Raw genomic sequence first — 144179 nt, forward strand, 5'->3', positions numbered from 1 at the left:
CCCTGTAGTTATATAACAATGTCACATGTTGGAGTCGTTAACATGAAAATTCACATGTGACTTGTGATTACAAACTTGTGATTACAAATTATTAGTTACATACTGGAACAAGAAAATGTGTACTAACATCAGTAATTGCACATGCGGAATAACCTTCAGCAAGTGGATGTGTAATTGTACATTCCTTTTTGCAATTATGTAATATCTGATAGCGCTAAACCCTATTTCCATGCAATTACATAGTAATACCTATGTAACTACTATGTTGTTACTACAGTTATTACTGTGTAGTTACATAGTAATAGAGGCAACTTAATGTAAAGCGTTAGCCTATTTCCTTTGGGACAGTGATGAGGACGGGTCTGGATTTGGTTTATAGCACACAGAAATCTCACCTATCCATTCATCTCAGATCAGATCTCACAAATTAAAAGAGAGACATGATAGGAGGTAGAGTAGGAACATAAAATGCAATGTGCCTGAGCCCATAGCAGCTCAATACCATACATTTCTAGCAACATCCACGTAAACATGTTTTCACATCATAAGGCAGGACGGGCAGACGGAGGACACTCTAAATTGGCCAACCACTGTCCTCTAGTGGTCAACATGAATTACTCAAATGTGGTTCCAAAATGTGATGACTGTAATTAATAATCTACTGTGATCTTAAAGTACATTTTCACAAATACAATTAACATGGATATATCAATACATGTCTAATTTATGCATAATAACAATCCTGACAAAGATTGAGTCTCACAAAAGTCAGTGAAAGGGGCCGTGAACACTGTAGCTGCAGAATGCATTTGTGGGGAAGTAATGAAAACAGACACATTTGATTGGTCTGTTGTTTCTCACTCCATGTTCTACTTCTCTATTTATTTGTGCATTGCACCTCATCACGTCATCACTATGTACATCCTGTGAGGGTAAACAGAACCCACAAAGAGAAACACAAGTTAACACTTTTAGTAGTAATGCTTTTACAGCAGACAAGCAAACACGTACAGTAGTTGTATCCAAATCGTATCACATCCTCATGTACGTGCAGCGGTTTCCACAACACACATCCACTATATAGAGAGGTTTAGCGTTTTAACATTGCCTTAAGATTGCAGGTAGACAGAGATTTCAATCAGCAAGGGAGCATATAGGGCTTATCTCACAAACACACACACAACCTCAGTGTACATACATACTGTACATACATACATACTACACAGTCACAACTCCTGCCATTGGTATAGTCACCAGAAAAAGCATCATAGCCTACAGCGGACAGACAGCCTCTTTAGTTCTGCACTGCTCAGTGGTCAGTCAGTGTACACGTTGTCCACAACCCAGGCGGTACCATTTCACAAAGGATGGAACCCAGGAAAGGTTTGACAGTGTCAGTATACAAGCAGAGAGAAAAAAAAACAAGTGAGTGGTTGTATCAGATGAAATAGATGTGCAGTGTCTCTCTTGTTCTCGTTTAGCGAAATGGTCCACACAGATAAGAGAGAACAAGCCTTGCTGAAACATTGATATGCAGCTTTCGGTATGTTAAGACATGGTTGTACATGTCAGGTATTGTATGTTCTCATGAAATCCTTTCAGAGTGCTGACACACAGATGAGGGAGAGATGGCTCCATGTTAGGGTCTGGATAGTAGTCAAACAAAACGCCAGTATCATGAGCATGTATTATGAAATGATGTGCCACCATATGCAGTAAAATAAAGTCCAAGTCTTCAATAAGTGGTCCCAGTCAGTGCATGCAGAAAATATATGCTTCAAACAAACGGGGGGGCTCTTACTGAAGCAGATGCACATAAACATAAAATTGCTTGATGGGTTATTTGTCCTACACCAGATACCATATTTTGAAACACCCATCTGCAAACGACATCAGTGACATGTGGCCTTGGATTAAAACGTCATTTCACTCGTGGGTCAATAGCAAAGGCTTCCGAGAGAGACATTAGAGGGACAGGAAAAAGACCCCCACTGTATTTCACTGAAACATTCTCCAAAATAAAACACCAGTTCTTCTTTGGGAGGGATCAACATAGACATAAGCATCACAGTATGACACAAACATCCGATAGTACAAGTGAATAAGTTAACATCATTGAAAGTAAATACACGACTAATGGCGTTGATGAGCCCGATGGAAACACTAGCAGCAGCAGTTTGGTTCTTAGATAAGTACAGTAGTGTGATATGGAATTATTCTATGATATATTTTACACCCTGGTTCCTATGAGACTGTAGACACCGGACAGTGACTGTAAAGACGCGAATGAGTACCTTTAGAGTGACTACAGGCTGCAAACGAGTCACCAGACTAACCTAATGACGTACTGCACCTTTCTAAACACTCGAACCAGCCAGTTGTGCTTTTTTGAAACACTGAGTCTCTTTTGTTGTTATTTGACAGTAAAACATTGATAAAACATCTTCCTTGGCGATTATAGTTCATACAGTCATATCCTGGCTGTTACACAGCACCTGTGACTAACCACACTGTGACCACAGGCGTGTCGTTATCACCTGTGACTAACCACACTGTGACTAGAGGTGTGTCATTATCACCTGTGACTAACCACACTGTGACTACAGGTGTGTCATTATCACCTGTGTCCAGTGCATTAGGTGGACAGTATCGCTATTTGGTGATGTGTCTCCATAGACTGCTGGATGACTCTGCGTTGCTTGGTTCAGGACTAGGACACGTAGGGACAGCATTGAACAGTTCTTGTTGGAGAGTGCTGCCACCAGATAGACATAAGATAGGTGGGTCGGCAGATCTTTTTCTGACACGGTTACACTGTTAGTCTGGCTATTGAGGTCTCTACGGAGTCCACGGGGCAGTAAAGAGAAGAGAAGGCGACGGGAGTCACAGATCTGGTGGGAGCTTGATTATTGTTCACGGAGGGGTCAGGGGTGGGTGGGCACGAAGCCTGTCTCGCGTTCTCTCTTTTTCTATCAGCTCAGTAGAGTGCTTTCTGTCCTTGGCTGTCAAATTCTGACCAGGCGTCATTCAGTTCCATAAATATCATCTTGGCATATTGTTCATAGGGCTGTCCCGTGGCCTGGGAGAGGGGAAGATGGGGAGAAAAAAAACATCAATCAGTAGGCAGGTTCCCATTGACCCAGGTTTATACGCCAAAAGCAATGTCACCAAAACATTTTTATTGCGATGTGTAATGGAAAACGGCAGCTATAGAAGAAATGTTCTAAAGATTGAAAAAAATGTGGATCCGTTCAACAGAGGTCGATTTCTTTTGTCAACCTTTCTTTGCTGCGACAAATGGTGATGGAAATGTTGACTGAATATGTTTCAAATAAATGATGGTTGCCGAACCACTTGGAAGGTACGTGACGTCATCACGTAACCATAGTATAAAGCTCCACTCCACATTTCATTTGAAATGCCTACTGCTTACCAAAGCAATAGATAGAATGCAATGAAGTATATTTTGGTGAGCATTTGACAACTGTGTTTTTCCACTAATTGCATTATGGAACGAACCTACTGTCTTGTGTGCATTGCTGAGCTTATAATGTGAAGAAATAATAAACTCAGCAAAATAAAGAAACGTCCCTTTTTCAGGACTCTGTCTTTCAAAGATAATTCGTAAATATCCAAATAACTTCACAGACCTTGTAAAGGGTTTAAATGTAAAAGGTTTAAAGGGTTTAAACACTTTCCCATGCTTGTTTAATGAACGGCAGGTAGTCTAGTGGCAGCAGATAGCCTAGTGGTTATAGCATTGGGCCAGTAACCAAAAATGTTGCTAGATCGAATCCCCGAGTTGACAAGGTAAAAATCTGTCGCTCTTAATTTGTTCTTAACTGACTTGCCTAGTTAAATAAAGGTTAAATGAATAAAATGAACCATAAACAATTAATGAACATGCACCTGTGCTTACAGATGTTAGACAATTAAGGTCACAATTATGAAAACTTCGGACACTGAAGAGGCCTTTCTACTGACTCTGAAAAACACCAAAAGAAAGATGCCCAAGGTCCCTGCTCAGCTGTATGAACGTGCTTAGGCACGCTGCAAGGAGGTATGAGGACTGCAGATGTGGCCAGGGCAATAAATTGCAATGTCTGTACTGTGAGATGCCTAAGACAGCACTACAGAGACAGTTGATCGTCCTCGCAGTGGCGGACCACGTGTAACAACACCTGTACAGGATCGGTACATCCGAACATCACACTTGTGGGACAGGTACAGGATGACAACAACTACCCGAGTTACACCAGGAACACACAATCCCTCCATCAGTGCTCAGACTGTCCGCAATAGGCTGAGAGAGGCTGGACTGAGGGCTTGAAGGCCTGTTGTAAAGGCAGGTCCTCACCAGACATCACCGGCAACAACGACGCCTATGGGCACAAACCCACTGTCGCTGGACCAGACAGGACAGGCAAAAAGTGCTCTTCACTGACGACTTGTGGTTTTGTCTCACCAGGGGTGATGGTCGGATTTGCGTTTATCGTCGAAGGAATGAGCGTTACACCGAGGCCTGTACTCTGGAGCGGGATTGAGGTGGAGGGTCCCTGTAACGCACAGCATGGTCTGGGGCGGTTTGTCACAGCATTCTCGGACAAGTGCTTGTTGTCATTGAAGTCAATCTCAACGCAGTGCGTTGCAGGGAAGACATCCTCCTCCCTCATGTGGTACCCTTCCTGCAGGCTCATCCTGACATGACTCTCCAGCATGACAATGCCACCAGCCATATTGCTCGTTCTGTGCGTGATTTCCTGCAAGACAGGAATGTCAGTGTTCTGCCATAGCCAGCGAAGAGCCTGGATCTCAATCCCATTGAGCACATCTGGGACCTGTTGGATCGGTGGGTGAGGGCTAGGGCCATTCCCCCCAGAAATGTCCGGGAACTTGCAGGTGTCTTGGTGGAAAAGTGGGGTAACATCTCACAGCAAGAACGGGCAAATCTGGTGCAGTCCATGAGGAGGAGATGCAGTGCAGTACTTAATGCAGCTGGTGGCCACACCAGATACTGACTGTTATTTTTGATTTTGACCCCTCCTTTGTTCAGGGACACATTATTCCATTTCTGTTAGTCACGTCTGTGGAACCTGTGCACTTTGTCTCAGTTGTTGAATCTTGTTATAATCATACAAATATTTACACATGTTAAGTTTGCTGAAAATAAACGCAGTTGACAGTGAGAAGACGTTTCTTTTTTTGCTGAGTTTAGTTTATCAACATTTTAAGCTAAAGGTTCAGATCTGTTGCATCAACCTCATAGCTTTAAACACAGAATAAGTCAACCTTTCTACTATGGGGAATAGTAGTTACTCGTCTTGTTGGCTGAGGAAAAGTAAATGTGGACAGTTATTTTAACATCTTCAATGTGCGTATCGGAATTCGGTAAGAAGGTCTCCCCAAGTTGCATGTTCTGTTAAGATGAATTAGCAACACCCAATGCATATGGGTCGGGTAAATTTCTCAAATGTCCAGTAAATTAAAATGCTGCCGATCAAATGTCCAGAGACACATTTTCCTAACGGAAAGCGTGGACACATGTGAATGTATGCGTGTGTGCTTGCTTGCGTACGTGTGCGTACGTGTGTGTTACAATGTAAACCTCTCCCTTCCATCTCACCTTGTCTGGATGGACCACCAGCACGGCTTTGCGGTAAACCTTCTTGACCTGCTCTGGGGTCACCAGGTCAGCCATGCCTACAGGCTTCCAGCGGGTCTCCCCCTCCCAGAGCACTGTGTGCATGGTGGACAGCAAGGCCCGGATGTTACGCTCCTTCCCCTCGATCCAATCCAGAATCTGGGGGTAGAGAGGGGAAAGCCAAGGTCAGATAAACAGGAGACTCACCGATACAACAAAGATCTCACAAGCCTTCTTCCAAATCTTCAGCTTATTTTTCTTCGGCTGTCTAAAGAGGCTCTAATAATATATTACATTTTTATGTAAATCAACTTACAGTGATGCATGCATACATTTTACATGTGGATGGTCCTGGGAATCGAACCCCCAATCCTGGCGTTGTAAGCGCCATGCTCTACCAACTAAGCTACAGAGGACCAACATTTGACTCCCTTTCCCCCCTGTAGTCCTACTGTATCTTCACGGAACTCTCCAACTCTTGGTCCAAGGCTAGTGATTGGCCACTGTAAGACTACCTTGAGTTTCTCGGGGTCCATCTCTTTAGCCATCTCCTCCTTCCTCATCTCTGCTATTGTCCTGGGACCTTCCTTCTTTTTGGCTCCAGCAAAGCCTTGGCCAGACAGCAGGTCATCGAAGTTAGCCGTTGCAACTTTGGGCTTGGTACCTGGAAGGGAGAATGTAAACATCTTCTCTCATCTCGCTTACAAAACAGTATATGTGCAGTCTTATGATGAATGACTACCAGCACAAATCACATGCATACAGGTCAGTTTCAGGTGGCACATTTGTCCATTAATCAAGAGCAACACAAGTTATTTTGGGGGAAAAACAACCCAACAGTCTATCCATCCCAGTATGATTACAACCAGCCTCCCAGTCTCCCATTGACTCACCCATGTTTGGCTGTGGTTTCCCGGCTGCATTGGGAGCAGCCCCTCCTCCCATGGCAGAGAAACTGATGTTGTAGTTGGGTCTGTTGGAGGGGGAGGTGTGCGGCATGGAGTGGCTGGGGCTGGGTTTGGGCTGGGAGGGTGGGCCACCCTGACCCTGGGGTTGGGGCTGCCACCCTGCCTGCCCTCCACCACCGCCACCACCGGGCTGCCACGAGGGGAAGCCTGTGTTAGCCTGCCAGCCCCCACCGTGCTGGGGCGAGGGAGGAGGCCGTGAAGGGGAGCCCATGGGTGGGAAGGCAGGGGTGGTGCCTGTAGGGGTGGTAGGCTTACTGGAGAAGCCAGAGCCTCCTATAGACCGATATATAAGGAGGAATGTTCACAGAAAGTTCAACAATGAGAATGAAGTTATCTATCTATAACATAACTGTCATAACACAACTAGCATAACATAACGTAACGTAACATGACATGACATATTTTATAGCATCTGTTAGTACAGTATTGGAAGCCTTCACTGACCTCCCAGACTGCCCCCCAGGTTTCCAATATCAGCGAATGGGTCCAGGGTCTTGGGTTTGACCTGGTGTGTGGGGGTGCTGTGGACTGATCCGGTAGGACTGGTGCTGGCTGACCTACTGCCCATACCAAAACCCCCTCCTAACACAGAATTCACAACAACACAGTTTAAATACTGTACAATACAGTGGGCACTGCCGTTCTATGAATGTGATTCTCATGAGCACCAGTAGAGGGCACTATTAAGTAGGGAGCCTTCTGACGTGAACACATGCTTGCTTGCTTATTTTGGCACAGTACGCTGGATGATCGATAGCATGCCATAGCTCTCTGTTGTTCGTGGCAGATGGTAGTTCCTATGTTCTCAGACCAGCGCCTCTGCAGATGTCGTCCGTAAATGTGGCACATCAGTAGAGCTTACCTGGAGCTGCAGACTTGTTCCAGTCCCATCCTCCCATGGCGTTGGGAGGCTGCTGAATGGTGACCACAGGGGTGGTGGGCGGGACTGGGGAGCTCCGTCCTATCAGAGCACAGAAACATCAGTGACAGACACGCCTAACAGACAATCGGAGGAAAGAGATGAGGTCATGCTACCGTCACAAACAGACATATAACCATACCACAAATCCTAACCACATTATTACCATTGCCGTTAGGCTACCCAACTAAGAGTGGAACCATACCAATACCAATAGCAATCACTGTAACCATACAATAGCCATTCCATTCAGATCTCCCTGAAAACCTGCAGCTTAAATTCCCATTGATCAACACACATTATGTGCATGCATATGCAGCAGTACATTACCCAACGCAAACGTTTGGCTAAAGCAACAGAGTACCCGTGTAAAGAAGTGAATAGTGGATAGTGAGAAATGTTAGTGGATAGATGGTGCCTCTACAGATGCAGTGTAGTCATGCCATCACCCTTGCCAGTGTTCTGCATAGTGGGGGACGGAGAGCGAGCTGCATGCAGGAGGGGGGCAGGCAGCCCCAGGTTACCAAGGTTACCTGCTGGACCCCGGAAGGAACCCATCAGCTCCTGGGGCTTGGGCATCGGACCCGCCCCAAATGGGTCGAATGCTGGGTGGGCAGAGAGAAAAGCATAAACCATACTTTACTATTCGATTCAATTCAATACATTTTATTTATCTTGGACTGGCATTTATTTCTGGATGGCATAGGAAACAGATAGTATGTTAATCTATGTACACATCTGTGAGAAAATAAACAAAACAGACGAATAAACTTGAATTCCCTGCGTGGTCACCCACGACTCCAACACCATTGTCATTAAGTTTGCCGATGGCACAGCGGTGGTAGGCCTGATCACTGACAACGATGAGACAGCCTATAGGGAGGAGGTCAGACAACAACCTCTCCCTCAATGTGAGTAAGACAAAAGAGCGTGGACCACAGGAAAAGGAGAGCCAAGCATACCCCCATTCACATTGACAGGGCTTTAGTGGAATGGGTCGAGAGCTTCAAGTTCCTTGGTGTCCACATCACCAACAAACTATTATGGTCCAAACACAACAAGACAGTCGTGAAGAGGGCACGACGACGCCTATTCCCCATCAGGACACTGAAAAGATTTGGCATGGGTCCTCAGATCCTCAAAAAGTTCTACAGCTGCAACACCACTTAGTATGACAACTGCTCAGCATCCGACCGTAAGGTGCTACAGAGGGTAGCGCTTACGGCCTAGTACATCACTGCGGCCAAGCTTTCTGCCATCCAGGACCTCTGTACCAGGCGGTGTCAAAAATTGTCAAAGACAATCGGCACCCTAATCATAGACTATCTCTGCTACCACACAGCAAGTGGTACCGGAGCACCAAGTCTAGGTCCAAAAGGCTCCTTAACAGCATCTACCCGTAAGCCATAAAACTGCTAAGCAGTTAATCAAATGGCTACACAGACTATTTGTATAAACCCCCTTTTTTTTGCACTGCTGCTACTTGTTATTTACCCCTACCTACAGTACATGTACACATTACCTCAACTAACCTGTACCGGTACCCCCTGTATACAGCCTCGTTATTATTATTTTGTTGTTACTTTTTTTCTTACTTTATATTAATTATTTTCTTATTACCTTTTTAAAAAATTCTGCATTGTTGGTTAAAGGCCTGTAAGTAAGGATTTCACGGTAAGGTCTACACCTGTTTTATTCAGCGCAGGTGAAAAATTCCCTGTCTTAGGTCAGTTAGGATCACCACTTTATTTTAATAATGTGAAATGTCAGAATAATAGTAGAGAGAATGATTTATTTCAGCTTTTATTTATTTCATCATATTCCCAGTGGGTCCGAAGTTTACATACACTCAATTAGTATTTGGTAGCATTGCCTTTAAATTGTTTATCTTGGGTCAAATGTTTCGGGTAGCCTTCCACAAGCTTCCCACAATAAGTTGGGTGAATTTTGGCCCATTCCTCCTGACAGAGCAGGTGTAACCGAGTCAGGTTTGTAGGCCTCATTCCTCCGGACAGAGCTGGTGTAACTGAGTCAGGTTTGTAGGCCTCTTTGCTAGCACATGCTTTTTCAGTTCTGTCCACACATTTTCTGTAGGATTGAGGTCAGGACTTTGTGATGGCCACTCCAATACCTTGACTTGTTGTCCTTAAGCCATTTTGCCACAACTTTGGAAGTATGCTTGGGGTCCTTGTCCATTTGGAAGACCCATTTGCGACCAAGCTTCAACTTCCTGACTGATGTCTTGAGATATATATCCACATAATTTTCTTTCCTCATGTTGCCATCTATTTTGTGAAGTGCACCACTCCCTCCTGCAGCAAAGCACCCCCACAACATGATGCTGTCACCCCCGTGCTACACGGTTGGGATGGTGTTCTTCGGCTTGCAAGCCTTCCCCTTTTTCTTCCAAACATAACGATGGTCATTATGGCCAAAAAGTAATATTTTTGTATCATCAAACTAGAGGACATTTCTCCAAAAAGTACAATCTTTGTCAAATGTGCAATTGCAAACCGTAGTATGGCTTTTCTTATAGCTGTTTTGGAGCAGTGGCTTCTTCCTTTCTGAGCGGCTTTTTAGATTATGTTGATATAGGACTCGTTTTACTGTGGATATAGATACCTTTGTACCTGTTTCCTCCAGCATCTTCGCAAGGTCCTTTGATGTTATTCTGGGATTGATTTGCACTTTTCGCACCAAAGTACGTTCATCTCTAGGAGACAGAACACGTCTCCTTCCTGAGCGGGATGATGGCTGCATGGTCCCATGGTGTTTATACTTGCGTACTATTGTTTGTACAGATGAACGTGGTACCTTCAGGCGTTTGGAAATGAACCAGACATGTGGAGGTCTACAGTTTTTTTTTCTGAGGTCTTGGCTGATTTCTTTTGATTTTCCCACAATGTCAAGCAAAGAGGCACTGAGTTTGAAGGTAGGCCTTGAAATACATCCACAGGTACACCTCCAATTGACTCTAATTATGTCAATTAGCCTATCAGAAGCTTCTAAAGCCATGACATCATTTTCTGGAATTATCCAAGAAAGGCACAGTCAACTTAGTGTATGTAAACTTCTGACCCACAGGAATTGTGATACAGTGAATTATAAGTGAAATAATCTGTCTGTAAACAATCATTGGAAAAATTACTTGTGTCATGCACAAAGTAGATGTCCTAACCGACTTGCCAAAACTATAGTTTGTTAACAAGAAAATTGTGGAGTGGTTGAAAAACAAGTTTTAATGACTCCAACCTAAGTGTATGCAAACTTCCAACTTCAACTGTATGTTATAATATCCATTGACTACGTACCTGGGGAGGGGCAAGGGGAGGTGGAGGGAGGGGCTATTTTCTGGGGGGTGGACTGGGCCGAGGCGGGCCCACTCCCAGGCGGGGGCTGTGGGGAGGCTCCAAACAGATCCCCCAGGAGGTCTGTGGTGGTGTTGGTGGTGGGGGGCTGGGGTTTGGGGCAGGGGCAGTTCACAGCAGCCCCATCCAGGCCCAGGAGGTCCATCTCTTCTGGGGGAGGAGGAGCAGTGGCGAGGGCCTGAGGCTGCTCTGGTCTCTTGGGGCCCCTGGGGCCAGCCTGAGCCCCTCCGTGTCGCTCTCCGCTAGCGTTGCTCTGCTGGCTGGACAGGGACAGCATCTCATCATCAGATGGCTCACTGTCCTCCCCGTGAGGGCGACTGTCTGAACCACTGTGGGACCGGCTTGGCTCTGCACAGGTCAGAGGGCGGAGAGAGGGGAGGGGGAGAGGAGAGAGAGAGATATAAGAGGTAGGTTACATCAGGAAAACGTGGTCTTCCTTTAATAACACATGGGTTTGCTTTCCACAAAGTATTCTACAGGAGAACAGGAAATATAACTTTGCTATAGGTATGCATATTGCTAGCCACCACAGCAGAGTGACAAAGCTTATCTAACTTCAACCAGGGGAGCTGATTTCCTATAACTACAATAGCTAGCATCTCTACAATAGTATCTCTTTCCCCTCTGGAAAGGGTTCTACATTGAACTCAAAAGGGTTCTACCTGGAACCAAAACGTTTTTTTTAAAGGGTTCTCCTATGGGGACAGCTGAAGAAGAACCCTTTTAGGTTCTAGATAACACCTTTTTTAATGAGAGTGTTTTGTGGTCTCCTCTACTCTAGACCTTACCCTCCAAGTCCAGTCCCTCCATCTCATCTTGGAAGGAGAGAATGAAACCAATGTTAGGTTGAGAAAGAACATCAACAGCAGCTCTCAGTTAGCGGTGGCTATATGAGTGTCTGCCTATGTTTAGCTATCTGTGTCAGCGTGCATAGTTTCCATTTGCATGTGTGTGTCTTGGAGCACACAGTATCTACAGGCCTCTGTGTGTACCTCTGTGTCAGCGCTTGTATCAATGCCGTGCTCGTCTGTGTCAGGTTGTATGTGTATGCTGTATGTTCGCATGCGTGTGTGTCAGGGTTTCCTTTAGACAACGTGATCGGGAAGATTCAAATTTACCGCCCATTTGAGAAAATTGCCGGATCCATATGCATTGGGTGTATAACCCATTAGTGTCCACCCACGGTGCTCAGAATGATAGAACAGTGCACCTGGGAAAACACCATTCTAAACAGTGCACCTGGGAAAACACCATTCTAAACAGTGCACCTGGGAAAACACCATTCTAAACAGTGCACCTGGGAAAACACCATTCTAAACAGTGCACCTGGGAAAACACCATTCTAAACAGTGCACATGGGAAAACACCATTCTAAACAGTGCACCTGGGAAAACACCATTCTATACTGTGCACCTGGGAAAACACCATTCTAAACAGTGCACCTGGGAAAACACCATTCTAAACAGTGCACCTGGGAAAACACCATTCTAAACAGTGCACCTGGGAAAACACCATTCTATACTGTGCACCTGGGAAAACACCATTCTATACTGTGCACCTGGGAAAACACCATTCTATACTGTGCACCTGGGAAAACACCATTCTAAACAGTGCACCTGGGAAAACACCATTCTAAACAGTGCACCTGGGAAAACACCATTCTAAACAGTGCACCTGGGAAAACACCATTCTATACTGTGCACCTGGGAAAACACCATTCTATACTGTGCACCTGGGAAAACACCATTCTAAACAGTGCACCTGGGAAAACACCATTCTAAACAGTGCACCTGGGAAAATACCATTCTAAACAGTGCACCTGGGAAAACACCATTCTAAACAGTGCACCTGGGAAAACACCATTCTAAACAGTGCACCTGGGAAAACACCATTCTAAACAATGCACCTGGGAAAACACCATTCTAAACAGTGCACCTGGGAAAACACCATTCTAAACAATGCACCTGGGAAAACACCATTCTAAACAGTGCACCTGGGAAAACACCATTCTATACTGTGCACCTGGGAAAACACCATTCTAAACAGTGCACCTGGGAAAACACCATTCTATACTGTGCACCTGGGAAAACACCATTCTATACTGTGCACCTGGGAAAACACCATTCTATACTGTGCACCTGGGAAAACACCATTCTATACTGTGCACCTGGGAAAACACCATTCTAAACAGTGCACCTGGGAAAACACCATTCTAAACAGTGCACCTGGGAAAACACCATTCTAAACAGTGCACCTGGGAAAACACCATTCTATACTGTGCACCTTATGGCGGTTCCACACTGTACGTGACAGAGATGAAAATCTCTGTTAGAAACTTGGAAAGAGGGGGAACCTAAAGATGCAACAACTAGGATGGGTTGCTAATATGACTAGGATTGTGCCTTTGGCTTCTGGACAACGGAAGAAAGTTGATTATGAAAATCAATACAACAGGAGAGAAATGGCACAGTGGTTCCAATACGGAAGTAAAGGGAAATACAAAAAAATCAAATACTTCAAAATACTTCACCAGAAAGCAGAGATTTAACCACAGAGGAATTGAGGATCATCAGCTTCTGATAAAAGAAAACTGCTGTGGATTGTTTCAGACCACAAGCTCATAGGCCTATGCCCGTTTGGGAAACCCGCAATTTGGGCAGCGTGCTTGGCAATATGCCTAGCTGATTATTGAGTTGCGGCTGTCAGCGGAAAGCATCTCAAATATGTGAAGTTAATGTGTCTTGAGTATAATTTCCAATGTTGAACAAGAAGGGGAGAGATGTGTGGCAAAGATACAGTGCATTTGGAAAGTATTCAGACCCCTTCACTTTTTCCACATTTTGCTACGTTACAGGCTCAATTCTAAAATGTATTAGAAAATAGTTTTTCCTCATCAATCTACACACAATACCCCATAATTACAATGCGAAAAAAGGTTTTTAGACAATTTTGCACATTTATAAAAAGGTAACATTAGAAATCCCTTATTTACCTAAGTTTTCAGACCCTTTGCTATGAGACTCGAAATTGAGCTTGATTGGACATGATTTGGAAAGGCACACACCTGTCTATATAAAGTCCCACAGTTGACAGTGCAAGTCAGAGCAAAAACCAAGCAATGAGGTTGAATGAATTGTGGGTAGATCTACGAGCAAGGATTGTGTCAATGCACAAATCTGGGGAACAGTACAAAAAAAAAAAGAACACAGTGGCATCCATCATTCTTAAATGGAAGTATGGAACCACCAAGACTGTTCCTAGAGCTGGACGCCCGCCCAAAATGAGCAATCAGGGGAGAAGGGCCTTGGTCAGGGAGGTGACCAAGAACCCGATGGTCACTCTGACAGAGTTCCAGAGTTCATCAGTGGAAATGGGAGAACCTTCCAGAAGGACAACCATCTCTGCAGCACTCCACCAATCAGGCCATTATAGTAAAGTGGCCAGACGGAAGACACTCCGCAGTAAAAGGCACATGATATCCCGCTTGGAGTTTGCCAAAAGGCACCAAAAGGACTCTCAGACCATGAGAAACAAGATTCTCTGGTCTGATGAAACCAAGATGAAAGTTTTTGGCCTGAATGCCAAGCGTCACGTCTGGAGGAAACCTGGTACCATCTCTACGGTAAAGCATGGTGGTGGCAGCATCATGCTGTGGGGATGTTTTTCAGTGGCAAGGACTGGGAGACTAGTCAGGATCGAGGGAAATATGAACGAAGCAAAGTACAGAAAGATCCTTGATGAAAACCTTCTCCAGAGCGCTCAGGACCTCAGACTGGGGCGAAGGTTCACCTTCCAACAGGACAACGACCCTAAGCACACAGCCAAGACAACGCAGGAGTCTCTGAATGTCCTCTGGCCCAGCCAGAGCCCGGACTTGAACCCGAACTAACATCTCTGGAGGATTGACATTTTTTGGATCGGCCAAAAGCCGGCAATTGCAGGCTAACGAAAACCCTGGTGTGTGTATCTGTGTGAACATCTTTGCCTGTGTGTGTGTGTGTATGTTTCCATCTGGACTCACACAGTGTATCTGTGACTGCCACTATATGTGTGCGTCCATCTGTCCTGTGCGCCTCTGCCTGTGTGTCTGTGTGTTGTCCACCCCTCTACCCTACCTGCGATGGCGAGGGCGTCCTGGTGCTCTTGGTGACATGAGAACAGTACGTTGGGGATCAGGTCTTTATTAGGGAACTGTTCCCAGGGAGGGGTCAGGTCCTTCTGCTTGTCTGTACCCTCCACCTCAATGTCCACCAACACATGGAACAGTTGTGGGTACTTCTCTGGAGAGTCACACGCATCCAGCTCCGGCCTAGACAGGTTGTGTGTGTGTGTGTGTGTGTGTGTGTGTGTGTGTGTGTGTGTGTGTGTGTGTGTGTGTGTGTGTGTGTGTGTGTGTGTGTGTGTGTGTGGTGTGTGTCAAGATAGAGAGTTAGTTAGTTCTTCGTTCACTGTTTCAAGCAAGAGCCATGTCCATATCATGACATATGCTGACATTTGAAACAATATCAAGTATTTCACATATTAATATTCACATGTACAGATGACAGCAGAGAGAGTCGCTCACTTTGTAAACTTTAACACGGTTGTCCCTGGAGCGATGAAGCCTGTGTGGAACTGGATCTGGAGTATCTGGGTGTTGGACACCTGCAAATACCAACCAGCAAATAACATAGTTAGATTTAGGAAGTGGAATTCTTCTCAAACAATGACACTGTGGAGACTTCTTAATTGAGTCTGAACGCATTAGTGCTTTGTTTATGTTCCTTCAGGGCACACAATCTGTCCGATTAGATGGTAATCCGTCCTTGTGTGTCAACGTGTCAGCGTGTGGCAGTATCTTCCGGAGCGTAATCTCGGTCTGTAAAGGCCAATGTATCAGGATATGATCTCATGAAATCAGAGCTCACAGAAACTCCCATAGTATAGCATATCATCATCTGTGAGTGTCAGTCTGTTCATATATATATATATATATATATATATATATATATATATAGTGCCTTCGGAAAGCATTCAAACCCCTGGACTTTTTCCAAATGTTGTTACGTTACAGCCTTATTCTGAAATTGAGTAAATTGTTCCCCCCTCCCCTTTAATCTATACACAATACCCCATAATGACAAAAACAGATTTTTAGAAATGTTTGCAAATGTATTATAAATAAAAACCTGAAATATCACATTTACATAAATATTCAGACCCTGTATTTTGTTTTAAGCCCCGTTGGCGGCGATTACAGCCTTGAGTCTTCTTAGGGATGACACTACAAGCTTGGCACACCTGTATTTGGGAAGTTTCTCCCATTCTGCTGTGCAGATCCTCTCAAGCTCCTTCAGGTTGGATGGGGAGCGTCGCTGCACAGCTATTTTTAGGTCTCTCCAGAGAGGTTCAAGTCCAGGCTCTGGCTGGACCACTCAAGGACATTCAGAGACTTGACCCGAAGCCACTCCTGCGTTGTCTTGGCCGTGTGCTTAGAAATGTTTTGTTACCCTTCCCCAGGTCTGTGCCTTGACACAGTCCTGTCTCAGAACTCTATGGACAATTCCTTCGACCTTATGGCTCTGACATGCACTGTCAACTGTGGGACCTTATATAGACAGGTGTGTGCCTTTTCAAATGATGTCCAATCAATTGAATTTACCACAGGTGGACTCCAATAAAGTTGTAGAAATATCTCAAGGATGATCAATGGAAAAAGGATGCATCTGAGCTCAATTTAGTCTCATAGCAAAGAGTCTGAATACTTATGTAAATTAGGTATTTATGTTTTACTTTTTTTAAAGTATATTTGTCATAATTTGCTATTGTGTGTAGAGAGGATTTGTATTTATTTCATCCATTTTAGATAAGGCTGTAACGTAACAAAATGTGGAGAGTCAAAGGGTCTGAATACTTTCCAAAGGCAGTGTATATGTATATACAGTTGAAATAGGAAGTTTACATACACTTAGGTTGGAGTCATTAAAACTTGTTTTTCAACCACTACACAAATTTCTTGTTAACAAACTATAGTTTTGGCAAGTCGGTTAGGACATCTACTTTGTGCATGACACAAGTAATTTTTCCAACAATTGTTTACAGACAAATTTACAGACAGACAAAAGCCTCCCTCTTTTTCCTCCAAACATAATGATGGTCGTTACGGCCAAACAGTTATATTTTTGTTTCATCAGCCAAGAGGAAATGTCTCCAAAAAGTACAATCTTTGTCCCCATGTGCAGTTGCAAACCGTAGTCTAGCTTTTTTATGGCGATTTTGGAGCAGTGGCTTCTTCCTTGCTGAGCGGCCTTTCAGGTTATGTAATCTGTTGTTGGAAAAATGACTTTTGTCATGCACAAAGTAGATGTCCTAACCGACTTGCCAAAACTATAGTTTGTTAACAAGAAATATGTGGATAGGTTGAAAAACGAATCTGAAAGACTCTAACCTAAGTGTTTGTAACTTCCGACTTCAACTGTATATATATTTAAAACATACAATCTACCTGCATTGAAGCCGCACAACATTACATTACATTCAATCATCCAGCAGACACTCCCATCCAGAGCGACCCACAGGAGCAACCAGAGTCAAGCACCCCGCCCAAGGGCACAAGGACAGATCCCCCCCCCACCAAGTCGAATTGGGGAACCGAACCAGTGACCTCTTGGCCACCAGCCCAAGCTCCCAACCGCCAGGCCACCAACCATCCAAGATCACCCCACAGTCCCCCCCGAAAAACCTCCCCTCCACTCCACTCCCCAACCCCCCCACCCTCCCCCCAAGTCACCATCCCCATTCAACCCAACCAAAACCACCACCCACCCAATGCGGGTAATAACCAACAAGAAAAGTGAGAAAAACGAAGGAAAACTATGCAAAAACAAAAGCCATCAAGGATAACAAAAATCGAAACAGTAAGGCCAACTGTATACATTTCTGTGTGTATGTGGCACTATTTACATGTGCGTATGTGTGTGTGTGTCCTTGTATGTGCACATCTGTGCGTTTGAATGCGAGTGCGTGTGTGTGTATGCAGGTGTACAAGCGCTTGTGTGGCATCAGCCTCAGGCAAACAGTGTGTCAGTGTTGTTAGCGTGCTAGGCCTTATACTGTACCTTGGCCTGCAGTCGTCCTCCTATGGTGTTTCTCATATGATAGACAGAGATGACCACATCACCCTGGACATTCACACCTAGAGGGAAGACCACCTTCCCATCCTGGACCCTGTGCTCTCTGAGAAAAAGGGGGGAGTGAGAGAGAGACAGAGAAAAAGAGAGAGGTAGTCAGAGATGGTGTGTGTGTGTGTGTGTGTGTGTGTGTGTCTCCGACTCAGTGCACTAGATAATCCAGTCATGAGGATCCGGGATTAACAAAAATCAGGTGACAACCCAGGTCTCTGTGTGTCCGTCTGTCTTTATCTGTGTCTGCATCTGTGCCTACCGCATCCTCTCATAGTCCTGTGCCGTAGAGAAGATCTTAGTCTCCCCTATGAGGACCTCACAGAAAGGTCTGCAGCCGATGCGTTGTTTGTTGAAGCAGGGTACTGGACTCATGGTGACCGCCTTGACCACCAGGGGCTTTGAGTGGGGCAGGGAGGGCTTCTCTGATACCATACTGCACACATAGCCTATGTACCTGGAGAAGTGCGAGAGAAAGAGTATGCAAGGTCACACACATGAACCTCCCCTAAGCACTGAGTACGGCCTATAAACAAACATTGTCTATGTACATTAATACAGATAAGATAATTTTTGTGCTTGAAAATCACAAAGCTATCCATCTTAAAGTTTAATACTTGAAATCGCTCCTATGTGCGGATGTTCTTGCATAAAAAGCATTCCCAGCGTCAAAACACAACGTCAAATCCCCAACAAAGATGATGTTTGGTTTCCGCTGTCCTTATACACCAGCCTCTCTCTTTTTGCACTGAAGGATGAAGGAGTCTTTGTTATTGAGAAGCAGCTGTGTGGTCAAGCGGCATGCTGTGTGGGTGTTAGGTCACCAAGGAGGGGTGTGTGTGTCGCGGCGACTCAGCCAATCGGAAAATAAATAGGCTCGTAAAGGATTTAGGAGAGCAATGGAGGGGGAAGAGGAAGGAGGTTTTTATGTTCATCCATCTAAACATGATCAAACTCAAGGTCGGGGAGGAGAAGACTGTTTACAGTGCCTCATTTTATTTTACTTCACACACATTGTGTGTTCACACACAGGCACACACACACACACACACACACACACACACACACACACACACACACACACACACCCTCTCTGTTGACCTACCTCCGGTGCGAGGGCCAGAGGCCTGAGCCGGGTCTCTTGGCGCTGAGTAGCTGCATGGCGGGCACTGGGTTGCTGAAGAGGTGGCAAAAGCAGAACATGGCACAGACCAGCACACCCGAGGGAGCACGCCCATCCTGAAGAGGGTGAGTGAGAGAGCAATAGATGAAAAGCTTACAGTGGATCACTTCACACAACCCAATGCATGATTCCTAGAAACTAGGAGGGCCGTTCCATGTTTCCTGTGCATGGCCGATATCTGTAGACTGGTCCCTGATCTGTTTTTGCTATCACTCTTGACAATGAGTGACAAGGAGTTGGGACGACGGTATCTGTGTTTTCAGCCCCACGTCTACTTATTCCTCCACTAGCACTAAACAGGGACTCCACACACAGAGTTGATCACGTATCTGCTGCCACTGTGAGTGTTAGTAAACAGACGGTATGTAAATATATTTCCTGTCTCTTTTTGTTTAATGAACATATCCAGAGTTATAAATACATCCAGCATTCTTGCTTCGACGCAACATTAGAGTTTTAGGAAGAGATTTTGAAGAACTCTCATAAAAACTCAGTGACTGCTCGACACCGATAAACTTGCCAAGCACAATAAAATCACATACAGCACGGTGGAAAGCATTCCATTCCAGAGTCATAGTGTACTGTAGTACTTAAGTCAAATATGTACAGCGCACCTCTAAATATGTATAATTTCTCGACCCATAATTATTTTGCTGCAGCAAACGGACAATCAGGTTGTTGTCATTGCATTCTGCTGCAGTCCACAATTGTTCTATTCTCTCTTGAATACAGAGCTCATCTGTCTTTGCTAAAGGTCTGCAGTGCCAGTGAAAGAGCTCAGTGGGAACTGAAGCTGAAACAGAAACAGCAGCCTGAGCACTCCAAGCTGTGTTTCCCTTGGACCTCAGGCAGTCCCGATAACCCAAAACAAACCCAGGACAAACCCAGGACAGGAGGGAGAGGAGGGAGGAAACAATAGAAGGAGGAGGATGAGGAGACGGAAGGAAGAGATGGGGAGAGAGAGAGAGGAATGGTGTGTAAACAAGAAAGAAGTGAGGACGGAGCGTGAATGAGATTCACTTTTGTATATTGTCTACTTCACTTGCTTTGGCAATGTTAACATATGTTTCCCGATGCCAATAAGGCGCCTTGAATTGTATTGAATTGAATGATGGTTCTCAGGACAGAGGCGACGAGAAGAAGGGAAGGAGGAGGGTGTAGGAGATGGAGGTAGGAAGGTGGAGAGAAAGGAATGGAGTTTAAGCAAGGGAAGAGGAACAGAGGAAAAAGGACCGAGTGAAGAAGATGAAAGTGAATCTGAATAACAACTCTGGGTCTGGTCTTACCGAGCAGGTGATGACACACACATTCTTGGGGTTCTGTTTGAGCCAGTTGTGCATGTTCTTACACACCGCAAACAGGTTGTGCAGGCTGGGAGCCTGGCGGGGCGGCCAGTTACACTCCGAGACCTGGAGGGAGGGAGGGGGGGGGGGCAGAGAGGGGGGGAGAGAAGGGGTTGTCGAGAAAGAGTGGGGAGAGAAGGGGGTGGAGAGAGAGCGAGAGAAAGAGAGAGAGAAATAGAGATGATCTGTGACATGAGTCATGTAATTACAATGACATTACCAGAGAGCGAGAAAGAGAGCCATTTTGAATTCACACTTTCCCCCAGTACACTAATATCTGCATGAGCAGAGGAAACTGCAGACTGCACAGCCATTTCAGCTGCATTGTACCAGTGAATGAGCAGAGTCTGAGCTCAGGAGGATAGTCGTGACTTTAGACTTGAAAGTTACAATCCTTCATTGAAACAACAAACGCTCCCCACCTCTGTTTTGGTAACAAACAAAAAAACTGAGGGATGGGTCTGGAGAAATGTAATCCCTCTTGAATTCATAGACCGAGGTATGAATGCAAGGACTAACCATCAATGACACAGTGTCAAAGATATAGAATTAAGATATAGAATTAATTAATTAATGTTTCCATTTACATGGTTCACAAACATTGGAGTCAAACAAGCTAATGCTATGGGTTCTGATGGCTACGACAATTGAACTAAGCCTATTAGGCATTTTATAAATTATACTCTTCAAGAATCAATGGGTATCTATCATTAATTTATGCAGCAGCCTATTTCAAGGATTTCACATGAGGTCTATTTCAATGATTTCACATGAGGCCTATTTCACAAGATTTCACATGAGGCCTATTTCACAGGAGGCCTATTTCACAAGATTTCACATGAGGCCTATTTCACAAGATTTCACAGGAGGCCTATTTCACAAGATTTCACAGGAGGCCTATTTCACAAGATTTCACATGAGGCCTATTTCAATGATTTCACATGAGGCCTATTTCACAAGATTTCACTGAATACCTATTTCAATGATTTCACATGAAGCCTATTTCAATGATTTCACATGAGGCCTATTTCAATGATTTCACATGATACTGTATGCCTAAATAATAACCACTACGCTAATAAATAAACAAGTTTTTCTTTTGATTATTTAATTACCTACAGCATGTTATTTCAAGTTATCCTTTTGGAGTGAAACATCACATTGTTAAAAAAGATTTGTTGGGCAACTGAAGGCATCTAGGGCTTACGTTAACTTTGATTGTGTTCGACGGAAATGATAGACCTTTCAAATGTTGTACACAATGTTGCATGCAACATTATCAGCAAGTGACTTGATGTACTGTGCCAAAGCAATTTAGAGTTGTCAAACAGGAGTGTCACAATAATGGTAATATTGTCAACAATTCCTTTTAACAACCACAAAACAACTGCATGCCAACATATTAGACAATAATTAGGAGTAGGCAAAGTGATGTACAGCCACATTCACCATGGTTGTCTGAAGCGTGCTATAGAGTTCACAGCTGGCGAGGCCTCATTGCGATTGGTTATTCCTTATCATTTGCAACAATGTCAATGAGTGTCATCACATTCTTTCCTTTGCAGTACCTCAAACTGTACTGCAGATTACCATCTTATGAAAACTCAGTTTGTCTGGGAAGTGTTTTAAAGGCCCCCTGATGTCAAAAACGTGATTATTCTATGTTTTATATATATTTCCACACTATGAGGTTAGAATAATACTGTGAAAATGCTGATAACTCCCTTTTAGTGTAAGAGTTGTTTGAAAAGACCACCTGAAATATCATCCTTTGTTGGGATGGAGTTTTGGCCTTCCATGGTGATATCGTGCGATAAAGTAGTTAATAGACCAATAAGAAAGAGAGTTCCAAACCTCTCTGCCAATAACAGCTAATGTTCAGTTTTACCCCTCCCCACTCAGACCACTCCCAGACAGTAAGAGCTAAATTATTGTTTTGAGAATTTGCCCTTTGCTAAGAAGCTATTTATGTTTCTTTTTTTAAACCATTTTAATTGAAAACAATCACAGTAAGGTACTGAATTGTTACCCAGAGATGATTTGATATTGAGATAAAAACAGCTGTGTTTGACCTTTAACATTATCTTAAAACCTACTTTGAGCTAGGGTTTTTTTTGTGTGTGTGTGTGAGTGCATGCATGCCTGCATAATGAGAGAGGGGTGATGATGGTTGAAGGCTGGTGCCTCGTTGACCCATAAGTGGATGGAGCGATCTAGCCAGATAGAATCCAAGCATAACATCTCCTCACTGAAAAGAAAAGAAGCTGAAGTGGGGACCAGGGCCCATATCCACAAAGCATCTCAGAAAAGGTGCTAGGAATCTAGACAAACTGAGCCAGAAGTAAAATCAACTCATAAAAGTTTATCTCAGCTGGAAATCACAACAGTTTGAGGCAACTCAAAGGAAAGATAGTAAAAAACGCTCTTTGACATTGTTGCAAATTATGGGGAATAACCAATCGCGATGACGCATCGCCAGACAACATAAACGGTTGTAATGAGAAAACGTTTGAAATCATTGAATTTTGATGATATTATTGTTATATCAACACACTCATCCCTACCCGTTCAACAACTAAATCGCTTTGGCGCAGTAGGCATGAAGTCGCTTGCCGATAAATGTTGCATATATTTTTTTTAAAGGTCTATCATTTTCACCGAACACAATCAAAGTTAACATATATTTTTAACAACGTGATATTGCGCTCCAAAGGAATAACTTGAAAGAATATGACAATGAAATAATCGAAAGAAAAATATGCGACTATTTGTTAGCGTAGTGGTTAGTATTTAGGCATGTAATGAAATTAGGCCTAGAGAAATCATTGTCAAAAGCGCAAGAGCTACTGTGGCATGTAGGTCGAGATTACTTACGGGTTGATTATATAGAAATATCAACAACAAAGCAATTGTTTGTCTATACTGCATGAATCACTGACCTGCTACCTTTTTCGATGATCAAGACATCTGCTGGTAACTCTTAACTAGTTAGGACAGCTCATGGAGTCTCCTAAATATATGTAGACTAGGTAGGACTCTTATGACTAAAGAGGCTTCATGCAGAGCTTTTATTTTGACCCATAAGAGTAGGCGTGAAATGTCTCTATTCTTTTTAAATGTAACTCTGCAATTCAGTTAAGAACACATTCTTATTTTCAATGACAGCCTAGGAACAGTGGGTTAACTGCCTTGTTCAGGGGCAGAACGACTGATTTGTCAGCTCAGGGAATTGATCTTCCAGCCTTTTGATTACTAGTTCAACGCTCTAACCACTAATTCTCAGCACTATTCCCGACTCCGAGACACTTTGTGGACAAGGCTCCTGATCTAGGAGTTATTGGAGTCCTATTTAGACGACTTAATTTCTGCCTCACTGTGAGACAAACTTTCCAAGTTCAGTCTTTCATCCTGATCTAGTTCTATGCATTGTCCTATCTCCTTTTACAGTTTCCAGTGAGTATTCTATGTCAATAATATTATGTAACATGTTTGACATGAAACAATGCTGAGTGCCTATGGGTAATGTAATATAAAACATTGCATACATGTTGGTATTGTGTGTTTTAGCATTACAGTGCACCAGATAGAAAACAAAAATGTATGTCTGAACTGAGGCAGTCTCCCATGTGTATCGCTGTGTGTTGATCTTGGTAGGCCTGGGTATACTTTTCTCTCTCTCTCTCTCAAACTTGTTACATAATATTATTGACATAGCATAGGAAACTGTGAAAGAGGATAGGACAATATATATATATATATATATACACATACAGTTGAAGTCGGAAGTTTACATACAGCTAAGCCAAACACATTTAAACTCCGTTTTTCACAATTCCTGACATTCAATCCTAGTAAAATGTCTTAGGTCAGTTAGGATCACCACTTTTTTTTAAGAATGTCAAATAATCAGAATAATAGTAGAGCGAACTGGAGTAGAGAGAACTGTTATAGTAGAGAGAACTAGTAGAGAGAACTATTTATTTCAGCTTTTATTTATTTCATCACATTCCCAGTGGGTCAGAAGCTTACATACACCCAATTAGTATATGGTATCATTCGGGTAGCGTTTCACAAGATTCCCACAATACTTTAGGTGAATTTTGGCCCATCCCTCCTGACAGAGCTGTTGTAACTGAGTCAGGTTTGTAGGCCTCCTTGCTCGCACACGCTTTCTCAGTTCTGCCCACAAATTGTCTATAGGATCTAGGTCAGGGCTTTGTGATGGCCACTCCAATACCTTGATTTGGTTGTCCATAAGCCATTTTGCCACAACTTTGGGAGAATGCTTGGGGTCACTGTTCATTTGGAAGACCCATTTTCTACCAAGCTTCAATTTCCTGACTGATGTCTTGAGATGTTGCTTCAATATATCCACATCATTTTCTTTCCTCATCATGCCATCTATTTTGTGCAGTGCACCAGACCCTCCTGCAGCAAAGCACCCCCACAACATGATGCTGCCACCCCCGTGCTTCAAGGTTGGGATGGTGTTCTTCGGCTTGCAAGTCTCCCCCTTTTCCTTCCCAACATAACGATGGTCATTATGGCCAAACAGTTATATTTTTGTTTCATCAGACCAGAGGACACCTCTCCAAAAGGTACGATCTGGCTTTTTTATGGCGGTTTTGGAGCAGTGGCTTCTTCCTTGCTGAGCAGCCCTTCAGGTTATGTCGATATAGGACTCGTTTTACTGTGGATATTGATACTTTTGTACCTGTTTCCTCCAGCATCTTCACAAGGTCCTTTGATGTTGTTCTTGGATTGATTTGCACTTTTCGCACCAAAGTACGTTCAGACAGAACGCGTCTCCATACTGAGTGGTATGACGGCTGCATGGTCCCATGGTGTTTATAATTGCGTATTATTGTTTATACAGATAAACATGGTACCTTCAGGCATTTGGAAATTGCTCCCAAGGATGAACCAGGCAAATTTTTTCTGAGTTCTTGGCTGTATTCTTTAGATTTTCCCATGATGTCAAGCAAAGAGGCACTGAGTTTGAAGGTAGGCCTTGAAATACATCCACAGGTACACCTCCAATTGACTCAATTAGCCTATCAGAAGCTTCTAAAGCCATGACATCATTTTCTGGAATTTTCCAAGCTGTTTAAAGGCACAGTCAACTTAGTGTATGTAAACTTCTGACCCACAGGAATTGTGATACAGTGAATTATAAGTGAAATAATCTGTCTGTAAACAATTGTTGGAAAAATTACTTGTGTCATGCACTAAGTAGATGCCCTAACCGACTTGCCAAAACTATAGTTTGTTAACAAGAAATTTGTGGAGTGGTTGAAAAACTAGTTTTAATGACTCTACCCTAAGTGTACGTAAACTTCCAACTTCAACTATATACTGTAAGTTGACCACCACAGGAAAGGAAGACCCAGAGTTACCTCTGCTGCAGAGGATAAGTTCATTAGAGTTACCAGCCTCAGAAATTGCAACCCAAATAAATGCTTCACAGAGTTCAAGTAACAGACATATCTCAACATCAACTACTCAGAGGAGTGCGTGAATCAGGCCTTCATGGTCAAATTGCTGCAAAGAACCCACTACTAAAGGATACCAATAAGAAGAAGAGACTTGCTTGAGCCAAGAAACACAAGCAATGGACATTAGACCGATGGAAATCTGTGCTTTGGTCTGATGAGTCCAAATTTGAGATTTTTGGTTCCAACCGCCGTAAATTTGTGAGACGCAGAGTAGGTGAACGGATGATCTCTGCATGTTTGTTATATATAAACTATAAAAAAACTAATGATAATAGATGGGTGAAATGCAGTTTAGGCCTAAATGTCCTTTAGAAACGGCACTAAAAACAATAAGTAGCATGGCCAAGAGTATAAAACAGCCCCATTTGAGTCAACAAATTCATGACCCTTTATGATAACACATTTTCAGCTGTAATATATATACAGTGCCTTGCGAAAGTATTCGGCCCCCTTGAACTTTGCGACCTTTTGCCACATTTCAGGCTTCAAACATAAAGATATAAAACTGTATTTTTTGTGAAGAATCAACAACAAGTGGGACACAATCATGAAGTGGAACGACATTTATTGGATATTTCAAACTTTTTTAACAAATCAAAAACTGAAAAATTGGGCGTGCAAAATTATTCAGCCCCTTTACTTTCAGTGCAGCAAACTCTCTCCAGAAGTTCAGTGAGGATCTCTGAATGATCCAATGTTGACCTAAATGACTAATGATGATAAATACAATCCACCTGTGTGTAATCAAATCTCCGTATAAATGCACCTGCACTGTGATAGTCTCAGAGGTCCGTTAAAAGCGCAGAGAGCATCATGAAGAACAAGGAACACACCAGGCAGGTCCGAGATACTGTTGTGAAGAACATCCCAAGGAGCACTGTGCAAGCGATAATATTGAAATGGAAGGAGTATCAGACCACTGCAAATCTACCAAGACCTGGCAGTCCCTCTAAACTTTCAGCTCATACAAGGAGAAGACTGATCAGAGATGCAGCCAAGAGGCCCATGATCACTCTGGATGAACTGCAGAGATCTACAGCTGAGGTGGGAGACTCTGTCCATAGGACAACAATCAGTCGTATATTGCACAAATCTGGCCTTTATGGAAGAGTGGCAAGAAGAAAGCCATTTCTTAAAGATATCCATAAAAAGTGTTGTTTAAAGTTTGCCACAAGCCACCTGGGAGACACACCAAACATATGGAAGAAGGTGCTCTGGTCAGATGAAACCAAAATTGAACTTTTTGGCAACAATGCAAAACGTTATGTTTGGCGTAAAAGCAACACAGCTGAACACACCATCCCCACTGTCAAACATGGTGGTGGCAGCATCATGGTTTGGGCCTGCTTTTCTTCAGCAGGGACAGGGAAGATGGTTGAAATTGATGGGAAGATGTATGGAGCCAAATACAGGACCATTCTGGAAGAAAACCTGATGGAGTCTGCAAAAGACCTGAGACTGGGACGGAGATTTGTCTTACAACAAGACAATGATCCAAAACATAAAGCAAAATCTACAATGGAATGGTTCAAAAATAAACATATCCAGGTGTTAGAATGGCCAAGTCAAAGTCCAGACCTGAATCCAATCGAGAATCTGTGGAAAGAATTGAAAACTGCTGTTCACAAATGCTCTCCATCCAACCTCACTGAGCTCGAGCTGTTTTGCAAGGAGGAATGGGAAAAAATGTCAGTCTCTCGATGTGCAAAACTGATAGAGACATACTCCAAGCGACTTACAGCCGTAATCGCAGCAAAAGGTGGCGCTACAAAGTATTAACTTAAGGGGGCTGAATAATTTTGCACGCCCAATTTTTAAGTTTTTGATTTGTTAATAAAAGTTTGAAATATCCAATAAATGTCGTTCCACTTCATGATTGTGTCCCACTTGTTGTTGATTCTTCACAAAAAAATACAGTTTTATATCTTTATGTTTGAAGACTGAAATGTGGCAAAAGGTCGCAAAGTTCAAGGGGGCCGAATACTTTCGCAAGGCACTGTATATATATATATATATATATATATATATATATATATATATGTGTATACTGAGTATAGAAAACATTAAGAACACCTGCTCTTTCTATGACATCGATCAACCAGGTGAATCCAGGTGAAAGCTATGATCCCTTATTGATGTCACTTGTTAAATCCACTTCAATCAGTGTAGATGAAGGGGAGGAGACAGGTTAAAGAAAGATTTCTAAGCCTTAAGACAATTGAGACATGGATTGTGTATGTGTGCCTTTCAGAGGATGAATGGGCAAGACAAAACATTGAAGTGCCTTTGAACGGGGTACAGGTGGCTGGGCGCAGCGGTTTGTGTCAAGAGCTGCAACACTGCTGGGTTTTTCCACGCTCAACAGTTTCCCATGTGTATCAAGAATGGTCCACCATCCAAAGGACATCCAGACAACTTGACACAACTGTGGGAAGCATTGGCGTCAACATGGGCCAGCATCCCTGTGGAACGCTTCGACACTGACAAATTGAGGCTGTTCTGAGGGCAAAAGGGGGGAGGTGTTAGGAAGGTATTAGGAAGGTGTTCTCATGTTTGGTAAACTCAGTGTATATCTGTCTCACCCGGTTGGAGAACTTGGCGCCACGATAGTTGCGCTGTGACAGGTTGAAGACGGTGTAGTGGTCAGCGTGCCGTGAGTCCAGGAAAGAGCGGATGTCCTCCACATGGTTCTGGTTGCCGATCTGCAACGCCTCCGCAGGATATGACATCACTGGCAGGGGACAGAGAGGGAGACATATGTTCAATCCCAATGACCATAGAGGTGATGATGAGGCATGCCAGGATATACAGTCCAGTACTATTATTACACACTGTCATGGGGTTCCACTTTCATTCCTTCTGCACTGTGCAGTATGGAAACGCCTTCAGGGTGATGGACCTGTGGCCACAGGGGTTTACCAACACAAACCAGGCAGGGAATCATTCTAATCATTTAAAAGATGAGAGTCTTGTACTGTATGTGGTTTATGTAGTTCAAGTTACATTCATCTGGTTAAAAGTGGGTTGAAAGTAATTTAACCACAGGCAGGGTGTGAATTACAGAGCAGCAATGGGGGGGGGGGGGGGTGAAATGTTAGTGAGTGAAATGTTAGCTCCCCTAAATGCAACAAAAGTCAAACTTGGGTAGGGTCTCTAAATAAGGCTAACTTAGCCATTTTCCTATTTGTTTAAAATGCTGTGGTAAATATGTTTTACAGTGGTAAATATGAAAATAAAAGCCTCCAAATGAAACGAACACCCCCACCTCTCTGTCATGGTTTAAACCATTTATTTCTAGTTGGCTGCATAAACCGTCTCCCTGTCTACGGCATGGTCCACTCAGTGAGTTTGGCCTCAGCTGAGCTCCTTTAAACGCATAGATTTCATTTTCGCCATTTTACCATATGTCCTTGATTTTTCAAAAAAAAGAGCCTTTCTTCCAATGCATTCGATTTGTCTGTTGATTTATCATTGTTTGCTTTTGTCCATCAGCTGTTTAGAGCGCTCATTGCTTTGTTTTCCATGTGCGTATTGGGGTATTGGTGTTCTCTGTGTCGTCCGTGGCCAGAAGTAGACCATTTATTTAGCTTCATTATTTTCTATCAATATTTGTTTTCTTTCCTGGATCAGAGGATGATGGTCGCCGATATCACTAGACACCAACGGAGCATCCAATACATCCAACATGAATGACAGTAGGCCTATAGTTGACTCTTTCAGTTAGAAGCAATCGATTTTGCAATGGCAGAGGCCTACATTATTTGAGATTTGTGTGCCTGTTTTCACGGTGAAACACAATGAAATGTTACAAAGGCATTGTTACACTTACAGTGCATATCCAGGATTTTTTTTTACAGGGTTTATGTTCTAATTCAATTGTTAAAAGCTTAATACTGACAAATAACACTGTCATAAATGTCATTCATGTAAAGGAAAGACAGGTAGTGTTTTAAGTCACGCCATGGACATCTCATGAACGAAAGTGTAAACATGTTTGGATTCAACTCATGTATTATATTGAATGTAGGCTGCCTGTTCTACGTGTGTTCATGTGTGTAAAATTGCCTCGGCTGAGAGGTTAGGCTGCCAGCAGTGGTGTAAGCCTAGCGGAGGGTGGGCGCAACTAAATGCAGTTTACCATCTTTTTTCAAAACATTTTACTTATCAGTGGTAACCCACCTTTCTTTTTTTTTACCACTACATCACTGGCTGCCGGTAGGCCAATTTGAAGTTCATGGTAATAGGCCTACACATTGTAGCCTGGACTAGTAAATTGACCGTGTGTGTTAGGGTGACCATCCTGTTTTACTCGGGACAGTTTCAGCCCCTTTTCAGGTGTCTCGACTTTTCAGGTTACAAAAAAGGGGTCCATTTGTCAGCAAGATGCATCAATTAATGTAGGCCTAATCAATGGCAATCGCCGAATGTCAATAGCCACACTTTTTGGTGTTTTGTAAATAGATGTGTCATTTGATGAATGGAAATAGACGCGTGTACATGCAGTTTGGATTATTTGGAGTGGACAAACGGGCACAGGTAGCCTACTTTTTTGAAGTGATTTGTTAGCCAATCAGATGAAAGCATCATGACTGTTCATGCCACATAAAATGGTAATTCATTTTTATCGGTAAATGACATCTTTATTATTAGGCCCATAAAAAAATAGAGCTCTGAATTCACGGGCCAGAGCGCATTCTGACACTCGAGTTGAATTTACGAACGCACCCATAAATGAGTGTTCAGTAAGAGGAGGGATCTAAGGTGGCACACTATGCATTATGAGATAGAGGCCCTCAGGTGTCAGAGGAAGGCCCTTCAAATTGTCAAAAGACTCCAGCCACCCAAGTCATAGACTGTTCTCTCTGCTACCGCACGGCAAGCGGTATCAATGCACCAAGTCTGGAACCAACAAGACCCTGAAAAGCTTCTACCCCCAAGTCATAAGACTGTTAAATAGTTAGTGAAATAGTTAACCAAATAGTTACCCGGACTATCTGCTTTGACCCTTTTTGCACTAACTCTTTTGACTCATCACATACGCAGCAACTACTGTTAATCATCTATCCTGTTGCCTTGTCACTTTATCCCTACTTACGCATATGTACATATCTACCTCAATTACTTCGTACCCCTGCACAAGGACTCGATACTGGTACCCCGTGTATATAGCCAAGCTATCCGTTATTTATTCATTGTGTTATTTTTCTATTATTTCTATTATTTTCCCTCTGCATTGTTGGGAAGGGTCCATAAGTAAGCATTTCACTGTTAGTCTACGCCTGTTGTTTACAAAGCAGGTGACGAATAACATTTGATTTCATTTCATTTGAGTGGCTGTGTCCTCATCATCTGGAGGACAGACTGCTGTTACATGCAGCGTTTGTATGGATGTGTGTGTGTTTGTGTGCGCTTGTATGTGTTAGCATATACACTACATGGACAAAAGTATGTGGACACACATTCAAATTAGTGGATTTGGCTATTTCAGCCATACCCTTTGCTGACGTGTATAAATTCGAGCACACAGCCAAGCAATCTACATAGACAAGCATTAGCAGTAAAATGGCCGGTACTGAAGAGCTCAGTCACTTTCAACGTGACACCGTCATAGGATGCCACCTTTCCAACAAGTCAGTTCGTAAAATTTCTGCCCTGCTAGAGCTGCCCCGGTCAACTGTAAGTGCTGTTATTGTGAAGTGGAAACATCGAAGAGCAACAACGGCTCAGCCGTGAAGTGGTAGGCCACACAAGCTCATAGAACAGGACCGCGAGTGCTGAAGTGCTAATCGTCTGTCCTTGATTGCAACACTCAATACCAAGTTCCAAACTGCCTATGGAAGCAACGTCAACACAAGATCTGTTTGTTGGGAGCTTCAGGAAATGGACTTCCATAGCCACACATAAACCTAAGATCACCATGCGCAATGCCAAGCGTCGGCTGGAGTGGTGTAAAGCTAGCCGCCATTGGACTCTGGAGCAGTGGAAATGCGTCCTCTAGAATGATGAATCACGCTTCACCATCTGGCAGTCCAATGGACGAATCTGGTTTTGGCGGATGCCAGGAGAACTCTACCTGCCCGAATGCATAGTGCCAACTGTAAAGTTTGGTGAAGGAGGAATAATGGTCTGGGGCTGTTGAAGGGAAATCTTAATGCTACAGCATGCAATGACATTCTAGACGATTGTGCGCTTCCAACTTTGAGGCAACAGTTTGAAGAAGGCCCGTTCCTGTTTCATCATGACAATGTCACCGTGCACACAGAGATATCCATACAAAAATGGTTTGTCGAGATCGGTGTGGAAGAACTTGACTGGCCTGCACAGAGCCCTGACCTCAACCCCATCGAACACCTTAGGGATAAATTGGAACGCTGACTGCGAGCCAGGTCTAATCGCCCAACGTCAATGCCCAACCTCACTAATACCCTTGTGGCTGAATAGATGCAAGTCCCCGCAGCAATGTTCCAACATCTAGTGGAAAGTCTTCCCAGAAGAGTGGAGGCTGGTATTGCAGCAAAGGAGGGACCAACTCCATATTCATGCCCATGGTTTTGGAATGAGATGTCCACATACTTTTGTGAATCATAATATCATCCTACCCTCATCCCAACCAACCCTAAAAGCTCTCCTAGGCCCGAAAAACCAAGAGCAAACCTTCTCTTGTTGAAATCCCACCCTCTGTCATCTATAGATTTACAGTAAATGTTGTGTAGGGAGGGAGTGAGGCAAAGTTTACAGGAGGCTAGAGATGGAGAGATCTAGAAGTCTAACAATTGGGTGGAGAAGAAACCTGTGAAGCCCAAATACAGGCTTTACTACCCTCCATAATGATGAAATAAAGCTACCGTTAGAGAACGATGGATGTCCTTTTAGCTAGAGAGAAAAGCCATTGCCAGTTAGAAGAAGACGAGAGTCTGGTACGCTTCATGAATGTAATGGTGCTAAAGCTAGAACAGCCCAACACCGCAGGCACCCATGCAGTAAATGAACACAGCTGACGGAATTCATACGCAGGCACACGCCCTGTCCTTTCATTCCATTTCATACAGTTGATCTAGAACTTACAGTATGATTTGACAATAATGTGTACTCACCTATGATTCGTGATGTGATGTAGGCAATGTCCAGCTCTCCTTTTGTGTACCTGCGACAGAAATAATATTTTCTCAATTCATAGAATATGAATCATTCAGATTCTTAAACGTATATGACGCTGCATTGTCTAGATCACTGAGATTTGTCTACAGTTTTTTTAAGACGTGATTGTTTTTGTCTAATTTGTATTTGAATGATCCAGACACATTGTAGCAAGCAGCTGAAGTGAACATACACAGACAGGGGTCCTTTGGGGGGGGTCCAGGGATCCTTTGGGCCTGTAGCCTAATCGTCTCGCTGGTATAAAGGATTTGGAGACAGGCGCAGGAATACACAATAGGGTTTTTTAATACACCCAAAACAAACACGTATACAAAAACACTGGGCTGTACCCAAACAAAAGAGCGAGGGTAAACCTGGTTGAACGACACGGGGCGATACCCGTAATACACAATATATAAAGCACGCAGCATAACAGCTGCACCAACGCATAGGTACTCACACGACCAACGGACATGGGAACAATAATCGACAGGACACTGGTAAACCAAGGCCAACTGTGTTATTTTGTTTGTTTTTTCGCATTGTTTGTAACTTATTTTGAACATAATGTTGCTGCAACTGTCTCTTATGACCGAAAAGAGATTCTGGACATCAGAACAGCGATTACCAACCTTGAATTGGACAAATCATTTTTCTTTAATGAGTTGGACAGGAAGGATATGCTCCAAACACCCAAACAGGCTCTCATTCCCGTCATTCGCTGGAGAAAGAAACAGAGATTTTGCGGAAAAAGATCGGGGTGCCTTGTGAGCATCAGGCGACGAGTGGCTAATCTGCCTTTGCCATCCATACTGCTAGCTAACGTTCAATCGCTGGAAAATAAATGGGACGAAGTGAAAGCTCGTATATCTTACCATCAGGACATTAAAAACTGTAATATCTTGTGTTTCACCGAGTCATGGCAGAACGACAACATTAATAACATGCAGCTGGTGGGTTATACACTGTATCGGCAGGATAGAACAACATCCTCTGGTAAGACACGAGGCGGGGGGCAATGCATATTTCTAAACAACAGTTGGTGCACAATTAGATATTGTGCACCAAAAATCTTTAGATTTTTCTCGCCTAAGGTAGAGTATCTCATGATAAGCTGTAGACCACACTATCTAACTAGAGTTTTCATCTGCATTTTACGTAGCTGTCTACATACCACCACAGACCGATGCTGGCACCACACTCACACCACACTCACACACTCAATGAGCTGTATACCGCCATGCATGTTAAATGTGAAACCAGAGGGGAAAAAAACTCTAGACCAACTTTACTTCACACACAGAGACGCGTACAAAGCTCTCCCTCGCCCTCCATTTGGCTAATCTGACCATAATTATATCCTCCTGATTCCTGCTTACAAGCAAAAATGTAAGCAGGAAGCAACAGTGGCTCGGTCTATAAAAAATTGATCAGATGAAGCAGATGCTAAACAACAGAACTGTTTTGTTAGCAGAGTCTGGAATATTTTCTGGGATTTTTCTGATAGCATTGAGGAGTACACCACATAAGTCACTGGCTTCATCAATAAGTGCATCGATGACGTCGTCCCCACAGTGAGTGTACGCACATACCCCAACCAGAAGCCATGGATTACAGGAAAAATTCACACTGAGCTAAAGGGTAGAGCTGTTGCTTTCAAGGAGCAGGACTCTAACCCGGAAACTTATAAGATTCCGCTATGCCCTCCGACGAACCATCAAACAGGCAAAGTGTCAATACAGGACTAAGATCGAATGGTACTACACCGACTCCAACGCTCGTCGGATGTGGCAAGGCTTTCAAACCATTACAGACTACAAAGGGAAGCACAGCCAAGAGCTGCCTAGTGACACGGGTCTACCAGACAAGCTGAATAACTTCTTTGCTCGCTTCAAGGCAAGTAACACTGAAACATGCATGAGAGCATCAGCTGTTCTGGATGACTGTGTGATCACGCTCTCCGCAGCCGATGTGAGTAAGACCTTTAGACAGGTCAACATTCACAAGGCCGCAGGGCCAGACGGATTACCAGGGTGTGTACTCTGAGCATGCGCTGACCAACTGGCAAGTGTCTTCACTGACATATTCAACCTCTTCCTGTCTGAGTCTGTAATACCAACATGTTTCAAGCAGACCACCATAATCCCTGTGCCCAAGAACACTAAGGTAACCTGCCTAAATGTCTACTGACCCAAAGCACTAATGTCTGTAGCCATGAAATGCTTTGAAAGGCTGGTCATGGCTCACATCAACACAATTATCCCAGAAACCCTAGACCCACTCCAATTTGCATACCGCCCCAACAGATCCACAGATGATACAATCTCTATATTGCCCTTTCCCACCTGGACAAAAGGAACACCTATGTGAGAATGCTATTCATTGACTACAGCTCAGAGTTCAGCACCATAGTGCCCTCAAAGCTCATCACTAAATTAAGGATCCTGGGACTAAACACCTCCCTCTGCAACTGGATCCTGGACATCTTGACGGGACACCCCCAGGTGGTAAGGGTAGGTAACAACACATCTGCCACACTGATCCTCAACACGGGGGCCCTCAGGGGTGCATGCTCAGTCCTCTCCTGTACTCCCTGTTCACTCATGACTGCATGGCCAGGCATGACTCCAACACCATTATTAAGTTCGCCGATGACACAAAAGTGATAGGCCTGATCACCGACAACGATGAGACAGCCTATAGGGAGGTCAGAGACCTGACCGTGTGGTGCAAGAACAGCAACCTTTCCCTCAATGTGATCAAGACAAAGGAGATGATTGTGGACTACAGGAAAAGGAGGACCGAGCACACCCCATTCTCATTGACCAGACCATAGTGGAGCAGGTTGAGAGCTTCAAGTTCCTTGGCGTCCACATCACCAACGAACTAACGGTCCAAGCACACCAAGACAGTCATGAAGAGGGCACGACAAAACCTATTCCCCCTCAGGAGACTGAAAAGATTTGGCATGGGCCTTCAGATCATCAGAAGGTTTTGCAGCTGCACCTTCGAGAGCATCCTGACAGGTTGCATCACTGCCTGGTATGGCAATAGCTCGGCCTCCGACTGCAAGGCACTACAGAGGGTAGTGCGTACGGGCCAGTACATCACTAGGGCCAAGCTTCCTACCATCCAGGACCTCTATACCAGGCGGTGTCAGAGGAAGGCCCTAAAAATTGTCAAAGACTCCAGCCACCCTAGTCATAGACTGTTCTCTCTGGTACCGCACGGCAAGCGGAACCGGAGCGCCAAGTCAAGGTCCAAGAGGCTTCTAAACAGCTTCTACCCCAAGCCCTAAGACTCCTGAACATCTAATCAAATGGCTACCCAGACTATTTGCATTGCCCTCCCCTCCCTCTTCTACACTGTTGCTACTCTCTGTTATTATCTATGCATAGTCACTATAATAACCTACATGTACATATTACCTCAATTACCTCGACACCAGTGCCCCTGCACATTGACTCTGTACCGGTACCCCCTGTATATAGCCCTGCTATTTTTATTTACTTCTGCTCTTTAGCTATTTGTTATTCTTATCTCTTACTTTTTTAACGTATTTTCTTAAAACTGCATTGTTGGTTAAGGGCTGTTGTATTCGGCGCATGTGACAAAAACAATTTCATTTGATTTGTAAACGTATATCCACAATTCTAGGCCAATGGTCTGTTTGTGAAGTACTGAGGTGGATGAGAGCCATATGGCCCTGAGGGCTTCCCATCCTGGCCCTGCATGGTTATACAACAGCCCAGCCACATGGGTAACCTGAGGGAGGGATGAGAGGAGGAGAGGGAAGAGGGGGAGAGAGGCTGGGAGGAAGGGAGGCGGGGACAGGAGGAAGCATCAAGTGGGAAATACTCATAATGAGGTAATTGGACCAGCAGCAGTGTTCTATTTTGATACAGTGTTGTGTTGTGCTCTCCTGCAGCATGAACAGTGTTAGACTATCTGGCTAGTGCTAGCTCTACTAACTGTGTCTGCAGGCCTTCAGAACTGGATTTGGCACTGTGGCTGCTACGTAGGCCTTTCTGGCTAGCGCTAGCTCTGCTAACTGTGGCTGCTGCATAGCCCTTCCTGGCTAGCGCAAGCTCTGCTAACTGAGGCTGCTGCATAGGCCTTTCTGGCTAGCGCTAGCTCTGCTAACTGTGGCTGCTACAAGTCTAGCTATAGTGCTGGCTCTGCTAACTGTGGCAGGTACAAGTCCAGTTATAGTGTTAGCTGTACTAAATGTGAACTGTGGCTGCTGCTGTCTGGTCATAGAGTTAGCTCTGCTAACTATGGCTGTAAGACTGCAGAGCCAGCCCGGGTTATTTTGAGCAGGATAAGCAGGTGTAATTTTGCATTGCGTGAGGCCAGCAGTGTTGTAGCATGCAGCTTAGAAGCCTCTGACCTATTCTGGCTACATGCTGGAGCGTGTACAGCTGGGCCCCCCCTTGAGATGTCGATAAGAATCGCTACAGTAGGCTTGCTAGTATCTTGTTGGTGGGGGGAGAGGTAGGCTAGGCAGATTTAAATGATGCAGCAAAACCAGATTAACAGCGTTGGCTTTTTAGCACCCTGCCCCAGTTCCTAGAGGGACAGCGGTGTGAGGGAATGCAGAGGCTCATTGGACCATTGTTGAGGTGTGGTGGTCTTACTGGGGCTTTTACAGTCGCTGAAGCAGCACCCAGGTGGGTACTACATTTCAGGACTGGACGATCCAGCCTACCTATGAAGGAGGAGCTGTGACTATCGAAGACGACAAGGTGCCCGTTGAGGAGCTCTGTGGCATGTCTGTCAGATGTCTCGAGCTCCCTGCCTGGCTGTACTACCTACTCTCCCTCTTCATGATACTACTTTACTGAACTGCTTATCATCATCTAACGATGTGGAAGACCAATATTGCCAGATCCCTATATTTGTTTTATAAAATTGTTTTTGGTTTATTTTGTTTTTAAAGCAACTTTGAGATTCTACTTGTAATGAAAAGCGCTATTTAAAATAAATATATTATTATTATTATTAGAGGGTAGGAGAGGGTGGTATACACACCCACACACACACACAAACAGGTGTATAGGCTACTGTAGGCATATATTCTATACCCTGCTATATATACACAAAAACACAAAACATTAATTAGGCCAGGCAAGCTACAGCTACCCTTGGCTGTATTACATTAGAGACATTGGAGCCATGCTCTAACAGTTAAAGCTCACACGCTCAGCAGTGTGGCGACAGCACAGCTGTGGCGTTTCCCACCATTTCCTGTGGTTACTGTGACACGTTGCAGTAACCACAGATAGGGTTTGTCTGTAAATAGAAGGTTCTGATAGAGAGGAATAGGTCATCATAACTTATGAGTCGTGTGTTTTTAGAGAGAGAGAGAAAATGGGAGAGAGAAGAGAGGGAGAATATAGAGGGGAGAAAGAGGGGGAGGAAATGAGAGAGAGCGAGAGAGAATGGGAGATAGAGAATATAGAGGGGAGGGAGAGAGGGGAGGGAATGAGAGAGAGAGCGATAGAGAGAACAAACACCATTATAAATACAACTAAATGTTTATTTTTCCTTTTGTACTTGAACTAATTGCACATCATTACAACACTGTATATAGACATATGACATTTGAAATGTCTTTATTCTTTTGGAAATTTTGTGAGTGTAATGTTTACTGTAAATTTTTTAGTGTTTATTTCACTTTAGTTTATTATCTATTTCACTTGATTTGGCAATGTAAACATATGTTTCCCATGCCAATAAAGCCTCTTAAATTGAAATTGAATTGAGAGAGAGAGAGAATATAGAGGGGAGAGAGGGGGGATGAGAGAGAGAGAGAATGGGAGTGGGCCAAGGACACACTGCCTTTCAGACCAATACAACACTCCAGAACAGAACACAGCACTGCAGAGTCTGTCTGTCACAACTGCATGTGTTCTAAGGAAGACAGCTTGCACACAGCTGATTGAATGGTATCTCATTTGACCATGAATCAAGTAACTGACTTTGTTTCAACAAATTCCACTGAATCTTGGATTATATCAGATGTACACATGTAGCCTCCATGGCTTTGAAATAGCTAGCTGTAGTGTAAGCTATAGATAGGGACTAACTATATCTGTAATACACAGTGGCCACGCCTGCTCTACTATACAAATGGCAGGTCAACAGTAACTAGCTGTAATACACAGTACCAAACTGACAGTGGTGTACACATGGCCTGTTTTTTTCTAGGTGAAATGAATCCCTGTGTATCAGCATTGCTCTAGGTACAATAAACCGCTATCAATTATTCACACAGGAGAGGAGAGAAAAGGAGGGGAGAGATGAACAGAAAATGGAGGAGAGGAGGAAAGGATAGAAAAGACAAATAGGAGAAAGAATAAACAAGCTGAGAGGAGTGAAGTTGAGATCATAGGAGAAGAGGGGAAATAACAGGAAGGGAAAGGAAAGGAGAAGGGAAGAGACGAGACTAGGCAAAAGATAACCGTATTAGCAGCAAATTGTGATCGACCCGCTGAATCAATATACCCCGGCTCTGCCCTGTCCCTGCTCCGTAACTGACACCGTTTCAATGTGGTCCAGAGAGATGGCAGAGGTTCTGTGCGTGTGCGTGTGTGGCAGGGTTAAAGGCAGAGTGTGTGGACAAGGAGGCATGAGTCTCGAGAGGCCTGCTCACTGTCCGACAGTACAGAGGCTCCTTTGTGTGGCCAGTGCAGACGCCTACGCAGAAAGAATGTCATCTCTCTCAGGACCCAGCGGTGCCAGACTCGGTAGCCCCCCCACAGACATTATCCGTCATCCCTCCACACCCTTCCCACTGTTCCTCCAGGCCTCTCCATCCATTCGTCTGCTTTCCTTCCCTCACATCCCCTTTAGGAAAAATCTATCCAGCCTTTTTTATTAGCTATCTATTTTACTCATATTTTATCTCCATATACAGGTACAATTCAAATAATAACTCTGTCTCTCACCAATAGTATTACGTGTTTTCCCATTGTGCTGTGGTGTACAGCCATAGAGATTTATCTAAGTGTCTAAAACAAAGCTCTCCAACCCTGTTCCTGGAGAGCTAGTGTCTTGTCGGTTTTCGCTCCTACCCTAATTTAGCCCACCTGATTCTAATAATTAGCTGATTGATAAACTGAATCAGGTTAGTTACAACTGGGGATGGAGCGAAAACCTACAGGTTAGCTCTCCAGGAACCGGGTGGGAGAGCCTTGGTCTGAAACCATGCGTAATCAGCCCAGTCATAACTACCCCATTCCATATTTCACAGGTCAGGAAACCACGGCAACCACAGAGGACAGGTAAACATCTCAACTGGATGACAACTGACGCTCCTCCCTTCACACTACCATGTTAGCTCCCAGCAGGCACGTAGAGGCCTTTTCTCAATTCGATTTGCTTAACTCCTGTGTCCTCTCTCACCTCCTTTTGAAAAAGGACAAAGGTAATCGAGGAGAGGCGGCGAGGTGAGGGAGCGTGGATGAAAATGAGCTTGTATGAAATTAGACTCTCCTTCTCCACTCACGCGTCATCAGGCAAATTCCACTTACAGTGGTGGATCGCAAAATAAATATGTAAAGTGTTAATTTGTTTTTAAGTTAGCTATGCTAGACATTTTATAGATAAAACGCTAAGTTTCATATTGTTTTTAAACGTGTGCATGCTTCTCTCCTCCGACAAAACAAAAGCCGACTCAAAGTGGATGTGGCAGATTTCAAAATGCTTCCGAGAAGGACTCAGATAGGATACACATGACTATCCTCGATGAAAGGTGGCTATCGAGGAGGGGAGGACACTCTTCCGTTCGTCCACTAATGAATTTACATCTCCTCGACCACTTGAGGAGAGAGCAAAGGCCTGAGATCTCTGCTAGGCCCAGCCTGAGCGCTCCTTATCGGGGAAGGCATAGAGTCGTTCACCTCTAGGCTAGCCTGGGAACCAGAACTGGGTCAGAGTTGGGTAGGAGGAAAAGCCTGTGAAATTTCTAGCCCAAAACAACTAGATATCATGGCATGGAGGCTAGCCACATGTCACCACACCCCAGCCAGGGAGCACAGACACATCATATCTCCCATGCCAGATCCACCCATAAGAAAAAAAAAGATTGCAGTATAACTGCAGTATGCTGCAAATACTGCGTTCACATTTTTTTTACTGCAGTAATTTGGCAGAGTAACTGCAGTTACAGTGCAGTATAACTGCAGTATACCGTAGTTATTCTGCAACTACTGCGTCCAAAATACTACAGTTGCTGCAATTTTTGTAAGGGCAGAGATGGGTGGTGTAACAGGTTAAGGAAGTTAGGGCTCAGGAAATTAAATCACAATTTATTTAAAGTGTATTTCACTAGGTCTCAACACACTTAACAGAAAAAGTTTGAATTAAAAGAGAATAAAAATTCAAATGAGTCAGGGGTAAAGGGATTGGGGGTGATTTTTGGGACTTACGTGGCCACCTGGTGCATGACTTTAGTGGAGGTGTCTTTGAGTGTGTCCTTCAGGTTATCCTTGAAGTTGCTGAAGAACTTGCCGGCTCCGCCTTTCACCATATCCAGCAGCCCTCCGCCATAGTTGGCATCCATATCTGGAGATGGAGGACCTTTACAATTAAGAATGACGAGAAACACACACTGAGGATGCAGACAAAGACAGACAGACATGTAAGACGCATGTAGAGACACAGTATATGGAGCACAGAACAGAGAAACAAATATACCTAACAACATGTGTGTCTTTCATCCCCAATGGCCCGACAAACAGAAACAACATCCAACATATAATATAGGGCTGTCCCCGACTAAAATAAATCTTGGTTGCCCAGTCTGTTCTTTCGACCAATCGATTGGTTGACATTTTAAAACGTGTATTTTTCCATATATATACACAAACACATCCTACTGTATTGTGTTAATCAAATCAACTAGATGCACTGCGCTTGTCTGATGCTTTAAGCACACTGTTTGATTAAATAACTAAGACACACAAATGACTAGAGGGAGTCCGACCGCAATGTATTTGGTTGTGCCAGGCCGGGCTCAGACTTGCTACGCTGTGACAGCGAGTGACTGAGTGACTAGCACCCGTTGTCTCTCTCTCCTCCCTGCTGCAGCGACCACCACAGAACTTCAACAGTGTGTATCGCGCTGTCCGTGTCGATGAAGCTGCAACATAATTACCTCGTATGTTTAAGAAAAATATTCCCTCTTCCCTTAACCCTTGCTCTCGTCACGTGACACATATATGCACCGCATGCACTTATTTTAGAATAAGGATAAAGAAGTTGACAAGATGGGGTCAGCCCTAATATAACAAGCACACTAATTGGACCGATAAACTGTTCGAAAGAGAGAAAGAGAGGGAGATGCAGTCAACTCTGGTACTGTGCTAGTTCAAGAGAAAGCCCTCCTCTTGGACTTTACCCAAGTCCTATATCTGATTCAGCAGCCTGGTCTAAACACACTCCTCCCTTCCCCACCCCATCCATCTGTACACAGCACATGGCACTGAGCTGACACTACCACTACCACTTTCACTTCCGCAACCACTACTCCTAAATGTGTTCTCTGAACATTCTTGTAACATCAAGAAAATGTTTCTTGCACAAGTGTATAGTTTTTGTGTTTTGGGAATGTCCCAACAATGTTCCCACCAGACTCTTCCCACAGCCTAATGGAACATTCTGGGAACCTTTAAAGAACAGACTAAATGTGTTCTAGGAACATTCTTGCAACATCAGGTGAATGTTTTACACAAACATTCTATAATCATCTGGACAGTTTTTGTGTTATGAGGATATTTGCAGCGCCCTAACGAATGTTCAGAAAACCTTCACAGAACCAATTTTGGTTTGCTGGGAGGTCTCCTGATCTCAACAAGATTTCTTGGATAAAGGAACGTTATTTTATAAAAAAAAATATATAAAAAAATACCACCACCACTAACACAAAACTCTGAATCACTCAGATCACACCAATAGGAGTTATTGGGGAGTAGTAGGTCTATTGCTCTTTACAGAGAAATCTACATCACTAAATATACGAGATTATCAATCAGGCAAAGTGGGCGATTAAGCTTCAAAAGCGGCTCCATTCTGGCATCTAGGAGGGACCTGTGTGTGCACTGACTGCATTCATTTGAATTGATTGCATCACATTTTATGGAGTCTCAGAAGACAGGAAATCCATCATGAAGGTAAAAATAACATTTTGTTAGAATTCCTACTGAAATGGAGGGTTGCCTTTATGTCCTGCTACTAGTGTGTGTGTATGTGTGTGTGTGTGTGTATTGGGGGAGGGGGAGCTCTGGTAGATTATGGAGGTCAAATCGAGCTATGTACGGCGGTTCCCGTGCGCCTGCTAAATGTTTTAACAATACAGAAAGCTCCACATAGCGCCGTATAGTGTCTTAGGTCTCTCTTGTCGTGATGTGTGTTTAGTCCTATCTTTTTATTTGATTTGTAATCCCCCGTTCCTGCAGGAGGCCTTTTGCCTTTTGGTAGGCCGTCATTGTGAATAACAAGTTGTTCTTCACTGACCTGCCTAGTTAAATAAAGGTAAAATTAAAAAAATAATACATGTAAATTACTCAGCATTGTCATGATTGGTTGTGGGGGTACATCCTGTATAAACAGAAACTCACTTCCTTGACAACTTTGACAAAAGGCTATCAGAACAAGTTCACAAATAAAATACATCTTTATGATACCTTGTGTATGGATTTCAAAGACACAAAAATGAGTTTGATCTCCTGGAAAAAGATCTGGGAGGTAATGGGGATAGATGCCAGTAAAGAGGTCAATGGAATGCAGACCGTGGGGGACAGCAGGGTGCTGAATTGGCGCACATTCAACAAATCTGATCAAACAAAGTGGATATTTGTCAAATCTGTTATGATTGATCTATTGTAACAGGCACACAATGTAGTTACTAAAATCCGATTTGGATATATTTGGCTGTTTTTGCTACATAACATTTAGAGGTTGTCCCTTTTAAGGTTTAGAAAAAGTGACTGCTAAATGCTAACTCCCATCCGTATACGCTGGTAGCATAGCTAGCATACAGAAATCGGTTGTGGTTGTCAAAGGCGTTTTAAACTGTATTGATTGATGACGATGACATGAAAATATATTGGGGTTGACATCCATACAAGCGTTATACTCCAATTTCTACCTCAATCTAGTGTGAAATACACATATAAACAATAGCCTAAATGTAGACTAATTTGCTGCTGGGGCAATGGGGAGATTTGGGATGGAGATGCAGATGGGAAAACGGTTCAGCCTTTTTATTTAGGGTCAAGGGTTAAAATTGATATCAGTGAAAAGTGTGATTTGTCAAATTGAAAATGTAACTATTAGTCATTGATTCTTTGAAAGTATTTGCACATAGATCTTTTGGATGGATCTAGAATCAAATCAAATAAATGAGCACCATGTGAAATTTATAGGAGCATGTCAAATTGAGTGTCAAAGGAAAGCTAAGAGTCTATATTTTGGAGAAATTAAGGCATACAGCACATTCGGGTATTCAGACCCCTTGATTTTTTCCACATTTTGTTACTTTACAGCCTTATTCTAAAATATATTACATTGTTTTCTCCCCCTCATCAATCTACACACAAATCCAAAACAGGTTTTTAGATACATACTTTTCCCCCCCGGAAATGTCACATTTACATAAGTATTCAGACCCTTTACTCAGTACTTTGTTGAAGCACCTTTGGTAGTGTTTACAGCCCCGAGTCTTCTTGGATATGACGCTACAAGCTTGGCATACCTGTATTTGGGGAGTTTCTCACATTCTTCTCTGCAGATCCTCTCAAGCTCTGTCAGGTTGGATGGGGAGCGTCGATGCACAGCTATTTTCAGGTCTCTCCAGAGATGTTTGATTGGGTTCAAGTCCAGGCTCTAGCTGGGCCACTCAAGGACATTCAGAGATTTGTCCCGAAGCCACTCCTGCATTGTCTTGGCTGTGTGCTTAGGGTCGTTCTCCTGTTGGAAGGTGAACCTCCGCCCCAGTCTGAGGTCCTGAGTGCTCTGGAACAGGTTTTCATCAAGGATCTCTCTGTACTTTGCTCCGTTCATCTTTCCCTCGATCCTGACTAGTCTCCAAGCCCCTGCAGCTGAACAATATCCCCCACAGCATGATTCTGCCACCACCATCATTCACCGTAAGGATAGTCGTCTTGATTACTTTCTTATGTCATTCTCTCATGCACCAAAAGTTTAAATAGTGTTGATAGGTGACAGAATGCGGTCGGACCCTCACATATTTGGCATATATATATTACTCTTGCAGAATTTCCATGTGGGTGAGGATATTGGAAATTGAATCAAAGCCTACATGATGATAACTTGTTTTTAACAAGGACAGAAGAATTCATAACTGACTTTTTTCGACATAACATAGGTACAGCAGATCCCCTTACTGTATGGGACACTTTTAAATATGCCTTTAGAGGCCATGTAATTCAGTACTCATCTACAAAACAAAAGCAATTTACAGTTGAAGTCGGAGGTTTACATACACCTTAGTCAAATACATTTAAACTCAGTTTTTCACAATTCCTGACATTTAATCCTTGTAAAACCTCCCTGTCTTAGGTCAGTTAGGATCACCACTTTATTTTAAGAATGTGACATGTCAGAATAATAGCAGAGAGAATTATTTATTTCAGCTTTTATTTCTTTCATCACATTCCCTGTGGGTCAAAAGTTTACATACACTCAATTAGTATTCGGTAGCATTGCCTTTAAATTGTTTAACTTGGGTCAAAGGTTTCGGGTAGACTTCCACAAGCTTCCCACAATAAGTTGGGTGAATTTAGGCCCATTCCTCATGACAGAGCTGGTGTAACTGAGTCAGGTTTGTAGGCCTCCTTGCTCGCACACGCTTTTTCAGTTCTGACCACACATTTTTATGGGATTGAGGTCAGGGCTTTGTGATGGCCACTCCAATACCTTGACTTTGTTGTCCTTAAGCCATTTTGCCACAACTTTGGAAGTATGCTTGGGGTCATTGTCCATTTGGAAGACTCATTTACGACCAAGCTTTAACTTCCTGACTGATGTCTTGAGATGTTGCTTCAATATATCCACATAATTTTCTTTCCTCATGAAGCCATCTATTTTGTGAAGTGCACCAGTCCCTCCTCCAGCAAAGCACCCCCACAACATGATGCTGCCACCACTATGCTTCACGGTTGGGATGGTGTTCCTCGGCTTGCAAGCCCAAAAAGTACAATATTTGTACCCATGTGCAGTTGCAAACCGTAGTCCGGCTTTTTCATGCGGTTTTGGAGCAGTGGCTTCTTCCTTGCTGAGCGGCCTTTCAGGTTATGTCAATACAGGACTCGTTTTACTGTGGATAGAGATACTTTTGTACCTGTTTCCTACAGCATCTTCACAAGGTCCTTTGCTGTTGTTCTGGGATTGATTTGCACTTTTCACACTAATGTACGTTCAACTCTAGGAGACAGAACGCGTCTTCTTCCTGAGCGGTATGACGGCTGCATGGTCCCATGGTGTTTATTGTTTGTACAGATGAACGTGATACCTTCAGGCGTTTGGAAATTACGACCAAGGATGAACCAGACTTGTGGAAGTCTACAATTTTTTTTCTGAGGTCTTGGCTGATTTCTTTTGATTTTCCCATGATGTCAAGCAAAGAGGCACTGAGTTTGAAGGTAGGCCTTGAAATACATCCTCAGGTACACCTCCAATTGACTCTAATTATGTCAATTAGCCTATCAGAAGCTTCTAAAGCCATGACATCATTTTCTGGAATTTTCCAAGCTGTTTTAAGGCACAGTCAACTTAGTGTATGTAAACTTCTGACCCACTGCAATTGTGATACAGTGAATTATAAGTGAAATAATCTGTCTGTAAACAATTCTTGGAAAAATGACTTGTGTCATGCACAAAGTAGATGTCCTAACCGACTTGCCAAAACTATAGTTTGTTAACAAGAAATTTGTGGAGTGGTTGAAAAACAAGTTTTAATGACTCCAACCTAAGTGTATGTAAACTTCCGACTTCAACTGTAGGTCAAAAGAGTCCATATTAACAAAGGAAATTGAAGGACTAACAGTACAGACAGCAATAAAAACTACAGCATAGAGGCTCAGAATAAGTTAGAGGAAAAAGAAATAGAGAAACTTATTTAAGAAAGATCCAGTGTAATATATTATACAAATAAAGTGAAAGTGAATGGAATATGGGGAAAGACGCAGCAAATCTTCAACATAGAAATGCTACCAGAAAGAATTTACTGAAACTTCTTACAAATTATGGAGTCACTCATGATTCACCAAATTATATTTTAAAAGAGGAAGTTAAGTACTTTAAGCATATGTCTCCTCCATCTCCACTAACCAAAGCTAATTGTATGGATTTTTTTCTTATTAACAATGTAAAATTAACATCTGTACAGAAAGACTCATGTGAAGGCCAAATTACAGAGGAACTTCTTGACGCAATTAAAGCCTTTAAGTCCGAGAAAATTCCAGGGCTGCATGGCAAACCAGTGGAAGTATGATATACTCAGAGAACCGTTATTAGCATGTTTTAACCACTTATGGTATATTATTGGAAACTCAAGAAGGTCTGATTTCATTATTACTGAAACAGGACCCAGGTGGTAAGTATAAAGATTCAGTCCATTAAAAAATTCAGTGGCCTCTTACACTTCATTGTTGTGATGCATAAAATCTAGCTAAATGCTTAGCGCATAGAATTAAAAAGGTTTTGTCAGATTTTATTCATCGTAATCAGACAGGTTTATTTTACAATGGAGATAACATAACACAAGCACTGGAAACAATAGAACACTATGAAATATCTGGGAAACCAGGCCTGGTATTCATAGCTGACTTTGAAAAGGCTTTGATAAAGTACAACTGGAGTTTATATATAAATGCCTGGAATATTTCAATGTTGGTGAATCTCTTATAAAATCGGTTAAAGTTATGTATAGTAGTCCTAGGTGTAAAATAGTAAATAATGACTACTTCTCAGTTTTAAACTGTCAAGATGAGTAAAACAAGGCTGTCCACTTTCGGCATATCTATTTATTATTGCCATCGAAATGTTAGCTGTTAAAATCAGATCCAACAATAATATTAAGGGATTAGAAATCCATGGCTTAAAAAGAAATGTGTCATTGTTCACTGATGATTCATGGTTTCTTTTAAATCCACAATTAGAATTCCTCCACAGCCTCATAGAGGATCTATATACTTTTTCTAACCTCTCTGGATTAAAACCAAAATATGATAAGTGTACTATATTACGAATACTTACAGTCGTGGCCAAAAGTTTTGAGAATAACACAATTATTAATTTCCACAAAGTCTGCTGCCTCAGTTTGTATGATGGCAATTTGCATATACTCCAGAATGTTATGAAGAGTGATTAGATGAAATGCAAATTAATTGCAAAGTCCCTCTTTGCCATGCAAATGAACTGAATCCCCAAAAAACATTTCCACTGCATTTCAGCCCTGCCACAAAAGGACGAGCTGACATCATGTCAGTGATTATCTCGTTAACACAGGTGTGAGTGTTGACGAGGACAAGGCTGGAGATCACTCTGTCATGCTGATTGAGTTCGAATAACAGACTGGATGCTTGAAAAAGAGGGTGGTGCTTGGAATCATTGTTCTTCCTCTGTCAACCATGGTTACCAGCAAGGACACACGTGCCGTCATCATTGCTTTGCACAAAAAGGGCTTCACAGGCAAGGATATTGCTGCCAGTAAGATTGCACCTAAATCAACCATTTATCGGATCATCAAGAACTTCAAAGAGAGCGGTTCAATTGTTGTGAAGAAGGCTTCAGGGAGCCCAAGAAAGTCCAGCAAGCGCCAGGACCATCTTCTGAAGTTAATTCAGCTGCGGGATCAGGGCACCACCAGTACAAAGCTTGCTCAGGAATGGCAGCAGGCAGGTGTGAGTGCATCTGCACGCACAGTGAGGCAAAGACTTTTGGAGGATGGCCTGATGTCAAGAAGGGCAGCAAAGAAGCCACTTCTCTCCAGGAAAAACATCAGAGACAGACTGATATTCTGCAAAAGTTACTGGGCTTGAACTGCTGAGGACTGGGGTAAAGTAATTTTCTCTGATGAATCCCCTTTCCGATTGTTTGGGGCATCCGGAAAAAGCTTGTCCGAAGAAGACAAGGTGAGCGCTACCATCAGTCCTGTGTCATGCCAACAGTAAAGCATCCTGAGACCATTCATGTGTGGGGTTGCTTCTCAGCTAAGGGAGTGGTTTCACTCATAATTTTGCCTAAGAACACAGCACGAATAAAGAATGGTACCAACACATCCTCCAAGAGCAACATCTACCATCCATCCAGGAACAGTTTGGTGACGAACAATGCCTTTTCCAGCATGATGGAGCACCTTGCCATAAGGCAAAAGTGATAACTAAGTGGCTCGGGGAACAAAACATCGATATTTTGGGTCCATGGCCAGAAAACTCCCCAGACCTTAATCCCATTGAGAACTTGTGGTCAATCCTCAAGAGGCGTGTGGACAAACAAAAACACACAAATTCTGACAATCTCCAAGCATTGGTTATGCAAGAATGGGCTGCCATCAGTCAGGATGTGTCCCAGAAGTTAATTGACAGCATGCCAGGGCAGATTGCAGAGGTCTTGAAAAAGAAGGCTCAACACTGCAAATATTGACTCTTTGCATCAACTTCATGTAATTGTCAATAAAAGCCTTTGACACTTATGAAATGCTTGTAATTATACTTCAGTATTCCATAGTAACATCTGACAAAACTATCTAAAGACACTGAGGCAGCAGACCTTGTGAAAATTAATATTTGTGTCATTCTCAAATCTTTTGGCCACGACTGTATACATTGCGTGTATTTTACCAATCAAATGGTCTGACCCCGGTGGACATACTCGGAATACACATCCTGAAAGACAGAAATGATCTCACTCCAAAAATAGATAACATCTTGCTCCAATGGAAAGAAAAATACCTGTCTATTTGTGGAAAAATCACTCTAATTAACTCTTTAGTCATATCACAATTGACCTATTTGCTTATGGTTTTGCCTACACCTAGCGACCTGTTTTTTAAATGATATGAGCAAAAAATATTCAATTTTATTTGGAATGGCAAGCCAGACAAAATTAAAAGGGCCTATTTATATAAAGAATGTGAATTTGGTTGGGCAGAAATGATTAAATATTAAAGCATTAGACCTCTCACTAAAGGCATCAGTCATACAAAAGTTATACTTAAATCCGAAATGGTTCTCTAGTAAATTAGTAAGAATGTCTCAACCCATGTTCAAGAATGGCCTTTTTCCCTTTATTCAGATTACAAATGTTCACTTTCGGTTAAGTGAAAACGAAATAATCTCCAAAATATCTGTCACGTATACTCCCTCTCCGGCCTCTAGGTCATCAGGCTGCTGATTATCCCGCACACCTGTCACCATCGTCAAGCACACCAGCGCCTCATGACACTCACCTGGACTCCATCACCTCCTTGATTATCTTCCCTATATCTGTCACTCCCCTTGGTTCCTTCCTCACATAAGGGAAGCGTCAGAGAGTGTTTTATTTGTGTCAGTGTAAATGACATCCGGTCCGGGAGCCGCTACAGGCTCTCATGCCTCAGCCAGATCACCAGGCCCCCCTGCCTCTGCCGGCTCGTCAGGCTCCCCTGCCTCAGCCGGCTTGTCGGGCTTTCATGCCTCCCCCGGATCGCCAGTCTCCCCTGCTTCTATCCAAAATTACAACAAACTAATTGCAGCATTACCGCAAAAATGAAAGAGGCAAGTGGAAGGGGGAAAAAGTAAGGAAATTGACTGTCGGACCTGCATTAAAGACCGAAATTGCTTTAAAAAAATTGTGATAAATAAAAATATATACCAGTTTCATTTAAGGACCAAACAATTGACAGCTGTGCCATATAAATTGCGAATAGTTGGGAAGAGACTTTCGATGTACCGATTCCATGGCATTTGGTTTATGAATTGACACACAAAACGACGCCAGATTAAAAACGTAGAATTTTTCAATTTAAATGATTATGCCAAAATTCTTGCAACCAATAGAATGTTATATATGTATATGGGGGATACAATTTTCCCAGCTCTGCTGATTTTGCTGCGAGGAGGCAGAGTCATTAGATCATTTATTTTGGTACTGTCCATATGTAGCTCGTTTTTGGTCACAGGTCAAGGAATGGCTGAAGAATTGCAACATTTACCTGGAGCTAAAATGCAGTTAGCAATACTGGGTGATTTGAAAAGTCATAGTCAATCGATCAATACTATTTTAGCAAAAATAAAAATCTATTTTTAAAAATAATCTGGGTTTGGCAGATGCCAGGAGAACGATACCTGCCCGAATGCATAGTGACAACGGTAAAGTTTGGTGGAGAAGGAATAATGGTCTGGGGCTGTTTTTCATGGTTCGGGCTAGGCCCCTTAGTTCCTGTGAAGGGAAATCTTAACGCTACAGTATACAATGACATTCTAGACGATTCTGTGCTTCTAACTTTGTGGCAACAGTTTGGGGAAGGCCCTTTCCTGTTTTAGCATGACAATTCCCCCGTGCACAAAGCGAGTTCCATACAGAAATGGTTTGTTAAGATTGGTGTGAAAGAACGTGACTGGCCTGCAACAGGGCCCTGACCTCAACCTCATCGAACACCTTTAGATGAATTGGAACGCAGACTGCGAGCCAGGTCTAATCGCATAAAATTAGTGCACTTCCTCACTAATGCTCTTGTGTCTGAATAGAAGCAAGTCCCTGCAGAAATATTCCAATATCTAGTGGAAAGCCTTCCCAGAAGAGTGGAGGCTGTTGTAGCAGAAAAGGGGGGACCCAAATCCATTTTAATGTCCATGATTTTGGAATGAGATGTTCAACGAGCAGATGTCCACATACTTTTGATTGTGTAGTGTATTTCCATGTTAAAATGTTATGCGAGGCATTTCCCCCATTGTTTTTGATGGTAGGCCACCCTATTGGGCCTACGTTATGATCAAATAGCCACAGTAACCTACTTGACCGCTGTCTGAAACTGTAACTTAAAGCGGGTACAGTCTCAGTGATCACAGTTATGCGCGCTAGAAGTTGCACAGAATTTTCACAAGATTCAAGTTTGCACTCAGCAGATCTGACATTTTCTCAGTTCCGAAAACATTTTGAGGGATCATTGGTGGTAAGTAAGTCCCAGTACATCACTGGGGCCTGAGTTCCCTGCCATCCAGGACCTCTATACCAGGCGGTGTAAGAGGAAGGCCCAAGAAATTGTCAAAGACTCCAGCCATTCAAGCCATAGACGGTTCTCACTTCTACTGCCTGGCAAGCGGTACCAGTGCACCAAGTCTGGAACCACCAGGACCTGAACAGCTTCTAACCCCAAGCCATAAGAATGCAAAAACAAAGCTGCTAAGTAGCTAATTAAATGGCTACCCAGATTACCAGCATTGGCCCTTTTTTGAACTAGGTCTCTTACACGGACTATATGCACACACACTGGACCCATACACTCACACATACTTACACTGACACCCCAACACACACATACACACAGACAATACATATTCCCACATACACATAAGATGTGCACACATGCATACTGAAGCCACACACACGTTCACCCGCATACACACACACACACACACACACACACACACACACACTTTCAAATTCACCACATACGCTGCTGCTACCGCTCAGTCTATAATCTATCCTGTTGCCTAGTCACTTTACCCCTACATATATGTACAGTACATAGGTACCTCAATTACCTCGCACCTCTGCACATCGACTCGGTACTGGTACTTCCTGTATATAGCCATGTTATGCCCTAAAGCAAATTGAAAAGTAAAGCCTGTGAAGCCTTTAATGTGTGAAACCCTGTGTATAAAGTTTGTCTGTGTTATTTAGCATACTGTTTTGTAAGATATGTTTGTATATTGTGTTATATTTGTTGTTAATAAGTTATAATTTTGGAATCCCAGTCTAGTTAGCTAGTTTTGTGTTTTAGTCTAGTGTGCAGCGGCTGCAGCCAGCAGGTGTTATCGATGAGGATTTTTCAAATGATCATCATCTGGTGAGTGGAATGGGTGTTTTTTTTTTTTTTATTGCAGCTCGCTTGCTGTTGTTATCACTTTGAAAATAACTTGTGTGTAAAACATTGTTCCATTGAAACTTTAGATCACCGGTTACTTTGTGTGCTGAACGTGACAAATGCACTGGGAAGTAACAGTTGTACATTTCTATGGGCAAATGGTTGAGTTTTTGTATTCTTATGATTGGGACTTACTGACTTATTATGTCCAGGTGAACAGGCTGCTTATCTTTTAACATCATGCTGTGTGCGACTGCTGTCTTTCTATCGGTCCTATGTATTTTACAGAAAGTGCACTCCTACGTGGAGTGTGCTGGTATCACATTCGCTGTACTTTCAACATCACGAGCCTATCACACTCACATCCTTTGATATGTCACTGTTGTCGCGTTTGGTGATAGTGTGATAGTGATGGCGTTAGGCTACCATGGGTTGTGTAAGCAGTATGGTTGATGTTTCTGGTAGCATTAGTTTTGCAGGTGCTGTTTATGTGTGAGTGGCAGCCCGAAGCCTGGCTCAGCCCGAGGAGCGCATTAAGTGATGCTATGTTTCTGTTATTTTTTGCGATTTCTGAATTTGGTACAAAGGCCTAGGCTCAATAGCCACGGTTCGCCACTGACACAAACACATAGCATCAGAACCTCCTCCTCCACAGCTGTATGTAGACAACAACACAGAGAGTCTGCAGACATCTTGACTAATACACGAGTGGAAATTTACAGATCTTATTCGGTTAAAACAAGAATTTCTGAAACTATATCTAAAGAGTCATTGTGTAACTCAGACATTATTTACCACCCTCCTTCAGACTATGTGACAAGTCATTGTGTCCCTCTTTTAAAGTAATGGAGCCTCCTCCACAGCAGTCCCTTAGTTAGCTACTGCTCTCTGAACTCTGACCAAAACGCCCCCTCTCAACCACCTCCTCTGCTCCCTTCCATCCCTCCATCCACCCTGCTCCAGTCAGACACCTCTGATGTGTGAGAGAGAGACCCAGTCACAGAGGCGCTGGAACAGATAGAGACTTGGCCCGGTCGGTCAGAGAGATCAATACAGACAGTCTCCATGTGCCTCTCTCCTTCAATAGACCTAACCTTTCTCACTTATACCCTCCATCTGGTGCAGGGTGAAAGAAAGAAAGAAAGAAAGAAAGAAAGAAAGAAAGAAAGAAAGAAAGAAAGAAAGACAGACAGACAGACAGACAGACAGACAGACAGACAGACAGACAGACAGACAGACAGACAGACAGACAGACAGACAGACAGACAGACAGACAGACAGACAGACAGACAGACAGACAGACAGACAGACAGTGGGTGAGTGAGTGAGTGAGTGAGTGAGTGAGTGAGTGAGTGAGTGTACTGCAGTAGTGACATGTGTGCCTCTATTGTGTGCCAAACAGGAACTGTCCCAACAAACAGGCCCTAAGCTTTTCAATTATAGATGCTACTGATAAGACAAAGAGTGTATGATTCATCTGTCTGGAAGGGACATGCAGCTTGGCCTATATACTGACCTATGTGGGAGATACACACCCACAAAGCATGATTGATACAGCAGATATGCACCATACCATTATGCATTTCTTCCTCTAGAAAGGATCCTAAGTGTTCCGTCAGTAGAAAGAGTGAAAGCTATCATATCACACCCACATTTCACAATGTTCCCCTTCATTTAAGAATTGAATATTCACAGCAGACTGCAGTGACGCCATCCAGCCATCTATTATTCACTTAATGTCAATAAAACAGATCTACTGTAAGAGAGCTGCCCTGGATTTGGGGAGATGGGGAAGTTTGCATTTCTGATATGAAATTTATCACATAATAGGCACTTTCGGATATCGAACGGATGGTGCCCGGTGGTCTTGTCATTCCCTATCAAACACATTGGTGATTTATATAAACCTTTTCTACATGGGAAGACCTCCAATGCAGTCTCAGAACCTAACTACTAACCAGACACCTCCTGTCTAGCTGCAACTTGTCTCTGGGTCTGTCTCTGTGTCTGTCATTGTGTCTGCCTCCGTGTCTGTTGGTCAGTCAGTCATTCAGTATGCCTGTGTGGCTGGCTTGCCTGCCAATGTAACAAGGCTGGCCAGATGGACGTGGGAGTCTGCAGAGCTCTGATGTTTACTGAGCTACACATGGAAGCAGAGAAAGCTGGAGATACAGACTCAGCCACCCCATACAGCAGAAGCAGCACCAGCCATACTGCAGAGGCCAGCCAGCCAGCTAGCTGTCTAGCCCGGACAGACTCACCTGACACTCAGCTCAGATAGACCCAGTCCTTAAGGTTAGGTTTTTTCATTGCACTGCAGTGCTGTGAGCTGTGGGGATAGCCCTGTTCACAACCTTACCACTTGTATGTGTCGAACTGCTTTGCTTTATCTTGGCCAGGTCGCAATTGTAAATGAGAACTTGTTCTCAACTTGCCTACCTGGTTAAATAAAGGTGAAATAAATAAATAAAAAAATAAAAAACGGTGGCTATTTAACTCTCCACATGATATAGGCCAGGGATTTTCAAACTGGGGTCCACGGCCCGACGTACTGCAGGGGGTCCACAATAATATTTTTTGGTGTGAAAATGTATTATTTGATGAATATCGCTAGCTGCAACAGAATACCATTATGGATACCATTTGTATGTCTCTGTGTCCAGTATGAAGGAATTTAGAGTTAGTTTCCCGAGCCAATGCTAACTAGCGTTAGCGCAATGACTGGATGTCTAGAGTAGCAGTTAGCATGCTAGCTGTTCTTGTTCATCTGACTCTGGGGAAGTAGGTAAATGGCTTCTTTGTCAAAATCTACAACTATCATTTTAATCTGGAGGAAATTACAGTCACTGGAGCTAATTACAGTGTTTTTTCTGTATAGAAAATACTTAGGCAGGCCGTCTAAGCGATAATGTGCGGGATGGAAAAACAGTTTCACTGTCAACTTAAATGACCAAAACAAGATATTTTTGGATAGAAAAACTGTTTCAGTGTCCACTTAAACAACCAAAACCAGATAGAAAGCATGCAGAAAAGATATTGAACTATATATATATTTTTTAATACCATCTTTGAAAAACTAACAATCAAATAAAAGCTAGACAGTCAGGGAGAATCGAAAATTCCAAAAACTGGGCATTCAGGGCATTGATTTTGTTTGAGGAGAGGAACACAGCATTAGCATTCAAACTTTAACATTTCCTCTCAGCTCATGACAAACGGTTTAACATTGCTGGAAATTAGCTTCTAAACTGCAACATTTTCTCTCAACTCAATGGAAAAATGTGTAGAATTGCAGGAAACTAGCTTTACAATAGTGAAATGTTCTCTTCGCTGCCAAGATACCTTTACAGCTAATAGACTATGTTAGTTCACACTTCCAATGAACTGTGGGGAGGTCAAAATAATGACACTGTCTACCAAATCTATTAATTTTAAAATGTTGATTACTTCTACTTGCCATTATCATTCACATTCACCTATCATGATAAGACAATACTTTTTTGTTAACATCTGATGGGGGTCCGGTCTGGGTAGCCGGTTTGCCTGGGCAGGGGTCCCTGGGCAAGAAAAGTTTGAAAATCCCTGACCATAGGCAATTGTATATGCAGGAAATTCACAACATGAAATTATTAAAAAGGAACAAGGACAATTAGATTATATTATTGGGTTAGTAGGGGGTTTCCTGCCATGTAAACTATTGTCAATCTGTCTATTACTATCACTGGTAATCACTTAGGACTACACCTTAGCAGGGTGATTGATAGGGGCTATGTTTATGGTCTAATGCGTGCATGTTGAATTACAATAGTTGCAGTTTTATTACAATATATGTAGCCTAATAAAAGACTGCAACATTAGGCATTTTTTGTTAGAATAGTAGTGGACGCTAAAACAGACATACATATGTTGTTTCAACCCGAAGTATACTATGACGAGATCAGCTCGACTCACACAAAATGAAAGCAGAACGATGTAGTCCTACATAATGAGACAACCACGATTACATGATGTAATGCACGGAAGCAACAAGACATACAAATATCAGACAACATGGGCTAGATGGATAACCTATTTGGACCTGTTCACACTCATCTTATTCAATTAAATATATTTCATGGAGTATCACACGGCGATAGGCGTGCTCTGCCTCGCATGCAACAGAGCAGCGTTATCCGCATCTTGTTCTTGCTTGCTGCGCGTGTGCCACACCGCCTCCCATGGCGAGAGAGCTGCTTACCTGAGCTGTCCATGGTGCTGCAGTCGTCCTCGCGCAGTGGGCCTGCCTTCGGTCCTCCTAGGGTTGCTGCTACCGAGCCGCCGCCGATTCCGCTGCCTCTCCCTCCACCGTTATTGAAGTTACCGCTGCTATCGACCAACTGTAAAGATTCATAGCCATCGTAACTGCAGGTCTTTTTCTTATAGCCACCCAGTAGGCTCATCTCATTCAACTCTGCGCCGTGGATTTGAGAATTACATATAAATACTACAAAAAAAGCTACTGCATGCACATATCCCCGACGACAAAAATCTCAGATATCTGTTTATAAATAATCCACCAGATATGCGCTAGCAGTTCCAGCACCGCGTCTCCCTGTTTTCTTTTCTCCGCGATATCATAAGCAGAACGTTGTCATCAGGATCGCATTTACTACGCCGCACATCCACCGCTATGCCTGCCAGTCCCCGTTGAGTTAATGGGTCCTTTCAGGCTTTCTGCTCCAGGCCAATCCTGACAACACCATGTCGGCAGTAGGTGACTAAACGATCGCCTGTTTCATTGTTATTTCTTTACAAAGCAGTAGGCTAATATTTGTCAGAAAATATAAATGTTGGATAGGTTGTATATGTGATTTAACCTACAGGATAGCCTACATAGGATTGATTCTATTCTACACGAAAATATTCCCAAATCGATTTATAATAACATATTTTAACAGCCTATAGTTAACACAATATCCTCATATGCTCATAATAATAATTAAGGCTTAAATTAACAATATTATTACAGAACACTTTTCAGGCTCTTATAAGCTATGTAGGCAATAGTCTCCATTGCTAAGGGCTATAGTTTAAGCTGGTTATGGGCCAGTTGTAGGCTATACAGTATCGCTCCACAGACATAGTATAAAGGAATTAAAGTGCTGAAGTCTATTAGTCCGCACTGTAGGACAGCATTGTGCTTTAAAGATCTCGACACCCTATTCCCTATATAGTGCACTGCTTTAGACAAGGGCCACGGGCCTCTGGTCAAAATGGGCAGTGGTCAAAAGTAGTGCACTATATAGGGAATAGGGTGCCATTTGGGACGCAATACCAAGTCAACTACTTGGAGTTCTGGAACATGCTTCCTTCCTTGGCCCAGTCCCCTGGCAACTGAGGGGCTGCATGGTTGCTCAAAGCAGGACTCGGGCCTGGGAAACCCTTTATACCAGGAGCCCTGGATTGAAAGCGCAGCAGGGAAGGGAATTTCCAAAAAAAGATAAATGATTCCCCACGTAACCGGACACAAAGTGCCACTCCATTGAAGGATGTAGTTTCCTCTGAAAGCCAGCCTCCCAACATCAGACATTTCCCCCTGATGCATTGCTTCAGGATGTCAACTCCTGCTTTCAGTCTCCAATACAAATGGTTACAACCTTCACTTAGAAAACTGGACCAGGACATCAAAAAAGCAATGTAATGTCCTGACATTGCAGCTGGGTTTTTTTTATACCAGTGGTGACATGGTATTTTATGGTTATGGTCACACAACTGTGTAATACAAGAAGCGATCACTTTGATAATGACAGTGCCCACTGTACTCATAACTAACTAACCCGTTTTGAATTTGGGATCCAGTTTTAAAAGCAGATCACACTGTACTGACAACTACACTTCCAAATAATTCATCATAATGGACAGATAAGTGAATATGAACAGCAAACAGGGAGAGACAATCATAAACCTGCTAAAAACAATGACAGCAATTTCTTGTTAAATAAATAACTACATAACCCAGCCTACTACTGCCTTTATTAACTTCCTAAAGCTTTAAATTCCACATTGAACTCATTCATACTTTTATAGGAGGGGTTTAACCACTTGGTTATGTCTTGGATGTTAATAAGACACTGTGGGTTAAAGAGAAGATCAAGTTTAACAAAGACCTTGGGATATTTTACAAGACCTTTGCCTCATAAACTGATGTTCATTTCAGCTCTTCAGCTGTACACCCCCTCAAACATTGCGCTGTGGCATCCATGTTGGGTGCCTTTACTATATGATTTTTAAGGCATGTCCATATAATTTTGAAGACAACAATAGTATGGAAGTCCGGCCAACTGTCCAACCATACAATCGTTCTCTTCAATAGGCCTATACTGACCAAAAATAAGCTATTCTACTAGATTAATTGGATTTGCCATCATCTTTAAGGGTGGATAGTGGATTAATGATTATCCCTATACTGTTTAAAATGGAATGACCACTGGAATCTGCTGGGTAGGGTTAGGGTCCACTGGCAGACATAGGGAGATTTTCAACTGCATACTCCGAGTCCTCTCATCGCTTCCTTCTCAAAACCCATTTCATGAGGAAGCCAGAGGGCCAGACCCTCTGACCTTCTCCACCAATGGGTTTTCAGGAGTATGCAATTGAGATTCTCCCATAGTATCGCATAGTATTTCTATATAGGCCTATGCTATATCTCATTATTCAATCTATGAAGAATTTTGTATATTCATGCATAAGAGAAATATGCCATATAGCTAAATCAAGTTTAGACTTCATCTGGTCAGTTGCTCATAATTAAGGCTACTAATGTCTATAACTCATATTAATAAGCTACACCTACACTGAAAAATCTAGTCCTGAATTTATCTATCTTCGATAATATAATGTAATCATCAGTGCGTTCAAGACAAGGGGGAATTCGGAAAAAAACGAAGCCCGAATGAGAAAAATAGTTTTAAACGGTTATCCAACTCGGAATTCCAAGTTAGAAACTCGGACATCTTTCTAGAGCTGCGACTTTCCCACCTGAAAATCACTGACGTCATTATTTGACCTCGTTTGTCCAGTTGTCTTGAAAGCACCAAATGCCGTCGTGGTAAAAACCAGAACTGGCAATCGCATAAGCGACTGGATCATCCAAGGGATTTCCTTAATATTCTTCCTCAGCAAAACCCATTTCACTTTAAAACTGAGCTTAATAATTCATTTGATAATGATAGCAAATAGGCTCATTAGTAGAATATTTTGATGTTTTTTCAAGGATTGTCGTCTTGTTCAACCTGCCCCTCCAATGCAATGTGTCCGCCTCCAATAAACGCGCATTCAGCAACATGAATCATCCCCGTCATAGCCAGCTTTTTTTTGTTGCTTTTTTTAACTAAACATGTAATTTTCCATTTTGATGTCTCACAGAATAGAAACTTTGAGAATTATGTTCGAGAGTTTTCCCAAATAGTTCAATTATGAATAATCTCAGATCATGTCTAAAAATCCCCTTGGTCATATTTGTCATTCAGTGTACTTGGAACGTTTGTAACCGTTAGGCTACGGCGGATTCATTACTCATATCAGTGCACGTTTTTTGTTTCATAATAATTAACAAATGCATAGAAAGGTTTAAAGCTTCAACAGTAGCCTACGGGTTATAATCAACGTCATATAGGGCTTGAGCGCAGAGGGCCTTTTTCCCGTCGTTATGCATTTCCTCGCCTAAAGAGGAAACACCTGCACTGAAAATAAAGCCAAACATCAACGATGCTATGGGATATTCATATTCCAATATTCTGGTAAAAACGCAGATTGATTTCTACTGTTGGCCAAACCACGATATTCAGAAAATCTTTCTGCAGAAGAGAATCATTCTTTAATATTAACATCTCATCAGGAAGTAACACATGAAGACGATGCTTCTCCAGAGGAAGCATTTCAGTGGCATTTGATATAAAACGTATATGGTTTCAAACGAATGATGTAAAAAAACAGCCCTTTTTGTCATAGGCCTCCCTACCTTCCAGAGCGCTCGCTGTCATTATCTCAGGAACCCCGACGTCCTCAGCTCTGGAGATGCGCGCGGAAACCCCAGCTGTGGTCTGAGAAATGCCGACTTTCGATTTGTCATTCGCTGCCTGTCAAAGGTCAAACGTCCTTCTGTACCTCGACCTGTAAGTGGTGTTCGGGTACAATGTAAACTCCTGGGGTTGGCTAACATTAGAATTACAAGGACTACGACATCATCATATCATCATCACCTTATATATTGCATGTGAGCTTCAGTGAAACGAATGCTGCGACCGCCATTTGCTGATCTCACACTAATATGGAGTAGCCTATCTATGTGCGTTCAAGTGTTCCGGATGTCATATAGATCAATACATTGTAAACTGCATAGTTGTGTGCTTGTGAATGATACCTACATAGTGGATCACGACTTGTTTATGAAAGCAAAACCTGGGAAGGATTTCTGGACTGGATAGATTAATAAATTAAATTCCTCACTCACATGTGTGAATTATGTAATAACCCAGTATCCAGCAAATATACATGGGTTTTTATCATTGCCTATATTAGATTTTACCAGACATATATCCACCTCCATACAACAGGAAATGACAAACCTCTGATGGTTGAGTCTGATATGTAAACATAGCAGAGGTCATCAGGCTCCAAATTCAGTATTAATCCCTGGTTTAAATCCACTCCATGTGTTCCACCCCAGTTCAATGCACATTGGATTAATGCTGCATTCATAACCAAGTGGGAATTTGGAATTTATCCTTATGCCTGGGATAAACCACTTGAACACCCCTCCAACTGGTAATTACTTGTCTGAAATTATCATCCCTGAGCTCCGAAGTCTCACACAATCTGACCTCTGATGTCACTTACTAAGGAAATTACCTCGATAACAGCATTTTCGGCTTTAAATGCAACAACAAAACATTATTTATAATAAGCAATCTATTAATATGGTTTTTGAACACTATAATTAGTTTACAAGCTGTACTTTTAGTTTATGGTTGATGCAGCTTGTTGGCCAATCAGCATTTCTCAACGAGTTCAAAGCATGTGAATGCATCCAAATGGTATTTAAGATTTCTTATTTTTTCTTTTAAAAAAATGTAACAATTATTTTCTCCCCAATTTCATGGTATCCAATTGGTAGTTACAGTCTTGTGTCATCGCTGAAACTCCCATACGGAGAGGCAAAGGTCAAGAGCATCCCCCTGAAACACAACCCCTGAAACACAACCCAATCAACACCCAATCAACACACTGCTCCTTGACACAATGCTCACTTAACTCAGAGGAAACACCGTACACCTGGCGACCGTGTCAGCGTGCACTGCACCCGGCCCACCACAGGAGTTGCTAGTGCGCGATGGGGACAAGGACTTCCCTGCCGGCCAAACCCTCTCCTAACCAGGACGACACTGGGCCAATTGTGCGCTGCTCCACGGTTCTCCCGGTCGCGGCCAGCTGCAACAGACTCTGGACTCGAACCCAGAATCTCTAGTGGCACAGCTAGCACTGCAATGCAGTGCCTTAGACCACTGCGCCACTCGGGAGGCTGTATTTACGATTTCACAACCAGGGAAGCAGGTAGCCTAGCAGTTAAGAGCGCTGGGCCAGTAACCAACCCTAATTGGTCCTTTAAGTTGCACTGGATAAGAGTGTCTGCGAAATGACTAAAATGTAAAAAATGTATGGTGATTACCACCTTCCCACTTGGTTATGAATTCAGCATTACAGAGCCAACTCTGGTGAGGGACAGAAAAAGAGAGTCGTCAGAAATATCTCCCTTAGTTCTTCTCAGGTTTCATTACAGTAACACACACACACACACACACACACACACACATGTGCAGGCATACATAAAAACATGTGCATGTGTACACACAAACACGTTTACAAATGCAGACACAAGCACTTCTTTCTCCCTGCTGCCTTCTCTGATGTCAGATCAAAGGCTGTATTGAACAGAGGGGGAGAGAGGGTGCTATAAATGTTATGAGTTCTGTCACAATATACTGCATTGCCATGCATGGTGGACAACAGTGCATTCAGAAAGTATTCAGACCCCTTGACTTTTTCCAAATGTTGTTACAATACAGCCTTATTCTAAAATGTTTTCATCATCAATCTACACACAATACCCCATAATGACAAATCGAAAACAGGTTTTTAGAAATTTCTGCAAATTTCCCACAGCTGACAGTGCGTGTCAGAGCAAAAACTAAGCCATGGGGTCGAGGGAATTGTCCGTAAAGTTCTGAGACAGGATTATGTAGTGGCACAGATCTTGGGAAGGGTACCAAAAACATTCTGCAGCATTGTCCCCAAGAACACAGTGGCCTCCATCATTCTTAAATGAAAGAAGTTTGGATCCACCAAGACTCTTCCTAGAGCTGAGCAACTGGGGAGAAGGGCCTTGGTCAGGCAGGTGACAAAGATCCCGATGGTCACTCTGACAGAGGTCCAGAGTTCCTCTGTGGAGATGGGAGAACTTTCTCCACAGAAGGACAACCATCTCTGCAGCACTCCAACAATCCGACCTTTATGGTGGAGTGGCCAGACAGATGCCACTCCTCAGTAAAAGGCACATGACAGTCCGCTTGGGGTTTGCCAAGGCACCTAACGACTCCCAGACCATGAGAAACAAAATTCTCTGATCTGATGAAAGCAAGTTTGAACTTTTTAGCCTAATGCCAAGCATCACGTCTGGAGGAAACCTGGCACCATCACTACGGTGAAGCATGGTGGTGGCAGCATCATGCTGTGGAGATGTTTTTCAGTGGCAGGGACTGAGAGACTAGTCAGGATCGATGGAAAGATAAACGGAGCAGAGAGATCCTTGATGAAAATCTGCTCCAGAGCGCTCAGGACCTCAGACTGGGCGAAGGTTCACCTTCCAACAGCACAACAACCCTAAGCACACAGCCAAGACAACGCAGGAGTGGATTCGGGACAAGTCTCCGAATGTCATTGAGTGGCCCAGCAAGAGCCCGGACTTGAAACCGACCGAAAATCTCTGGAGAGACCTGAAAATAGCTGTGCAGCGACACTCCCCATCCAACCTGACAGAGTTTGAGAGGATCTGCAGAGAAGAATGTGATAAACTCCCCAAATACAGGTGTGCCAAGCTTGTAGCGTCATACCCAAGAAGACTCTAGGCTGTAATCACTGCTAAAGATGCTTCAAAAAAGTACTGAGTAAAGGGTCTGAATATTTACGTAAATATGATATTTCAGTTGTTTAATAATAAATACATTTGCAAACATTTCTAAAAACCTGTTTTTGCTATGTCATTATGGGGTATTGTGTGTAGATTGATGAGGGGGGAGGGGGCAATTTAATACATACAAAAAAAAGGGCTGTAACTTAACAAAATGTGTAAAAAGTTAAGGGGTCAGTATACTTTCTGAATGCACTGTAGATGCTGCATCACTGCAGTGTGCCTATAGATTTCTATGATAGCCTATCGAATATGCCTGCAGTGTCATTCCCACACAATACTCATAGTAGAAACCTATCAGTCTCCTATAAAAGGACACACAATAATGTTATGAACAAAACTATTATTCAGGGACTGCAGCTGAAACTTACAGTACTTTTGCTTTGAAGGGTAGACATGTAGTTTATATTCATAGTAGGCATGTTGGCTGGAACTACTGTTTGACCTCGAGAGTGAAACAACTGAAAGGAAATTCTGAGAAAGTAATTGTATTTTTCTTGGAATATGCCAGATTTTGGACAGCCAGATGATTTATGGACAGAAAACATTCAGTGTTGCACAACAGAGCGTATGAAAAGCTTTCCTAACCACTCGTTCACCACAATGGGCTTGCCATATATATTCTGGGCCAATTACAGTTTACAGCAGTGACTATTTGCATATTGTGTTATTGAAATCTAAAAGGGAGACAGACACAAGACACATCCTCCCACAAACACTGTCCAACCACTAACCACACCCATCCCTTTTCTTATACAGCAATTCAGATGCATTACACTTTCGACTGGTTAAAACACTCACAAACTTTTCAACAAGTCATTAGAAATATTAAGGCCTCTGGCTCTTTGAATATAATTCTACCATTTATCTTTGGCCACATTCAAATCTTTGGTCCTTTTTAACACAATTATAGACCCATTCATTATCATCGTTTTTTTATTTGGTCTAGTCTTGCGGACTAAACTTCAATAGACTAGGGAGAAGGTTCAATTTGGTCTAACTAAAGTCAACAAAAACGGTTTCAAATTAAACAAAAGAAAAACACATTTATGTAATCCAAAATCTTTTGATAAAGATGAAACTCTTCATCTGATGGAACTTAAAATTAAGCCAAATTATAGAGTGTGCTGTTTATAAGAAAATGTCCACAATAGTCATTTCAGTCGAAATGAAAGATGCATCAGATATACAGAAACCAACAGTTCTGTACACATTGGGTGCTATAGAAGAATCAAGCTCGTTTTACAGTCTTTGGAAGGCATATTTAGAGTTGCACAACTCAGGCCCTCATGTTCTGCAGTCCTGCTGATTTCCGTTTCTCCCTGGGACTTTAAACTTACGATCTGGGAAATGGAAATCAGTCTCAGGGTTAAAAGGTAAGGAAGAAAACCTTCATACACTGCAACCCTTGAGGACCGAAGCTATGCACCACTGATGTATGTAGTGCATAAGACTGTATTTTCAAACATGTTTTGAGACTGAGATAACTGCCAAGCTAATGGCTCCTAACATCTAGCGGTAGTCTTGTCTTGCAGCCATGTACTCAACCAATGTCTTCACTAACTAACATTAGTATCCCCTGGTGCAAGGCCTTTCCATCTGATGCGTCACCTCGGGCTCTCCTCAGGGCATTGGGATGCGTTGTGTGTCCGTCTGTGATGTGCTGGGGATCTTGGTGCTGAGGAGAGAGTTGATGTAAGGCCAGATCCTGTCTGTCTCTGTGCCTGAGAAAGTGTGCAGGATGCCCTTTGACCTGGGGAGGACACACTTTACATGTAAAGTTGCATAAATACCATGTAGCATAATTACATTATATTGTAAGAACATTATAATTATATTGTAACTACATTGTCACTCAGTACTTCTGAGTACTGTATACAGGATAGTCAGGGCAAGCAATTTACACAATGCTTTTAAAAATGTGTCAGTGAAGTGGAGGGTGGACGTACTTATACAGGTCTATGATGGGCTTGGCCACGTCCTTGTAGTGCCTCAGTCTGGCCACTAGAGCCTCTGGTTTGTCATCATCATGCTGGATCAAAGGCTCCCCGCTGATGTCATCCCTGCCCTGGGGGGGGGGGGGGGACAACAGAACCATGACAACTGAATTATTATTATATCAATGACATAACCCCATGTAAAACGGTACACAGCTCACAGAGAGTTGTCTTGAACCCCACGCATTCAATACACTATTCCAAGGTATTACTGATCATTCACAAATACACGAGTTAGGAATATAATTATCTGGCATCGTATTTTCACAGCCTCCTGTAGCAACCATAGAAACCATTGCTTAGTGCAGGCTTTCCCAAACTCAGTCCTAAGTTTCTGATTTTAATCAGCTGCGTAGTGCAACCAGGGGGGCCCGCCCAACCAGGGAGGCCCGCCCAACCAGGGGGGGGGGGGGGGGGGCCGCCCAAGGACCGAGTTTGGGAAACCCTGGCTTAATGTTGGTTCTGTGGGAACAGACAGACTAGCCGGAAGACTAAACATGTGTAATGGCGATAATAATGGTGACAAAATAGGGAGGAAAAACAATGTTTTCTGACTTGTACGTGTGGAGGGTTGAAGCCCATGTTGTAGACCCTGCCGCTGGCTGGGTGGATCCAGCGGTCACTCAGCCTCTCCTTCAGGGTCTCATAGGGAATGTTGAGGCTGATGACCAGGTCCAGGTCACAGGTACTGTTCAGAGCCTTGGCCTGGGCCAGGGTACGGGGAAACCCTGGGGAGAGTTGGGAGATGAAGTACGGAGACTGAGGGGAGTGTGTGTGTGTGTGTGTGTGTGTGCGTGCATCTCACATTGATCCTGCACAACAACTTTATGGAAAATATTTATGTACAGTATTTTGTGTGACATCATAAAGGTCATATCGTTATGTAAACAATCCAAAGACCACATCCGTATCTGTTTCCCTTTAACCTACACTGATATGGACTGGTAGACATACTGCAAATACAGTATTTACTGTTGGTTCTTCTGGCCTGGCTGTGAGACTAGTTAATAGCTGCTTTCAGAGGGTGTAAACCTGCACTACTGTTTACAAACCTTGGACTGCTGCCTGACTGGCCTGTTTCAGCTTGTTTCTGGGTCAGACACAAACCTGTAAAGTCAATGTTTCATGATACCTTACTGTGCTCATGTGTTTTTGGTTGTTTGACAATTTATTAGCCCTCTAAATATTCTTGCTTTCACTACGCAGCTGCAAAAAGATCTTTGGAAGTGCATGTGCATTTCAAGGTGTGTGTATATGTGTGTGTGCGTGTGTGTGTGTGTGTGGTCTTACCATCCATCAGCCAGCTGTGGCGGGTCATCTCCTCCAGCCTGGGAAGTAGGAGCCGGGTCATCACATGGTCCGGCACTAGCAGACCCCTCTCTATGTAGGTCTTAGCCAGAACACCAGCGTCTGTGGAGGGAGGGAAATAATGAGGAGCAGGAGGAGGAAGAGGAGAAGGAGTCATCATCAATTCCCGATAAGTATAAAGTATTAAGACGTTTTCAGAAAGATTTCTAGTAAAAGAGGTGGACTTTTGGCTAGAGGTAGGGGGGCAGAGCAAACCCAGACAGGAATGCCCTCTGTAGCTTTAACACCTAAACGATTACCCATTCGCCCTGTTTTCTTCCCACCTCCATTTGTATTGCTTTCTTTACAGCAGTGAGTCACATAGCACATCTCATAAAGAGCTCCAGACCCCTCTAAACTCAAATCAGCAATAAATGATTCATGTCATTGAATGATCTACTGACCAAACTGGATCATGACAAATGTCGTTACAGGGGCTCGAATAAAAATGCATAGAGCCATAGCATAAGATTAATTGTGTCCATTCAGATTTTCCTAAGGTAGTCTCTCGGGTTTACAAAGTTTGAATGTAAGAGAATGTCTTCATTAATGTAAATAACTCCAGTATAGTAATTCTGGAAAACTGGGTTTAGTAAGGCATGGCCTTGACACGGCACTGTGACTGTAATTACAACCCCACACATGTTTTCACTGCCCTCCCTGCAACACATTTCATTTGTGGGCTAAAAAGATTGGCACAAGTTCGGATTAAAAATAGGCTCCAGAAGTAGTCAACTCAGAGAAATTCCAAACATACGTTTGCTATAGACTGTGAAGTTTCAGAGACTACTAACAAAGAACGTTTCATAACTTGGGATTCCTTTTTGATATGGATAGTGGATCATTTTAGTTTCTTATCAGATAGTAGATTTGCCATAGCCTCTAAATTCAACTAATGTTTTTGTCTCTTGGATGATAGGAGAGAAATGTGCCACTGTCCAGCCCAGTGCCAACTTGCAAGAGACTCTCTTCACCTCACCTCAACTTAGGCCTCTGCTGGTGTTACAATATTGTTGCAATTTATGGCTTAGGCTACTGGAGGCGAATGCTAGTTAGGCTACTATAGGCTAACATGAACAAATATGTAAGCTAGGTTGAAATAATACTACAAATAATAATAATAATAATACATATTTTAAGATAGGACACTGTATCCCTGAAAATCTGACCGTTTCTACAACCCCGCTGAGGATGACACATATGTGGCAAAAAACAATAAGCAAAAAAAAATAAAAATAAATATGCAATCAAAAAAACAGATAAATAAATGGTAAACAATAAATAGATGCATGTCTAATTATTTATCAAGAATAGGCCTACCTGTATTCGCAGCTATATTCTCCCGAACAAAGTCGCCACTGGACAGACGTGCCAGGCCAAATCTTTGAGCAATTCTCTCGGATATGGTCCCCTTTCCCGAGCCTGGTGGACCCATGATCACCGCTCGGAACAGTTTGGCCATCCTCCACTATAGCCTGCAACACCACGGACTGTATCTGTGTCTGGAGGAGACAAAATAAATAAGTCCAGGGTTGCTATAGCCTATACCTGCTGCCTTCAATGAAACATTGATAGGCCTAAGCATCTTTCAATGTTGCCCATGGTGTGCACTGTGCACCTTATTATCAAAGTCCGTGAACAGATACTTTCTGCTCGTTTTGAGTTAACAGGGACACTATATCAACAGTTTATTACACTGAATCTAACTTAATTGCCAATTTTCCCGAATTGGTTACGACTTAAAACGGCTACAGAAAAACGGAATTGTTAAAGAGCCCCATTCATCCAATCAGCTTGAGAAATCGAACTTTCCAGATTCCTGATTGTACAGATGGAGGATTTAAACTATGGCGGAAAAAAAACCACAACGGGGCAACAGTCAAGCGATGTAGGCCTACCTCACCGATGCCCACAATCCCTCCTCACCTTCGATTTATGCCTGTGTGTCCTGCAAAACGTATGCGTAATATAGCACGTAGTTCACTCAGACCAAGTCAGAAAATGTTTATTTTTCTGTTCCCAAGGGACATTAGCTTGTCTGCGTCTTTAAGAAAGGTTTTTTTCTCTGCGAATGAATGGAGGAGCTGCCTCAACGCCCTATTTCTCAGCACCTCCCAGACACACCAAGAAGAAAAAATGCGGATGACTTGTGCGCAGGAACTTGGTACAACTTGGGAATCTGGTACATGTAGTTTTCTATTGTGAGTAAGACGAATAATTTCGAATTGCAACCATATCATATGTAAGTGGCTGAAACATGAAAGGTAAAGGAGATACGCAGTCAGTTGCGTAACTGAATGCATTCAACCGAAATGTGTCTTCCACATTTTACCCAACCTCTCTGAAGGCTATAATATACTTATTTTAGAATATAATATAACCTGGGTCGATTAGAATGGAAGATCATCAACCATGCATAGTTTGTGTGACCCACCTCTACACTATTCCATACTATTAGGCTAGTAACTCACTTCACAGTATGAAAGTTCTCATCTTCATTTTCTATCCTCAATCTGCAACTTCCTGCATTGATTGAGGTTGTATTACTATGCAATTAAAGCTATTCAGATCTATTTTGGGGTTATATTTATTGGCAGTGGTGTAAAAAGTACCCAATTGTCATACTTGAGTAAAAGTAAAGATACCTTAATAGAAAATTACTCAAGTAGAGGTGAAAGTCACCCAGTAAAATACTGAGTACAAGTCTAAATGTACTTGGTTTTAAATATACTTAAGTATCAAAAGTAAATGTAATTGCTAAAATATTCTTAAGTATCAAAAGTAAAAGTAAAAATTCCTTATATTAAGCAAACCAGATGGCACAATTTGCATGTTTTTTTTATTTATTTAAGGATAGCCAGAGGCACACTCCAACACTCAGATATAATTGACAAAGAAAGCATTTGTGTTTAGTGAGTCTGCCAGAAAATAGGAAGTAGGGATGACCAGGGATGTTCTCTTGATAAGTGTGTGAATTGGCCAATTTTCCTGTCCTGCTAAGTATTCAAAATGTAAGTACTTTTGGGTGTCAGGGAAAATGTATGGAGTAAAAAGTACATTATTTTCTTTAGGAATGTAGTTAAGTAAAAGTTGTCAAAAATATAAATAGCAAAGTAAAGTACAAATACCGTCAAAACTAACTTAAAATACGTTAAAGTATTTTTACTTAAGTACTTTACACCACTGTTGATTGCCACGTTTCCAGATGGGGTAGGAAGTTGATAATGACGTAATGAATGGTAATAGGATAAATCCGAATTCATGAGTAAGAGACCTATTGACAAAACACTGCAAACTACAAAATAAACGCACTTGTTGACAGCAGCAGTCAATGCAGAGTGTAAACGGTAATTCCGGGTTGTCGGGGTTCCCTCTGAAACATTGGCCATCATCCATCATCATCATTACGCACTGAGACAGTGCCATTCCGCAACATTTGCGGACCAAGGCATCAAGGAATGTACTTGTTGCGAACCATACCGCGGCGTCAGTGTCCAAAAGCAGTCAAATGCTGCGCATGCACAACCTATTGGTGTCTTCAGTCAATGGAACCTGCCTAACCCATCACACGAAAAAAACTAGATTGGAAGATTATCAATTTACTCAGTTAGTTGTGCGGCGAGTCCCGGAAACATTGTTTTATTATTTTGTCACATGGCTGAGAGATTTCAATAACAACAAAAAATGGCGACAATCACGTTGTTCGATGTGGGTCTTGCTGCGTCATTAAAACTATTCACGTAAACACGGGAATGAAACGCGCAAAATGCAAGTAAGTAAGACTAATATCCGTCAGATATTGAACTACAAGTAAATATGAATAAGAATTGTTCATGTTAATTTCGATGCTTGGACTACATAGTATTTGTTTTTACCTAGAGAGGGGTGTGTGCAGGCTGGGCGTTAGCGTTTGTCAGCACAATAGTAAAACTCAATCAACACCAATAGCGTTGCTCTTTTACATGGTCTTGTTATTGAATATCAGAGTTATTATGGCAATGTATATATGTTTAAACATTTAAAATGATAAGACGGGCTATTTACAAAGTTTTTTTTTAAATAGCCTTACTCTTGTTGTATTTATAGAAAACAGCAACAAGCTTTCCCGACAACGTGGAGTTGAATATCTGGAACCATTGAAATGTGATGATTGCTTTCAATATTTTTCTTTCGCGTTTTAAACGTGTATTTAATGTATAGGATACCTGGTCTGCGCTTTGCGATTATTGAAGGGTCCGAGATACGCTATTATGATAATATACTAAGTACAGTCTATTGGGAGTTGTATATGCTATTTGCATTTTTACAGTTACGCAACTAATGTTATGTTTTGCTCGATTGAACTGTTGTTTCAACCTTGCGCAGCAGGTTATTTTTCAAGTAAGTGTTGGCAAGTGCTCCTGCAATTCTGTGATACCAAAACAGAACCAGCAAATCGAGTTGTTTACATGAAGCGGAGGGAGAAGGAGATAGGGAGGAGCCTCCTCCGGCGGGCTACGCGACTGGACTGCTGGAGAGCCTTCGCGCACTGAGGGCGGAACCCCAAGAACCATAACAAGTCCGACGTCAGCAATGTGGTGTCCATAAATTATGCAGTTCAAACACTACCGAGTAAACAGTGGTGACTTCGACCAATTAACAAGGTTTTATTCCTTTAGGCTACATGTATCTGTTGTATAGGAAATTATATTTCAAAGGGGTTTATGAAAAAGCTGATATGCTACAGTAGTTACACATGTATTGGTAGGTATTACAGTCATGTGAGGTGAGAAAGAAACATCTTACTAATGGTAGTAAAATACCTTTCTAGAATTCTATAATGCCTGTGTGGAATTCATAGCACATACACAATTCACAATTATATCCTGTGAAAATTTACAAAGTTTTGCAGATTTTGGTAACCTATTAGAGAAACCTCTTTACATTACTTCTGCATGCAATTGTGTTCTCGTTCTTGTAATGTGATACCATGAAATACATAAATACAGACATGATATTTGGATTTTACGTATTGTCAAACATCATAGTCATTTTGTTACTCCGATGACCTGGGCATGAAGTAAATGCACTTTCTGCAATGTCCAAAGGCACCCCCACCTGCCTGACCCTATACAGTGTCATGTCATTCTAAGTCCCTCTTTTGGCACGATTCCATCTGCAAAAGAATAGTGTGACTGACAAGATATTATTGTTGCTCTGGGCTCCAAGTCGTGTGTGTGTGTGTGTGTGTGCGCGTGTCATCATGTGTGAGCCTGGCATCATGAAGACGGATGGCATCTGACCCCTTGGATCACCATGGCTGATGTTGTACTGTGCTGGAACTCAGACCGATGGGGCTGCTGTCTCTTGGCTTCCTAACATGACATCCAGGCTGCCCTGGTTCAGTTATCACTGTGCTGATGCTGTCCATCTTAAAGGTACAGTACTGTGATAACTGAAGGATGGCTGCCACCTTGACACACCTGACCCACTTTGTGATGATGGATGGAGATGGTACTGCTGTATCGAAGGTGAAGTTTTTCATTGATATCACTGGTGCTCCCAACTTTAAAAAGTTAGGAGAACAACATAAAATGTAGGAGCACCAGAAAATACGATTTTTCAACTTGATTGAGATATAGCCTATATTGGGCCTACATGAATTCTAGCTCCCGAAGCACATGCTGTGCTCTATAAACTAATATGTAACCCTGGAAAGACAGTTGTTTATTGTAAAAAGCTGTACATGGTTATACAAGTACCTGTTATTGAAGTTACAAAGTTATTTGTAGAATAATAGGTTTCTACATTGTGTAAAAACACTATTTTCAAACCAGCATACTGCTGTACAATATCACACACACCCCTGCCAATAAAGACTATGGTGAGTCAATTTGTTTGGTCAATTCTTAAATTTAAATAAAAAAATAAAGTTGGTTCTGGGAGTATTCTAAGGGTGATTATTAGGATGCATAAACATGATTAGTGCTTCCCCCCCACAATTCTGGCCTTCAAATCGGCATAAATACTACCTTTAATAGAAACGGCTCTTCTCTAATTCTCTAGACTACTAGGTATTTAAGGTTCATAATACAAAACGTTCTCCATTTGAATTTTTTAAAATGACTATATCATTCTTATTCGTACTTATATTTGAATGTACTATTTTATTTGTTCCAAGTTAGCTCACAGATTTGAGGGTTTGTTAAGATGAGAGAGGAGATATTGTGCGTATCTCCGTTCTCCCGACTACAAGCCTTGCTCAACTTGTTTTACCGTCACAAACCACCGCCTCTAAAGACCGGGCTAAACCAAAAGAGTTTTTGGCCGCGGGGGTGTTCCAATCATAACATGCGGATGCTTGACCCACCTGTCCCCCGGGAAAGTTACGTGCTTGACCATGACGCTACCGAATCTAAGCTCGTCTTTTTCTCTGGTGCACTTGGAAACAGCATTACAGCGAAGGATAATTATAACAACAATTATTATCTGGGTGATTTTTTACAAGGCAACATTTTTTTTAAATCAAGGTTGCACAGCAAAATATTTACGATCATATGCAACCAAAATGGTCTCACATTATAATGTTGTGTCTTGATTTTCAATTGTAATACTTTATAAAGATTCACAAAGCCCAATGAGTGTAGCCTATGCTTTTCAAAATTGATTTGAATAGAATTGTTATTTTATGTAGAAAGAATGATGTATTACGTAATAAGTTGAAAGGGGGCAAATGTATGTTTTTGTAGCATTTGAATCATTCTTGTTTTTAAGAAAATGCAAATGAATTGGAAAGAAACTGATATGTATACATGTTGTTTCTAATAGTCATGATGTGTGGCCACGCACCTCTGATTAGATTTCTATCTATGGTGGAAAAGTATCAAATTGTCAAACTTGACTAAAAGTAAAGATACATTAATAGAAAAGGACTTAAGTTAAACTGAAAGTTACCCAGTAACATACAACTTGACTAAAAGTCTAAAAGTATTTGGTTTTAAATATACTTAAGTATCAAAAGTAAAAGTTTAAATCATTTCAAATTACTTAAGCAAACAAGACAGCACAATTTGTTTAACTGATAGCCAGGGGCACACTCCAGCACTCAGACATAATTAACAAACAAACCATTTGTGTGTAGTGAGTCCGTCAGATCAGAGGCAGTAGGGATGTTTTCTTGAGAAGTGTCTGAATTGGAACGTATTCCTATCCTGCTAAGCACTCAACATGTAAGGTGCTTTGGGTGTCAGGGAAAATAAATGGAGTAAAAAGTACATTATTTTCTTTAGGAATGTAGTAGATTAAAAGTAAAATTAGTCAAAAATATAAATAGTCAAGTATAGATATAGTACACAGAAATACTGCTTATGTAGTACTTTAAAGTTTATTTTGTTAATTACTTTACACCACTACATAATAGATACAAACATAGTTGTAAAAGTTATTAATACATTTTTAGTATGATTGAAGAATATAAATAACCTAAGAGTAGAGGTATTAACATAAGACTCCGGTTTGACACGTCTTTAGAATGTTAGACATACAGGAAGTCAATGCGGAAATCCCCCCCCAGACAGATAACCAAAAGATCACGCCACATCTTTTTCTCTCCCCCTCTCTCTGCCCCCACATTCCCCTTCTCTCATTCTCCCCTCTCTATACCCCCCCCCCCTCCCCCCCTTTTCAATGTCTCTGTCCCCTCCCTCACGGTTTGGTTTAACTGGACTGATCAAAGTTGTAAATGGTTTTGAGGGTGGGAAAGGTTTTTGAACCCTAATCGCCCAATTTGACTGTGGAGGATATGTCAATCAGTGGAACATCAATTTGGGTAATTAATAAAAACGCTGACAGATAAATGTAAACAAATAACTGTAAATAAAAGTCAACTTCTTATACCTGCTATTGAATTCTGTTTCACATCCCTATTTTTAAACTAAATATCAGCTTTCTCTTCTCGTATTAAATATCAGCTTTCTCTTCTCTTATAGCCGAGAAAGTAGTGGTTAGTTGATGGTGACCTATGGTTTTTGCTTTTCATTTACTACACTGTAAGGACATTCCATTCCCTTCCCTTGCCTTTCTTTCAGTTTACTGGAGACACTAAGGATATCTGTGAGTCTGGATGTTCCAGATGAAAGCTATAAAATCATTGTTATTCAACACCACAAAGTCTCATAATGAGTAGCCTTCTTAATAAGCACTTAAGTGATAGACACTTTCGTAACTATGTTTGATATGAATTGTACTATCAATCATACTGTATATGTTGTCAAAATCATCTAAATAGATGCTCACATTTTCACATACCCAGTGGCCTACATACCAGCATACAGTATTTTAAAAGTCAGGTTTTAACTAGTAAGCTTGTAATACATATAGGCCGATTACAGATAGATAGATGTGGCACTTTTTATTGTGTCAGTGACTACAACATTCTTGGGAAATATCTGCCTATGATTTCCGGAAAACGAACTCAGTTTCAACACATCAGATATGGGAGACGGGAAGTACCTCCACTACTGGCAAACGGAACCTCCCGTCCCTGTCCCATCGTAAAGGACCTGGCTCTCTATTTCCTCCCACCTCACTAGGAGGATGGTCAGTTTCCATTTGACTGTAGCCTCCTTTTTGGACTACAAGACGATACTGTAAATAAGAAATGTTGTTGATCATATGTGGTAATATTGACAATCAAAAAGATGATCAGATGGGAAAGAGATGGAGGTGCAGAATTACCATTTACATTTGACATTTTCAACAGAAAAAGCCTTTTCTCATCTTTTGAACAGATAAAGCTATGGGTCATGAATTAAATATGTAGGTTATTGAATAACATGGTCAGATACAAACAGGATTGTGACTGTGTTTTACTTACCAAGGACAATCAATGTTTCATGTAACACACAACTGGATGGAATTTTGACGATATTACCGTAACAGTCAGGAATTGATTTTGTTAAACATTCCATGTGTTGTAAATTCAATATGGAATTGCTTTTAGAGTCAGAGTGTGTTTGCATTGAGGCACCGAGTGCCTGGTAAAGAGGCAAGATACACTATATATACAAAGTATATGGATATCACTTCAAATTCATTTGCTTATTTCAGTCACACCCGTTGCTGACAGGTGTATAAAATCGAGCACACCACCATGCAATCTCCATAGCCAAACATTGGCAGTAGAATAGCCATCCTGAAGAGCTCAGAGACTTTCAATGTGGCACCATCATAGGATGCCACCTTTCCAACAAGGCAGTTTGTCAACTTTATGTCCCGCTAGATGTGCCCCGGTCAACTGTAAGTGCTGTTATTGTGAAGTGGAAACCACTAGGTACAACAATGGTTCAGCTGCGAAGTGGCACACAAGCTTACAGAATGGGACCGCCGAGTGCTGAAGCGTCTGTCCTCGGTTGCATCACTCACTACTACTGAGTTCCAAACTGCCTCTGGAAGCAACGTCAGCACAATCATTTTTCGTTGGGAGCTTCATGAAATTGGTTTCCATGGCAGAGCAGCCTCACACAAGGCTAAGATCACCATGTGCAATGCCAAGTGTCAGCTGGAGTGGTGTAAAGCTCGTCGCCATTGGACTCTGGAGCAGTGGAAACGCATTTTCTGGAGTGATGAATCACGCTTCACCATCTGGCTGTCCGATGGATGAATCTGGGTTTGGCGGATGCCAGGAGAACTCTACCTGCCTGAATGCATTTTGTGTAGTCTTTTATGACATTTATAATTATTTTCTCAAACCCCTTTGTGTTTATTGTAGCCCTTTCATGCAGTCAAATCACGAGTGGCCTCATGGGTGAAACGTTATGAATGTTTTCAATAATTTCCTAATTACCTTCCATAAAATATAAGGAATGGTTCCATCCCCAATGGCAATACTCTTACGCACGCACGCCCGCACGCACGCACGCACGCACGCCCGCACGCACGCACACACGCACACACACACACACACACACACTTGTTATTCTGTCCTCATGGGGACCTGAAATGTATTTACATTCAAAATCCTATTTTCCCTAAAACCTAAACTTTACCTTAACCCCTAACCCTAATTCTAACCCTAAAAAGTCAGTATATAAGTAGCCTTGGTTTGTGCGAGCCGGAACAGCTCATAGGGCAGCGGACTATCTCCTGTTTCTGTAGTGTGAGGCAGCTTGATGTACAAGTACACCCACTGGACATGGCGCTAGGCTATCGCAGGGCCTTACCCCAATCTATCTCCTAAATGCTGAGTGCCAAGCAGAGATGCATCAGGTCCCATTTTTTAAGTTTTTTGTATGATTTGGACAGGGATCAAACTCACCACCTTCCAATCTCAGGGCGGACACGCTAACCAGAAAGCCCTAATCCAACCCCTAAATGTAAAATAACCTTTTTCCTCGTGGGGACGTGGGAAATGTCCCCACTAGGGACAGTTTTCCTTGTTTTATTATCCTTGTGGGGATTTTGAGGGATTTCCAGTCCCCACGAGGATAGAATAACAAGACCACACACACACACACACACACACACACACACACACACACACACACACACACACACACACACAGCTGCTGCTACATTACAATGGATGTGATGCCATTCAGTTAACTGTAATGCTGATCCATTCTAGGGTTAACAACATAAAATAGTGTCAGTAGGCTACACAGTATCACTTGACTGAAGGAGCAGTGCACCAATCAGAATGCGTGAAGCTGAGCTTGCAGTTGCATTATTTTCGGGAAGAGGGACGTTACTTGACAGGAAGGGTTAGAAAGATTATGAATTTGCTCTCGACCAGAAGGGAAAGAAACTCGTCGGACAAAACATTTTTCGTTTGGAATATTCCCATACCTACGGATTTTGTCAAGATTAAGTTAGTCTTTATAGTTTCACAACGGATAATTATATTCTGGATCTATGAACAAAACGATAGGGAAGTAACGTTAGACTTGGATAGCTCGCTAGGTGAGTAACGTTAACATATCAAATATGTGATTATTGATATTGAGTAAAATGCCACATATCCAGGCTAGTTATCCAATATCCTATTAACTTTAGCTTGAATCATTATTATTCCTGGGCCTTAGCGGAAAAAAAACGTTACGAAGCAGATACAAGCATCAAATTTGGTACAAACAAGGTGATGTGAAAACATCCTAGAAGGGGTGCCTGAAATCATCCTAGAAGGGGTGCCCATGTCAAATTTAACCAGGAAGCGAGTTATCGCGATAATCCAAAATGGCTGCCATAACAGCTGGTATTTGAAAATAAAATTTGTTATGCAGCAGATAAAGGCATGACATTTTGTACAAACATCCCTCAGAAGATATGCTCATTTCAAAATTAGCCAGAAAGCAGAATTCAAAATGGCTGCCAATGGTAACGACAATGGTAACGACATTTCAGCTTATAAACATTTCAATAACAATAACTTTTTAGTTGACCTGACCAAATTCACATATACATGTTACTTATAGATCTTTATAGATCTTTCATTATTTTTGAAAGCAAATCTAAGAAGCAGTAGATCTGTTCTTTGTGTGCTATTTCTATGCTTTCGGTTTTGTACACCAGCTGAAAATACAATATTGTGGTTATAGAAAATACATTTCACAGGGGTTTAGATGGTACAATGATTGTTTACACCAGCGTTTCTCAAACTCAGTCCTCGGGACCCCAAGCGGTGCACATTTCGTTTTTTTGCCCTAACACTACACAGCGGATTCAAATGATCAAAGGTTGATGATTAGTTGATTATTTGAATCAGCTGTGTAGTGCTAGGGTAAAAACATGCACCCAGCGGGGTACCAAGTATAGAGTTTTGGAAACCCTGATCTAAACTTTCTTGTTTTGTCAAAAACTGAAATTAGGCGAACTATTTAAAAAAAATAGCAATTTCTGCATAGTGAACCTTTTTAAATTCTGATTAGTGAAGAAAATAAAAGACTTAGGGCTAGGGGTGTTAACCGTTAGTCGGTTAGCCACCGGAAAAATAATAATTTGACCGGTCATGCTTATCAGTTTGTAGGTTAATTTGCATACATTTGTGGAATTAATTTGGTGTCCGAATTTGACAAATCTCGTCAGTCATAAAACAGGAACAGTGTCTTGGTCGACCGGAATTATTATTTTATAGAAAATAGTCATGTAAAGTGAGTTTATGGAGGTAGTTGAGTTAAGAAAGCTACTTTCTAATGGCTGTCTCTAGTCAGAGTGAGCCTCGAGCAAGCCAGAGCGGAGACTCGTTGCTATGCAACTCACAGACACAGTCTGTGTGGAGCAGTGGGAAAGAGAAGAGCAGTACAAATCAGCTAACAACAACAGCTAAGCTAGTAACCAAAAAGGTTTCACAGCATTTCTCTCCTGTTCTACTGGTTTTCATATCAACTTTCTTTCGTTGCCCAGAAGCCAAAGGCACAATCCTAGTCATATTAACAACCATCCTAGTTGTTGCATATCTACGTTTTCCCTCTTTCTAAATTTCTAATTGAGATGTTAATCTGTCATATGAAACGGCTCGCATCAGGTGTGTCTTTTAGAACAGGGTTGTCCCACAAATTGCAATTTAGCAAATGTAAAATTAGGAAACTCTCTTTTTGAAGTTTTTAAATACATTTGAAGCTACTTTTTAAGTAAATACCTGCAGTCAACTTGTGTAATATGTTAGGAGATAAAGAAGATCACATTCTTGATTTCACCTGTCACATATTTTTTCATTATTAAGCTTACCGGTAGTACCCAGTCACATGGTGTTTGTTTACAAGCACACAACGATGAGAGACCAGAGCCTTTTGAGAACGGACAAGTTGTGCATTTGGTTTGTTAATTTCGTAGTTAGTTAGCTATGTAGCTGTGATTAGCTTCTTCCAAAATCAAGCATTCGCTTGGTAACAGCAGAGTTCCCTCCTGGATCAAGAGCCTAGTTGGCTAATATTTGTTTTGGGTATGCAGCAAACTGTGAGTAGTATTTTTGAGTTACTTATTTACTTGTATAGTTTAGGTCAGACACTATAGAATTAGCTTGTTAGAATTTAGTTAGCATTCTCTAAGAGATTTTACATGTACTTGTTAGCATTGCTAACCTCCAGATTACATAGTATCAGTGAGGTTTGAAAACAGTGCCCCTGGTGTTCAGTGCAGGTATTACAGAATATCTGGGTATGGCACAAGGTCATTATGACAATCTGGATACTTCCCAAGCCTGAGGAGTACCGCTGTCTAAATCAAATCAAATTGTATTTGTCACAGGCGCCGAATACAACAGTGAGATGCTTACTTACAAGCCCTTAATCAACAATGCAGTTTTAAGAAAAAATACCTTAAAAAAATAAGAAATAAAAGTAACAAATAATTAAAGAGCAGCAGTAAAATAACAATAACAGCAGTAAAAACAGGGGGTACCGGTACAGAGTCAATGTGTGGGGGTACCGGTTAGTTGAGGTAATATGTATATGTAGGTAGTTATTAAATTTACATTTTTCATTTTAAAAGGCTAATTGATCATTAGAAAAACCTTCTGCAATAATGTAAGCACAGCTGAAAACTGTTGTCCTGATTAAAGAAGCAATAAAACTGTCCTTCTTTAGACTAGTTGAGTATCTGGAGCATTAGTATTTGTGGGTTCGATTACAGGCTCAAAATGGCCAGAAACAAAGGACTTTCTTCTGAAACTCATCAGCCTATTCCTGTTTTGAGAAATGAAGGCTATTACATGCGAGAAATTGCCAAGAAACTGAAGATCTCTTACAACGCTGTGTACTACTGTACACCTTCACAGAAATGCACAAATTGTCTCTAACCAGAATAGAAGGGGTGGGAGGCCCCGGTGCCCAACTGAGCAAGAGGACAAGTACATGGGGATTTTCTCCCATTCTTCCTTCCAGATTTTCTCATGCTCTGTTAAGTTAGTTGGGGAGCGGCGGTGACCAGCAATCTTCAAGTCTTTCCATAGATTTTCAATGGGATTCAAGTGTGGGTCACTCAAGGACTTTCACATTCTTGTTCTGAATAATACCAGCGTTGGTTTGGCTGTATGCTTGGGGTCAATGTCCTGTTGGAACGTAAATCTTTGCCCCCAGTCTTAAGTCATTTGCACTCTGAAGCAGGTTCTCATCAAGGATTTGCCTGTATTTGCCTCCATTCATTGGTCCCTGCTGCTGAAAAGCATCCCCACAGCATGATGCTGCTACCACTATGCTTCACGGTAGGGATGGTGTTAGACAGGTCATGACGTGTCTTTCTACAGACATAACACTTTGCATTCAGGCCGAAGTTAAATGTATGTGTCATCAGACCACAATCTTTTGCCTTCTTTTGCCTTTCACATGCCTTTTTTGCAAACTCCAGGCGTGCTGCCATGTGCTTTTTTGTCAGGAGTGGCTTCCGTTTGGTCACTCTCCCATAAAGCCCAGATTGGTGAAGTGCTGTAGAGACTGCTGTCCTTCTGGTAGGTTCTCCCATTTCAGCCAATAAACTCTATAGTTCTGTCAGAGTGGTCATTGGGAAAGGGAGATTCAAATGAAATGTGTCTTTCGCATTTACCCCAACCCCTCTGAATCAGAGAGGTGCGAGGGGCTGCCTTAATCGAACATCCACGATCCAGCAACCTTTCAGTTACTGGCCCAACGCTCTAATCACTTGGCTACTAGCCGCCCATTGAGTTCTTGGTCACCTCTCGGACCAAGGTCCTTCTTGTCCGGTTGCTCAATTTGGTCGGACTGCCAGCTCTAAGCTCTTGGAAACTTTCAACACTCTAGAAATAGTTGTATACCCTTCGCCAGATACAGTATATGCCTCATCACAATTCTATCTTGGAGATCTTTGGATAGTTCCTTGGACTTCATGGTATTGTTTCTGCTCTGAAATGCACTGTCAACTGTGGGACCTTATATACACAGATTCTTTCTAAATCATGTCCAAATAATTGAATTAGCCACAGGTGGACTCCAATCAAGGATGATCAAAGAAAATTGGATGCACCTGAGCTCCATTTGGAGTGTCATAACAATGGGGTTTGAAAACTTATGTAAATGAGATAGTTCTGTATTTTACTTGCAATAAATTTGCAGACATTTCTAAGAACATGTTTTCACTTTGTCATTACGGGGTATTGTGTGTAGATGGGGTCGAATTTTTTTTCAGTCTGTAACACAGCAAATTGTGGGATACGTTGAGGGGTATGAATACTTTATGAAGACACTGTACGTACTGTCACTGTGGGGATGACGTCGTACTTGCGCTTGACCTTTTCCACATTTTGTTGTGTTGTAGCCTGAGATTTTGTCACTAGCCAACACACAATACCCGATATTGTCAAAGTGGAATTGTGTTTTTAGAAATGTTTACAAATTAATTCAACATTAAAAGCTGAAATGTCTTGAGTCAAAATGTATTCAACCCCTTTGTTATGGCAAGCCTAAATAAGTTCAAGAGTAAAACTCGGCTTAACAAGTCACATAATACATTGCATGGACTCGCTCTGTGTACAATAAGTGTTTAACATGATTTTTAATTGACTATGTCATCTTTGTACCCTACACATACAATTATCTGTAATGTCCCTCAGTCGAGCAGTGAATTTCAAACACAAATTCAACCACAACTATCAGGGAGGTTTTTCAATGCTTTGCAAAGAAGGACACCTGGCCTCCCGAATGGCTCAGCGGTCTAAGGCACTGCATCGCAGTGCTAGAGGCGTCACTACAGATCCGGGTTAGCTGCTGGGCTGTGTCGCAGCCGGCCACAACCAGGAGACACATGAGGCGGCGCACAATTAGTCCGGATTAGGGGAGGGTTTGGCCGGCTGGGATATCCTTGTCCCATCGCGTTCTAGCGACTCCTTGTGGCGGCAAGGCGCATGCACGCTGACTTCGGTCGCCAAATCTACGATGTTTCCTCCGACACATTGGTGTGGCTGGCTTCAGGGTTAAGCGGGCAGTGTGCCAAGAAGCAGTACAGCTTGGCAGGGTTGTGTTTTGGAGGACGCATAGCTCACGACTTTCGCCTCACCCGAGTCCGAGTTGCAGCGATGGGACAAGACTGTAACTACCAATTGGATATCAGGAAGTTGGGGAGAAAAAGGGGTAAAAAATGTTTTTCAAATAAAGAGGGACACCTCATAAGTAAGCATTTCACAGTAAAGTCTACACCTGTTGTATTCAGCACATAACATGTATTTTTATTTGATGTGGTAAACTCCTCAATGTTATCGGGTGAATCCGAGAACATATTCCAGTCTGTGCTAGCGAAGCACCCGCTTCGTTTGTCCACTTCCGTCAAAGATTTTTTATAACTAAACCAAGAAAGACCACAGCCTGTCGTTTCCAATGTGAACAAATTAGTTATAGTGGGCAGAACAAGCAAGGAGGAGGGAAGAGACCAGCACGAGCTAGCGAGATCCTATTTGCCCGTTCCAGCCTGCATTTGCATATGTCCGTTAGGGAACACCTACTCTGTGAAATGCGAGTGTGTAATAGCTAAATTTGCCTTTGCACTCCTTAACAACGCAATTTAAAAAAAACAATGGCAAAGGGTAAAGTCCACACAACTTAATACACTCTGTTCGATTCTTGTTTGGGGAACCAAAATATTGTATTGAGATCAAATGTTTCATTGATGAGAAAATGTGCAGTTTCGGACAAAATCCATCCATTTACGGCCACTGAGCTTCCTCTCACTACCATATTGGGTAGTGAGTGGCATGCGCTTGGCGTTTCTTCACATTTATACATATGAAATATCAGTCTCAATGTTCTATCTGTGCTTTCGTATTGAGCATGTCACTGGTACATCCTGTTTTTGAGTTTTTGCTTGTAAGCAGAAATCAGGAGGATAGAGTTATGGCCAGATTTGCCAAATGGAGTGTGAGGGAGAGCCTTGTATGTGTGGAGTAAAGTGATCTAGAATTTTGTTGCCTCGAGTTACACAGATGAAATGCTTGTAAAAATGAGGTAAAACGGATTTCACTTTCCCTGCATTGAAATCACCGGCCATGAAAAACCGTCCACTCCAGACTGATCCCCGTGAAGAGCAAATTCAGCAACTCTTGGAGGGCAGTGGAAGTTGATCAAATGCTTCTTTATTGATGCCCTCCCAAGAGTTTCTGAATTTCCTCTTCACTTCAGTTTGCTCCTCCCTTCATGCACCTTGGTTGGAGAGTGAGGTAGCAGGCCTGGGATCTGCCAGGGAACTCACCATACCATATTATCACGATACTTAGGTACCAATGCGATACGTATTGCAATTTTTCTCAATTCTATATGTATTGCGATTCGATATTTGATCTTTCAAACATATCGCTTACTATGTCTGCTGCAGAGAGACGAGGAACAAAAAGTGCTGAAAACAACATGTTGGCTCACTATTGATTGTGTTACAATGTTTGAGTCACTCAGATAGCATAAGAACACAACATAAGCCATGGCAAATCTTCTCTAAGCCTCATGGCACTTTGTGTAGAATTGCAGGAAAGCAGCTTTAAAACTGCAAACTGTTGCCTCGGTGGCCAAAGAGGAGGGCCTCTAAAACCTTTGGCGCCGTTGGCCACGCCGGCTGACTTTGCTACCGCTGCTGAAAAAAATCCTAGGGAAAACACAGTCATCTGACTCATCCAAACTTTCATCATGTGTTGAAGGATAGTACAGTAATAGAATGTAGCCTAGCCTACCTCTGAGGTGTCTTTTTTTTGTTGCCAGTGTAACGTACAGTAGTTCAGTTGTGGCTGATGCAGAATGTCGTCCCTTGGTCTACATTGTTTGGATGTGAAGGATGACCCCATGACAAGCGTTTGAAGGCCACGTGCCTTTAAAATACAGTACAGAATGTGGATTATAAAATACAGAATGTGTATTGTCTAACGTAGCCTTTGGCGTTAGCACTTTGCCCAGCAACTATTGTGCCGTCTTCAGCCATCCTTGATGAACTGCAGGTATCGGTTGCAGATGAACTGCAGGTATTTTTTTCCGCTGTTGCTGCACTGTTAACCGTTTCTCAGCACTGTAGACTAATGAATACACCGTGTGTGTGGAGCGGGGTTCTCACAGGCTGATAAGACTTCAGCAGGACCTGAGGACACTTTGGCCCTGACAGTGTGCGTGTGTGATTCATGTAGGCCTACGTGTGTGTGATCCTGCTGATCCCAGCAGCAATCAGTAGATCAGAGCTCTGTCGCCATTGGCGATAGGCTGATTAGGGGTGTTATGAAACAAACTGTCCTAGCCACTAGGGATGCCACCTGTGCCGCTGTAGAGGAAGGGGAAACGCTGCTGGGAGAACTAATGGGATGATCTGCACGCAGAGGGAGAACTACCTCACCTCCCTCCAGAGGAGGTTTGTGTTTGCTTTGGTGAGATCATCTCACACACAGTGTGTCGTGAATTACATTGCCTGAGTAGGTGTGTGTTGTGGGTAGCCAACGTGAGTCATCAGGGTATGCTGGACTCCGTACCACTGCTACAGTGAGCTCACCTCTGGATCAATACGTTACCCACCCCCGACACACATACACACTCCCGCTGTTTTGCCTTTGATGTATTGACATCTCCATCCCTCTGCCTCTACCTTCAGAGTCTGGATGCCAAGTCCGGGGGTAATGGAGCTGGGTAGGCAACTGTGTGGGAAGATGAGGAGGTCGAGGAGAGCCGAGGGCCCCGTCACTGTGCCCATGAGGGGTCTGGAGATCCATTTTTACCTGCCAGATATGCCGCAGCTGGGATTCCTCAAAGACAGCTTCACCGCTGAGGAACTGTGTGTTGAGGCCGCCACAATATGCTGTAAGTAATGTCTCACCTCCCGCCCAGAGCGTGTGTGTGTGTGTGTGTATTGTATGGCATGACTGCAAGTGTGTGTTGCACGCCTAACTGCGTCCATCCCTGTATGTGTTCGTGGGTGTGCCTGTAGGCACCCGTGTGTGGGTGGGTGTGCCTGTAGGCACCTGTGTGTGGGTGGGTGTGCCTGTAGGCACCCGTGTGTGAGTGTCTGCATGCCAGGGCATGAAACAGGGTCTATTTGTACGATTGGATTTGCGGGAAGTTTTCAGGAAGATTCAGAAGTTATATATCTTAAATATGGTCATTTACAACTAATTGGGGATAAATGTGGTGAACCATCCTGATGGAGCCTGTCCGCCAACAGAGAGGTCCACTGTTGCCACTGTGAATAGGCCGTCACATGAGTTTACTCTTAGCTAGGAGACCAGAAGGAGAAATGGTAAGTAACTAAGGAAGAAATGGCTTTGTAATAGATGTTTCATTTCATTGTGTGTGCTGCTCATTTACATCATACAGTAGGCTTGGCCTATACAACATGGCATTGGAAATTTTTACAAAGATGTATGTATTACTTGTGAAGCTTTGTTTTATTGCCTACGTGTGTTTTGTCAGTGGATGATCTTTATCTCAATGCTCAACATGTACTGTGTGTATATATGGCGCAGCGGTCTAAGGCAGTGTATCTCAGCGCAAGAGGCATCACTGCAGTTCCTGGTTCGAATCCAGGCTGCATTACATCTGGCTGTGATTGGGAGTCATTGTAAAAAATAATTTGTTCTTAACTGACTTGCCTAGTTTAATAAATAAGATAAACTCTAAATCCTAAAATGAGGAACCTTGTCATTTCACTAAGCCGTGACACTCACCATCTCAGATGTTTCAGAAATTGTTTCTGTAGTTAGAAACAGATAAGATTAATGCAAGTGACTTCAATGGCTAATTTCTATGAACAGAGGAACAAAATAATCACAAAATTCACAGGAAATATACATTACATAGGATGACAATTTAGATTTTATTGGATTCCTCATGTCTTACTCATTTAGAATTACGGTCTAGGGGGCCTCCCGGGTGGTGGTTAAGGGCGCTGTACTGCAGCGCCAGCTGTGCCATCAGAGTCCCTGGGTTCGCGCCCAGGCTCTGTCGTAACCGGCCGCGACCGGGAGGTCCGTGGGGCGCCGCACAATTGGCCTAGCGTCGCCCGGGTTAGGGAGGGCTTGGTCGGTAGGGGTGTCCTTGTCTCATCGCGCACCAGCGAATCCTGTGGCGGGCTGGGCGCAGTGTGCGCTAGCCAAGGTGGCCAGGTGCACGGTGTTTCCTCCGGCGCATTGGTGCGGCTGGCTTCCGGGTTGGATGCGTGCTGTGTTGGGTTGTGTATCGGAGGACGCATGACTTGCAACCTTCGTCTCTCCCGAGCCCGTACGGGAGTTGTAGCGATGAGACAAGATAGTAGCTACTACAACAATTGGATACCACGAAATTGGGGAGGTACTATATATATATTTAAAAAAACAAATTTTACCCCTTTTTCTCCCCAATTTCGTGGTATCCAATTGTTGTCAAACATTGTCCTAAAAAATTGTGATATAGGATGCTATCACCCCCATTGGCCACTCCGCCAAAATATATATATATATTTTTTACTCTGCAAAAAAAACTGCAGTTTGGCCATAGCGCAAAATCTAATTTAACTGGACAAATCATGACAAAGACTCGATTGTTGAAGGCCTGGGTAGAAGCTAAGTGCAGCTTTCATAGTCTATCGAATGGAGAAAGAAAGGAATATAGGCTGCGTTATTTAAAAAAAAAACGCTAAATACAAAATAGTTACTGCTTGGTGGAATTCTCCGCTCTCTGGCCTAGATTCCTCTCTTGTTTTATGTAGGCTATATAACATGTTTATTGAAATAGGCTATAGCAAATAGGACTAGGCTATTACTCGGAATGCCACTTGTGTGTCACCCTGCTGCTGCCCTGCTTGTTTACAGCGTGGCGCATCTGTCACATCACGATGTCGTCACCATCAACGATGGCTGTCCATCATCGTCGACAGACGATGCTATCGCAATATCGGCCACCCTAGTACTATATTTATTGACAATTAGGCTATATGAATCCTATAAATGAAAATGACCAATTTGGGTGCAATCAATTAGCTTAAATGATCAGAGATCAAATTATATTTAAACAAAATAATGTTTCAGAAATGCTAATTTTATTTGTTTGTGATTACAGAAATGATTTCATGATTTTGTGTGGTAATCCTCTTGTTTTGGGGTGGGTGGAACGACCCTCTTACTGATGCCAAATGGCTTTGTTTTAACTATATTAGCAGGCTGTTACAGTAGCTGAATTTATGCTTCTCTGCTGACTTCCACATATACTCTACCTGATTTGATGACAAAACATGACATAATACTTACAGTAAATACTGTATACTCCTCCCTTGCCAGATAGCAGGCACACAATACAGACAAAGCCAATGTAGCCTAGCTACTAGGCTATCCCGCATGAGAAAAGATACTAACACCCACCCAGCACCTGTTTTCCTACAGCTCTAAAGATGCTGGTTTGGTAGTCTCCATCTTTGACAAACAAATTCTAGGCCTGTATTTATACCTTTGTTCTGATACTGGCTGAAATACTCCACAACATCTGTCAGCGTGATCGGTGCTAGAAAGGGAGAGGAGAAGAGAGGGTAAGAGAAGTGTGGTTTCATCCATCCGGCTGTTCCTTTCAGCCACATACTGACTCCAATACAAGATGGTGGCTGGTTAGGGTTGGTTCAGGGCGGGACGTGTTCTGGAATTTCGTCCTTGTGTGAAGCCAACACTTTTCTTCCCAGTACTGCAGAGCGAGCAGAGAAAGGAAGCCTACAGACAACATACAGACAACAACAAGACTCTGGAGGAGTTCAACTCCACAGCTACCATATGCAAATACTCACCAGTTATAGGCTAAACAAACAAAGCAGCTGCCAACACAAATGTATGATCTGTTTATAGTCCAATCCAAAGTATTCTGTGTCTGTGCAGGACCTTTCTGTCTTGTGTGGTCAGTGGTAGGTAGTTTAATGCACATTATGTCCCTCACATCAAAACAAAAGAGCCCAGAAAAGAGGAAGTGTCATGGCCCTATACTTTTCCCGTGTCATATTATGTTCCATTTATAGTTCAAAACAAACATAAAGGCTCATCTGTGGGTGGGTCTAATCCTGAATGCTGATTGGTTAAAACCGCAGTTACCACTGGCTAATTCTGTGATGTTAAAATGCCTATTTACTCTGTTCCATCGGACTGTGCAATCCACTGTCTCATCAGCCCAGCAATTTATAAACTTGATCTCCACTATAAAAAGCATCTAGACATTCTCACATTTCTTTTAGACTAACATTTCGTTTTCAACAGCAGAGATTTAGCCTCTGTGATATGCAACTTTTCAGGGAAGTTAGGAACAAATATACACAGGCAGTTAGGAAAGCAAAGGCTAGCTTTTTCAAACAGAAATTTGCATCCTGTAGTACTAACTCCAAAAAGTTCTGGGACACTGTAAAGTCCATGGAGAATAAGAGCACCTCCTCCCAGCTGCCCACTGCTCTGAGGCTAGGAAACACTGTTACCACCGATAAATCCACGATAATTGAGAATTTCAATAAGTATTTCTCTACGGCTGGCCATGCTTTCCACCCCTACCCCGGTCAACTGCCCAGCACCCTCTACGGCAAACTGCCAAAGCCCCAACCATTTCTCCTTTACCCAAATCCAGATAGCTGATGTCCTGAAAGAGCTGCAAAATCTGGACCCCTACAAATCAGCCAGGCTAGACAATCGGGACCCTCTCGTTCTAAAATTATCTGCAAAAATTGTTGCAACCCCTATTACTAGCCTGTTCAACCTCTCTTTCGTATCGTCTGAGAATCCCAAAGATTGGAAAGCTGCCGCGGTCATCCCCCTCTTCAAAGGGGGTGACACTCTAGACCCAAACTGCTACAGACCTATATCTATCCTACCCTGTCTTTCAAAGGTCTTCGAAAGCCAAGTTAACAAACAGATTACTGTCAATTTCGAATCCAACCGTACCTTCTCTGCTATGCAATCTGGTTTCAGAGCTGGCCATGGGTGCACCTCAGCCACGCTCAAGGTCCTAAACGACATCATAACCGCCATCGATAAGAAACATTACTGTGCAGCCGTATTCATCGACCTGGCCAAGGCTTTCGACTCTGTCAATCACCACATTCTTATTGGCAGACTCGACAGCCTTGGTTTCTCAAATGATTGCTTCGCCTGGTTTACCAACTACTTCTCTGATAGAATTCGGTGTGTCAAATCATAGGACCTGTTGTCCGGACTGGCAGTCTCTATGGGGGTGCCACAGGGTTCAATCCTTGTGGCGACTCTCTTCTCTGTATACATCAATGATGTTGCTCTTGCTGCTCTCTGATACACCTCTACGCAGACGACACCATTCTGTATACTTCTGGCCCCTTTTTGGACACTGTGTTATTAACTAACGTCCAGACGAGCTTCAATGCCATACAACTCTCCTTCCGTGGGCTCCAACTGCTCTTAAACGTAAAACTAAATGCATGCTATTCAACCGATCACTGCCCGCACCTGCTCGCCCGTCCAGCATCACTACTCTGGATGGCTCTGACTTAGAATACGTGGACAATTACAAATACCTAGGTGTCTGGTTAGACTGTAAACTCTCCTTCCAGACTCACATTAAGCATCTCCAATCAAAAATTAAATCTAGAATTGGCTTCCTATATTGCAACAAAGCATCCTTCACTCATGCTGCCAAACATACTCTCGTAAAACTGACCATCCTACCGATCCTCGACTTCGGTGATGTCATCAATAAAATAGCCTCCAACACTCTACTCAACAAACTGGATGCAGTCTATCACAGTGCCATCCGTTTTGTCACCAAAGCCCCATACTCTACCCACCATTGCAACCTGTACGCTCTCGTTGGTTGGCCCTTGCTTCATACTCGCCGCCAAACCCACTGGCTACAGGTTATCTACAAGTCTCTGCTAGGTAAAGCCCTGCCTTATCTTAGCTCACTGGTCACCATAGCAGCACCCACTCGTAGCACGCGCTCCAGCAGGTATATCTCACTAGTCACCCCCAAAGCCAATTCCTCCTTTGGTCATCTTTCCTTCCAGTTCTCTGCTGCCAATGACTGGAAAGAACTGCAAAAATCTCTGAAACTGGAGACTCATATCTCCCTCACTAGCTTTAATCACCAGCTGTCAGAGCGGCTCACAGATCACTGCACCTGTACATAGCCCATCTGTAAACAGCCCATCTATCTACCTACCTCATCCCCATACTGTATTTATTTATTTATCTTGCTCCTTTGCACCCCGGTATCTCTACTTGCACATTCATCTTCTGTACATCTACCATTCCAGTGTTTAATTGCTATATTGTAATTACTTTGCCACCATGGCCTATTTATTGCCTTAAATCCCTTATCTTACCTCATTTGCACTCACTGTATATAGACTTTTTTTATTTATTTTGTTCTACTGTATTATTGACTGTTTTGTTTATTCCATATGTAACTCTGTGTTGTTGTATGTGTCAAATTGCTATGCTTTATCTTGGCCAGGTTGCAGTTGCAAATGAGAACTTGTTCTCAACTAGCCTACCTTGTTAAATAAAGGTGAAATAAAAATAACAAAAAAATCTGTATAAACCTTGCTGTCTGTTTCTCCAACATTTACCACAATGTTTCAATATTGAAATTCGATCTTCAGTTGTCCCATAGTATTGAACGTGTCGGGACAAGACAGACAGGCAGGCAGCGTTTCTCAGCCAGTTGAAATCGTGAATTAAATGGCATAACTTTTATGTATATACAGTGCCTTGCGAAAGTATTCGGCCCCCTTGAACTTTGCGACCTTTTGCCACATTTCAGGCTTCAAACAGAAAGATATAAAACTGTATTTTTTTGTGAAGAATCAACAACAAGTGGGACACAATCATGAAGTGGAACGACATTTATTGGATATTTCAAACTTTTTTAACAAATCAAAAACTGAAAAATTGGGCGTGCAAAATTATTCAGCCCCCTTAAGTTAATACTTTGTAGCGCCACCTTTTGCTGCGATTACAGCTGTAAGTCGCTTGGGGTATGTCTCTATCAGTTTTGCACATCGAGAGACTGAAATTTTTTCACATTCCTCCTTGCAAAACAGCTCGAGCTCAGTGAGGTTGGATGGAGAGCATTTGAACAGCAGTTTTCAGTTCTTTCCACAGATTCTCGGTTGGATTCAGGTCTGGACTTTGACTTGGCCATTCTAACACCTGGATATGTTTATTTTTGAACCATTCCATTGTAGATTTTGCTTTATGTTTTGGATCATTGTCTTGTTGGAAGACAAATCTCTGTCCCAGTCTCAGGTCTTTTGCCGACTCCATCAGGTTTTCTTCCAGAATGGTCCTGTATTTGGCTCCATCCATCTTCCCATCAATTTTAACTATCTTCCCTGTTCCTGCTGAAGAAAAGCAGGCCCAAACCATGATGCTGCCACCACCATGTTTGACAGTGGGGATGGTGTGTTCAGGGTGATTAGCTGTGTTGCTTTTACGCCAAACATAACGTTTTGCATTGTTGCCAAAAAGTTCAATTTTGGTTTCATCTGACCAGAGCACCTTCTTCCACATGTTTAGTGTGTCTCCCAGGTGGCTTGTGGCAAACTTTAAACAACACTTTTTATGGATATCTTTAAGAAATGGCTTTCTTCTTGCCACTCTTCCATAAAGGCCAGATTTGTGCAATATACGACTGATTGTTGTCCTATGGACAGAGTCTCCCACCTCAGCTGTAGATCTTTGCAGTTCATCCAGAGTGATCATGGGCCTCTTGGCTGCATCTCTGATCAGTCTTCTCCTTGTATGAGCTGAAAGTTTAGAGGGACGGCCAGGTCTTGGTAGATTTGCAGTGGTCTGATACTCCTTCCATTTCAATATTATCGCTTGCACAGTGCTCCTTGGGATGTTTAAAGCTTGGGAAATCTTTTTGTACCCAAATCCGGCTTTAAACTTCTTCACAACAGTATCTCGGACCTGCCTGGTGTGTTCCTTGTTCTTCATGATGCTCTCTGCGCTTTTAACGGACCTCTGAGACTATCACAGTGCAGGTGCATTTATACGGAGACTTGATTACACACAGGTGGATTGTATTTATCATCATTAGTCATTTAGGTCAACATTGGATCATTCAGAGATCCTCACTGAACTTCTAGAGAGAGTTTGCTGCACTGAAAGTAAAGGTGCTGAATAATTTTGCACGCCCAATTTTTCAGTTTTTGATTTGTTAAAAAAGTTTGAAATATCCAATAAATGTCGTTCCACTTCATGATTGTGTCCCACTTGTTGTTGATTCTTCACAAAAAAATACAGTTTTATATCTTTATGTTTGAATTCTGAAATGTGGCAAAAGGTCGCAAAGTTCAAGGGGGCCGAATACTTTCGCAAGGCACTGTATACAGTTGAAGTCGGAAGTTTACATACAGTGGGGCAAAAAAGTATTTAGTCAGCCACCAATTGTGCAAGTTCTCCCACTTAAAAAGATGAGAGGCCTGTAATTTTCATCATAGGTACACTTCAACTATGACAGACAAAATGAGAAAAAAAATCCAGAAAATCACATTGTAGGATTTTTAATGAATTTATTTGCAAATTATGGTGGAAAATAAGTATTTGGTCAATAACAAAAGTTTATCTCAATACTTTGTTATATACCCTTTGTTGGCAATGACAGAGGTCAAACGTTTTCTGTAAGTCTTCACAAGTTTTTCACACACTGTTGCTGGTATTTTGGCCCATTCCTCCATGCAGATCTCCTCTAGAGCAGTGATGTTTTGGGGCTGTTGCTGGGCAACACAGACTTTAAACTCCCTCCAAAGATTTTCTATGGGGTTGAGATCTGGAGACTGGCTAGGCCACTCCAGGACCTTGAAATGCTTCTTACAAAGCCACTCCTTCGTTGCCCGGGCGGTGTGTTTGGGATCATTGTCATGCAGAAAGACCCAGCCACGTTTCTTCTTCAATGCCCTTGCTGATGGAAGGAGGTTTTCACTCAAAATCTCACGATACATGGCCCCATTCATTCTTTCCTTTACACGGATCAGTCGTCCTGGTCCCTTTGCAGAAAAACAGCCCCAAAGCATGATGTTTCCACCCCCATGCTTCACAGTAGGTATGGTGTTCTTTGGATACAACTCAGCATTCTTTGTCCTCCAAACACGACGAGTTGAGTTTTTAATCAAAAAGTTATATTTTGGTTTCATCTGACCATATGACATTCTCCCAATCTTCTTCTGGATCATCCAAATGCTCTCTAGCAAACTTCAGACGGGCCTGTACATGTACTGGCTTAAGCAGGGGGACACGTCTGGCACTGCAGGATTTGAGTCCCTGGCGGCGTAGTGTGTTACTGATGGTAGGCTTTGTTACTTTGGTCCCAGCTCTCTGCAGGTCATTCACTAGGTCCCCCCGTGTGGTTCTGAGATTTTTGCTCACCGTTCTTGTGATCATTTTGACCCCACGGGGTGAGATCTTGCGTGGGGCCCCAGATCGAGGGAGATTATCAATGGACTTGTATGTCTTCCATTTCCTAATAATTGCTCCCACAGTTGATTTCTTCAAACCAAGCTGCTTACCTATTGCAGATTCAGTCTTCCCATCCTGGTGCAGGTCTACAATTTTGTTTCTGGTGTCCTTTGACAGCTCTTTGGTCTTGGCCATAGTGGAGTTTGGAGTGTGACTGTTTGAGGTTTTGGCCAGGTGTCTTTTATACTGATAACAAGTTCAAACAGGTGCCATTAATACAGGTAACAAGTGGAGGACAGAGGAGCCTCTTAAAGAAGAAGTTACAGGTCTGTGAGAGACAGAAATCTTGCTTGTTTGTAAGTGACCAAAAGTTAGCCGTAGTTGGCTAGCTAGCAAGCAAGGGATAAGAATGTTGCTAGCCATTATGGCAATGGAACATTTAGAACAAACAAAAACAAACATTTAGATACGGAACAACCGAACCGATAGAACGAACGACCAGCCGGCTTGGGTAGCAACCCTAGATTTGTGTCGGGACTACTATGAAATAGTATGAATAAATTCATCAAAATAACCTTTTTTAATGAAAATATCATTATTTGAATATGTTGGTAACCCGTTGTATAAAAGTGATAATGCCTTGAAAGCCGGCGTTGAGGATATATGGGCTCTGTTTGCCAGCCCTCAACTTTGTCTCGGGCCTAACAACTTAATTATGCGTGGGAAAACATTGGAACAGATTTCCCTAATTAAAATCCCTTGGAGCTGATTTGCTGGTGTTTTTAACTGTCTTTTGTGACCAACAATTAGTAAAAAATGTGGGCCACAGGCCGCCAGTTGGGGACACCCTGCTGTAGGTTGTACATTAGTTCCTTCTGTATTGTTATAGGCATATTACTACTGTCACTTTATTACATAGCCTAGTTTACACTTGCCATTTAATGACAGTCTATAGAGTAGTGGTTCCCAACCGGTGTGCCTTGAGGAACTCTCAGGTGTGCTGTGAAACTTGTACACTCACTTAGAAGCGTGACATGTGGAATACACACATGGAATTTGGACTTGGAAGCACTAGTGCCGGTCAGATGATACATTAAATTGCACATGGCTACATCTGTATCGTTGTTTCAAGTCCAGTGAGCTAAGGCTGTTGTTATATTTTTATAATTTGAGGGGCACACATCACGAGCAAAGTCATTTCTATCATTTGATTTTGTCTGTGAAAACCATTAGCACATGCAAATATGATTAGGCTTAGCCAGAGTTATTTATTTCTTAATATATGGCTCTGGGCTAAGCTATAGCACAGCTTCTGCCATATAAACAAATGGAGAATGGCTTTGTGTCTGTGGTTGCACCTTTACAATGCAGAAAACCAGTTGTCTGTAAACAAAACCTTTAAAAACTAAAGACCTATTTTACCGGAGATGCATTTTCTTCTTTCTGGCACAGATTCGCCGGACGCTCTTAAAGGGGTACACACAAATTAACCATTGTGAGTAAAGAACTATCAACACTATGAAAATATTTCAAATAAACCCTTTTAAATCTATACAAAAACTTTGTCACAAAAAAATGTATGGTTTGTAAATGAAATCAATACATTTTAGGTGTGTCACAGAATTTTAATCCCATCAAGGTGTGACAGGGTTCAAAAAAGATTTGGAACCAATAGTCTAGAGACTCCACAGTAGACTATTGACAATCGTGCTTAGTGCAATATTTAATCTTAATCACCATCCACATCTACATCGTCGGGGCAACAGTGGAGAGGGTTGAGCGCTTCCTCTGTGTCCACATCATTGAGGACTTAACATGGTCCTCTCACACCAGCACAGTCGTGAAGAAGGCATGGCAGTGCCTCTTCTTCCTCGGGAAGCCGAAACGATTTGGTATGGCCCCTCAGATCCTCAGGAACTTTTACAGATGCTCCATCGAGAGCATCCTGATTGGTTTATTCACTGTCTGATATGGCAGCTGCACCGCCCTCGACCGGATGGCCCCACAGAGGGTGGTGCGGACTACCCAGAGCATCACTGGGTGTCGAGATCCCAGCCATCCAGGACGTACATGCCAGACCTGAAAAATTACTAAAGACTCCAGCCACCCAAGACATGGACTATTCTCCATGCTCCAGGCAGTAACGGTGCATCAAGGCTCAGACCAACAAATCCTTAAACAGCTTCTATTCCCTGGCCATAAAGACTGTTAAATGGCTAACAACTAACATTACTGTTCTCCCTCTCTCACATACTATCCACACGGACTCTATGCCCATCCACAGGTCTCTATCCACTCTGACACACACACCTTCACTGCCGCTCTTACTCACGCACACACACATAATACACACACTCACAAACACCCTCACTCACATCACTATTACTGCTGTTTATATGTATATATTACCATTTAGTATATTACCATGAGTATTTATATATTCCTGCTATCAGTCACTTTTCGGCCCTGTTTACATGTGCAGTGCCTTCAGAAAGTATTCATACCCCTTGACTTATTCCACATTTTATGTTACAGCCTGAATACACACAATACCCCATAATGACAGTAAAAAAAAGTTTGGAAATGTATTGGAAATGAAATACACTAATATCTAATTTCCATAAGTATTCTCACCTCTTTTCTATGACACTCCAAATTGAGCTCAGGTACTACCAATTTCCTTCGATCATCCTGGAAATGTCACTACATCTTGATTGGAGTCCACCTGTGACTAATTCAATTGTTTGGACATGATTTACAAAAACATACCTGTCTATATACAGTGCCTTCGGAAAGTATTCATACCACATGACTTTCCCCACATTTTGCTACTTTACAGCCTTATTTTTAAATGGATTAAATTAATAAAAATCCTTAGCAATTTACACACAATACCCCATAATGACGATGTGAAAACAGGTTTTTAGAAATTTTTGCAAATATATTAAACAGAAAAAAACATACAATTTTTACCTAAGTATTCAGACCTTTTGCTATAAGACTTGAAAATGAGCTCAGGTGCATCCTGTTTCTATTGATCATCCTTGAGATGTTTCTACAACTTTATTGAAGTCCACCTGTGGTAAAATAATTGACTGGACATGATTTGGAAAGGCACACACCTGTCTATATAAGGTCCCACAGTTGACAGTGCATTTCAGAGCAAAAACCAAGCCATGAGGTCGAAGGTATTGTCTGAATAGCTCCGAGAAAGGTTTGTGTCAAGCCACAGATCTGGGGAAAGCTAATAAACATTTTCTGCAGCATTGAAGGTCCTCAAGAACACAGTGGCCTTCATCATTCTTAAATGGAAGAAGTTTGGATCCAGCAAGACTCTTCCTAGAGCTGGCCACCCGGCCAAACTGAGCAATCGGGGGAGAAGGGCCTTGGTCAGGGAGGTGACCAAGAACCCAATGGTCACTCTGACCGAGCTCGAGAGTTGCTCTGTGGAGATGGGAGAACCTTCCAGAAGGACAACCATCTCTGCAGCACTCCACCAATCAGGCCTTTATGGTAGAGTGGACAGACAGAAGCAACTCATTAAAAGGCACATGACAGCCCACTTGGAGTTTTTCAGAAGGCACCTAAAGACTCTCAGACCATGAGAAACCTTGCACCAACTCTACAGTGAAGCATGGTGGTGGCAGCATCATGCTGTGAGAATGTTTTTCAGAGGCAGAGACTGGAAGACTAGTCAGGATCAAAGGAAAGATGAACGGAGCAAAGTACAGAGAGATCCTTGATGAAAACCTGCTCCAGAGCACTCAGGACCTCAGACTGGGGCGAAGGTTCACTTTCCAACAGGACAGCGACCCTAAGCACACAGCAAAGTCAACGCAGGAGTGGCTTCGGGAAAAGTCTCTGAATGTCCTTGAGTGGCCAGAGCCAGAGCCCGGACTTGAACCCAATCAAACATCTCTGGAGAGACCTGAAAATAGCTGTACAGCAACGCTCCCAATCCAACCTGACAGAACTTGAGAGGATCTGCAGAGAAGAATGTGAGAAACTCCCCAAATACAGGTGTGCCAAGTTTCGAGCATCATACCCAAGAAGACTCAATGCTGTAATCACTGTTAAAGGTGCTTCAACAAAGTACTGAGTAAAAGGTCTGAATACTTATGTAAATGTGATATTTCTGTTCTGTTTTTCAATAAATTGGCAAAAATGTCTAAACCTGTTATTTCCTTGTCATTATGGAGTTGTGTTTGTAGATTGAGGAGGGGGGAAAAAAACAATTTAATCATTTTTAGAATAAGGCTGTAACGTAACAAAATGTGAAAGTCAAGGGGTCTGAATACATTCTGAAAGCACTTTTAGGTCCCAGAGTTGACAGTCTGTCAGAGCAGAAACTATACCAGGAAGTCCAACGAACTGTCCGAGGTATACATCTGGGGGAGGCTATAAAACCATTTCTAGAGTGTTGAAAGTTTCCAAGAGAACATGTGGTCTCCATCATTAGGAAATGGAAAAAATGTGGAACTCCCCAGACTCTGCTTAGAGCTGGCCACCCGACCAAACTGAGCAAGAAGGAACTTGGTCAATGACCACTCGGACAGAACTACAGAGTTCCTTGGCTGAGATGGGGGGGGGAAACCCACCAGATGTGCTACAGTCTCTATAGCACTTCACCAATCTGGGCTTTATTAGGAGAGTGGCCAGACGGAAGCCACTCCTGACAAAACGGCACATGACAGCACGCCTGGAGAATGCAAAAAGGCACGTGTAAGCATAAAACAAAGGATTCTGTGGTAAATGCAAAGCACAGTGTCTTAGAGGTTAATTAACAAACCTTGATGAAAATCTGCAAGGAAGAATGGGAGAAAATCCACAAATCCAGATGTGCAGAGCTGATATAGATACAGACATACCCAAGATGAGTCAAAGCTGTAATCAACCCCAAAAGGTGCTCTTCCAAAGTATTGACTCAAGGGCTGTGAATACTTATGTAAATGAGATATTTCTGTATTTAGTCATCAATGTATGTCATCGATATATGTCCTATCAGTCACTTTTGATGTATAAACCTACCTCAACCACTCCAGAACCCCTGCACATTGAATAACCTGTATATACTCGCATTCTCATGTTTCTTCAACCCCGTACCATACTTTTTGTGAGTGTTTATTATGATTCGATGTTCTATTATTACTACTGTCACTGCATTGTTGGGAAAGAGCTCTCAGTGTAAAAATGTCACAGTACTGTTTTACACCTGCTGCATCCTGTGCACATGGCAAATTAACCGTGAAACGTGCACTCTGTACTTTGGTATACACTGACACGTGTGAACTCTGTGCAACTGATCATTCAGTGGCGGTTCTTTCCTAGCCTGATTGTTCAAACTTTGACCTACGTGGAAGCTGCTCTCCGGGTAAGAGCACCGACAAAATGAATTCATGGATAAAAAAGGTTGTAATGTAATGTGTCCCCCCCTTTTCCCTTTCTCCCTCTTCCTTCCTTCCTCTCTCTCCCAGATATCTCCCCCCTGTGCCATAATCTGTTTGGTCTGTATGATGAGAGCAGGACTCTGTGGTACGCTCCCAACCACCTCTTCAAGATCACGGACGAGACCTGCATCAAGCTGCACTACCGCATGAGGTACTTAGACGGGCCTACTGCAGTGTGTGGGTTCGCGTGCGTTTTGAGTGTGTGTGCGTTTGCTTGCTTCCGTGTGTGTGTGTGTGTGTGTGGGTGTCATCACATTATCATAGTCATTGTGATGAATTATGAATATCTCACTGATGTCATTCATCAGACGATCAATACACCCCCCGTTGTGTGCGAGTTACTCATTTACTCATCCGCCACTCTGTTACCAACAACACCTGCTGTTGTTGCCACTCTGCACTCTCGATATCGCCTGTGACGGCAGTGTAAACTAGTCAACGTGACTGTTATTCAACCGTCATTCACTGACGGTGATTAAGTGTAACAAGAAAGTTGTCATGCAGGTTGGTTGTATGGCACATTGAAACCATGCTGCGCAGAGTAGAACGGCAATTTCTGAGCTGGTAAAGTAGTCCACATCAGATAAGATTAGAGTAGTATGTGATTAAGTAGGATTTCCTTGTGAACTTCTTTTACAATTCACGTGAAACATTCATACAAGGCAGGACAAAATCCAATTACTTAAAGTATCAAGTAAGTGTGTTTGTTTTCTGCACTTGAGGATAATGTGATAGGAGATATTCAGTTGTCATGGCAGTTCAGTTGGATATGATCCAAGATAAACGTTTAACTCCGAGAGGAAGGAGAGTAAATGTGGTGTCACGCACACTTCCTATTTCTGCTCTCTTACACTAGACAACACATTTTGCACCGGGAGCCGCATTCGGTCTTCACCGAGGTCTGGAGAGCCACTCTGAACACTGGTTATATTTCCTTGCTATCACAATTTGCTAAAAGTAGTGCTCCATCCATCGTTTTTGAAATGTTCGCTGCACCCTGACTGTCTAGTGATTATTAGCGAGCAGCCGGGCAGTCAACACCCCCAGGGTGTAAGTTTGACACCCCTGCAATAGAGGGCGAGGAGGAGGGTGAATGTGGTGAGAGCCTAATAAAGTTGACCCAGTGCTGAGTTGAATTTGCATCATACAGCCAGGGTACACTTACTCAACAAACAGGTTATGGCCAACAGGGAAAGAAGGCAAACCCAAACGCGCTTCAGCCCATCTTAAATGGAACAAGGGAGAATCAGATGCTCGACTGAGGGACCGGAAAATAGCCAAAACATTCCTTATCCTAGGATACTTCAACTGGTGACTATCCGGGAGAATGAAGAAAAAGGAGCACTCCATTTCTGCGTAAATCGGATAGATTTATTGTCGGGACAAACAAACAACAGTCTTCCGTTTCGGCACAAATCTCCTTCATCAGAGCCTTGAGTAGGAGAAATGTGTGAGGCACCATATACACTCGCAGGGGAGTGTCCCGCTCAAATAATGTTCCTCAAACGTGTCGATAATGTCAGTAGTAATAGCAACTAGACCGGTTATTCAAACAGTGTGATCATCATTCAAGTTTCCTACACATACATTCCACTTGAATAACAAAAGACAGAGAAATAAAGTAAGAAAAACATATTTTCCAAAAAGATGCGAACGAGGGCTGTTCATTCCAGACCCTTTTGGCTCGACGCAAAGTGCCTCACTGTAACAATTTCCTCGTAATTTTGCCCCCTCTGGAGGAAAGAGAAACGTTCTCAATTCCCCAGAATGCCAAGGTTGAGGCTGAGCCATGATTGGCCTTCAGGTAGTGCCGCACGATTGCATATTCAATATTTTTTGGTGAGGATAGCCGTTTTGTGTTCAGCTATTATTAATTTGAGCGCCTGTTTCGTCTGACCGACGTAAACAAGCCCACATGTGGGCATTTGAGCATTAAACAACATTTGCTGTACTAAACTCAGCAAAAAAAGAAACGTCCCTTTTTCAGGACCCTGTCTTTCAAAGATAATTCGTAAAAATCCAAATAACTTCACAGATCTTCATTTTAAACACTGTTTTCTATGCTTGTTCAATGAACCATAAACAATTAATGAACATGCATTTGTGGAACGGTCATTAAACACTAACAGCTTACAGACGGTAGGCAATTAAGGTCACAGTTATGAAAACATAGGACACTAAAGAGGCCTTTCTACTGACTCTGAAATCCTTAGGCACGCTGCAAGGAGGCATGAGGACTGCAGATGTGGCCAGGGCAATAAATTGCAATGTCCGTACTGTGAGACGCCTAAGACAGCGCTACAGGGAGACAGGGTGGACAGCTGATCGTCCTCGCAGTGGCAGACCACGTGTAACAACACCTGCACAGGACTGAGGGCTTGTAGGCCTATTGTAAGGCAGGTCCTCTCCATACATCACTGGCAACAACGTTGCCTATGGGCACAAACCCACTGTCGCTGGACCAGACAGGACTGGCAAAAAGTGCTCTTCACTGACGAGACATGGTTTTGTCTCACCAGAGGTGATGGTCGGATTCTCATTTATCGTCGAAGGAATGAGCGAGGCCTGTACTCTGGAGCGGGATCGATTTGGAGGTGGAGGGTCCGTCATGGTCTGGGGTGGTGTGTCACAGCATCATCGGACTGAGCTTGTTGTCATTGCAGGTAATCTCAACACTGTGCGTTACAGGGAAGACATCCTCCTCCCTCATGTGGCACCCTGCCTGCAGGCTCATCCTGACATGACCCTCCAACATGACAATGCCACCAGCCATACTGCTCGTTCTGTGTGTGATTTCCTGCACGACAGGAATGTCAGTGTTCTGCCATGGCCAGCAAAGAGCCCGGATCTTAATCCCATTGAGCACGTCTGGGACCTGTTGGATCGGTGGCTGAGGTCTAGGGTCATATCCCCCAGAAATGTCTGGGAACTTGCAAGTGGCTTGGTGGAAGAGTGGGGTAACATCTCACAGCAATAACTTTTTTTGAGTTTACAATTTCTTAAGTATTTTACCTTGTATTCTTTACCTGAGCGTGAGTGATCGAATACTTTTGTGTCACTTGAATTGGAAGAATGAGTACAATGACCACAGCGGTAGAAACCATTGGGGGGGGGGGGGGACTGGGAGCCAGGAAGAGGGTGCAGGATCCGGGAGCACACTGTGCACGACGCGGTCTCTGATATTGCGACCCCTCCTCAACAGAGCATGTGAGCGGAGTTGAGCGGTTGGAAAAGACACGCTATGTTATCGACCCACCTCGTCCCTTTCTTTTAGCATGTGCACATAGTAAGTACACCATTATACTTTTGGTGACTTTTCAGGTTCCACAATGATTTTTCAGGTGTGGACAGTACATCATCGTACTCCCTCTCTTGCTCTTGGTCCTCCTCTTTGTAAGCCACCTTGATTTAGCACCTGTGTGTGTTATCAGTTTCTTGATGAAAATATTTAGCCAACTCCATGACAGTTTCTAAAGGAAGGGGCTATTAGCGGCACACAAGTAGACTTCAAATGCATGCTGGGACGGGAGCGCTACTTGAGCGAAATTGGTGCGGGCAAGAAGGCTGACGCTCCAACCTTTGGGAATCTCGCTCCACGCTCCAGTCAAATTGGTCACGCTCCTCGCTCCGCTCCAGTTTCGCTACAGCCCCTCGCTCTGCTCCAGCTCCAGCTACTTGCTCCGCTCCAGCTCCACTCCACTCTGCTCTCACACTCTACTCCTAAACCAGTTCAGGAGAGGCTTCAGACACAAAGTCTTTGAGCAAGGGGACACTCTGGAGAATGTGCCAGTGTTTGAGGATCATGCTTTCTTATCTGCCCTTGTATTCAGTGGAAAAACAAAGGGGGGGGGCTCTATCAGTCTGTCGCTCTCGCTAATGAGACATGTTGACGAGACTGTCACTGTAGCCGTGTCCAAGGAACCTCTCTTTCATTATTTTAGCTTTAGTCTCAATCATTTGATTTGTTAGGAATATTGCATTTTTAGAGGTTTAAGATGATTAGTGTCACACCTTAGGGGCGTGTTCCTAGATTATGGCCAACCTTTGTACACAAATACAAACAAATCTGCATACTTAACGTCAATGCACACACACACACACACACACACACACACACACACACACCTCTCACTCTTTTTGTCTCCTCTCTCTCTCTCTCTCTCTCATCCACCAGGTTTTACTTCACTAACTGGCATGGGACCAGTGAGAGTGAGTCTCCAGTGTGGAGACATTGTATCAGTAAACTGAGAGGAGGACTCAGCCCACAGAAGATCCCAGAGGGTACACCCTTACTGGACTCTGCCTCCCTCGACTACTTGTTCTTCCAGGTACGTGTGTGTGTGTCTATGAGAGGGTATTGCACACTGTACATGTATGATTCACTACGCTTCCTAATTTCATTGGAATATTAGTCACCATTCACCACATCAGAAATCTGACGATTTGTATACACATGTCCCTTCTTGTATGGTTATGTATGAGTATATTGTGTGTGTGTGTGTGTGTGTGTGTGTGTGTGTGTGTGTGTGTGTGTGTGTGTGTGTGTGTGTGTGTGTGTGTTTCCAGGGCCAGAATGATTTCCAGAAGGGTCTGGCTGTGGTGCGTAGCCAGCAGAGTGAGGCGGAGCAGCATGAGATAGAGAATGAGTGTCTGGGCATGGCTGTACTGGCCATCACTCACTACGCTATGACCAAAGAAATACCTCTCTCTACTGCTTCCAATGAGATCAGGTATAGATGACACACTCACACACAGACAATGTTCCCTACAATTTCTTTTAGGAAGTGAGCAAATTTCAGATCTGCCTAGGGCAAACATGAACGTTGTGTAAATTTTGTGCATCTTCCAGGGTGCGTCTACTGTGAACACTGAGGCCATACCCACTTTAAGTTACAGTTGTCGTAGTCAAGTAGGCTACTGTGGCTATTTGGCCTACCGTCAAAAACAAAAGAGAAATGGATCCCGTAACATTTTAACATGGAAATAGCTGTTCTATCATTCAGTCTACAGTAGCAGCCAATGTGCTGTGTTCAATGTAGGCCTACATTCCATGAGACTTTTGAAGAAAAACATGCAGGGCTTGACATTAACCTGTTTAACCACTTGTCCTTCAGACAAGGTGGTGACAAAAATGTTGTCTTTGATGCAAAAATAATAAATCAAATACATTATTATTCCCATACCATTATTACAAGGAATCAGACAAATTATGACATCCTCTGCCTATTGGCTACTTAGCTTATTCAAGCATCTCTCAAAATACAACACTGCCCCTTTAAGACAAAAAAAAAGCTCTTTACCTGACTGGCTTTTCAAAGATGTCTAGAAATGTACACATTTTGTTCTCTTGTAGGAATCAATCACTCCCACAGTAGTTACCACAAATTATTTATAAATGGGCTAATAACTCACTAACTAGCAGCTACATGCAGCTCATGCTTTGATCTCAAAACAAGTGCATCTACTCACGACTGCTCATGCTGTAAACACAGTCCAGTTCAAAATGAATGGCACAGATCCATATATGGCAATGTTCTATTTGCATATAGGCCTACTGCAGCTTTGCTTGGTTATGGCACACCGGTCTGTGTAGCGTACGGGCTATGGCATTGATTGAATCAATCACAATTCCCACAGTAAAGGGACATGGTGATAGTGTTAATTAACTAAGGGGGAAAACTCTAGTTGAGTCAAGCTCAAACTTGTGCTTCTATACGAGGGCTGATATTTCTTCTGCGCGGCAGTCCCGGGGGAGCATAGTTTAGAGGGAACATTGCACACAGATATACTGTATAATCTGTACACACGTACCTGTTAACAAATGGAAAGGGAAGACAATGTCCCTAATTCCTACACTGACTCCATCTACCCCCCTCTATTTACCAATCCCTTTCTCCTCCTGCTCTCTCCAGCTACAAACGTTTTATCCCGGAGAACCTGAACCGGAGCATTAAACAGCGCAACATCCTCACCCGGCTCCGCATCAACAACGTCTTCAAGAACTTCCTGAATGAGTTCAACAGTCGCACGATGCAGGACAGCAACATCACGCTGTACGACCTGAAGATCAAGTACCTGTCCACCCTGGAAGGCCTCACCCGGGGCCTGGGGAGGGAGGTGTTGGAGCCCAGGGCCCTGGTACTTACCCAGGAGGGAGAGACAAACGGGGGGCTGAGCCATGGACCTGAGCCCTCCCTGGCCATAGAGGTCCAGGTTACTGGGACCACAGGGATCTCCTACAGGAGGAAGCCCCCTAATGTGAGTGGGAAGGTGGGGAGGTTAAAGGTGTTGGTGTGAGATTTCTGGTTGAGATATGTTAGAATGTCTAACATTAGACTTTTGGTTGAGATATATCTGGAGAGGAGAGTGATTTTGGAAGGTATTGAAGTATCTGAATGTATTTTGAAACCAATCTATGAGAAATCTTATGACAATGCATTTTTGCTTTTATTGGCAATAGAATACCCTGATGCTGAAAGAGAAGACAAAGTCCAAGAAGAACAAGCTTGAGGGCAAACAGCAGAAGGACAAGAAGAGCGACGCCAGTGACGACTGGGTGACGTTCTGTGACTTTCACGAGATCACACACATCGTTATCAAAGAGTCCTCTGTCACCATCTTCAGACAGGATAACAAGAAGATGGTAAGATAAGTGCACGCACGCACACACACACACGCGCGCGCGCACACGCACACACTCCCAATACTGCTTGAGCTGAGATTATGCTGATTAAGCAGTGACAGTAGCATATTTAGTGTTTAATTAATTAATTAATTATTTGGTCTCTGTACTGTCTCCGCTCCAGCCAGCTGGTTCAAATGTCACCGGGCCTAACAACCAGCCAACCTAGCCCAGGAACAAATCATCTGATTAGTAGTCTGTGTTTAGATGAGATTAGATTACCATTAGACATTCCTCTGTTAAGAATAGAGCTATGTACAGGAGAAGTATTGTACAGTTGCTGAGTGTGTGTACAGTACTTACAGTGTTGCTCTAATTCTGTGGGACTGAAATGATCGCTGTGACTGCATGCCACGGCTTATAAGTGTGCCACTTGTTGCATCAGACCAAGCTAACTGAACCTCGAAAAAACAAGCTCCTTGAAGATGTGCAGTCTAGAGCACTAAGGAAAGGAGATGAGAAAAGGAATCTACAAGAAAGGAAGCTAGTGGAGTGTTTTGGAACACAGACTAAGGTGTCAGCTAATGGGGAGCAGGTTGGTATTTATTGGGATGAATCTTGAAATGTTATTGGTCACATAGACATGGTTAGCAGATTATTGCAAGTGTAGAGAAACGCTTGTGCTTCTAGTTCCGACAGTGCAGCAATATCTAACATGTAATCTAACAATTCCACATCTACCTAATACACACAAATCTAAGTAAAGGAATGGAATAAGAATATAAAAATATATGGATGAGCAATGAAAGAGCGGCATATGCTAGATGTAATAGATGGTATAAAATACAGTATATACATATGAGATGTGTAATGCAAGAAATGTAAACATTATTAAAGTGACTAGTGATCCATTTATTAAAGTGGCCAATGATGTGAAGTCTGTATGAAGGCAGTAGCCTCTCTGTGTTAGTGATGGCTGTTTAGCAGTCTGATGTCCTTGAGATAGAATATGTTTTTCCGTCTCTCGTTCCCTGCTTTGATGCACCTGTACTGACCTCGCCTTCTGGATAGTAGCGGGTTGAACAGGCAGTGGCTCGGGTGGTTGTTGTCCTTGATGATCTTTTTGGCCTTCCCGTGACATCGGGTGCTGTAGGTGTCCTGGAGGGCAGGTAGTTTTACCCCGGTGATGCATTGTGCAGACCGCACCACCCTCTGGAGAGCCTTGCCATTTGATTTATTGGGATGAATCTTGTCCTGGAGGCAGCTCTGCAGAGTGGTCACTAGCTGGCCTAGCCACAAAGTAATCAAATCTGATTTTAAAGCTAACCTTAACTACCCTGCTAACCTTACGCCCAACCTTAAATGAAGACCAAAAGGCTCATTCTTATTAGCATACATTTTTTACGATATAGCCAATTTTTACTTTGCTGTGGGAACCGCTGAGCTAGGCCTCCAGGACACGATTCATCCCAATAAATGTCAACCTGCTAACGGGGATCCAAATAATGATGAATGAATCAAGTATTGAATGTAATGATTTATGAGGTATTTGTTACTATTGTGTAACTCGATTGTCCTCTAGGAGGTGCAGCTGGAGTTTAGAGGCGAGGCGCTGGCGTTCGCTGCTCTGGTGGACGGGTATTTCCGTCTTACGGTAGATGCCCATCACTACCTGTGTACAGAGGTGGCTCCTTCTTCTGTGGTGCAGAACCTACAGAACTGCTGTCATGGACCTATCTGGTCAGTAGTCACACACACTCACTCTCTCTTTTTTTCTCTCTGTCTGGCTTTTGTTCTCTCTCCCCCATTTCCATCTTTATATCCCCCCTCATCTCTCTATTCTCCTAACCTCTCTTCTCGTCCTTCTACCTTTCTCTATCTGTTTCATTTGTCTTAATCCACCGTCGAGTTTCGGGGGTTTGACTGTTGTCTCCTGCAGTACGGAGTATGCCATCCAGAAGCTTCGTCAGGAAGGCAACGAGGAGGGAACCTACGTCCTGCGCTGGTCCTGTACTGACTACCGTAACATCATCATGACCGTGGTCTGCAAAGAGGTAACACGTGCTTACCTGGCACGGGAGACACCTTGATTACCAAAGAGGCGCGAGACCATTGCACTCTGGCCATGCTGACCCCTGTGAATTCCCCCAAATGTGGGTATCTTGACTGCATCATTTCCGGTAATAGGAAAGTGCGTCCACACTCTACGCTGGAATTAGGGCGGCAGGTAGCCTAGCGGTTAGAGCGCTGGCCCAGTAATCGAAAGGTCGCTGGTTGGAATCGCGGAGCTGACAAGGTGACAAGTCTGTCAATGTGCCCTTGCGCAAGGCACTTAACCCTAATTGTTCCACGGTTTAATTGGTATGGCCAGGGTCGAAATGGCAGACCCTGACCGTGACTCCACTCTCCGAGGGCGTCTCAGGGAGAGTTGGGATATGCAAAAAAAAACACCCTGTTGAGAACAAATTATTTTTGCAGGCAGAGAGAGTTGGTTGTCAATAACTGAGGTGGAACGAATGGAGAAGTCTGGTAAAAAGCCAAAACAACAAAGTTCAGAGATAATCACACAAGGAAGTGACTAGGAGCTGTCTGATAAACAGTTACAACACAGATGATACCAAAACATGAAACACACTCTGAGACACATACACACAGACACACACAGACACAGGATGTCCTTTTCAAACAATGTGCGGTTACTGTCAAAACAACAGCCTGGCAGTCTGGTGTGTGTATCACATTACCATGGTTAGATAAGCTGAACTCCCATCAGTGAAAACTGTGTGTGTGTGGGGGGGGGGGGGGGGGGGGGGGGATTTGTTCCAGGCAGTATGCAGTGGAAAACAGTTTGTTTTATCCTGCCTAACTCTCTCCCCCTTTCCCTCCCTGATTTCCTCTTTCCTTCTCTCCTTCCCTTCATCTACCCCCCCCCCCTCTCCAGTTGGATCTGTGTGAGTCGAGGCAGGTGCATCTGTATAAGAACTTCCAGATCGAGGTGGGTTCTGAGGGATTCCGTCTGTTTGGGACCGAGACCTACAGATCTTCTCTCAGAGAGCTCCTAGACCACCTGGCAAGACAGAACCTCCGTACGGACAACCTCCACTTCCAGCTCAAACGCTGCTGCCCCCCACAGCCCAGAGGTATGAGGAGAGACACAAATATTCAGTACACACACACATACTTTCACTTCAACTTTTAGTGCTTTTATTTCAGCCCCTCAGAATGTCATGTTGGTCTTTCCATACCTGTTTTGCACACAAGCACGCATATTGAACTGAGCCCTCTGCGTGACTTGGTTCTGGTCAGCTGAAAGGATGTCCCTTTTAGTACCTGTTTACACCAAGAGCTCTAGTTTCCCTTAGCGACACTGCCTCACCATGATTACCACTCACTTAACCCTCTGAGGGTAACTGTGTGCATCTGTGTGTAGGTGTGGCTATGTGTTTTTGCAAGTGTCTTGTGTGTGTGAGAACCCTGTCTTGTTTACATCCTCTGTGTGTGTGTGTGTGTGTGTGTGTGTGTGTGTGTGTGTGTGTGTGTGTGTGTGTGTGTGTGTGTGTGCGTGCATGTGCATCAGTGAGAGGCAAGGAAAGGAGTACTGTGGTTTCCTGAGCACATCTCTCCTCCTCTGTTTACTGCAGACAGGCGTGGGAGGTGGAGGTGTGTGTGTGGAGGTTGTTATGATTAAATCTTTTGCCTGCTATGATGAGCCTGTCACAAGGGTGGAGCATCATTTGTGTTTTGATTTTGTTGTGTTTGTGTGTTGAAAACCACAGAGTTCTTTTTGTCACAACATCACTTCCTCCTCTCCACCCAGCCACACACTGATAATGATTCTAATATATCTACTACTCTACATTGCATTTTTGTTACACTGTACAGTCGTGGACAAATGTTTTGAGAATGACACAAATACTAATTTCCACAAAGTCTGCTGCCTCAGTTTGTATGATGGCAATTTGCATATACTCCAGAATGTTATGAAGAGTGATCAGATAAATTGCAATGAATTGCAAAGTCCCTCTTTGCTATGCAAATGAACTGAATCCCCAAAAAAACATTTCCACTGCATTTCAGCCCTGTCGCAAAAGGACCAGCTGACATCACGTCAGTGATTCTCTCGTTAACACAGGTGTCAGTGTTGACGAGAACAAGGCTGGAGATCACTCTGTCATGCTGATTGAGTTCGAATAACAGACTGGAAGCTTCAAAAGGAGGGTGGTGCTTGGAATCCTTGTTCTTCCTCTGTCAACCATGGTTACTTGCAAGGAAACACGTGCCGTCATCATTGCTTTGCACAGAAAGGGCTTCACAGGCAAGGATATTGCTGCCAGTAAGATTGCACCTAAATCAACCATTTATCGGAGAGCGGGGAGCGGTTCAATTGTTGTGAAGAAGGCTTCAGGACGCCCAAGAAAGTCCAGCAAGGGCCAGGACCGTCTCCTAAAGTTAATTCAGCTGCGGGATCGAGGCACCACCAGTACAGAGCTTGCTCAGGAATGGCAGCAGGCAGGTGTGAGTGCATCTGCACGCACAGTGAGGCAAGACTTTTGGAGGATGGCCTGGTGTCAAGAAGGGCAGCGAAGAAGCCACTTCTCTCCAGGAAAAACATCAGGGACAGACTGATATTCTGCAAAATGTACAGGTACTGGACTCCTGTGGACTGGGGTAAGGTCATTTTCTCTGATGAATGCCCTTTCCGATTGTTTGGGGCATCTGGAAAAAAGCTTGTCCGGAGAAGACAAGGTGAGTGCTACCATCAGTCCTGTGTCATGCAAACAGTAAAGCATCCTGAGACCATTCATGTGTGGGGTTGCTTCTCACCCAAGGGAGTGGGCTCACTCACAATTTTGCCTAATAACTCAGCCATGACTAAATAATGGTACCAACACATCTTCCGAGAGCAACTTCTACCATCCATCCAGGAACAGTTTGGTGACGAACAATGCCTGTTCCAGCATAATGGAGCACCTTGCCATAAGGCAAAAGTGATAACTAAGTGGCTCGGGGAACAAAACATAGATATTTTGGGTCCATGGCCAAGAAACTCCCCAGACCTTAATCCCATTCAGAACTTGTGGTCAATCCTCAAGAGGCGGGTGGACAAACAAAAACCCACAAATTCTGACAAACTCCAAGCATTGATTATGCAAGAATGGGCTGCCATCAGTGTGGCCCAGAAGTTAATTGACAGCATGCCAGGGCAGATTGCATAAACCACTAATTGCTAGATACCTAACTGGACTGTGCCCTCTTCATGGTGAAGAGTCTCCGTCGCACGCCAAGCTAGCCTCAGTCAACACGACCCTAACATGGGGCTGACATCCCCAATGGCTCATTAAAGGCGATGGATATCCCCACAGGGAATCTCGGAGCGATTGCTAGCACTAGCTGGGATGACCAGCTTGAAGCCATTGCCCCACTGTTGGAGGACTCCAGCAATGACCTCGCTGCCTCCCTGCCGGGCTTCCTGATATCAGACGACAACGACTCCATGGGGCTTTCCTGTAAGCCTCCATTTGGAATCATCAGATGGAGGCAACGACTCCTTCATCCCCTCAGGCCGCCAAGCCTCCTGCCAGGGAATCCGAAACCGTCTCTCGGTGTGGACCTGCAAGACGTGTGCAAACGCACTGCAGATAAACTGTTGATTCCCTTGCCTAATACAGTAGCAGAGACCACCACGTCCTGCTAAGAAGGTAAGCTACCCAAAGCCAAATGGGCAGCCAGGCAATTCATACCAGTCTTCCAGAATGAATGGAGGAGGTTATCCGTACCTGGAATAGACCTTTTTCCTCCAAGAACCCTGTCCAAGGTGGGTCATGTTGGACTGTGTTGACATGGAAGGGATTGGGCTTGCCCACATGCCCCCCCATCGACCCAATGGTAGCTTCCCATCTACACCCCAGCCAGAAGTTCTCCATGAGCTCGACTGGTCCCACCTTACCAGCCAAGTGTGTGTGCATTCAGTCCTCCGTGACAGAGGTCTACAAGTTGATCGCCACAGCGGTGACAGGGCTCAACACCGCTTCCATGACCTCGGCATACCAAGCTGAGCTACAGAAAGAGATAACGGTCACACCGGAGCCAAGTTTGTGAGACGAGAGCTGCATTGCTACAGACCTCAACCTGCATCTGCTTAAAGCTGCCGTCCAGGTGTCGGGAAGAGTGATGGGGCTCATGATATCCCAGGAGAGGGCGCGATGGCTCAATCTATCCACGGTGTCTGACAGTGAGAATCTGAAGATCCTGGATGCTCTCGTAGGCCTTTTCGGTCCCACCATTGAGAAACGGTGCGAGGAGAAGAAGAGGGAGCCCTCCAGCTCTGTCTGCCCAGTAAGATACAGCCCAGTGCCTCCCCTGTGCATGGCTCCACCTTCGCCCAGGCTGCAGCAGGTCAAAATTCCTTTAAGATCCCCAGCCCCCTAGGCTGCAAGCCCAAGGCAGCAGAGAACCTCGGACCCTAAAGACCCCTGATATAAGAAGCCTCCCTTCCCACCCATGGCCCCAAGGAGCCAACCGGCCCCTAACCCCACCCAGGGGGTAAGGAGGAAGATGCAGACGGCCTAGTGGTGTCCCCATTGCCAGAGAGGTGAGAACGGCCTCCCCCAAGTGCATTTCTATCTCCACCACCAGTCCTGAGCCTGTTCCAGGGTGCAAGTTCCCAGGCACCTGAATACCGGGCCCAAGTCGGTGGTCACAGAGTACAGCCCAAAGAGGAGAAAAGACAATGTTCAGGTGAATGCTTCTACAAGACCCCCCCTCTCGTCTCACAAACACTCCCCAATGTCAGTTCACTTTTTTATTATCCCACTAGCACAACCAGGCTACAGGCCAAGGGTGCAGTCAGACATGTTGTTTCTCACACAATCAAATCAAACAGTGTGCCTCCCTATAACCGCTCCTTCCTGTGGTGATAGGCCACATAAGCACTCTTCCAGTGCGGGCCAGCCGTGCATGTGCAGCGCTTCGCGGACTGTCATACACTCTCCCCCCGACAAAGGGTGCTGCTCTCTCTCGGAAAGGAGAGCGATCTGGTGGGCATGCGTAGTGTCAAACTGGGTACAGGGCACGATAGACGGACTACAATTCCCTGTCACCCACCTCAATTCAAAGGAATCGGAGCTCAGGCTCAGGGGGATTCAGAGCCTGTCCTCTGGGAAATCACAAAACTAATAGGGATAACTCACTGTCACCTCTCAGAGGAAGTCTATGTACGGCTGATGACGTACATAGACAATTCGCTGCTGTGCACTCAATCGAGACAAGAATTCTTAGTCTGCTCTGGGAACGCCTGAAACTTCTAGGTTTCAGAATAAACACAGGAAAGAGCATTCTGATTCCCACGCAGACAATCTCTTTCCTAGGTCTAACCCTAGATTCGGTATCATTCAAGCTCGCCTCAAGGAAACGTATAAGAACATTCCAGAATTGCCTAGCACTTCTTCGCAGAGGGAACCTGGTCTCTTTCAAAACATGCCTACGGCTGTGGGGTTTGATGGCATCGGCTTTAGTGGTCATCCCATTAGGGCGCTTGAATATGAGAGGGTTTCAACGCTGGGTCTCTTCTCTAGGTCCCAATACATCACCATGTACAGATCTCCATAGATTTCACGGTAGCACTGCACTCCTGGAGAGACCCGACATTTCTGTCGCAGGGTGTCCAGATGGACACTGTTTTCGCCCAAAAATTAGTCCTGACAGACACATCTCTCTCGGGTTGGGGTGCGACCCACGAGGTGCTGAACGGGGTGTGGGGACCCCATCTCCGTTCCACTCACATAAACTGCCTGGAACTCCTTGCAGTGTCCCTAGCATTAAAGTCGTTTCTCCCATTTATGGAGGGTCGTCATGTTCTAGTCAGAACAGACAATACCACGGTTGTGGCTTACATAAACAGACAAGGGGGACTGCGATCCCCTCACTTACACACACTGGTACACAGAGTGATTATGTGGAGCAGTGTGCATCTCCAGTCAACGAGAGCTACTCATGAACCAGTAGTGCTGAATTTGAGGGCATGTTTACTCTCCTGGGGGAACCCTCTATATGGGGAGTGGAAGCTCCACCCAGAGTTGGCCAATCAGGTTTGGATTCGCTTCGGCATTCCAGCAGTGGATCTTTATGCATTGAGGGAGAATACACTGTGTCCCCTGTTATTTTCCCTGAGGGGTCGGGATGCACCGATCAGAATGGACGCGTTGGCAAATGAGTGACCATGTGACCTCCTGTATTCATTCCCCCTACTGGCCCTGATCGCTCTCTCTGTTTCTCATACTAATAGTGCCACATTGGCCAGAAAGACACTGTCTGGCGGAGATCACTCAACTACTATGCGGTCAACTGTGGCACCTCCCGCTGCATTGGGACCTACTGTGCCAGGAGCGCAGGGAGATTTTCCAACCTCTCCCGGAACGGTTGGCACTCTGGGCATGGCCCATGAACGGTTTTATTTGAACACTGCCGGGCTTCCCCAAAATCACATTTAGACTGTTGAGTGCTAGAGCCTCATCCACCAGGTCCCTTTATGATTTGTAAATGGCATGTGTTTGAGGAATGGCGCACCAATTAACAGGCCGTGTCGTTCCAGTGCTCTGTCCCGGTAATCCTGTCGTTTACACAGGAATTATTAGACAAAGGAAAGGCCTTTTCTGCTATTAAGGTATATCTGGCAGCTATTTCGGCTTGTCGTGTTGGTTTTGGGAGCACAACAGTAGGTCAACACCCGTTTTGCCCGTTTGATGAACGGTGCACGTCGTTTGAGTCCAGGGTCCAAACAGCTTGCCCTGTCATGGATCAGTTGTTTTGGATGCTCTATGCCAACAGCCTTTTGAGCCCTCGGATCAGGTGGAGGTTAAGATGCTTTCATTTACGGCAGCACTGTTACTAGCGTTGGCCTCTGCCAAGCGTGCAAGCGACATTCACACGCTCTCAGTGCACTCGTCAATGTGCACAGTTTGCTCCTGGTAACGATAGGGTATCATTGCGGCCAAATCCCGCCTTTATCCCTACGGTTACTAACCCATCTTAGACGTGTCTTCCCCTTGAGCTGGCAGCTTTTCATCCCACACCCAGAACAAATGGTTGCATATGTTCGCGCTCTGTGCCTCTAAATGGACAGGACTAAGTGGTTTAGAAACTGTGATCAGTTGTTCATTTCCTGCTCGAAACCTTACATGGGTAGAGCACTCCATAAACAATGCCTCTCCCACTGGATAGTGGGGGCTATCGCTTTGGTGAAGGTATTGTCTCCTGCTGGCTTACTGGCTCATTCCACTAGAGAAATGGCTGCGCCCTGGGCTTTATTTAAGGGCATATTTATCCAAGATATTTGCGCAGCAGCAAGTTGGGCTTCATCTCATACGTTTGCAAAGTTTAATAGGCTCCATGTCACTGCACCAACACTGGCGCATACTGTTTTAGGTGTAGGATCTTCTGAGGGCCAGGGCCCATTTTGTGTGATGATTCACACAGGGCAGTCGGTCGTCAGGATAAGCTTGTCTGGCAATACAGGAGTTCGTATAGACCATAAGTGAAATACCGAAATGAATACTTGAACGAGAACTTTAGGTTCCAACTGTAACCCCGGTTTTCTGACAGTATGAGTGAGGGATTTCACCAGACCACCCTCCTTGCAGGAGAGAGGAAGAGGTGTTGCTTATATTGAATGACTCCTCGATGCAACGTTGGACCTTTTTATAAAGGCAACACCGACAACACACGTCTCGACGTCCAGCCAATCATGGCTGGCGTAGTGTATTAAAGGCTTCTCACAAATACACTGGGGGCGTATCCCATAAGTATACTATCATACTACACTATATACAAAATCAAGTGGATTTGGCTATTTCAGCCACACCTGTTGCTGACAGGTGTATAAAATCGAGCACACAGCCATGCAATATTTTGTTGTTGCGTGGCCTAATGAACACAACCCTGGTGTGTGTTCTGTGTTGCGTGTTAGTGTGTGTGTGTGTGTTTTGCACTGGCTAATATGGAATATGTGTGTGTTTCAGAGGTGTCCAACCTGCTGGTAGTAACTAAGGAACGAGTGCTGGTCCCCCAGACACCCCTGCAGGAGAGCCAACTCAGCTTCCACAGGATCCTCAAGGAAGAGATATTACAGGTACAGTACCACACACCGAACCAGGCACGTGCACAGATAGGGGTCTTCCTGTGCCCAAGCACCTGCCCATTTACCCTCCTACTTGCCAAGTGCCCTTTTGGGTGATGAGTGAGGTATTTCACCAGACCATCCTATATATATATATTTTTTTTGTGCAGTAGCCCTAATACATTATCATAGCATATTGGCTATATGCCTGGCCTACCAATATTGTTATTCTCAGACCATATTTCATTTCATAATTAGAGTTTTGATAACAAAATATATCTGTGGGCGTATCACTTGCAAGGCACAGCTGAGCATAAATGTAAATAATTTTACTGCATTGATGTTACCTGCATCTGATGGTCAGTCTCAGCGGAGGGAGGCAGAGAGCAGCAGAGGGTCTAGCTCTCACGGTCCCTGCTCTCTCCTTTCCTCCTGTGAGACTGACCAGAGAGGGGACATTGTCCTCCACCTGATGCCGAAACTCAATTCACACTGCATCCCCCTCAGGCACAAATTCATGTTGTTCCTATGACGAGAGAAGTTAAATATTCCTTCATATTAAAATAGACACGATGAGCTGCTAATATTAAAATGCAGGCCTATCGATACACTTGGCTACTCATTCATTCCAGCTGCAGCGCGAGTGGAAGTAGGGAGCGCGTTTTATGTTTTGTAAAAGTGCTGAAATAAATACGTAGAAATGAACTCGCTCATAAAATCAGCAGCTCTTTGCTGTATTCTTTCAAAGTTTCTCTCTTGGTCATAGTTTTAAAAGTTTGATAAAATCACAGGTAGGCTAGTCTCAAACATTTGCTGTGGGGTCCTGAAAGCTGTAGGCACGGTGATATGAGCTATCCGACTGGCCAGTGCAGTAGCCGCGCTTGATTTAGCCACAGTTCTTCTGGTAGGCGGTCATTGTCCCTTCAGACAAATGAAATGGTTCAAAATGGGAACATTTGGCCTACACGGCGTGCAGGGCTTCTGAATCAAGTGCACCTACCGCCAACAGCGCAAGACAAATTAAACAATTCAATGAGATGGCAAACCTTTACGGTTGGCTTTTCTACAGAAATGTTTGGTGATCAACTAGGAATGCCTTACATATCGGCCAGTCGACCGTGATCGACCTGTTGGTGACCACTGGTCTAGACTCTAGCTAACTACCGCATACAACAAAGATCCACATGCCACTAGCCAGCCAGCCACATATCATGAGTTAGTATATATATATATATATATATATATATATATATATATATATATATATATATATATATATATATATATATGAGTTAGTGAATATTATTCTATGAAGTTATTATTTAAGGGCATTGAAGATAATGTTTGCATGTTTGACACCCCCACTCTACACATCCAGTACATACCCGATCAGTCACATCCAGTACATACCCTATCAGTCACATCCAGTACATACCCTATCAGTCACATCCAGTACACACCCCCATCAGTCACATCCAGTACACACCCCTATCAGTCACATCCAGTACATACCCTATCAGTCACATCCAGTACATACCCCTATCAGTCACATCCAGTACACACCCCTATCAGTCACATCCAGTACACACCCCTATCAGTCACATCCAGTACATACCCCTATCAGTCACATCCAGTACACACCCCTATCAGTCACATCCAGTACATCGGCTGAAAGAGACTTTGTCAATCTTTTATTTTTCTTGCCACTTAAGTCCTTCAGTGTTTTCTTACTGGTGTCAGTCACCAGTGTGTGTTTACGGTGTGTGTGTGTGTATCTCGTGAGTGTGTCTTGACTAACTCGCTCTCCTCTCTCCCTCTCTCCTGCCTCAGGGAGAGCACCTGGGGCTGGGTACCCGGACAAACATCTATGCTGGAGTACTGAAGGTGAAGAGTGCGGAGGATGAGGATGCTGGATACTCTTCCTCTCAGGATGTCAAAGTAGTGCTGAAGGTGCTGGGGTCCGGACACAGGGACATCTCTCTGGTAAGACACACACACACTGTTTCCATCCTGTGATAACTTTAGGGACTCCCACTAGAAGAGTAACTTCTGAGAGTATGTGAGTGATGTTCTGTGGCAATATTCTGCCACATTAGCTGACTGACTCTCTCCTCTCTCTCTCATCTCCATCTCTCCTGCTCTCTCTTTTTCTCTCTCTCACCTCCATCTCTCCCGCTCTCTTTTTCTCCCGCTCTCCCTTTTTCTCCCTCTCTCCCCAGGCCTTCTTTGAGACAGCCAGTATGATGCGGCAGGTCTCCCATAAGCACATCGCCCTGCTCTATGGAGTCTGTGTACGCCACCTGGAGAGTGAGTACACACACAAACACACACCCTACGCTGCCATGGTAACCTGCATGACACATCTAAACCTTAAACTCACTTCTTAATCCATCCTTCTGTTACTGTAAGAAGTGGTAATACAGGACCTACACTGTTAGTGAATGTGATAGGACTTGCCATTATTTACAAATACCGAATTGGGCATTTTTATACATGACCCTAAGCATGATGGAATGTTAGTTGCTCAATTAACTCAGGAACCACACCTGTGTGGAAGCACCTGCTTTCAATGTACTTTCAATATCCCTCATTTACTCGAGCGTTCCCTTGTCTTTTGTTACTTATAGGTGTCACTGTACTGTTTCCCAAAACACAAGACAAACCAGTCGTTCTGTTGTGGTGGCCAGCGGGCAGAATATTCCCTGAGTGCGTCTGTGTGTGTGTGTGTGTGTGTGTGTGTGCGGTGCATTGACTGTCCCTCTCTCTCCCCCAGATATCATGGTGGAGGAGTTTGTCCAGTTCGGTCCGTTGGATCTGCTCATGCGAAGACAACACAGTCCTCTCGGTACACCATGGAAGTTCCAGGTGGCCAAACAACTGGCCAGTGCTCTCAGCTACCTGGTAAGACACACACCAAAGACTTCAGTCACCCAAAGCCGTAGAGTGGACCATCTGCGTTGACCTTATCTTGCACTGACTCTATGTACACTCACAAGACTATACCCACTCACTTACACACACACACTACACACACACACATACTTTCACAATCATCATATGGTGCTGCTACAATGTTCTTTATTGTACTCTTATTATTATCTACCCTGATGCCTAGTCGCTTTCTCCATACCTAGATGTACATGTCTACCTCAAATACCTTGTACTCCTCCACATTGATCTGGTACTGGCACTCCCTGTATGTACCCTGTCTATTTTATTCCTCTTGGGATATAACAAAAAAAAACTCTGCATCGTTGGTAAAGTCTCATAAGGAAGCATTTCACGGTAAACTCTACTACACCTGTTGTATTCAGCGCATGTGACAAATACAATTAGATTTGATGTGACTCTCTCTCGTGTGTGTGTGTGTGTGCGTGCGTGCGTGCATGCAGGAGGATAAGAAGCTGGTGCATGGCTTTGTGTGTACCAAGAACATCCTGCTGGCCAGAGACGGAGTGGACAGTGAGGGAGGACCCTTCATCAAGCTCAGCGACCCCGGCATACCCATCACTGTGTTGACCAGAGAGGGTACGACTTCACTGAATCATTTCTGTGTGGCAAGTTATGCACAATGTGTGCCAGACAACCACCATATTCAATGACCGTTTTTGTTGTCATCCAGAGCATCTCATCTTGTTTTGCTGTAGGGATCCACATGAGCTCTGACAGGACAAGGGCCCAGTGTGAGATCATATAAATATGAAGCCTCCGTTGTAAAAGTATATTGAGTTCCGAAGGGTTTGTGACCCAGGAGAATGTCTTCACAGTCATATAATATATGCTGTTTCAGCACACGCTTTTATCCAAAGCGACTTAACAGTCATATGTGCATGCATTTTACGTATGGGTGGTCCGCGGGATCGAACCCACGACCCTGACGTTGCAAACGCCGTGCCCGACCAGCTGAGCTACAAAAGACCACCCGTGTTAGTGAGGTTTTGTCGGGGAATTGTTGTTTTCAGGAAGGATACTGTACGAGGACACTTCTCACATTCCATATTTCCCTCCGACGGCATCATGTTTCTGTTCGGCAACCATTTACGGTGTCTGTGGCTGAGTGAAGACGGTTAAACAGACCAGAGGAGTTAATGACTGGACTGGATGTCTCCGTGTGAAAGTCCACTGGGACATTTGAATCTGACAAATGAGAAGACGCTTTCATCCCAATCTCTATTTCCCCTCTCCGCACCGCTTTCTGTCCTTCTCCCCACCCACTCTCCTTTTCCCACTCTCTCCCCTTATTCTCTGTACTTCCTCCTGGACTCTCTCCTTTTCCCGCCTCTTCCCTCCATCACCCCCCCCCCCCCCTTCTGTTTATGTACTGTGTTACTGGCATGGCATGGCTGTGGATTCCTGTCAGTTGGGAGTGAATTGACTCCGGGCCAGAGAGAGGCTGGGTGGCCTGGGTCACATGACGGGGAAGGCAGAGCCCACTACACAGGGAGAGAGAGAGAGAAGGGAGAGAGAGAGACAGAGAGTGCAACAAAAGTAATACAGTAAATGTATCAGAGAGGGAAGACAGGACGACAAACATATTAACACTGACAAAACCTCTCCCCCTCCCCAACAGTTTGTTGTGTGTGTTCAGTACAATAGAGTGTGTTTTTACACCGAATGTGAATGTGTTCGTACAGTGAGCGGCGGGTAGGAGCGTTGGGCCAGTAACCGAAAGTTTGCTGGATCGAATCCCCTAGCCACCAAGGTATAAATCTGCCCTTGAGCAAGGCAGTTAAACACCCAACAACAACTGCTGCCCGGGCACTGATGACGTGGATGTCGATGTTTAAGGCAGCCCCCCCCCCTCCCTCACCTCTCTGATTCAGAGGGGTTGGGTTAAATGCGGGAGACACGTTTCAGTCAAATGCATTCCCCTCTCCCCGTATAGTGTACACAAACACATACCGTGTGCCTAAGGCTGTGTTTGTGCCACCCTGCAGAGTGTGTGGACCGGATCCCATGGATCGCTCCAGAGTGTGTGAAGGACTCTACCAACCTGAGTGTAGCGGCCGATAAGTGGGGCTTCGGCACCACACTCTGGGAGATCTGCTATGACGGAGAAGTGCCCCTCAAAGACAAGAAACTCACTGAGGTACACGCCTGCACACACACACACACACACACCTTGATCCACTTGTAAGATACTACCAATACATATCTGTAACAAATGTATTGCAACCCAGAGTAATACACCGTGCTTGACTTGAACTGAAATAAGTGCCGGTTCTCATTTTGGGTACCGGTGCTGTTTATATTTCAGTGCAGGAGCTCCACAATACTTATGATCTAATATTCTATAAGAGGAACAGGAGCGCCACCATACTCGTGAGCTAATGTTCTATAAGAGGAACAGGAACTCAAGCAGTAGAACCTTTTTTTTTAGGGGGCGGTACTCAGTTCCTGCCCAGGACAAGCACGGATAATACATGCCCTCATGCTTGCTCTGCCTTGATAACTAATGAGGTTTCTCTCTCTCCCCCCGTGAGTAGAAGGAGAGGTTCTATGCAGCGGAGTGCCAGTTGGCTACCCCAGACTGCAAAGAGCTGGCTGAACTGATGACTCACTGCATGACCTACGACCCCCACAAACGCCCCTTCTTCAGGGCCATTGTCAGAGACATAGACACGCTGGAGGAGCAGAGTACGTGTTTCTGTGTGTGCTTGTTAGTGTTGTCACGATACCAGTATTGCGATACTAGGAAGTAAGGAAGGAGAGGAAACAAAACAGGAAGCGGACTTAATTTATTGAGGAAAACAGACCTACTGTTGATAACAAACAGAATAATGTTGTCATCCAGAGACACATTTATTTATTTTGCAAGCTATAGCACACAATGTCTGACATAAAGTAGGTCTATCAAGGACCATAGAGTTTAGTCTTTCATTTTTTTTGCCAAGGAAATCGTGTTACTGGTGTGTGTGTGTGTATGTGTACGTCTGTGTGTGACACGTGGGAGGAGCTGTGTGTGTTTGTGTGCATACGTATCTGTACGAAGGCTCTTTGAATGTATGCAGTAAGTCATGTGTCATCATTCCCCTGCTACTCTTCCTGTGGCTGCAGCTTTCGCAACCGCTAACACGGCTCCTAATAAAATACTAAATACCCCCTGTAAGAGCAGCCGTTCCCAATCGCTAGCTAGAGAGAGAGCTTGCAAGAGTGTGTGTGTGTATGAGTGTTGTGTGCGAGTGAACCCAGGAAACTACATCTCCCCCTAAACTGGACCCCTTGGATATGCATATTGCCCTTAATACTCCCACACTGTGGCCAGAATGAGGTACTGCAGTCATGTCGCAGATCCACATCCATCATACTGGTGTGCTGTAGCTTCGCTGAATAAACCCACTCACTGTACAAGTTGTCGGGGGTAACAGTGTGTGTGTCCCTCCACCAGACCCCTCTATCAAGCCGGCGCCCACTCAGGAGGTCGACCCCACTCTGTTCCAGAAGAGGTTCCTCAAGAGGATCCGCGATTTGGGGGAGGTAAACGCACGTTTCTGTGTTTTTCAATGCGTCAGAGAATGAGTGGGTGTGTATGCAGTTACCGCTAGGCGTGTCACGGTGTGTGTTCCTGAGTCTCTTTAGGCTGACGTGGATGGTGTATAACGGGAACGTGGGTATGTAACTGGCTGTCTGCGTGCGTAGGGTCACTTTGGCAAGGTGGAGCTGTGTCGGTACGACCCCAGAGGGGACCGGACAGGGGAGCTGGTAGCAGTGAAGAGTCTCAAACCAGAGAACAGGGAGGAGCAGAGCAACAACCTTTGGAGTGAGATAGGAATCCTTAAAGAACTCTACCACGAGAACATCGTCAAGTACAAGGGCATCTGCCAGGAGGAGGGTGAGCGAGAGGAACGCATACCCCTGCCACACGCGCACGGACGTAGACACGCACGCAGGCATGTACACTAGCATCACCTGTGCTGAGTCCGCTCAAACCTCTTTATCTGTGTATGTGTAGGAGGCAGAGCCATCAAGTTGATCATGGAGTACCTGCCTGCTGGCAGTCTAAAGGAGTACCTGCCCCATAACAGAGGACAGACCAGCCTGAAGACCCTGCTTAGCTATGCTGTCCAGATCTGTCAGGTACTGCAACTGTCTAAACCCTAACCCTAGCTTCGTGTCCAACCCTAACCCTAGCTTCATGTCCACATCCCGGTTCAACCCCTACCCTAGCTTCATGTCCAACCCTAACCCTAGCTTCATGTCCAACCCTAACCCTAGCTTCATGTCCAACCCTAACCCTAGCTTCATGTCCAACCCTATCCCTAGCTTCATGTCCAACCCTATCCCTAGCTTCATGTCCAACCCTATCCCTAGCTTCATGTCCAGCCCTATCCCTAGCTTCATGTCCAACCCTATCCCTAGCTTCATGTCCAACCCTAACCCTAGCTTCATGTCCAACCCTAACCCTAGCTTCATGTCCAGCCCTATCCCTAGCTTCATGTCCAGCCCTATCCCTAGCTTCATGTCCAACCCTATCCCTAGCTTCATGTCCAACCCTAACCCTAGCTTCATGGCCAACCCTATCCCTAGCTTCATGGCCAGCCCTATCCCTAGCTTCATGTCCAACCCTATCCCTAGCTTCATGTCCAACCCTATCCCTAGCTTCATGTCCAACCCTAACCCTAGCTTCATGTCCAACCCTATCCCTAGCTTCATGTCCAACCCTATCCCTAGCTTCGTGTCCAACCCTAACCCTAGCTTCATGTCCAACCCTAACCCTAGCTTCGTGTCCACATCCCGGTTCAACCCTAACCCTAGCTTCGTGTCCACATCCCGGTTCAACCCTAACCCTAGCTTCGTGTCCACATCCTGGTTCAACCCAAACCCTAGCTTCGTGCCCTAACCCTGACCCTAGCTTCGTGTCCACATCCCGGTTCAACCCTAACCCTTGCTTTCTTTCCAGCCCTAACCCTAGCTTCGTGTCCACATCCCGGTTCAACCCTAACCCTAGCTTCGTGTCCACATCCCGGTTCAACCCTAACCCTAGCTTCGTGTCCAACCCTAACCCTAGCTTCATGTCCAACCCTAACCCTAGCTTTGTGTCCACATCCCGGTTCAACCCTAACCCTAGCTTCGTGTCCACATCCCGGTTCAACCCTAACCCTAGCTTCGTGTCCACATCCCGGTTCAACCCTAACCCTAGCTTCGTGTCCACATCCCGGTTCAACCCTAACCCTAGCTTCGTGTCCACATCCTGGTTCAAACCAAACCCTAGCTTCGTGCCCTAACCCTGACCCTAGCTTCGTGTCCACATCCCAGTTCAACCCTAACCCTTGCTTTCTTTCCAGCCCTAACCCTAGCTTCGTGTCCACATCCCGGTTCAACCCTAACCCTAGCTTCGTGTCCAACCCTAACCCTAGCTTCATGTCCAACCCTAACCCTAGCTTTGTGTCCACATCCCGGTTCAACCCTAACCCTAGCTTTGTGTCCACATCCCGGTTCAACCCTAACCCTAGCTTCGTGTCCACATCCCGGTTCAACCCTAACCCTAGCTTTGTGTCCACATCCCGGTTCAACCCAAACCCTAGCTTCGTGTCCACATCCCGGTCCAACCCTAACCCTAGCTTTGTGTCCACATCCCGGTTCAACCCTAACCCTAGCTTTGTGTCCACATCCCGGTTCAACCCTAACCCTAGCTTTGTGTCCACATCCCGGTTCAACCCTAACCCTGACCCTTAGCCCTGGTTATGGGAACATTATTTTTATTTTATTGATAGTTAAATAATAGGATAAATTCCTCCCCTCTCTCCAGGGAATGGACTATCTGGGATCTCGGAATTACATCCACCGGGATCTGGCAGCCCGGAATGTTCTGGTGGAGAACGAGAGCACGGTGAAGATTGGAGACTTCGGCCTGACCAAGAGCATCAAGGGCAACGAGGGATATTACACAGTCAAAGATGACCTGGAAAGCCCTGTGTACTGGTGAGAGGACTGGACTACTGCGGACTACTGTTGTTTTATCCCACCTGGTGCAAGAGCTTCTGGTCCCATGTGTGTGGCTTTAACCCCCCCGAGAGTTGATTGACGCATCTGTGCGCCAATCAAAGTATCATAATCAAAACAATCCCCATCAAAATCTGTCCGGTTTAAGCCAGAGAGATGTTTCCGCATCTGCGGTGAAAGTTGGAGAGAGCTAGAGCGGTGTTTGTCAGACCGTGAGACATCCCGAAAGGCTTGTGTTCTCAAGAAAATGTCTAACGGTTTGACCTCCAAAATATTATGGAAAGGGGAGACTCTCACCATAGTGTTCTCCATTTTGCTCTACGAACCCCACAAGGGTCACGGGACTCAGAAAAAAAGGGGTTAAATATGTGAAGAAAGAAAGAACTATTCCCTCAGCTTTCTTATATGTCCTAGATACAGGACAAACACTTCAAAACTTTGCCGTTTATGAATGTGTAATTCAATGTTTTTCTCTGGGCTATAGTAGTAAAGACCAAATTCAATATTTTATTCAAAATTCAAAAATCAAATAGCTAAATGATCCTCATTATGACCATCTTAAAACAATTCCATATGTCAGTTCATAAACACCCCCCCCCCCCCACACCTTTTAAGAATTAAAGAGAGAGCATGTTGGATTCCTGAGAGTTTGTGTCTTTGTGTAGATAGTGATTTACAGTGTGATGTATGTTGGCGTGTTTCCTCTGTCTTCCCATGTACCAGGTATGCCCCTGAGTGTTTGGTCCACTGTAAGTTCTACCTGGCCTCTGATGTCTGGTCCTTCGGTGTCACCATGTACGAGCTGCTCACCTACTGTGAGAATGCCATCAGCCCCATGCCGGTCAGCACACACACACACACACACACACACACACACAATTACACAAGCATGCACGCATACACACACACCTAAGCCTGGCAGCACAGCCTTCCATCCCACTGATCGAGGCAGGTGGTGCCAGTCTATTCCCAGGGTGGCTAATGACTCACCAAGGGGCTCTGCCCACTCCTCATAGCCTGTGCCATCACACACACACATCCTTCCAACTCCCTGATTGCTCAAGCTATACCAATATGTCCTCTCTAATCAACACCCTGTAGCCATGATCATTACATATCTATTAAGGCTTATTCCTACACTTTACCACACTGTTCAATTCACAGAAACTGGTTCACGGTTGATAGGTATTACCATCTTATATGCTTTAGTTGCCACCATTAAGAGACTGCTTTGAAACATGTTCTAGAATTGTAGATGGAATGCAGTGGTTTAGTTTGACTATTTTCTTCTGACTGCCTTTGTATCAACAACAATGCATCAACAATAGAACTCTATAGGGCTCAGTAGGGGCCACGCCCCTCTTTTGGCAAACATTTCTGGGGTGAACCATTTAATTTAAAAGATTAGATTTAAAAAAACAGCGATGTATGAAAGAAAAGTCAAGGGTACAAGACTGTGTACATACTGTACCAGAGTTAGGGGAGAAACAAACTACTCATCCCATGCAGCATTGCGGTCTGTATCTTCCAATCACAGAGCAGATATAAGCCATTGGAATCGTTCCCAAAGATGGTGGGTAAATATGGTTTACTCAGGCCGCTTACCACTGAAAAAAATTGGCAATGTTTCTGTCTGTGTAAGTGGCCGTTTCTCTTGCGTGAGCATGCTTTTCCTGCTTAAGCTTGTGTTTCCTCCATCATATCTGGCGCAAGAGGGAACAGCTACTTATTGTCCCCTCCCACTTGCCCTACCTGCCAGAAAAAAATGAGCCAGCCAACACAGGTTGAAACATTCATAACCGATGGGCACGACATCAACATAGGAATTGTTTTTCAGTCTCGGGTGCACAGTAATATCGCTTTCACTAATATTTAAATATCACTATGGGTTACGAGGATTGTAAAATCCACTTCCGGAATCTCGTCAGAGCCCTCGGTCAGTCCTGTCTTCACTGGCTAGATGGGAGGAGTCATTTTGTTTCATCGTGTTTCCATGGCAACTCATCTCTTCTCCCCTTCCCCCCTCTTTGTCCCACAGGTGTTCCTGAAAATGATTGGTCCTACTCGGGGCCAGATGACAGTGACGCGATTGGTCAAGGTGCTGGAGGAGGGGAAGAGGCTGCCCCGTCCTGAAAGTTGTCCTGGAACGGTAAGATCTACCAGAGATATTAGCGAAAGGAGGAAATAAGATTCCCATTGGACAACGAATGGAGGAACGAATAACGTCTCACCCAGCAGACTGTCGACCAATCACGTTCACATTGCCATGCTGCGTCACGCGGATGCTAAGCTAATCGTCACGCAATCCCTTCTCAAAGTCAGGGTATGAGTCGAGAAAAGTGCCTATTTTCCTCCGAAGGTACACAATTCCATTACATATAGCATGTTAATTATCTCACCTCTCTGAAAATATTTGTAACGTTGTACTTCTTGTTGATGAAACTCATGCTAATGTTGGGTTTTTGAACTAGCGCCCAAATCACTCCTTGTCCCAAAATTGCCCAGAATGCACCGTACGGCCCATTGGCATAGCATGGGCAACGTACACAATGGGCGATAATATGATTGCAATGGAGTTTCCCATCTCCTCAAAAGTATCTCTGGATCTACCTACGTATCTACCTTTGGAAGGTATTCAGACCCCTCAACTTTTTTCACGTTGTTAGCTTATAGCTTTATTTTAACATGTATTAAATAGTTTTTTCCCCATAATGACAAAGGAAAAGCAGGTTTTTAGAAATGTTTGCTAATTTACAAAAACAAAAAAACGGAAATATCACAGTTACGTAGGTATTCAGACCCTTTACTCAGTACTTTGTTGAAGAACCTTTAGCAGCGATTACAGCCTTGAGTCTTCTTGGGTATGACGCTACAAGCTTGGCACACCTGTATTTGCGGAGTTTCTCCCATTCTTCTCTGCAGATCCTCTCAATCTCTGTCAGGTTAGATGGGGAGAGTTGCTGCACAACTATTTTCAGGTCTCTCCAGAGATGTTCGATCGGGATCAAGTCCGGGCTCTGGCTGGGCCACTCAAGGACATTCAGAGACTTGTCCCGAAGCCACTCCTGCGTTGTCTTGGCTGTGTGCTTAGGGTTGTTGACCTGTTGGAATGTGAACCTTCGCTCCAGTCGGAGATCCTGAGCGCTCTGGAGCAGGTTTTCATCAAGGATCTCTCTGTACTTCAGATTAAAAATTGTATTTGTCACATGTGCCGAATAGAACAGTGAAATGCTTACTTATAAGCCCTTAACAAACAATGCGGTTTTCAGAAAAATACCCACGCAAAAATAAATAAAAGTAACAAATTATTAAAGAGCAGCAGTAAAATAAAAATAGTGAGGCTATGTACAAGGGGTACCGGTAGAGTCAATATGCGGGGGCAGCGGTTGGTCGAGGTAATATGTACAGTTAAAGTCGGAAATGTACATACACTTAGGTCTTCCAAATGGACAATGACCCCAAGCATACTGCCAAACCCTCTGTAATGCCTTGCGGTCGGAGGCCGAGCAGTTGCCATACCAGGCAGTGATGCAACCAGTCAGGATGCTCTCGATGGTGCAGCTGTAGAACCTTTTGAGGATCTGAGGACCCATGCAAAGTCTTTTCAGTCTCCTGAAGGGGAAAAAGTTTTGCTCCGTTCATCTTTGCCTTGACTCCCAGTCCCTGCCGCTGAAAATATCCTCACAGCATGATGCTGCCGCCATTATGCTTCACCGTAGGGATGGTTCCAGGTTTCCTCCAGACGTGACGCTTGGCATTCAGGCCAAAGAGTTCAATCTTGGTTTCATCAGACCAGAGAATCTTGTTTCTCATGGTCTGAGAGTCTTTGGGTGCCTTTTGGCAAACTCCAAGCAGGCCGTCATGTGTCTTTTACTGAGGAGTGGCTTCCGTCTTACCACTCTACCATAAAGGCCTGATTGGTGGAGTGCTGCAGAGATGGGAGAACCTTCCAGAAGGACAACCATCTCCACAGAGGAACTCTAGAGCTCTGTCAGTGACCATCGGGTTCTTGGTCACCTCACTGACTAAAGCCCTTCTCCTCCGATTGCTCAGTTTGGCCGGGCGGACAACTCTAGGAAGAGTTAGTGGTTCCAAGCTTCTTCCATTTAAGAATGATGGAGGCCACTGTGTTTATGCGGACCTTCAATGCTGCAGAAATGTTTTGGTACCCTTCCCCAGATCGGTGCCCCGACACAATCCTGTCTCTGAGCTCTATGGACAATTCCTTTGGCTTCATAGCTTGGTTATTGCTCTGACATGCACTGTCAACTGTGGGACCTTATATAGACAGTTGTGTGCCTTTCCAAATCATGTCCAGTCAATTGAATTTACCACAGTTGGACTCCAATCAAGTTGTAGAAACATCTTGAGGATGATCAATGGAAACAGGATGCACCTGCACTCAATTTTGAATCTCAAAGCAAAGGGTCTGAATACTTATGTAAATATGGTATGTTTTTTTCTGTTTAATATATTTGCAAAAATGTCTAAAAACCTGTTTTCACTTCGTCATTATGGGGTATTGTGTGTAGGTTGCTGAGTTTCCTTTTTGTTTATTTAATCCATTTTAGAGTAAGGCTGTAACGTAACAAAAAATATATGGGTCTGAATACTTTCCGAAGGCACTGTGGCTACCTACCGGCGTTTAGTCACCCCACCACTCACAATATGCGCTCTCTTCTCAATATGTCACTCAATTTACCATCCTCAAGAGAATTTATTTCAGCAATTCATGGAGCTAGAAAAGTGCACTTTGTCAATAAAAACGGTCGTTATTTTTTCTTTACATTGTTATCGTAAGACTAAGGGCTGAAGCGTTACAGATTGTACAATTTACATTTTAAGTTAATTTCCTATTGAGCTGACATGTGTCACGTTTACCGTGAATGCAGTCTCCCCTAACGTGGGAACGTTGCCTTTAAATTTCAATCACGCTGTAACGCTGAACTTCCGCGTTACGGATGGAATAGAGCCCGAGAGGAATTCGGCAATACTAGAAATTGCATGACTAGAAATCTTTGTGTGTAATCTAACTGTGTGTGTGTGTGTGTGTGTGTGTGTGTGTGTGTTGAAAGTGTACGAGCTGATGTTAGAGTAGATGTTAGAGTAATAATGATTATTTTCTCTGTGTTTTTGCAGGTGTATGAGCTGATGAGGAAGTGCTGGGAGAACACCCCCGCGATGAGGATCACTTTCAAGAGTCTCATTGACGAGTTCACCCGCATGCTCACCAACAGCAGCGTGTAAAACATGGCAGCCGCCTTACCTATCACACAGACAATCTCAGGAGTAAAGAGTGAAAGGTCAAGGGTCACAGACCATGGTGACCTGGACTAAAAACCCACATGTATCGGAATCAGTGCTACAAGACACTTTATTTCACACTGTCGCTGACTTCCTCTATATTTTCACTTTTTGTTTTTTAAGATGCTCTACTATAGATCACATAATATATGGATGTATACATACATTGCGTATAGAATGAAACACATCCCAACACGTAGCTTTGACCCCTCACTGTATGTGACACTGACCCTAGTCACGTTGACAGATGAATGAGCCCACTAGCCAACCACTGAGCTGTCCGTCGGCTGATATGCCACCTGGGAGCTACCGCAGTGTGACCTTTCCCCTTTTTATTAGAGCGCATCAGCTCCGCCTTTTTCATATTGCTACATGCAGTATTTACTCTGTCTGTGGACTTGTATCATAATCATTAAACCCAGAGGGAGAGGGGTCCTTAGTTGGACCTGTGTAAGATAGACCTTTTCTCTGTGAAGGACCATGGTATATGTGAGCTCCTTTGTGAGGGATTGCTGCGGCCACTGTGAAGATGACACTGTGAAAAAGCCAACCACATATATTTAAGTGACCAGGATTCTGACATTCACACCCTGCCCCATCGGACCAGGGACTGCATGGATCCAAGCCACCTCTCTGGGAGTGGTGAAAGATGAGTGGGATACAGTATACTGTAGCAGTGGGTTGGATTGCATTAGGGAGAATGGATGGGTGATGACAGTATCAGTCAAGCCCAGACAGCTGCACCTCCCCTTTTTAAGACTGAACCTGTTGCAGCTCCTCTTTAAACGCAGAACCCTGGATGGAATACTGTAGAACCACCTCGGGAACTAGAACCAGCCGAATAACTTTCTCTCTGGTGTTCCTTTCATCATGCGATGTTCCACGTTCTGTTGTCAACGCTCGTGCACGTAACGCTTGTGGTGGGGTCAGCATGAAAGAAGAGCCTATAAACAATCTGATTTGAGACCAGTTAACAGGTAAAACCACAGAAATAGAATTAGTGGAACATGTTATACCTGTGAGGGGACACTTGAGGGCAGTATAGTGTTACATATTTTAATCCCAAACCTTTCTGTACTCTGCTCAGATTTCTAAACAGCTTAAGTATAGCCATAATGTGTATGTCAGATATTGCATGTCTTTTATTGAAATTATTATTTTTTTAATTCTACAGAATGACAGATTGTGTGTGTGGGTGTGTGGATGGATGGACAGAAGGAAGGAGACAAAAGAGAAACATGCTGACTGCACCGGGCATGCGCATGTGTGTGTACCATCGCGCGCATTGTTGATTTTTGTCCAGCCGCAGGTTGAAATATCAAAACGAACTCTGAACCAACTATATTAATTTAGGGACAGGTCGAAACACATGAACATTTAGCTAGTTAGCTTGCTGGGATATAAAAATGAGGTTGTTATTTTACTGAAATGCACAAGGTCCTTTTTTCCCCTGGATCTTTGTAGAATTTTGACCCATTTTGAGTCACACAAAATCGTGTGTTCTCTACTCTGACAATTAATCCACAGATAAAATGGGACATTTTGTTTGTTTCTGGTAATCTCTTCTCCAGTCTGTCTTATTCTTCCTATTCATCTTCTGTGGACTTTATATGGCGGTTGGCAACCAACTTTAAGGTGCATTACCACCACCAACTGGACTGGAGTATGAACCTCAGTTCAGCTTTCAATCACCCATGTGGGTATACAGTGCATACGGACAGTATTCAGACCCCTCGACATTTTCCACATTTTGTTACATTACAGCATCATTCTAAAATGGATTAAATCGTTTTTTTCCCATCAATCCACACACACTACCCCATAATGACAAACAAAACAAAAAAGTTTAGAAATTTTAGCAAAGTTATTAAAAATAAAAAGCTGTATTCACATTTACATAACTATTCAGACCCTTTCCTCAGTACTTTGTTGAAGCATCTTTGGCAGCGATTACAGCCTCGAGTCTTCTTGGGTATGACGCTACAAGCTTGGCACACCTGTATTTGTGGAGTATCTCCCATTCTTCTCTGCAGATCCTCTCAAGCTCTGTCAGGTTGTATGGGGAGTGTTGCTGCACAGCTATTTTCAAGTGTCTCCAGAGATGTTCGATGAGGTTCAAGTCCGGGCTCTGGCTGGGCCACTGAAGGACATTCAGAGACTTGTCCCGAAGCCACTCCTGTGTTGTCTTGGCTGCGTGCTTACGGGCATTGTCCTGTTGGGATGACCGCTCCAGAGCAATGTTTCATCAAGACTTGACGCTTGGCATTCAGGCCAAAGAGTTCAATCTAGGTTTCATCAAACAAGAGAATCTTGTTTCTCATGGTCTGAGAGTCTTTAGGTGGCTTTTGGCAAACTCCAAGCGGGCTATCATGTGCCTTTTACTGAGGAGTGGCTTCCATCTGGCCACTCTACCATATAGGCCTGATTGGTGGAGTGCCGCAGAGATGGTTGTCCTTCTGGAATGTTTTCCCATCTCTACAGAGGAACTGGAGCTCCTTAAGAGTGACCATCAGGGTCTTGGTCACCTCCTTGACCAAGACCCTTCTCCCCCGATTGCTGTTTGGCCAGGCGGCCAGCTCTAAGAAGTATTGGTGGTTCCAAACTTCTTCCATTTATGAATGATGGAGGCCATTGTTTGGTACCCTTCCTCAGATCTGTGCCTTAACACAATCCTGTCTCGGAGCTCTATGGATAATTCCTTCGAGCTAATGGCTTGGTTTTTGCTCTGACATGCACTGTCAACTGTGGGACCTTATATAGACAGGTGTGTGCCTTTCCAAATCATGTCCAATTAATAGATTTTACCACAGGTGGAGTCCAAGTTGTAGAAACATCTCCAGGATGATCAATGGAAACAGGATGCACCTGAGCTCAATCTCAAGTCTCATGGCAAAGGGTCTGAATACTTATATTAATATAAGGTATGTTTTTTATGAATTTGCAAACATTTCTAAAAACTTGTTTTCACTTTGTCATTATAGGGTATTGTGTGTAGATTGATGAGGAAAAACCTGTATTTGATCCATTTTAGAATGAGGCTGTAACGTAACAACATTTTGAAAAAAGTAAAGGGGTCTGAATACTTTCCGAATGCACCGTATGCTTCTAAAAACCAATGAGAAGAAGGGAGAGGCGGGACTTTCAGCGTGTCATGCGTCAAATAGAACCAAGTTCTATTTTAGTTTCTGGCTACGCAGACGCTTGTTGACTCGTGTGAGCAGTTTGGATTAAATTATTCTATTTCTTTTGCAACGCTCGTGCACGTAACGCGAACTGTGTGGTCAGCATGAAAGAAGAGCCTATAAAAAGGTCTGATTAAAGACCAGTTAACAGGTAAAACCACAGAAATAGAAATTAGCGGAACATATATATTTCATGAAATGAATGTGACCCATCCAACATGGCCTACACCACTTACCAGTATCGTTACAGTATGCAGACACAAACAGTAGCACTCGTTACAATGGGAAAAGGTGGTATTGATAAGAACGTTAAGATTTTTTTGCAAAAGGTTAAACAAATATATATATTGGGAAGAGGCAGCCGATGTTTTCGGCAATATGTGTAAAGCAGATGCTTTACTTTGAAACAATCAACAGGTTATTGAAATAGGGGTGAGTTCTATCCATTATATTTCTATGGTTTTAAACTAGGGACAGACCATGTGTGCTCTCAGATAGGGAGCCAGTGAATGAGAGAGACATTTTTTACTTTTTTCAGTCCATGTTTATTCCGGAATGTAAAAGACAATTATTTTTGCTCATAAATGAGAGAAAACAAATCTATTTTTCAGAGGAATAAGACAATAAATAAATGCACAATATAAATGAATAAAATCCCCCCCCCCCCCCCCCCCCCCCCCCAAAAAAAAAACAAAAAAATATGTTTGGTGTGTCAAATTCCTAAAGTCTGATGCAATATTAACTAGAGTTTCTTCTAGATTAAAGCAGTAAATATGCATGCTAAATTTCAATTGCTTCTATAAATAAGTTATTCACAGTAAAGCAATATCAATGTAGTTGTGATATAAAATATTGCAAAATCTACAGTAGAGATTTTAGGTCAGAAATAAATCCACATACTTTCAAAAGAAAACCGTACAAAGCAAAAAGCACACCCAATCTATGTCTACAGCTCGGTAAATGTTCTGTTCAGTCTTAAAATACTTCAGTATTGCAAAGCTTTGTGGTCACACACACAGTTCATATGGTTCAGTACCCTAGGTGCAGGCTCACCCAGTGTAGTACCAACACTTGCGTCACCGCTATGCACCGTGCCTACAGACAGGTCAACTAAACTGTTTCTCCTACAACACTGACTGAGTAGTTATGGGGTAAAGAATCTTGTTTACAATCAATATAACGATACGCCTGGTTGGCAACATGCAGAGATAGGCACAACAGATATATATTTATATATATGGGAGACTCCATAACTGCAACCCCTGGTCAGGTCTCTAGTTCTAGCAAAGCTAAACGCACTCAAGACGAGAGATGCTCAGTTCTGGCCCTTGAGGCCAGTTACACTGCTGATTATTAATTTCCCCCCTCTTTTCAACTGGCACATCATACAGTGTATATGCAAGACTATAGGGAATACTTCCTAAAGGAGACAGACATGTCCTGCAGAGGTAACTGTGCTGTGATTATCAGCCCTATTATTAAATGGTAACAGACCTGTCCTGAAGCCTACCGTAGGAGCCCTCAGCTCAATTCTGGCCACACACACACACACACACACCCATCAGCCAGAGACCGACCAGAGAGAAAGAGAGGAATTCAAATGGAACGACAGTGCCAATAAACGCTGGCTGTGCTCGCAGCAGGAGCTGTTTTTCCCGCCTCTGTCCCTCTCTTTCTCTCCCTCACTGTTGTCTGTTCCCCTCATACCTGCCAAAAGCAGGTTATTAACACACACACACACAAAAAAAGCATAGACTAGACTGAATAACTATAAAAACCTATGGACCTGCTATAGGCAAAGGGGGAAAATGTGCAGGTCAAAATCACTCACACATATCACACACAGAGCTCTGCATAGCACTGTGGCACACGCGGTAATTGCAGAGTGGGGGAGACTGCCGAGAAAAGCTAATACAATCACCAAAACACTATTAAGACAACAGACTGGCCTAAAGTGCCTGAATACGTGGCAGACAGACATTATTTACTGCCTGGGTCTGCCTTTTACAGCCACTGACAGAGAGACAGACTCCTATGGTCTCTCTCTCACACACACACACACACACACACACACACACACACACACACACACACACACACACACACACACACACACACACACACACACACACACAGACACACACACACACACACACACACACACACACACACACACACACAAAAAAAGAAGCTACACACACACACACACTTCTAAGCATTGCTTGGTGGGAGAGAGCAATCAGCTGGCTGGAAAAACCAAGTCCTACTGGGCAGTTCACACAGACACGCACGTGCACACACAGTGAAAATAAAAGTGTGGCTCTAAGCCAGTGTAACAGCATTGAAAGGGTTGAAATAATGTACAGTCACACACTAATATAATTTTGAGATGGTTCGCCCGTTGAGAGCATGGTGATATATGACAGCACTAAAACACATCAGTGCTTCAAATCAAGTCACGTGACACAGGAGAACGCAGCCTCATCAAGTCAAGAGTGGAGGATGAAAACAGACAGATTAGAGAGTAGGTAGCATATAACGAGAGAAAAGGACAGGAAGAAAGGTGAAAAGAGATACATCAAGAGACGGGCAGATTTGATTTATTATAGCAGAGAGGTAACGCCCTCGTGTTGGCATTGTGATATTTGTTGGTGCAGTAGTTGTCGTTATTGCCTGGGTCTCAGGCTGAATACCTGTGCCAACACTTAGCCCTCATCCATGCCCTTTCCTGGGGCCTTTGTACCCCTAGCACCCCCTCTGTCAGATCACCAGGGTTGGGTTCAGGGCCTTTTCACTTGCACTGACATGAGTCTTAAGGGGATGAATTGAAATTAGATTCATTGCTTGATGAAAATTGCTGATTTATTATGACATACTTCTGGCTTTTAAATTCCTGAATTGACTGACTCAAAATAGAATTGACTCCAACCCTGGAGTCCACAACATCTCTGAGATAATTCAACATGGCTACTCTCCTGAATCTTTCTGTTTTCGGGTTTCATTTCTAATGGCAGCTTATTAAGCGGTAATAAAGTGTCGGTTGGTTTATTTGTCTCTCCAGAGTCCTTCCAGTTCCTGAAAAGTCCATTGCATTTAAAACATAAAAACAGTGGGAAAAGAAGAGGACCTGGGAAAACCTGGGAGTCCTCCTGCGTACCTTATTGCGTTTAGCGACTGTTCCATGGCCCCTACAGAAAACAACAGCCATTATAAACAGGAAGGTTTCAAACCTGTAGCTATCACAAACACAGGACCATATGAAGGCCTAGTAAGTGTCCATCTACAAGCAAGTTATAATACATAACTATATGGGCACTAAGAAGTGTCCACTCGGTGACTATTCTAATGGCTATAAGATACCACGTTTAGGTGTCCATTCATTTGCTAGTAGACCAGCCTTTGTAAGTGTCCATTAGCATCGGCCGAGTCCCCAACAGTTTTCAGGGGAAATGGAAAGAGAGCCGGGAGTTCCACTTTTGCATGTTAACAAGGCGACACCTGAGAAACACTCCCATCTTAACTCCTCCTCCACATTTACTGGATTGGTTGAACAGTGCAGAAGAGAACCTCCCCCAACAGTTTTTTTTTCTTCTTCTCGTCAAGACCAGTATGTAGAGGATCTAGTTTCAGACGTTTATTTTACACCTGCTACGTTAGGATTAGTGTCCATTGTTAAAGGTTAAGAGCAGTGATTGGATGTCCCCCTTCCTGTGTCTCTGAGTTTCCAGGGTAGACCCGCCGCCTTGTACCCTGGGAATGGCTGATCACTCCTACGCTTACAGCACAACAAATACGCACGCGAGCGCACACACACACACGCGCGCCAAGTCAAGGTCTCCGCGAAGAGAGATAAAAAGAGACACTGAGGCAGTCAGAAAAAGAGAAAGACACCGAGGAAGAGAAAAACACGTCAGTTACAGCAAGGCATCAAAGCAACTCTGTGTGCAACGCTGTACAGTTTCCCCCACTTGAAGAAAGAGTACACAGAGAGATAAAAACAGAGAGAGAGAGAGAAACCCGACTACACAGTGACTGGCCTTCAACAAGGCAGACTGACTGATTGGCCATAAAATACAAAAGCAGCTCATATATACATTACAAACAATGTACAGATTATTAGTCAATAAACATTTACACATCAACTGAGAAGAGAGTAATAGTTCAGAATTAAGGCTTGAAAAAGGACAAAAGCGACATAACGGTGTGTGTGTTTACCAAAGTCGTACAACACTAAACCCGAGACTGTGTGTATGTACTGTAGGGGTTAGGAGTTAGGGTGCAGGAGGTCAGGGAGAGGGAGGCCGGGGGAGGGTCATAGGTCATCTCTAGATCCTCTTCTTCTTGAAGTAGTCAGCGTACTGCCCCCCTAGCCCCTGGGAGTGCTGCCCCACATACACACCCTCTGATGTCATATTCTGCACCGCCAAGTGAGGGTACTCCCGCTTCTGCCCCCGAGCCTGATTCTGAGAGACAGCGAGAGAGAGAGAGAGAGAGAGAGAGCAAGGGAGGGAGGAAACGGAGAGAGAGAGAGAAGACGATATAAGATTGAAGGGTGGAGAGAGACAAAGTAAACACGACTACTTACTGTAAGATCCAGACCCCTCACTAAACCTTCTCCATATACCGTCCCAACCCCAGACCTGACTGCATGTACATATACCGTCACAACCCCAGACCTGACTGCATGTACATATACCGTCACAACCCCAGACCTGACTGCATGTACATATACCGTCCCAACCCCAGACCTGACTGCATGTACATATACCGTCCCAACCCCAGACCTGACTGCATGTACATATACCGTCCCAACCCCAGACCTGACTGCATGTGCATATACTGTCCCATGAACTTCAGTCCACTGAGCACAGTATATGGTTGAGACAGACTACACCCAGACATCGGGTATGTGTCCCATTTCTGGTCTGATCTCACTACCTGGGTCCCCAGTGTTTGCATCTTCGCTGGTAGTGAGAGGGGAAGAGGAGGGAAGAGATTGAGACGGGAGGAGGTGGTGGAGAGTGTGTCCGTACAAAATAGAGTATTATTAAGTCAGTATTTTAAGAGAGAGTTCAGCTCAAGTGTCTGGGTAAATCCTCCCATCTGCTCAGCTCAGCTTGTCTCCTAATGTCCTTCTCCCCCTCTCTCACACTTCACACACTCAGGAAGTGGGGCTGGCGCCTCACACTCATACTACTAGTACAGCCTGCAAGGAAAATGCCTCTAGCAACATTTAATACACTATATATACACAAAAGTATCTGGACAACGCTTCAAATTAGTGGAGGTGGCTATTTCAGCCACACCCATTGCTGACAGGTGTATAAAATCTAGCACACAGCCATGCAATCTCCATAGACAAACAATGGCAGGAGAATGGCCTTACTGAAGAGCTCAGTGACTTTCAGCGTGGCACCTGTCATAGGATGCCACCTTTCCAACAAGACAGTTCATACATTTTTGCCCTGCTAGAGCTGCCCCAGTCAACTGTAAGTGCTGTTATTGTGAAGTGGAAACTTCTAGGAGCAAGTGGTAGGCAACACAAGCTCATAGAATGGGTCAGCCGAGTACTGAAGAGCGTAGCATGCAAAAATCGTCTCTCCTCAGTTGCAACACTCACTACCCAGTTCCAAACTGCCTCTGGAAGCAACGTCAGCACAATAACTGTTCGTCAGGAGCTTTATGAAATGGGTTTCCATGGCCGAGCAGTCGCACACAAGCCTAAGATCACCATGCGCAGTGCCAAGCGTCGGCTAGAGTGGTGTAAAGCTCGCCGCCATTAGACTGGAGCAGTGGAGACGCATTCTCTGGAGTGATGAATCACACTTATTGGACAAATCTGGGTTTAGCAGATGCAAGGAGAACGCTACCTGCCCAAATGCATAGTGCCAACTGTTTGGTCGAGGAGGAATAATGGTTTGGGTCTGTGTTTCATGGTTCGGGCTAGGCCCCTTAGTTCCAGTAAAGGGAAATCTTAATGCTACAGCATCCAATGACATTTTAGACGATTCGGTGCTTCCAATTTTGTGGCAACAGTTTGGGGAAGGCCCTTTCCTGTTTCAGCATGACAATGCCCCTGTGCACAAAACGAGGTCCATACAGAAGTGGTTTGTCGAGATCGATGTGGAAGAACTTGACTGGCCTACACAGAGCCCTGACCTCAACCCCATCGAACACATTTGGGATGAATTGGACAGGACTAATCGCCCAACCTCACTAATACTCATTGGACTAAGGCTGAATGGAAGCAAGTCCCCGCAGCAATGTTCCAACATCTAATGGAAAGCCTTCCCAGAATAGTGGAGGCTGTTATAGCAGCAAAGGGGAGACCAACATAGTAATGCCCATGATTTTGGAATGAATGAAACTTTTTTGAAACTTTTGCTCATGTAGTGTAAGTACTAAGCATAGTACTAACTACACTACAAGTGCGTCTTCTAAATAACTGATATAGTTGGGTCTTTCCACGAAATAAGTGCTTTTTGTGTCCCTTTGATATTTTAAGTAGAAATTGCACACACATTTTAAAAGCCCTTTATGTTAAACGGAGTGCTCTTTAACATAGACATTTCTATAAATCAGATTTTTTATATAAATAAAGACCTGCTAAAGTGCCCGAATTCTGCATTTTGACATGTCCCTTTGCGCAACAAAGCAGTTGCACTGATTCTCCCACTTTCATACTGGAGTCTGGCCATAATGAGTGTCTGGCCAGTGTCTGTCTCTAACAAACAACAAAATCTGGAATAAAATCACCATCATGCGACTTACATAGTAATACTGGTTCCATTCGCTGGCCGCTTGGGCGTGGGCACTCTGAGTGTGTGTGACAGGGCTGGGTGGGAGTGTGTGTGTGGAGGGAGGTGGCACGGTCATGAAGCCTGGCATCATAGGGATGGAGCTGTAGGCTGGCAGCACCGACTGGGCACCACTGTTACTGACCGCATGTAGAGACACACCCAGCGGCTTACACACGTCAGCCTCCTGGGGGGGGGGGGGAGCGAGAGAGAGAGCGAGAGAGACAGAGAGAGAGAGCGAGAGAGAACACACACATAGTTACTGACCGCACAGAGAAACCCACACAGGGGCTTATTCGCATCCGCCTCCTGTCATTTCACACACAGATACAGCAACACTCTTTGACACCTCCTGTGACGTGACACCTACTCTGGTGTGGAAGGACAGCCTCTCCCAGCAGGATATCCATGTCCTGGGTTAGGGTAGGGGAGTGTCATCATCTCCAAATAAACACACCAGCATCTAAAGAGCACAGGCCTTCCACACCAGTGGCTCACTGACATACTACTCGGATGAATTACACCCCACGAGGGGTAAGAAGGGGGCAGAGTGGGGGGGATAGACTCAGGGAGGGGGGATAGGATGGAGCAGCTAAGGTGGGCGAGTGGAGGTCACTACAGTTAACCAGAGAGAGACGTGGCAAGGATGGGATACAGTGTGAGCTGGGTTATTAGACGTAGCAGGGATGGGATACAGTGTGAGCTGGGTTATTAGACGTAGCAGGGATGGGATACAGTGTGAGCTGGGTTATTAGACGTAGCAGGGATGGGATACAGTGTGAGCTGGGTTATTAGACGTAGCAGGGATGGGATACAGTGTGAGCTGGGTTATTAGACGTAGCAGGGATAGGATACAGTGTGAGCTGGGTTATTAGACGTAGCAGGGACGGGATACAGTGTGAGCTGGGTTATTAGACGTAGCAGAGATGGGATACAGTGTGAGCTGGGTTATTAGATGTAGCAGGGATGGGATACAGTGTGAGCTGGGTTATTAGAGGGATGGGACAGTGTTAGATGTAACCTGGGACATGTGGTCCAAGCTACAGTCTAAGTGCTGATGGTAATGTATATTACATCAAGGCTATACTACATCTAGAGAAGGAAGGGGTGTGTAATGACGTGCCCTTGCGCATAGAGAGGCTAGACTGGGGTTATACACCGTCTGGGACATTGGATTGGAGGTGTCGACTAGGGGAGGGTTTGGGGGTAGGAGTGTCGGAGGCTCGGCATGGGATTGTGTGCTCTGAGGGACAACGACACTCTGTACTAACAGTGACATAGTGCACAGTAGTGTACCTTGGTGGGTTCTCTGTTCTGGTAAGCCTGGGGAGGTGGCTGGGTCACGGGAGGCTGAGAATAGTACTGACTGACAGCCTGCATGTAGGAGCTGTAATCCCCATAGGACGGCGCCGCCGCCTGCTGCTTGGACACAACACAGATAATGTTACACACACACACACACACACACACACACACACACACACACACACACACACACACACACAGGCTTTTAAGACACAGGCTTTTAAGACACACACACACACACACACACACAGGCTTTTAAGACACACACACAGGCTTTTAAGACACACACACACACACACAGGCTTTTAAGACACACACACACACACACAGGCTTTTAAGACACACACACACACACAGGCTTTTAAGACACACACAGGCTTTTAAGACACACACACACACACTTTTAAAGACACCAAGGAGACAGAGGAGGAAGGTGATAGTTTTTCCTGAAGAGTAACGTTTCGTATTTGATGACATTAGGAGGGACATGTGTGACTATGTGCGCCAGAGATGGCGTCTTCACGCCGACATCTTCACAGTTTGATCCCACACCGCTATGTCGTGACTGCGAGGGGCCAGCCACGGTGTGTGTGCTTGTATAAAACTGCACTACTTCCCCCACCTTGCTTTACAGTATACAGTGTACTGCCCTCCATGTTGCTTCGGTCAACGTACCCGTTTGTTATGATTCTGTCCTAAAATCAGTGAACACATAATGGAGTATCTGAGCAGAGAGTCAATGCACCTGTGTGTGCTCCTTGGTGTAGTCCACAGCTTGGCTCTCCTGGGGGGCAGTGCTGTAGCTCTGGGCTTGTGCTTGGTAGTGCTGGTACCACTGCTGAATGGCCTCCTACGACACAATCACAACAACATTACATTATTACACACACACACAGTAATAGTATGGTAGCTGTAGTTGTGTAGTGTGCTGCATGTTGTTTTGGTAACATTGGATTACTCATTTCCATTAAAGCATGTTTGGATTTGATTTGAGTAGAGGGTGGTAGATGAGAGAGTGAGAGATGAGAGAGAGGAGAGCGAGAGAGAGAGAGAGAGAGAGGAGAGCGAGAGAGGAGAGCGTTAGAGAGAGGAGAGCGAGAGAGAGAGCAAGAGAGAGAGAGCGAGAGAGAGAGCGAGAGAGGAGAGAGAGAGAGAGGGAGCGAGAGAGAGGGAGAGAGGAGAGGGAGAAGAGAAAGAGACATCTCTATATGGTGTTGCAGTGCGAGGGAGTAGAGCACCAGATGGAACAGAATATACACAACTATTCAGTATCTTTCT

The 144179-nt window shown here is 43.8% G+C and overlaps 4 protein-coding genes, 1 long non-coding RNA gene and 1 pseudogene across 16 annotated transcripts in view; 3 read left to right on the top strand and 3 right to left on the bottom strand.

Moving 5' to 3' along the window:
- Positions 1–846: 846 nt before the first annotated feature.
- Positions 847–61572, bottom strand: LOC110521797 (putative tyrosine-protein phosphatase auxilin). Of its 7 annotated transcripts, XM_036969487.1 has the most exons (19): positions 61309–61572; positions 57547–57685; positions 41647–41797; positions 33172–33221; positions 28660–28808; positions 20526–20648; positions 19162–19295; positions 18319–18513; positions 17994–18111; positions 15461–15540; positions 15012–15205; positions 10840–11244; positions 7978–8133; positions 7472–7570; positions 7054–7191; positions 6535–6882; positions 6157–6305; positions 5624–5800; positions 847–3079 (listed from the first exon to the last, which is right to left on the bottom strand). In XM_036969487.1, the coding sequence occupies exons 2-19, from the start codon at positions 57557–57559 to the stop codon at positions 2978–2980; spliced, it is 2781 nt and encodes a 926-aa protein (XP_036825382.1). In that variant the 5' UTR covers positions 57560–57685; positions 61309–61572; the 3' UTR covers positions 847–2977. The 7 variants fall into 7 exon arrangements, with proteins under 7 accessions (XP_036825382.1, XP_036825383.1, XP_036825379.1 ...); XM_036969488.1 differs by lacking the exon at positions 57547–57685 and having other exon boundaries at positions 41647–41782; XM_036969484.1 differs by lacking the exon at positions 61309–61572 and having other exon boundaries at positions 57547–58018.
- Positions 61573–65005: 3433 nt separating this feature from the next.
- Positions 65006–70013, bottom strand: LOC110521798 (adenylate kinase 4, mitochondrial). 4 transcript variants are annotated; one of them, XM_021599672.2, is made up of 7 exons: positions 69804–70013; positions 69198–69379; positions 67821–67940; positions 67086–67258; positions 66483–66601; positions 66145–66286; positions 65006–65876 (listed from the first exon to the last, which is right to left on the bottom strand). In XM_021599672.2, exons 2-6 carry the CDS (start codon positions 69337–69339, stop codon positions 66157–66159), a joined length of 684 nt encoding a protein of 227 aa, XP_021455347.1. In that variant the 5' UTR covers positions 69340–69379; positions 69804–70013; the 3' UTR covers positions 65006–65876; positions 66145–66156. The 4 variants fall into 4 exon arrangements, with proteins under 4 accessions (XP_021455347.1, XP_021455346.1, XP_036825065.1 ...); XM_021599671.2 differs by having other exon boundaries at positions 65006–66286; XM_036969170.1 differs by having other exon boundaries at positions 65006–66286; positions 69776–70005.
- Positions 70014–71190: 1177 nt separating this feature from the next.
- LOC110521799 lies at positions 71191–72882 on the top strand. Its single transcript, XR_002473216.2, has 2 exons — positions 71191–71649; positions 71964–72882. It is a non-coding gene; the product is annotated as an uncharacterized LOC110521799 (long non-coding RNA).
- Positions 72883–78530: 5648 nt separating this feature from the next.
- LOC110521800 (tyrosine-protein kinase JAK1) lies at positions 78531–133176 on the top strand. Its single transcript, XM_036968783.1, has 24 exons — positions 78531–78815; positions 86415–86620; positions 100662–100785; positions 104809–104962; positions 105201–105364; positions 106547–106892; positions 107095–107277; positions 108839–108996; positions 109196–109310; positions 110198–110396; positions 117273–117382; positions 119201–119353; positions 119590–119677; positions 120144–120271; positions 120763–120898; positions 122308–122459; positions 122857–123007; positions 123759–123847; positions 124010–124202; positions 124323–124447; positions 126120–126292; positions 127037–127154; positions 128352–128462; positions 131453–133176. Exons 2-24 carry the CDS (start codon positions 86422–86424, stop codon positions 131558–131560), a joined length of 3477 nt encoding a protein of 1158 aa, XP_036824678.1. The 5' UTR covers positions 78531–78815; positions 86415–86421; the 3' UTR covers positions 131561–133176.
- LOC118945881 lies at positions 109318–109464 on the top strand (annotated as a pseudogene).
- A 2868-nt stretch (positions 133177–136044) lies between the features above and the next one.
- Positions 136045–144179, bottom strand: part of LOC110521000 (ribonucleoprotein PTB-binding 2) — a 90152-nt gene continuing 82017 nt past the window's right edge. For all 3 annotated transcript variants that reach the window (XM_036968785.1, XM_036968784.1, XM_036968786.1), the window contains 4 exons: positions 143647–143751; positions 142893–143015; positions 141571–141783; positions 136045–139262 (listed from right to left, as the gene is read on the bottom strand). In XM_036968785.1, coding sequence (XP_036824680.1) covers positions 139125–139262; positions 141571–141783; positions 142893–143015; positions 143647–143751 — 579 coding nt within the window. In that variant the 3' untranslated portion in view covers positions 136045–139124. The remainder of the gene's footprint in view (positions 139263–141570; positions 141784–142892; positions 143016–143646; positions 143752–144179) is intronic.

This window comes from Oncorhynchus mykiss, chromosome 30 (genome assembly GCF_013265735.2).
Source record: "Oncorhynchus mykiss isolate Arlee chromosome 30, USDA_OmykA_1.1, whole genome shotgun sequence".
Taxonomy (NCBI): domain Eukaryota; kingdom Metazoa; phylum Chordata; class Actinopteri; order Salmoniformes; family Salmonidae; genus Oncorhynchus; species Oncorhynchus mykiss.

Excerpts from the sequence above, each read along its gene's own strand:
- LOC110521798 (XM_021599672.2), bottom strand. The coding sequence starts at position 69,339 with ATGGCCAAACTGTTCCGAGCGGTGATCATGGGTCCACCAGGCTCGGGA. Across the intron at positions 67,941-69,197 it reads GAATATAGCTGCGAATACAG|ACGCTGGTGTTCTGGCTAAG; the intron begins GTAGGCCTATTC and ends CTCCCTCCACAG. Across the intron at positions 66,602-67,085 it reads TCAACCCTCCACACGTACAA|GGCAGGGATGACATCAGCGG; the intron begins GTCAGAAAACAT and ends CCCCCCCCCCAG.
- LOC110521797 (XM_036969484.1), bottom strand. The coding sequence starts at position 57,748 with ATGAGCCTACTGGGTGGCTATAAGAAAAAGACCTGCAGTTACGATGGC. Across the intron at positions 28,809-33,171 it reads CATCACATCACGAATCATAG|TGATGTCATATCCTGCGGAG; the intron begins GTGAGTACACAT and ends GTCCCCTGCCAG. Across the intron at positions 6,883-7,053 it reads CCTGGGGGGCAGTCTGGGAG|GAGGCTCTGGCTTCTCCAGT; the intron begins GTCAGTGAAGGC and ends ATCGGTCTATAG.
- LOC110521800 (XM_036968783.1), top strand. The coding sequence starts at position 86,422 with ATGCCAAGTCCGGGGGTAATGGAGCTGGGTAGGCAACTGTGTGGGAAG. Across the intron at positions 105,365-106,546 it reads ACTGCTTCCAATGAGATCAG|CTACAAACGTTTTATCCCGG; the intron begins GTATAGATGACA and ends TGCTCTCTCCAG. Across the intron at positions 108,997-109,195 it reads TGCTGTCATGGACCTATCTG|TACGGAGTATGCCATCCAGA; the intron begins GTCAGTAGTCAC and ends TGTCTCCTGCAG.